The sequence below is a fragment of the Cajanus cajan genome, chromosome 8, assembly GCF_000230855.2.
Source record: "Cajanus cajan strain Asha chromosome 8, NIPB_CcT2T_4, whole genome shotgun sequence".
Lineage (NCBI taxonomy): Eukaryota > Viridiplantae > Streptophyta > Magnoliopsida > Fabales > Fabaceae > Cajanus > Cajanus cajan.
In genome coordinates, this window is record NC_138524.1 from 47413682 (window position 1) to 47557860 (window position 144179).

Consider the following 144179-nt stretch of genomic DNA (forward strand, 5'->3'; position numbering starts at 1 on the left):
GGGAAAAACAAGGGAAAATAAATTCTAAGTCCTAAGCACCCCAAAATACAAGGGTAAAGTTGGCAAATAAAATAAAAATAAATGCTATAAAAACTTAGGAGCTAAGGCCCAAAAGTAGGCTTACTCCTCCTATGATTTTTCAACACTAACCCATTCCTCTTGCCTCCTTCAATATATCACCTCTTGGACTTCTCGGCCTTAGTGTTATTCCATCAAATCCCTTGCCTGATGTAACAGCCCAAATTTTTACTAGGCCATGGGCCCAATTCGTTGCCTGGAACGGGCCGTTTCGAAAGTGAAACGAGCCGTTCCGGAATAAAGAATTTTCCTAAAAAACGTAATTGAGAACGGGCCGTTCCAGTTGGAGAACGGGCCGTTCCAGTTGGAGAACGGGCCGTTCTGAAAGTAGAATGGGCCGTTCTACTGGGTTTTGGAATGGGCCGTTCCGGTTTTGGAACGGGCCGTTCTAGTTGAGATTTTTGCTTGGTTCTGGAGGGTCCAGAACGGCCGTTCCACTTTTGGAACGGGCCGTTCCGGGTTAGCTGAGGCAGATTCCTATAAATAGGAGGCCTTACCTCTCATTTTCTCACATCTCTCATTCTCTCTTCCTATTTTCTTCTGTTCTTTCTTCTTCCGCTCTTCTCTCTGAAGACCGGGGGCCACTTAGAGGAGGAGACCAAGAGATCCCTGTTGTAGTTTCAATTGCTGTTTATCCAGGCACGGGGGAAAAAGGGAATTATTTATATGTAGAGTTACATGAGGAAATTGGGTAGAGGAAGAATCCTTTAGGATTATGAGCAATTTTATAATTATTTCTGTTTGGAGAATTATTGGTCTTATTTGATTCTATATGAATTTAGGATTATGAATATATGATTTATTTGTAAAAATGATGCTCTGGGAGAGAGAACGAAATTATAGAAAAGTGCCTGTAGGCTAGGTTTTGGAAAAATTGAAGTATTTCTGTTAGACGAATTAATGATACCATTAGATTCTGTATGTGTTGAGGATTAGAAATATATATTTAATTTGTAAGAATGATGATCTGAGAGGGAGAACGAAACTGTAGAAAAGTGCCTTTGAGTTAGGTTCTGGAATAATTAGGGGTTTTATTGTTTATGTTGATAATTCCATTGATTATTATTACATTTATGAATGTTATATTAAATTGGTAATTCTATTGATTTAATATTGTATTAAACTGGGGAATTAATTGAGTTTTATATTATTGTTATAATGAGTATTCATGGTGAATTGCGTGACGGATGTGTAAACCCTTATTTTGTTAGACTTATCTGTTGAGTATGTGATATGAAATTGTGTATGTGATATGAAATCGTGATATGAGATGAGATGTTGTATGGACATGATTAAGAATGTGATTACGATGTGTTTCCTCACACTAATGACTAGGGATGGCACGACCCCTGGGTAAGTGGTGCTACAGGGAGGGCGTGACGCTAGCATGGTGTGGGATGAGTAAGACAGTTAACACATACCACTTATGTCGATTATGGCAGCCCTGACATAGGGTTAATTGCAAGAGATTGTATGGATTGGAATGTGATTGTGGTTCCTCACACTCATGCTTCAGGGACGAGCGTACTCCTGAATGATCAGGGATGATACGAACCCTGGGTAGGTGATGCTTCAGGGACGAGCGTACTCCTGGATGATCAGGGATGATACGAACCCTGGTATAATGTGGTTTGAGTGAGGCAATTAACCCGTATCACTTGTGTCAGATGTGGCGAGGTCTTGACATAGTGTTAATTGTAAGATTGGCTTGAATTATGGATGTGGAATTGATATTGTTAATCGTAAGATTTATTTGGATTGTGATGGATTGATTGTGATGTGATTATGGTCCCTCGCACTAATGACCAGGGATGATACGAACCTTGGGTAAAGGAAGAGCGTACCCCTGGCATGGTGTGGGATGTGTGAGGCAATTAATACTTATGTCGGGGGTGGCACGACCTTGGGCAAGAGATGCTATAGGCGTGACCTTGACATAGGGTTGATTGCAAGATTCGTGATGATTGTTGTGAATGCGAATTATGACGAGATGATGATGCGCGATTGATAAGTCATGATACATTGAAATGTTTATGAATATTTTGTTAAGTATCGAGTTATAATGAGATGATATGTTGTGTGTTTGTATGTACTTTACATATAGATGTTTTCTTTTCTCACCGTATAATTTTGTGGATGTTTTAGGTGAGGAGGATCTGGCTGCAAGTGGCATCTAGAATGCCAACAGTTAGATTAGGGGTATGCTCTGATATTGTGACATCGGGGCAGAGGGCTTTTATGACGAAATTTTTATATGAATTTGGAATTGTAAATATCATTTTGAAAATAATTTGTAAACTCTTGTGTTTCATTTTCTAAATCTTTATTATTGTTGTTATTGAAGAATGATTTTTTGAAGTTTCTCATGTGAACCCTTTTATCGAAATTTATAACATTTATTTGTAAAGTTACAATATGTGTTGGGGTAGTAAGGGTGTCACATTTAGTGGTATCAGAGCAGGTCGATCCAATCGGCCATTGTCGCCACCCGCCGAAACGGACCTTGGCATTCGCGACGATGGTCGGACTCTTTTTAAAGTTTTGGAAAATGTTGGATTGTTAGGGCGACTTATTCTCAAACTGAGACCTCATCGGACTAACAATACTTATTAAATGATTCTCACCGACCTATGTTAATCCCAAACGGGACCCTCCATAGATTAGCGGTTTTCGTAAAAAGAAGGGTTCTTGGAGTCGCCACCAATATTTTACTCAAAACATTGGAAAAAGATACAAGGCAATTGATTTTCATAAATCAACTTTGGCCACTACAACCAGAGTCGGGTAAGGGAGTCGGTTACGTGCGAGGAAGGTGTTAGCACCCCACAACGCCCCTTTCGGGTTCCCTATGACGGATTATTTCATAAATAACAGTGTAAAGTTACTAAATTACCCCTATTTATTAGAAACGATTATAGATTAAATATTTACATGATGAAAGCTCTAAACATGCAATGTGACAATCAAAAATCAATAAAAGCAGTAAAAGAAAGGATTTAGAAAGAAACCTCCGAAGCGGGCTTTTATATATATCAGAACAACGTTAGGAGGCTTTTTGGCGCTCCTTCCCACTACACGTCCGCTCGCTCCTTTCCCCTAAAGACAAATTTTTACTATGGAAATCAAAGAGATTTCCCTTCGACTTGTTCGAATCTCAAGCTAATGGCTCATGACTCAAGAACTTCGTCGGATCGGCTCCCGGAGAGATATCTAGGGTAGAGAAAAGCTCAAAAACCCAAGAATACTCAGTAGGAGGGTTGAGGAATGTGTAAAAAGTGTGGGAGGACGTGCCAATGACGTCCTATTTATAGGATTGAGGCGCAATACGGCCTGGGAGGTCAATACGGCCCGTACTGGGTTTTTGAACTACAGTACGGCCGTATTGAATTTGGTACGGCCGTACTGAAGTTCAAAAACTTCAGTACGGCCGTATTGATTTCACTACGGCCCGTACTGAGCCATTTTGAACTACAGTACGGCCGTATTGAATTTGGTACGGCCGTACTGAAGTTCAAAAACTTCAGTACGGCCGTATTGATTTCACTACGGCCGTATTGTAGTTCAAATGGCTCAGTACGGCCGTACTGAACCTCTGGGAGGGCGTATTGGGCTCCAATCCTCACACACCCTTATTCTAAGCTACTCTAAGACTTCTAGACCTACAAAGAATCATCCTAGGGTCTTCCAGGAGTCCTTCCGGCTGACTTTCCTTCGGTCTTTGAGAGTCTTCGAGCTTTATTTCCGACCCGGACAATTTTAGGGGTCTACAGCCATGAGTTATGAGTCTACTATGCTTGTTTGGTAGATTAATAATGTGATGAATTGATTGTTGAACTTATTGATGTGCTAATGTGATGATTGATTATGTTGTTGTTTGTTTAATTGTGTGCATTGTGTTCTCAGGATTTGTCTGAAAGACATGATATAGCTTAGTTGATGTTATTCATGATTGCTTATTTGTTTTGATACTTCTTGCTTACATAAGAAGTAGTGGTTGAGTGGTATCGCTCGTGTTACGAGCATATGTGCCAGTAATAGTGGATGAATCCTTGCTAATCAACTAGAAATTATTGGGACCTTAGATTTGGGTGAGACATTGATTTGTCGAGAGTTTATGGTTAATGGAATTTAGGAATCTATAGTAGTAGCGATTGAATCCAAGGAGGTTGTATCAGAGAATTGGTGTTTTGATATTTTGATGAGAGATTGGAACGTTCCTTGAGTATTGGTGCTTGCATGTTAACCTTTTATGGTTTAGGTCACATGTGAATTTTATTCTCTAAGTCCTTTGTACCGAATATGTGAGCTGTTAGGATTGTAATGAAAAACTTGAATATGAGTTTAAGGTGGAAAAGAGTGAGTTTGGAATGGTTGAGGTATTTTGTAGAATGTTAGTACATTATCGCTGTATGGTATAGGGGATATTTTTGCTGCAGTTTTTTTGTGCCAATATGAGTATCGTATTGACAGAATTAGATTTTGTGGTCTTCATGAAAGTGGTGCCTTTGGATATTATCTTCCCAATGGAACTGGAATAAGATAAAACATAGGTTTAGAACTCCAGTTATAGCTACTTTGGTGATCAAAGGTCTAGCTGTAAGCGCTGAATATATCTGCTACGGTTTTTGAAATTTTTAGCTACGAAGATGATCTTTTTAGAATCTTATGTCTTCATAGGAGTTGTAGCTTATTCTCTTAGCTTTCTTTTAGGATAGGTTTGAGATCATTTGGATGAGTATAACTCTCTAGGTATCATTTTCTTTGATCATTGTTGAAGGGATATGTATGGTGTCATGATATTTTTGAATCGTTAGACAATACAAGGATAAAAATTGATTTTTGTCATGATTATGAGATGTTAGGTGGATTGAGAGGTTGTTTAAGATTGTATGATGTTATGTGGTAAAGTTGGTTCATGTACATGCTATATGGAGTAAATGGTTATTGATTCGTACATGCTTAGGAATGATATATATCGATTGTTTGAAGTAGATATTCTAATATGATTTGATATGCATGTATGTTGATATGAGGATAGATGACCTTATGGATCAATTAGCGGGTGTTCAGTAAGGTTGACCTTAAGGTGTGCTATCATCAAATTGGAATTGAAAGTGAGGATTTATCCAAGATAGCTTTAGGCTAAGTTATCTAAGTATGAATTTTGGTTGTATAAGAAGAGTTTTCTAAGCCATGTAATTTCTTGTGGAGGTAAAACGTAGATCTATCTAAGATAGAAGTTGTGCTTAAGTCAGAGATACTTGAGTCTATTAGCGAGGTTATGAGTTTCTTGGATTAGCTCATATTGTTGTTGGATATTGATTGAGTAACTTTCTAAGATAGCATTACCTTTGAACAGATTGAGTAAGAAGAGTGTTATTTTTGTGTGAGATAGTAAGTGTGAGAGTAGTTTCCAAATTCTTAAGGAAAGATCGACTAGTGCACTAGTGTGAGCATTGGCCGATCTTAGTAAGCCTTTTGTAGTATGGGTTGATGCTTCTAAGATAGGTTTGGGTGGAGTGTTGATGCAAGAAAGAAAGGTAGTAGCTTGTGATTCTAGGCAATTGAAAACTCATTAGAGGAATTACCTTACCTATGATTTTTTAAGTTAGTAGTTGTAATATTTAGAGATACTGCCTTTATGATTCTAAGCTTGAGGTATTTATTGATAATTAGAGCCTTAATTATCTGTTGACTGAAGGAGTTAATTATTAGACAAAAGAGATAGTTTAACTTTCTGGAGGACTAATATTTCAAACAGTTGTTATTTGAGTAAAGTCATTGTGGTGACCGATGTTTTGTGTAGGAAACCTTTATATTTATCTTTCCTTATGATTAGAGAAATGAATCCTTTTGACTCAAATTAGAGATTTAAGTTTGGCTTATAAGGTTACCCTTAGTAGTGTGAGACTGAGTATGACTTAAGTAATGAATGAATTGTTGAAGGAAATTGGAGAAGCATAATTTTGGTGACAAGATATGAGGCTATAGGATAAGGTGATGGATAAGAGTTTGACTTGGGTATAGATGGAGTGGTGAAATTAGAGATCTGATATGAATACCTAGTGAACTTACGCTTAGGTGCTTAATCTTTAGAGATGATCATAGAAGTAAAACCAATATTGTGGCAGATGCCTTGATTATGATGACCTCTGGTATATCATTTATGATGATTTAAGGGTTGGATTTGATTGAAGAATTTAGAGACTTATGCTTTGTGTGTGAGATTATCCTTAGGAGCATTGAATTGATTATGTTGAAAGTGACTAGTGAATTAATGAATGAGATTAGAGAAGCCTATGAGTTAGAGCCTTTCTTAGAGAACCAAGTGGAAAAGATTGGTAGGAATATAGATAACTTTTCTGAGTAGAATCGATGTTGTTTTGAGGTGCAAGAACAAATTTGAGTGCTTAGTAACCTTCAATTAAGAAAGATGATTTTAGAGGAAGAACATTCATTTAGGAGCTACTGAGATGTATTGGGACCTTAGGGGATGTATCAGAGTGGTGCAGCGAAAGCATGGTGGCCTAAGGTGAAGAGAGGAGTAGAGAAATTGTATGCTCGTGTTTAGTATGCAAGAAGTCTTTAGGAATTTTTGTAGCACTTAGACGTCCTATTTTGGAACTGTAATGGTGAGTGGATAAACCTTAATTGTAGGTTTGTCTGAGACGCTTAAGAGATCGATTCTATTTGTGTTTTAGTGGATAGGCTCGCCAAGTTTACTTGTTTTACCCTTAGATATCCTTTGGTGAAATTGATAGAGTTGTACATCAATAAGGTAGTGAGGTTGCATAAGAATTAGAAAGTAAGAAGCGAGGAGTCTACCATTGCAAAAATTTCGGGGACGAAATTTCTTAAAGGAGGGGAGTATTGTAACAACCCAAATTTTTACTGGGCCGTGGGCCCAATTCGTTGCCTGGAACGGGCCGTTTCGAAAGTGAAACGGGCCGTTCCGGAATAAAGAATTTGCCTAAAAAACGTAATTGAGAACGGGTCGTTCCGGTTGGAGAACGGGTCGTTCTGGTTTGGAGAACGGGTCGTTCTGAAAGTAGAACGGGCCGTTCTGCTGGGTTTTGGAACGAGTCATTCTAGTTGAGACTTTTGCTTGGTTCTGGAGGGTCCAGAACGGCCGTTCCACTTTTGGAACGGGCCATTCCGGGTTAGCTGAGGCAGATTCCTATAAATAGGAGGCCTTACCTCTCATTTTCTCACATCTCTCATTCTCTCTTCCTATTCTCTTATGTTCTTTCTTCTTCCGCTCTTCTCTTTGAAGACCGGGGGCCACTTAGAGGAGGAGACCAAGAGATCCCTGTTGTAGTTTCAATTGCTATTTATCCAGGTACGGGAGAAAAAGGGAATTATTTATATGTAGAGTTACATGAGGAAATTGGGTAGAGGAAGAATCCTTTAGGATTATGAGCAATTTTAAAATTATTTCTGTTTGGAGAATTATTGGTCTTATTTGATTCTGTATGAATTTAGGATTATGAATATATGATTTATTTGTAAAAATGATGCTCTGCGAGAGAGAACGAAATTATAGAAAAGTGCCTGTAGGCTAGGTTTTGGAAAAATTGAAGTATTTCTGTTTAAGGAATTAATGATACCATTAGATTCTGTATGTGTTGAGGATTAGAAATATATAAGAATGATGATCTGAGAGGGAGAACGAAACTGTAGAAAAGTGCCTGTGAGTTAGGTTTTGGAATAATTAGGGGTTTTATTGTTTATGTTGATAATTCCATTGATTATTATTACATTTATGAATGTTATATTAAATTGGTAATTCTATTGATTTAATATTGTATTAAACTGGGGAATTAATCGAGTTTTATATTATTGTTATATTATTGTTATAATGAGTATTCATGGTGAATTGCATGAGGGATGTGTAAACCCTTATTTTGTTAGACTTATCTGTTGAGTATGTGATATGAAATTGTGTATGTGATATGAAATCATGATATGAGATGAGATGTTGTATGGACATGATTAAGAATATGATTGCCATGTGTTTCCTCACACTAATGACTAGGGATGGCACGGCCCCTGGGTAAGTGGTGCTACAGGGAGGGCGTGACGCTAGCATGGTGTGGGATGAGTAAGACAGTTAACACATACCACTTATGTCGATTATGGCAGCCCTGACATAGGGTTAATTGCAAGAGATTGTATGGATTGTAATGTGATTATGGTTCCTCACACTCATGCTTCAGGGACGAGCGTACTCCTGAATGATCAGGGATGATACGAACCCTGGGTAGGTGATGCTTCAGGGACGAGCATACTCCTGGATGATCAGGGATGATATGAACCCTGGTATGATGTGGGTTGAGTGAGGCAATTAAGCCGTATCACTTGTGTCAGATGTGGTGAGGTCTTGGCATAGTGTTAATTGTAAGATTGGCTTGAATTATGGATGTGGAATTGATATTGTTAATCGTAAGATTCATATGGATTGTGATGGATTGATTGTGATGTGATTGTGGTCCCTCGCACTAATGACCAGGGATGATACGAACCTTGGGTAAAGGACGAGCGTACCCCTGGCATGGTGTGGGATGTGTGAGGCAATTAATACTTATGTCGGGGGTGGCACGACCTTGGGCAAGAGATGCTATAGGCGTGACCTTGGCATAGGGTTGATTGCAAGATTTTTTATGATTGTTGTGATTGCGAATTGTGACGTGATGATGATGCGCGATTGATAAGTCATGACACATTGAAATGTTTATGAATATTTTGTTAAGTATCGAGTTATAATGAGATGATATGTTGTGTGTTTGTATGTACTTTACATATAGATGTTTTCTTTTCTCACCGTATAATTTTGTGGATGTTTTAGGTGAGGAGGATCCGGCTGCGAGTGGCATCTAGATTGCCAACAGTTAGATTAGGGGTATGCTCTGGTATTGTGACATCGGGGCAGAGGACTTTTAGGACGAAATTTTTATATGAATTTGGAATTGTAAATATCATTTTGAAAATAATTTGTAAACTCTTGTGTTTCATTTTCTAAATCTTTATTATTGTGGTTATTGAAGAATGATTTTTTAAAGTTTCTCATGTGAACCCTTTTATCGAAATTTATAACATTTATTTGTAAAGTTACAATATGTGTTGGGGTAGTAAGGGTGTCACACCTGATAGGAACAGGCACTTTATGAAAATTTTTTGTTATGTTTTCTGAGTGTTATGTTGTGTTCCTTGATGTTTGTTGAGTGTAAATATGTGTTTAATTTTGAAAATAAACAAGTTTTGATATGAATTAGAGTGCTCTGTGGGTTCCTGTGGGAACCTTATGAGAAATAAGAAAATTTTCAATGTTTTCTATTTTATCTTCTGAGTTTTCTGTTACGTTCCTTGTGTGATGTTGAGTGTAAAGATGTGTTTAATGTCAAAAATAGATAAGTTTTCATATGAATTAGAGTGCTTTGTGAAGATTATGTGAATATGATGAGACAATGTGAAAAGTGAATATGAGATATAAAATATGATGATATGTAACAATCAAACATGATATATGAGTAACTATGACAAGTGAAATGATGAGTCCATGAGTTTGTGAATGTGTGACATGCATCATATGCATTTATGTGACGGGGTAGGATATGGAGTACATTGTTAGGGAAGGCCCTCCAAGTGTGAAACATCTTGGAGGAGTCCTAGGTGATAGTGTGGTTTGGAAGGCCCAGTTCTGCCCGTTTGTGTGCATGAGACGTATCTTGCGTGGCTTCACTATCCCGACAAGACCCTAGCAGTACATCCTTCTAGTTGAGAGTGCACGGTTGAGCCGGCATGTACTCCTAGACTACTCTAGGTATGTTGCTTCGGCAGCATACCACGCGATATGTGATTATGAGACACGTGACTGGCGCCACATGCATGCATTTATGAGTTGAGTCCATGACATCATTGCATGATAAATGAGTGTGCATATGATACCTATGTGTTTTGTCTATATGTGACTGGTTCTTGTGACTAGTATATTTGTTGTGTGTGTTGTCTAACTATTATTTTTACACCTAAAATCGAGTGAGATGTTTCTCACTCCCCTGTATGCTCTATGTGTATTTTTATTGTGTTGTAGGTGATCATCAGCATGATGATGTTGGTGATGAGGCTTAGGCTTCAATTGAGCTCTGATAGGATATGTGACATTGGGGCATAGTTAGGACTAGTTTAGGACTTTAGTTTCTTTCTTGTTGGCAAACCTTTAACTTTATTTCATTTTTAATTTCCGCAAGTGAAATATGATTATGCATGTGAATGTGAATCCTTTACCTATTTGATAATTGAGAAAGTTTTTATTCATTCAAATTTTATCTTACAATTATTGTGTATTATGTCAGGGTAGAGGGTGTCACATTTAGTGGTATCAGAACCTGGTTGATTCATACCGGACATGTGTGTTATGCGTTTATCATGATTCAATTGTGTACTCTGATAGTGTTGTGCTTGTTGTGTGATGATGTGATGTTTCCTTGTGTTGTTAGTGTTGCTTTTGATTGTGTGTTGAGTTATCAAAATATGGGTAGTAGATATGATATAGCTTAGTTGATGCTATATATATTACTTTTCTTCATTATGATGATTTCTTATTTTTTTTATACTCCTTCCTTATGTAAGAAGTAGTGTTTGGGTGGTATCACTCGTGTTGCGAACATATGTGCATGTAGTAGTGGACGAAATATTGTGCTAATCAACTAGAAACTATTGGGACCATAGATTTGGTTGAGACATTAATTTGTCAAAGGTATTAAGAGCCTATGGTTGATGGAGTTTCCAAAATCTATATTTTTGATAGTGAATTCAAAGAGGTTGTAGGTTGAAAAGTGGGATTTTGGGAATTCTTGATGAGAGATTGAAATATTGGTGATTTCTTTGAATTTTGATGCTTGCATGTTAACCTTTTTTATGGTTTGGGTCGCATGTGGGCTTAGTTCATTTTTGAGTCTTTTGTGTTGAACATGTGAGTTACTTTGGTTTAGGATTGTGGTGGGAAGCTTGGGTATGAGTTTGGGATGGAAAAGAGTGAGTATGGAAGTGTTATAAGATATTTTCATGGTCTTGGACTTTGGTGCACTCTTTGTTGTCTGGTGCAGGGGATGTTTTTACTACAGTTTTTTGGCGCCAATGCGAGTGCTATATTGACATAATTATATTTTTTTGTCTTCATGAAAGTTGTATCCTTGGATGTTATCTTTTCAATGGCACTGGATTCACGTAAAACGGAGCTCTATAACTCCAGTTATGGTTGTTTTAGTGAACAAAGGTCTAGCTCTAAGTGCTGAATATATCTGCTGCGGTTTTTGAATTTTTTAGCTAAGAAGATAATCTTTTTAGAATCTCATGTCTTCATAGGATTTGTAGCTTATTCTCTTATCTTTCTTTTGAGACAGGTTTGACCTTATTTGAATAAGTATAACTCTCTGTGTATCATTTTCTTTGATAGTTGTTGAAGGGAGATGTATGCTGTCATAATATTTTTGAGTTGTTAGGCAATGCAAGGATAAAAACTGATTTGGTTATGATGTTCTGAGGCGTTTTCATGTGGTTTGAAAGGTTGTTTAAGGTTGTATGATGCTATGTGGTAATGTTAGTTCATGTACATGCTATATGGAGTAAATGGTGATTGATTTGTACATGCTTAGGGATGGTATATATGAATGTTTAAAGTAGGTATTCTAATATGATTTGATATGCGTGTATGTTGATATGAGAATAGATGACCTTATGGATTAATTAGTGGATATGTTTGTGTGTTTAATAAGATTGACCTTAAGGTGTGATATCATCATATTGGAAGTTGAGAGTGAAAATGTATCCAAGACAGTTTTATACTAAGTTATTTAAATATGATTTTTGATTGTATGAAGTGAGTTTTCTAGGTCCTATAATTTCTAGTAGAGGTATAACGTAGATCTATCTAAGGTAGAAGTTATGCTTAAATGGGAGATACCTAAGTCAACTAGTGAGGTTAGGAGTTTTCTTGGGTTAGTTCTTTATTGACTAGTGTTAATATTACTGGATTTTAGTAAGCCTTTTGTGGTATATAGTAGTGCTTCTAAGATGGGTTTGGGTGGAGTGTTGATGCAAGAAGGGAATGTAGTAGCTTATGTTTCTAGGAATTGAAAATTCATGAGAGGAATTACCTTATCCATGACCTTAAGTTAGTGGTTGTAATATTTATACTAGGATTTGGAGACACTACTTATATGATTCTAAGCCCAAGGTATTTAGTGATTATAAGAGCCTTAAATATTCGTTTGACCCGAAGGAGTTAAATATGAGACAAAAGAGATAGTTGGAATTTCTTAAGGACTAGGATTTTAATCTTAGTTGTTATGTGGGTTAATCCAATGTGGTGGTCAATGCTTTGAGTAGGAAACCTCTACATTTAATTTCTCTTAAGATTAGAGAGATGAACCTTTTGGCTCGGTCTAAGAATTTAAGTTTGACTTGTGAGATTACTCCTAGTAATGTGAAACTAGGTATGACTCGAGTAACGAATGGATTGTTGAAAGAAAATGGAGAAACATAATTAGTTGATTTATTTTGGTGACAAAACTTGGAGACTGAGTATGAGTACGTAGTGAACTTAACCTTAGGGACTTAATCCTTGGAGAGGGTCATAAAAGTAAAACTAATATTGTGGCAGATGCCTTGATTAGGATGACCTTTCACCTATCATCTTTGATGATTTAAAGGTTGGATTTGATTGAAGAGTTTAGAGACTTAAGTTTGGTGTGTGAGCTTACCCTTAGGAGCACTGAATTGAGTATGTTGAAAGTGACTAGTGAATTAATGGATGAGATTAGAGAAGCTCAGGAGTTAGATCCTTTCTTAGTGAACCAAGTGGAGAGAATTGGTAGGGGTATATATCATCCCTAAGCATGTATGAATTGATCACCATGAACCAATCATTTCATTTTAATCAACCTTTCAATGACCAAACCTCAAAACATCACCAAATCCATTTTTATCCTTGCTATGCCTAATAACTCAAAAATATCATGACAACATATATCTACCTTCATCAACTGTCAAAGTAAATGACACGCAGAGTTGTATTCATCCAACTGATTTCAAACCTATCTCAAACGAAAGCTAAGTGAATAAGCTACAACTCTTATGAAGACATAAGATTTCCAAAAAGATCATCTCCTTAGCTAAAGATTCAAAAATCACCACAAATAAATTCAGCGCTTACAACTAAATTTCTGATCACCAAGGCAATCATAATTGAAGTTCTAGATTTTCGTTTCATCTTATTCCAGTTCTATTGAAAAGATAATATCCCAAGCCACAACTTTCATGAAGACCACAACATCTAATTCTGTCAATATGACACTCGTACTGTCACAACAAAATTGCAGCGAAAATATCTTCTACACCAAACAGCAATAGTGTATCAATATATCTAATACCACAAAATACCTCAACTATTTCCAAACTTACTCCTCAATTTCTCATTCGAGTCTCTCACTACTATCCTCAACCAAAACAACTCACATGCTACCTAAATAGTTAACATGCCAGTACTAACACTCAAGGGAATTACCGTCATTTCGATCTCTCACCAAGGAGACAACCTCCTTAGATTCAACCGCTACAATTATAGATGTCAGAAACTCCACCAATCGTAAACTCTTAGTACACTCAATGTATCACTCACATCTAAGGTTCTAATAGTTCTAGTTGGCTAGCACAAAACTTCGTCCACTATTACTGACACATGTGCTCGCAACACGAGCGATGCCTCCCAACCACTACTTCTTACATAAGCAAGAAGTACCAAAATAATTAACCAATCATGAGAATAACAAGAGCAATCAAAAAAATAGCATCATCAATTTATATCACGTCTATCAGATAAATCCTAAGAACACAATGCACACAAATAAATAAACAAAATCAATCATCACATTAGCACATCAATAAGTTACAATCAAATCATCACATTACTCATCTACCAAAAAAGCATAGCAAACTCATAACTCACGGCCGATTGAATCGACCTGCTCTGATACCACTAAATGTGACACCCTTACTACCCCAACACATATATTGTAATAAATCTTTCAATTACAGTAAAAAGGTTCACATGAGAAACTTCGACAACCACATTAATAGAAATATCAAACATAAAACACAAGAGTTTTTACAAATTGTTTTTCAAAATAATATTACAGTACCAAATTCACATAAATATTTCGTCCTAAAAATCCTCTGCCCCGATGTCACAATATCAAAGCATTTCCCAAAATAAAACTGTTGGCATCCTATATGCCACTTGCAGCTGGATCTTCTCCACCTAAAATATCCACAATTTACACGGTGAGAAAAGAAGATATCTATATGCAAAGTACATCCAAACACACCATATTAAAATCTCATCATATTTCTTTATTTAATAAAATATTTATGAGCATGTACCATAATTTATCAATCCATCACAATCCATTTAAATTTTATAATTAACATTATCATATTTACCTTTCCTCATTCACATCAATATAACAATTATTTCAACATCTATAATTCATGCCAATCTCACAATTAACACTATGCCAAGACCTCGCCACATCTGACACAAGTGATACAGGTTAATTGCCTCACTCAACCCACACCAGACCAGGGTCACGCCCTCCCTGTAGCATCACTTACCCAGGGGCCGTGCCATCCCTAATCATTTGGTGTGAGGAAACACAATCACATTACAATCAATACAATCTCTTGCAATTAACCCTATGCCAGGGCTGCCATAAGCGACATAAGTGATGGTGTTAACTGTCTTACTCATCCCACACCATGCTAGGGTCACGCCCTCCCTGTACCACTTACCCAGGGGCCGTGCCATCCCTAGTCATCAGTGTGAGGCACCACAATCAAAATCAAAATCACATTCATAGAACATCTCATCTCATAACTCAAATTCATATCACGTACACAATTCCATATCACATACATAACAGATAAGCTCAACAAAATAGGGTTTACATACCCCTCAAGCAATTCACATCAATATCATTCATTCTTAACAAGTAATATAACAATACCTTTCATTAATATAATAATCAATAGAATAATTAGTAAAACCCCTAGTTATTCCAAAATCTAGCTCCCCGCATTTTCTTTACAATTCATTCTTCTTCCCAGATCATCATTCCTACACTTCGGCATATTTATAAACCTCAACACAGGTACCAATAATTCTCCAAATTAAATAATTGTAAAATTAATCATAATCCTAGGAAATTCTTCCTCTACCCAATTCCCTCATGTACTCTACATATAAATAATCCCCTTTTCCCCCGTACCTGGATGAATAAGAACTCGGGCAGAATCTCCTCCTCTCTTTTTCTTAAACTGGGACCAGAACTAGGGCAGAACCTCCTCTATCTTCCTCCTCTTTTCTCTCCCTAGGCAGAACCTCCTCTACTGGATTCCTCTTCTTCTCTCTCCTCTTTTCCTTCCCCTCTTCTCTCTCTTTCTCCCTTTCTCTCTCTTCTTTCTCTCTCTAGGACCTCTTCTCCAAGTTATGATTTTCCTTCAGCCCTTAGCCCCTATTTATAGGAAATCTGACGCACCCGGAACGACCGTATTGAATTCGGAACGGCCCGTTCCGGATCCTTCGAATCTGTGCAAATTTTTCAACTAGAACGGCCCGTTCTAAAATCGGAACGGCTCGTTCCCAAAAAGCAGAACAGCCCGTTCTAAAACCAGAACCGCCCGTTCTCAATCTCAACAGAACGGCCCGTTCTCCCTCCGGAACGACCCGTTCTCCTTTCGGAACGGCCCATTCCAAGGCCGTTCTGCAACAATAAATAAGATTGTGTTTCCTCTTTCGGAACGGCCCGTTCCATATTTGGAACGGCCCGTTCCGACACCCAGAAATACCCTTATTCCTTTATTAAAATTACGAAAATGCCGTCAACAATAATAAAAAATCTGGGTGTTACAGAGGATACACAGGACAAACATTTTACCATACAACCACATGTACAGGTAGATAATGTTGATATCCTATCAACCATTCAGTGTTATATGGTGGATAAGATGTATTATTGACACCTTCAGCGTTATCCAGATGATTTCCCTTCTCAGTAATTTCTTTAAACTTTTTTAGTAAATGTTATGTTATGAATTTTTGTTTTCAGTCTTTGAACCATATTTTTGTCTTTAAATTTATGATATGTTATGAATTTTTATTTTCAATTTTTGAATCACATTGCGATATTTTGTTGAACGTACGTATATGGTTGGCGTTTTGGAACGGCCTGTTCTGAATCCAAAACGGCCCGTTATAAAACCAGAACGACCCGTTCTGGATTCAGAACGATCTGTTATGCTGCACTCGTGGTGTGTTAATTTTGCATATGGAACGGTCCGTTTCAAATTCAAAATTAACACACAACATGTGCAACCAGAACGGGCCGTTCTGATTTCAAAACGGGTCGTTCTGGTTCCATATGCATTAAAGAAATTTGGCATCCACCTATGCATCTACGTGGCATCCACGTGGCCAACAGTTAACTTCGTTTAAATAATTTGGACGGAAGTCCGACATTACAACAATTTAATTTATTAGGACTAAATTGAGACCAAAAATTAAAGTGAGACTAAATTGAAACAAACAATTATAATAAGGGACTAAATTAGGTTTTTAGCCTTATAAATATAACTTTAGCATATTAATTATATTCAAGTTATTTATCTTTTAATATTTATATATCAAATTAAATCTTTGATTTATTATCTTTATCATCAATTCAATTTTATAAATATAAATTAAACACTTAAATTTGTTAATTTTGTTAATAATTTTTTAACTTTTAGTAGTTATCATTAAATTGTCACTATATAGTCTTGGATACTTATGACAATGTAATTTTGTCACTATTGTGTCTGAGTACTAGTAATAATATTTTTTATCATAATAAATAATTTATTTTTGACATATAAAAAATAGTCACTAATAAAATAGTGACTTGTGTATTAATGACGCTTAATGACAAATTAAAATGTCAACATAAGACATATGTAGTGACGATTTTTTAAGATTATAGTGACAAATGTTATCATCATAAAAATCATTTTATTTCTTATAGTGATATATCAAGTCTACAAATTCTTAAAAATTTAAAAATCATATGATATTTCGTTATATAGATTCAAATCAACATATAAAATACTTTATGATTATCTATCAATTTAAGTTAAAAAAACAAAGTATTAAATAGTTTCCAAAATTTTTAAAAAATTTGTAGACTTGATATATATATTAAAAACTTTTAATTTAACAATTGGATCAAATTCAACATATATTATGAGTTATTGAGGGGAATAATTTTATTAAGAGTTACTTTGTGAGTCATTTGATTCCTTCTCTCTCTCTCTCTGTGTATATATATATATATAAATTTTATTGATCCTTTTTAATATATGATTGTTAATTTTAATCATCTTTATTGTTACCAAACGAAATATTAAACATTTAAAATGGATGCAATTTCTTATAGAATATTAAACATTTTTGATAGATTAAATTTCTAATGGAATATTAATCATTTTCGACGGATATTTCATCAAAAATCTCTTGTTGGAAATTATGAAATATTTGACAAACCATTATCCGTTGATAATATTCCATTTAAAAATTTTGACTTTAGCATTTGTTAAAAATTTTCATTGAAAATTCTTACATTTTTTACAAATGTAAATATGTCAGAAATATTTCGTGGATAATATAACTTTCCGTAAAAAAATATCTATCAATAATTTATATTTTTCTTGTAGTGATACTATTTGTAGAAATTATATATGAGAAATGATGCATTATTGTATGAATTATTTATTGTTCATAGCAGTTATAAGGAAGAATGAAATTTATGCAGAAATTGCTTAATTTATTATAAGTAAGATAAGTACTTAACCAGTTAAATATAAGTTCTAAAATACTAGTTATTTAATAATTCTTCATTCACTACAACAAAATTTGTTATTAACGACAATTATTTAATGGCAATAATTTAATTGTCGCTATTTAATTATATAATAAAAATATTAATGGCTAATATATAATAGCCACTAAAAATATATTTATATTACACTAAAGTTTACTATTAGCGACAATTATTTATTATAAAAAATTTAAGTCCCACATCGATTAGAGATAAGATAATTAAATAGTATATAAGTGAGTAATAACTATCACCTTATAAGTTGATTTTATAGGGTTGAGTTAGACTCCTAATTCACTATTCTAAATTGGTATCAAATCACCCACTATTACCAAGTTCAATAGTGCTATAAAACAATTAGAGAGCAACTTTCACCTTATAAATCTCATCACATCTCTTAAGAGACAAGACAATTAAAAAATATATAAATAGAAGACAACTTCCATCTTATAAATCTCACATCGACTAAAGATAAAAAAAAATATAAGTTATGAATTTAGAAAAGGAAATTATAGGAATAAATTATTTAAAGTTTTACTAGCAAAAGATAAAAGTCACTAAATGGATGAAAAAGAGAAAATTGAAAAAAAATAACTTTTAATAGCCTTTAATAATAGCCTTTAAAATGGCTACTATAATTGCCACTAAAAAAATAAGTTTTCCCGACAATTTAGTAGGTCTTTACCAACATTTTATATAAATGCCGGTAATATTATTAGTGACCCTATGTAACACCCCAAATTTTTCTACTAATACTACGAATAATTATTATTTATTTTTGTATTTATGAAGATTATTTCCTTATAATTATTTTGATTAATTAAAAGGGTTTGATTGAATTTTTAAAGGTTTTTAATAATTATCATTTATGAAAATTATTTTTATAATTAATTATGATATTTTTTTTATAATTATTATTTGAAGAAAATCATGTTTTAAATTGTATTGATATTTTATTTTAATTTGATATATATATATATATATGTTATTTATTTATTTATTAATAATTCTGGATTTTCATAGCCCCGGAACTGGCTGTTCCACTTTGGGAACGGGCCGTTCCAACTCGAGCATGCATGGGTAAAATTTCACCCCAGAACGGCCCGTTCCACTTTGGGAACGGGCCGTTCTGGATGTGGTTTTAAAGAAAAAAGTATTGACTCAAAACGGACTGTTCTGATTTTGGAACGGGTCATTCTGGGATAGGCTTTTGTACATGTTCTATGTGCCCAGAACGGGCCGTTCCGGAGTCGGAACGGGCCGTTTTGGCCAAATCCTGATGCCTATAAATGCGTTTCGGCATTCCAGAAAAATGCATTTTTTCACTTTTAACCTTTTTCTTCTACACTTTCTAGAGACCAAGGGGAACCCGGAGGAGGAGATTTTGCTTCAGTTTCAACCCCTGTTTATCAAGGTAAGGGGGGAGTGAGAAATCTCGTTCTGGGTGTGGGATTGTATGCTGGGTAGTGGGATTGGCCCCCAATCCTGTGTTTGTTGTGTGTCATATTTTTCTTGTATGTTCCAATTACTTAATTAATATGCGTGTATGAATAGAAACTTTGTTTAGGCTATGATTGTGGAATTTGGTGCTCTTATGGGTTCCTACGGGAAACCCTAAGGGAGTGCATTGGTGCTTGTATGAGTAAATTAATTGTGATAATAATTATATATGTGAATTGTCTTATTTTAAATGTTTATTGAATAAATTGGAATGCTTTATGGGTTCTTGAGAGAACCCTATGAGCAGCAGGCAAAATAGGAATATTTCTGTTTTACCTTCCGATTGTTTTGTTGTACTCCTTGCTGTATAAGATGTATAAATGTGTATTTAATTATGCAAATAGATGAGTTTTAATACGGAGTAAAGTGCTCTATGAAGATTGTGAATGAAATGTGATAATGAAATGTGATGATGAAATGTGATGATGCGATATGACCATGGGAAATGATAATGTGATATGAGAATGCATAGAGTCTTGATTGACATGCATCATTTGCATAAATGTTTTAAGGGTACGATATGGAATACACCATCAGAGAAGGCCCCCTAGTGTAAAAGCTTTGGAGATTAGTCATTGGGGATAGCTCAGTTTGGAAGTCTCAGTACTCTGGCTCATTGTGTGCATGGGATGTATCTTGCGCGACTTAGCTATCCCGACGAGACTCTGGTAGTATATCTTTCTAGTGAGAGTGCGCAGAGGGTGTGACCTGACATGTACTCCTAGACTACTCTTCGTGTATTGCTAGCGGCAATATGCCATGTGATGTTTTACTGGCGCCACATGCATGATAATGTGAAGTCCATGTCCATGCATGTTCATTCTTATTATTAAATGATGATAAATTACTATTTGTATGACTTGGATGATTGGATAAGCTATTGTTGTTGATTGATCTATGAGGTAATTGTATTGTTTGTGTTTGGCTATTCAATGTGCGTTCCTACACCGTGAGCCCAAAGTGAGATGTTTCTCACTCCTTTCTTTTGTGTTGTTTCCCTTGTTTGATATACAGGAGACCATCAACAGCATGAGGCTGAGGATGTGGACGATGGAGCTTAGAATATGATGTTGTTTATGTTTTATTAAAGTATATATTTTGGAAAATTTAATTTTTATTCTTTGTAATTTTATTTGCTATTTGGATTAAGTACATTAATGTGAATTCTCTATTCACATGATTATTGGAATTGTCGTTTCAATTTTAAATAATTTTTTTTATCCAATAAGATATTTTTATTATTTTTATTATTATTATTATTATTATTATTATTATTATATATATATATATATATATATATATATATATATATATTGGGGTAGAGGGTGTCACACCCTGGACACACCAGCCATTATTTAAATGTTGGTAAAAAAAATAATTATTATTTATATGGGCGCTAAAGAATAAATTAATTGTCACAAAAAACTAATTTTGGTGTAGTGATCGCACATTGACTACGTAAAAAAACACATAGCAGTCTGAAAAGTACAAATTGACAACTCATAAATTAACGCACATGCTTACGTCATGAATTGATATTCAAATACAACTCTTTGTCCTTCATATACTTTGATGGAGGACCATCCTTGAAGACACATGTGGGCCCCATCACTAGGTCCATGGCTAGGAGAGTTGAAGAGGATGAGGGAGTTCACACACCTAGGGACACTCTCCTCATGATCATAGAGTATTAGTGCTCTCCTAAGCCTCTTTAATTTAGGATTTATTTTATTTTCCATTTTTACCCTTGTATTTTGGGGTATTTTAGCCATAGGATTTATTTTCCTTGTATTTCCCATTTTACCCTTGTATTATGGGGTGCTTTAGATAATTAGGTTTTTAATTTGGGCTAGGGTATTTCTATTAGGAGGTGACGCCTATTTTGGTGAGATTTGGACCTATTTTTGGGAATAGAAAGGCTTAGGCCCAAGTGGAGGGCAAAGGTTGCATGATCATATCATGCACCTTGATATAGCCAATCTAGACGCATAGATTCCAAACTTGGTCACCAAGTAGCATCTAGGGTTCATTTGGCATTTCATTTGGAGTGCATTTGCCTTGTGATTTTCGGCCATGCACACTCCAAATGCAACCCTAGATGCCTCCCCTCCTATAAATACCCCACACCCCACCACTTGTAAATACTTTGGATTATATGATATTGAGTGATCCTTTTGTGCCTCAAAATCCATCCTTAGTCCCTAGGATAGTTTCGGCTAGCCTCCTCCTATCTCCACCCTTGGAGAATAGGAACCCTAGAGTGGCCTCCACCTTTCATTGGAGTGAGCCAACCTTGTGAGCAACCACCACCATTCCTAAACACCTTCCGCCACCCTAAACACCTTCACGCAAACCATTCCTTTTTCCCACCCCAAAAATCTCCTTTGTGTCTTCCCTTTGGTGAACAAGATCAAGGGCAAGGACTTCCTCTCCCTACAATACGTTATTCATGGAAGGAGGAATCCATCAAGTGGTATCAAGAGCCATGTTCATCAAGGGTAAAATCTAGTCCTTTTTACCTTCTTTTCTATTCGGTCATTTTTTTCTCATCCTTGTTTCTTTGTGTGGCCGAATAGTTTTAGGTTCATTTTCTCATTCCTTGTGAACCTTCCTTGTCTTTTTAGGTTTCCATTATTAGGTTATTGCTTTGCTTTTCTAAATTTTTTGTTTGAGTCTCATATGAACATGCCATGAACATACTTTTTACTTTTGAATCCACCTCAAGTTTTGTCTTTTGTTTCCTATATTTTGTCCACATAAATTCCATGTATGTGCCAAACACTTTGCATGAAACACATCAACAAAATATGCCATCTTGCATTACATAGTGGGCGTGACATATATGAACCATCTAGGAGTCATTCATGCATGCTATTTAGTCCTAGCATGTTCTAAGTGATTTTGTGATTTCTATGTGTAAACATTTCCTTGCACATGCATAACCGCCCACTCTCCCTTGCATTCTCACTTGATTTGGTTGTCTTTCTATGCCAAAAGAAACCCTAAAAGAATCTAAGAGGTGTGCTGAAATTTGGTGCATAACAACTTGTGCTAAAAAGAACAAAACCAATTCCACTCAAAAATATTCCCTAAGGACCTCTAAATTCACGCCACTTGTCCTACTCTATCTCTTCTAAAATTTGACCTAAATTTACCACCCACAAGTGCAAAACCTAAGCAACATTGGACTAGACATTGAAAAAAAAAAATTGGACCCAAGGACTATTAAACAAAAGTAGACGTGAAAAATAGAACAAAAAAAAAGGGTATCAAAAAAAAAAGTTTGGACCAAAAAGGACTTTTTGCTAGACTTGTGGACTTGGACCATTACCTTTGCTTTGGAGTTGGACTTGTGACCTTTTTGACCTTATTTTGGGACCTTAATTTTGGCTGGACCGAAACATATAAAGGACTTAATCAAGTGAGCATAAACACTAACCTAATTCTAGTGCCTTTCTAGGATTACTCTTTGTGTGCTTCCTTTCTTTGATTGAGTCTTAATTTTTTTTGCTTGTCTTTCTTGGCCTCTTTTGTTTTGTCTCCATAAATTCTCTCTGAGTTTAGCCTTTCCTAATTGTGCTTTTCAGTTTTATTTCTTGGACTCTTGCTTTGGGTTGGTTTCACTTTACTTGTAAGTGAAGAACTCCTCTAGCCAACTATCACACCCTTTGGTGGATTTGAGTGGAGGGGTGAACCGAATCCAAGCCTAGCCTTTGGAGGGATTTACACCACATCAAAAGGAGTCATCAAACACTTGGAGAGGACTAACACGTTTGTTTCTTGTGAAGGAACCCAAGTGGAGGAGTTTGAAGATCTAATTTTTGTTTTTCTTTATTTTTGCTTGATTTTTCTTGCTTTCGGTCTCTTTTGTTTTGGGCCTTGATTTCTTTCATTTGGTTTGTAATTTGGCCATTCCTAAACCTCTTCAACTTGGTTTTTAGTTCGTGTAGTTGAAGGTGATTTGAAAACCTTCACCTAGGACCTCGACTAGAACATGTTTTAAGTGCTTTCCTTTTGCATGTTTTATAGTTTTTGGTAGTATAATTGCTTAGGCTTTTATCTTTGTCTCCAAATCCATTTAGAAGGCTTGCTTTTGGCCTATTAGGGGTAACGTGCACACACACACTTTATTGTTGTGCCAACTTGTTTTTGTAAGAAAAGTAGCAAAAGGCTTAGTGATTTTTACTTGATAGGGCTTGGTTATTAAGTGATTCATTGTAGTCCACTTCCCCTTGAAAGTTCATTTTGTACACTTAGGCCTTTTTCCTACCTATCTTGCACCTTGAAAACCTTTTGTGAAAACTCTTTTATCACTCACTCTTTGTGAAAACCTTTTCAAAACCTTTTTGAAAACAATTTGTGAAAACCTTTTCTTGATCAAAGATGAGTGATCATTCTAGTGTCCATGGTCGTAATTCTCGTAGTACTAGGTCTAGTGTTAGGGATGAACTTAGGGAATTGAAAGAGTACCTAAGAAAAAAAGAAGAGGACAATATAAAAAGAGAGGAAGAGTTGAGAAGAAAAGAAAAAGAGTTTGAAAAAAATAATGAAGAAATAAAAAGATTGCTTGCTAGGCTAGTTGTGGGAGGAGAGGCTAGTGGTTCAAGACCAAGAGTCACTTCTCCTCAACCCTCAAGAGGAAAGGGGCATATGCATGCAAGTGTTCATGAGGAGGAAGGGCATCATACCCAACCTCCAAGTGATATCTTCATTAGTAGCCATCACAATGATGGTTACTATCAAAGACCCCCAAGACATCATAGACATAGGGAGTCTTCCAATAAGGAACCTAACATCACTCTTCCCCCATTTCATGGCAAAGATAATGTTGAAAATTATCTAGATTGGGAAATGAAAGTGGAACAACTTTTCTCTTGCCATGGAGTGAGTGAAGATAGGAAGGTTTCTTTAGCAACCCTTAGCTTCCAAGGGTATGCTATGTATTGGTGGACCTCCTTAGAAAAAGAAAGGAGAATAAACCATGAGCCTCCAATTCAATATTGGAATGAGCTCCGTAGTGCCTTGAGAAGGAGGCATATTCCTCCATACTATGACCGTGAGCTTATGGATAAGCTACAAAGATTGAAACAAGGGTCATCTAGTGTGGAAGAATATAGGCAAACTATGGAGTTACTCATGATGAGGGCTGGGATAAGGGAAGAAGAGAGGACCACCATTTCAAGATTCCAAAGTGGTCTTAACCTTGAAATAAGGGACCAAGTTGAGCTCTTACCATATAGAGATTTGAATGAGCTTGTTCAACTTTGTTCTAGGGTGGAGCACCAACTTAAAAGAAAAACTTTTAGAAAAAGCTCCACTCCATCTTATTCCAAGAGTTTTAAGAAGGAGGGCCCCTCTTCCAATCTTTTTCCCAAAGAAAAAGCAAAAGAAATCTCTCAAAGGACGTCTTCCAAAGACACTAAAACAAGTGACATCAAGTGTTTCAAGTGTCTTGGCCGTGGGCACATTGCTTCACAATGTCCCACTAAGAAAACCATGATTTTAAGGGGCCAAGATCACTATAGTAGCCTTGATGAAGCTACTTCTTCATCTTCAAGTGATGAAGAAGAAGTTTTAGCATCCGAGGAAGAGACTTACCCATGTGAAGGAGACTTATTAATGGTAAGAAGGCTACTTGGTAATCAATCTAGTGACTTAGATCCATCCCAAAGAGAGAACTTGTTTCACACAAGATGCAAAGTTTTAGACAACATTTGTTCTCTCATTGTGGATAGTGGATCTAGCTGTAATTGTTGTAGTACTAGATTGGTTAACAAATTAGCTTTGACTACTCTACCTCATCCTAAACCTTACAAGTTGCAATGGATCAATGAGGAAGGAGGGATTGTAGTTGACCAACAAGTAAATATTCCTATCTCCATTGGCAAGTATAAAGATGAAATTATATGTGATATAGTGCCATTGGATGCTAGCCATATTTTACTTGGGAGGCCTTGGCAATTTGATAAGAAAACCATGCATGATGGCCTCACTAATAAGATAAGTTTTCACCACCTAGGTAAGAAAATTATTTTGTGTCCTCTATCACCTTCACAAGTGAATGAGGACCAAATTAAAATGAAAGCCAAGAGAGAAGAAGAAGAGAAAACAAAAAAAAAACAACAAAAACAAAAACAAAAGAAAAATTCCCCCTTGAATGAAGAAGGGGAAGAGAAGGTATCAAGCTTAGAGGCTAGTGTCTCCTCTAAGGGAGTTGTGCACAAAAGTCATTTTTCCCTTAAAAATGATATTAAGACAACTCTTTTGTGTGAACAACCTTTATACCTTCTCTACTTCAAAGAGACACTAGCTGCCACCAGTCACGAGCTTGAGTCTCTACCTCATGAGGTTCAAAAACTTTTAAAAGAATTTGACGACCTATTTCCTCAAGAAGTCCCAAGTGGACTTCCACCTTTAAGAGGGATAGAACATCAAATAGACCTCATACCGGGTTCTAGTCTTCCTAATAGGCCCGCCTATAGGACTAACCCTCAAGAAACCAAAGAGATAGAAGCTCAAGTTGATGACTTGTTGAAGAAGGGTTGGGTTCAAAAGAGCCTTAGCCCTTGTGCCGTCCCCGTTCTTTTGGTGCCTAAGAAAGATGGCAAATGGAGGATGTGCACTGATTGTAGAGCCATCAATAACATAACAATAAAATATAGGCACCCAATCCCTAGGTTAGATGATATGTTAGATGAATTGCATGGGGCCATCATATTTTCCAAGATTGACCTTAAGAGTGGTTATCACCAAATTCGAATCAAAGAAGGTGATGAGTGGAAAACCGCTTTTAAGACCAAATTTGGTTTATATGAGTGGTTAGTGATGCCTTTTGGCCTCACTAATGCCCCTAGTACTTTCATGCGCCTAATGAATCATATTCTTAGGGATTGCATAGGTAAATTTGTGGTTGTCTACTTTGATGACATCCTTGTGTATAGTAAGACCTTAGATGAACATCTTGGACATCTAAGGCAAGTCCTAATAATTCTTAGAGTCAACCACCTCTATGCCAACCTTGAAAAATGTACCTTTTGTCAAGAGCAAGTAAAGTTTTTGGGCTTCATTGTTGGCAAAGAAGGAGTACAAGTTGACTCCGAGAAAATAAAGGCTATCCAAGAATGGCCCACCCCAAAGAGTGTTGGAGAAGTTAGAAGTTTTCATGGCTTAGCTAGCTTCTATCGAAGGAGCTGAGGATTTGGATGACGAATCTAATCTGAGGACAGATGCTTTTCAAGAAGGAGGGGATGATGGAGGACCATCCTTGAAGACACATGTGGGCCCCATCACTAGGTCCATGGCTAGGAGAGTTGAAGAGGATGAGGGAGTTCACACACCTAGGGACACTCTCCTCATGATCATAGAGTATTAGTGCTCTCCTAAGCCTCTTTAATTTAGGATTTATTTTATTTTCCATTTTTACCCTTGTATTTTGGGGTATTTTAGCCATAGGATTTATTTTCCTTGTATTTCCCATTTTACCCTTGTATTATGTGGTGCTTTAGATAATTAGGTTTTTAATTTGGGCTAGGGTATTTCTATTAGGAGGTGACGCCTATTTTGGTGAGATTTGGACCTATTTTTGGGAATAGAAAGGCTTAGGCCCAAGTGGAGGGCAAAGGTTGCATGATCATATCATGCACCTTGATATAGCCAATCTAGACGCATAGATTCCAAACTTGGTCACCAAGTAGCATCTAGGGTTCATTTGGCATTTCATTTGGAGTGCATTTGCCTTGTGATTTTCGGCCATGCACACTCCAAATGCAACCCTAGATGCCTCCCCTCCTATAAATACCCCACACCCCACCACTTGTAAATACTTTGGATTATATGATATTGAGTGAGCCTTTTGTGCCTCAAAATCCATCCTTAGTCCCTAGGATAGTTTCGGCTAGCCTCCTCCTATCTCCACCCTTGGAGAATAGGAACCCTAGAGTGGCCTCCACCTTTCATTGGAGTGAGCCAACCTTGTGAGCAACCACCACCATTCCTAAACACCTTCCGCCACCCTAAACACCTTCACGCAAACCATTCCTTTTTCCCACCCCAAAAATCTCCTTTGTGTCTTCCCTTTGGTGAACAAGATCAAGGGCAAGGACTTCCTCTCCCTACAATACGTTATTCCTGGAAGGAGGAATCCATCATACTTTCACACAGTGTTTTAAAAATCGGATTGAACCGGCCGGTCGGACCGGTTAGATCGAGAACCGGTGGTCCAACCGATCCGAATCTTAAGTTGGATCGGTTATACAGTCGACCCGTTTCAAACCGAATTGGACTAGTCAATTTTCTGGTTCAACCAGTGAACCGGCGGGTCAAACCGGTTCAACCACACTTTTTTTTTAAATTATTTTTTTATTTTTTTAAGGGACCATAAACCTAAAAAATAATAATGAAAATTGAATCTCTTAATGGAAAAGCAAAGAGTCTTATTAAATATAACAATGACTACTTTTCTAATTTATTTGTTTGTAATATATACAACTTAAATAACTTTTATAGTATATTATTAATTTTAAATTATATATTTAATAATATAATATCTATGTAGATATTATATATATTATTTCGTGATATCAATTGCAAGCATATTATATATGTACATATTATTTATATTTTTAATTTGTATTAATATATAGTTTAACATGAAATTTTTTAATGTATTTTTTACAAAATAAAAATAAAAATAATTTTAGAAAAATTGAAATTTAAAATAAGATATGAATTTATTAAAATTTATAAGTATAAAATATATTTAATATGAATATTTTTTTAAAAAAAATAATAATAAAAATCGAGTTATGCGGTTCAACATGTGACCCACCAGTTCAACCTTTAACCCACTAACCCAGTACCTTAACCGGTTTGATAACCGGTCCAGTTTTTAAAACTATGTTTTCACAACTGGAATGAAGCCAGACTCGAAAGTTTAGGGAGACAACTTTAGAAAAGTTTTTCATTATATATATATTTATTGAAATTTTAAATAAAAGTATTTATATTTATTTATTTCAAAATGTTAAGTAGATGTATCAAAATACAAGATATTATTCTCTATATCACGAAAATCTTCTATGATTAAATAAATAATATTATTTAAGCCATTTTTATATTTGTAGTTGTAAATTTCTATATCATACTCTAAAAATTTTGTTAAATCTTTCTTTGATTTTCACTCAATATATAAGAATAAATTTTCATTTAGGAGGATCTTTAAAATTCAAGTCTCAATTATAGTGAAATTGACAATTTACAATTAGATGTTTGACTTTCAATATTTTTTTTAAAATAATGCATAAAATATATATGTTAACAAATTTATAAAAAATTTATATATAAACTTGATTGAATAATATAACAGAATTTTCGTAGAAAAATAATAAATTCGAGCTTATTTAATTTTTAGCTTTTAAAATTTTTATTATTTATTTTTTAGTATATTAGAAGAAAATACAATAAAATAAAAGACTTTGGGATGAGTATATATCTTAAATTTTATAATGCAACAATTAAAAAAACAATAATAAGTATTATTTAATAATTTAATTATAATTCTATTATTATAATAAATAAAACATTTCATAAATAAAAACATGAAAGAATTAAGTTTTATAAGTCTTGACATGTACAAGATGTCGTGACATATTGAATGTAGTTAAATGTCTCAATCGAAATTATAATTATTATAGTTTTAGTAGTTGAGCTAATTAAGAATAAGTTACTCACAGTACAAGATAAAGAAATTTGAATAAAAAAATTAAGTAAAATAATATTTTACTTCTTAAAAATTCTAAATAATAATTGAAATTAACAATTTTAGAAATTAAAAAAAAAAATTCAGGAGGGGCCATGACCTCCTTAGTGTAACACATACATCCATTTAGAACCATCATCGGATATTATTGACTATATGACAACTTTATTTAAAAAGCAAATGAGAACTTTATGTACTACAAATACAAAACTGAATTAATTAATTAACGCAATGCGTTACATCATATATATATCATCCGATTTGATCTTGATGAATTTTTTTTTTATATATTTATTTATCATAAAAGCATGCATGCACCCTAAGATGTATATATACCAAATTGAATCCCCATTAACACTATCAAAATAAAAGGGTAAATCAAAGTGCAACTTTTGGAGAAGGCATAGGAGAAAGAAATATAGGAAAGGAAGAGAACTAATTAATTGATCTACACGAAAATGACTGAACAAAATCATGTCATCCCTCTTCTTACTCCTTACAGGATGGGAAACTTCAATCTTTCCCACAGGTACTTACTTTCTCTTGCTGTTTATTTTCCTTTCTATTTTATATATCCTCGTAAATGATTCAAAATATGTTAAAAAAGTTTCATACAAGGACTCAACTTAGTGAGTTAGCAAAGTTATTTACAAACTGTTTCATATTTGTAATAAGCAGGTTTGGATAGAGTACAAAATTAAGAAAAATAAGACTTTAAAAATATATACTGAATTCAAATATTATGCTTGTGACACCCTTACTACCCCAACACATATATTGTAATAATGAAAACTTACAAATAAATTTTTCAATTTTGGTAAAAGGGTTCACATGAGAATCTTCAAAATTATTCTTCAATAACCACAATAATAAAAATAAAACGCAAGAGTTTACAAATTGTTTTCAAAAATAACATTTACAATTCCAAATTCATATAAAAACCTATGTTCTAAAAAATCCTCTGCCCCGATGTCACAATATCAGAGCATCCCCACAATTCAACCGTTGGCATTCTAAATGCCACTCGTAGCCAGATCTTCCTCACCTAAAACATCCACAATTCGTACGGTAAGAAAAGAAAACATTCATATGTAAAACACATACACAACAATGTAATCTCATTACATAATGAAATATTTACAAGCATTTCTATATATCATAACTCTATCAATCATGCATCATTTTCACTTCATAATTCGCAATCACACCCATATTTATCTCAAATCTTGTAATTAACATTATCATTTTTCAATTCATAATTCACACAATCTTACAATTAACACTATGTCAAGGCCATGCCACAACTGACATAAGTGATACGAGTTAATTGCCTCACTCATCCCACACCATGTCAGGGTCACGCCCTCCCTGTAGCATCACTTACCCAGGGGCCGTGCCATCCCTGGTCATTGATGTGAGGAACCACAATCACATCACAATCCACACAATCTCTTACAATTAACCCTATGCCAGGACTGCCATATTTGACATAAGTGATATGTGATAACTGCCTTACTCATCCCACACCATGCTAGGGCCACGCCCTCCCTGTAGCATCATTTACCCAGGGGCCGTGCCATCCCTAGTCATTGATGTGAGGAACCACAATCATAATCATATTCACATCCATACAACATCTCATCTCATAACTCAAATCCATACACACATCAAATAAGTCCAAAATAATGGGTTTCATACACATCAGACAATTCACATCTAACTCATCAATTTTTATGAAATAATATAGCAATAACATTCATAAATTAATATAATACTCAACAGAATTACCAATTTAATATAATTTCAACATAAACAGTAAAACCCCCAATTGGTCCAAAACCTAGCTCACAAGCACTTTTCTATAATTTCGTTCTCTCTCTCAGATCATCATTCTTACAAATTAAATATATATTTCTAATCCTCAACACATACAGAATCTAATGGTACCATTAATTCCTCAAATAGAAATAATCCAATTTTTCCAAAACCTAACTTACAGGCATTTTTCTATAATTTCGTTCTCTCTCCCAGAGCATCATTTTTACAAATTAATCATATATTCATAGTCCTAAATATATACAGAATCAAATAAGACAAATAATTCTCCAAACAGAAATAATTATAAAATTACTCATAATCCTACGGGCTCTTCCTCTACCCAATTCCCTCATGTAACTTTACATATAAATAATCCCCTTTCCCCCGTACCTGGATATGTAGAAGCTGAATCTAGATATGTAGAAGCTGAATCTACACCAGATTTGGTTGGTATCCCTCGCTGGGTTCCCCCCGGTCTGAAGTAGAAAGTAGAGGAAAGAAGAGAGAAAAGAAGAGAGAGCAGAACAAAAGAAATCAGAAAATGAGAGGTGTGCTTTTTGGGAGTGGCAGAGGGCTCAATTTATAGGCATTCTACGCCGGAACGGCCCGTTCCAAATCCGGAACGGCCCGTTCTGGACCCTTCAATCATGGGTAAACATCACATCCAGAACGGCCCGTTCTCAAACCAGAACGGCTAGTTCTGGTGTGCATTAATTACTCACAACGATCATAATTTTGGGAACGGCTCGTTCCAAGCCCATTCCAATTTAGGGTTATAAGCAGTTTTAATAGTCCGGAACGACCCGTTCCAACTTGAGAACGGCCCGTTCTGGGCTACTAACTCATGTACATTTTGGTAGTTTGGAACGGCCCGTTCCAATTCTGGAACAGCCCGTTCCAAGCTACTAAATCACATACATTTTGGTAGTTTGAAACGGGCCGTTCCAATTCCGGAATAGCCCGTTCCAAGCTACTAAATCACAAACATTTTGGTAGTTTGGAACGGCCCGTTCTAATTCCGGAACAGCCCGTTCGAAGCTACTAAATCACCGCTATACCTTTATAAAATTACCAAAATACCCTCAATTAAAATAAATAAAAAGTGAAATAAAAACTGGGGTGTTACAATTCTCCCCTCTTTTTAGAAATTTCATCCTCGAAATTACCTGAAGCAAATAAAAATGGATACGATGCTTTCATCTTCTCCTCTAGCTCCCAAGTAGCACTTTCAGGTGCAGCTCCTCCCCAAATAACTTTCACCAAAGGAATTTCCTTACCCCTAAGTTGCTTCACCATTCGATCCTCAACTCTCACCGGGGTAGCTTCCACAGTTAGGTTCTCCTTAACCTCAAGATTATCCGACTCAATCACATGCGAAGGATCATGAATGTATTTCCGAAGTTGGGAAATGTGGAAAACATCATGGAGATTTGACAGATTAGGAGGAAAAGCAATTTGGTAGGCAACACTACCGACTCTTTTCAGAATTTGGAAAGGACCAATAAATCGAGGAGTAAGTTTTCTGGATTTCAATGCCCTGCCAACCCCATTCCATGGAGTGACTTTCAAGAACACATGGTCACCTTCTTGAAATTCCAAGTCCTTCCTTCTCCTGTCAGCATAACTTTTCTGTCTACTCTGAGCTGCTCTCATCCTCTCTTGTATCAATCTAACCTTATCAATGGTTTGTTGCACAATCTCAAGTCCTAAGATAACATTATCACCAGGCTCGCACTAACACAAAGGGGTCCTACATCTCCTACCATACAAGGCTTCATAAGGTGCCATACCTATACTAGAGTGGTAACTATTATTATAGGTAAATTCTAGCAAAGGTAAAAGACTATCCCAACTACCCCCTTGGTCCAACACACAGGCTCTAAGCAAATCCTCTAAAGATTGAATAGTCCTCTCAGTCTGACCATCAGTTTGAGGGTGGTAAGCTGAACTAAGTCTAAGTTGGGTCCCCAAAGCTCATTGTAGGCTCTCCCAAAACCTAGAGGTGAATCTAGGGTCTCTGTTTGACACTATGCTAGATGGTATGCCATGCAATCTCACAATCTGATCAATATATAGTCTAGCCAATTTCTCAAGAGAATACCTAATGTTAATAGGTAAGAAATGTGCACTCTTAGTCAACCTATCAACAATAACCCAAATGGAATCATGCCCTCTCCTAGTCCTAGGCAAAGTAATTACAAAATCCATAGATATGTTATCCCACTTCCACTCGGGTATACTCAAAGGCTGAAGTAGTCCTGAAGGTTTCTGATGTTCTATCTTAGCCTTCTGACATACTAAACAAGCACTCACAAATTCAGCTATATCTTTCTTCATCCTAGGCCACCAAAATATCTTTCTAAGGTCTTGATACATCTTAGTTGCTCTTGGGTGAAAACTAAGTTGCTCCTATGACCTTCCTCTAGTATCAAACGTCTAAGTGTAGGGTCACTGGGCACGCACACTCGGTCTTTAAGTCTTAACACTCCATCTACACCCAAGGTAAATTCTCCTCCAATACCTTGTCCTATAGCTTCATGCCTAGCCACTAGAAATGAATCCACTAACTATGCTTCTCCAATTTCCTTCAACAACTCACTAGTCACCCGAGTCATACCTAGTCTCACACTACTAGGGGTCACCTCACAAGTCAAACTCAAGTCTCTAAATTGAGCCAAAAGGTCCATCTCCCTAATCATAAGAGAAGACAAATGCAAAGATTTCCTACTTAAAGCATCAGCTACCACATTGGCTTTGCCCGGATGATAACTAAGATCAAAATCATAATCCTTAAGGAACTCTAACCATCTCCTTTGCCTCATATTTAATTCCTTTTGGTCAAACAAATACCTAAGACTCTTATGATCACTAAACACCTCAAATTTTGAACCATACAAATAATGTCTCCAAATCTTAAGTGTGAATACCACAGCTGCTAATTCAAGATCATGGGTGGGGTAATTCTTCTCATGTACTTTCAATTGCCTAGATGCATAAGATACGACCTTCCCCTCTTGCATTAAAACTCCACCCAAACCCATCTTAGAAGCGTCACAATAAACCACAAAAGTATTACTAAGGTCAGGTAACACTAAAATAGGTGCACTAGTCAACTTATCCTTAAGAGCTCGGAAACTATTCTCACATTTACTATCCCATACAAACACAACTCCTTTCCTAGTTAAACTTGTCAAGGGTAATGCTAACTTAGAGAATCCCTCTATGAACCTTCTATAGTATCCAGCCAATCCAAGGAAGCTCCTAATCTCACTAACTGACTTAGGTGTCTCCCACTTAAGTACCGCCTCAACTTTAGATGGATCTACTGCTATACCCCCACTTGAAATCACATGTCTTAAGAAACTCACTTCCTCTAGCCAAAAGTCACACTTAGACAACTTGGCATAAAGTTGTCTCTCTCTGAGAGTTTGAAGTACTACCTTTAAGTGTTCCTCATGTTCATCTTTAGTCTTGGAATAAACTAGTATGTCATCTATGAAGACAACTACAAATTTATCCAAGTACGGAGGAAAAATTCGGTTCATGTAATCCATAAAAATTGCAGGAGCATTTGTCACACCAAAAGGCATTACTAGATACTCATAGTGTCCATAACAAGTCCTAAATGCTGTCTTAGGTACATCCTCACCCTTAACTCTAATCTGATGGTACCCCGATCTAAGATCAATTTTACTAAATACACAAGCACCCACCAACTGGTCCATAAGATCATCTATCCTAGGCAATGGATATTTATTCTTAATGGTCACCTTATTCAACTGGCGATAATCTACACACAATCTCATGCTACCATCCTTCTTCTTAACTAATAGTACGGGTGCTCCCCAAGGTGATACACTAGGCCTCACAAATCCCTTCTCTAACAAGTCTTCTATTTGTTTCTTAAGCTCCACTAACTCTACGGGTGACATCCTATAAGGTGCAATAGAAATAGGTCCTGTTCCAAGTACTAAGTCTATGGAAAATTCTACTTCTTTTCTAGGTGGTAAGCTAGACATATCATCAGAGAAGACATCAGAAAAGTCACACACAACAGGCAGTTCATTCACCAAAACATTACTCTCAGAATTCAAAGAAGCTAACAACATGTACACATGGGCATCTTCTTGTAAAGATACCTTAACTTGGTTGGCAGTCAAATAATCCTTACTCACCTTTTCAACAGGGTCACCAAAAACAATAGATTTATCAGCACAATTCAAAAGGACATGATTGGAAGATAACCAGTCCATACCTAGAATAACATCTAGCTGACTTAGAGGCAAACAAATTAAGTCAACCATGAAATCTCTACCATCAATAATCAAAGGACACTTTAAATAGACATCAGAAGTAGACACTGAACCACTAGTTGGTGTCTCTACTATTAATTCAAAAGACAAGGAAGAAACAGGTAATTTTAATTTGGACACACACGCATGTGATATAAAAGAGTGAGTCGCACCAGAGTCATACAAAATAATTAGAGGAGTTCCCTTGATGAAACACATACCCTGGATTAAGTCTTTGGATATTGCGTAGCTTCAGCACCACTCAAGGAAAACACCCTTCCTGTCACTCTAGGTTTGCTAGCGCTCCCTCCAACGTCTGTTGTTTCTTTCCTATTGTGGGGGCATTCACTAGCTTTGTGTCCCTTCGCTTGACATTTGAAGCATGTTATAGCTCTTTGCGTCCGACACTCAATTGCCCTATGACCTGGCTGTCCACATTTGAAGCAATTGTTGTGTGGAACAGAACCCATACTTTCCCTTCTAGAAGTTTGGCTAGTCATTGGAGCTTGACTCCTTTGTTGCAAAGAACCTTGGTTATTCACTTTAGAACTTGAATCTCCAACAGACTTGGTGTAAGGCTTACCCTTACTAGATGAACCAAACTTATTATTTCTCATGGGTCCTCCACTCTTATAATGAGTTACCCTAGCACGGTTGTTCTCATCATATACTCGGCACTTGTTTACTAATTCATGATAGTGAGTGATCCCTTGATAATTGAAAACTTGTTTAATCTCAGGGCGAAGACCACTCACAAACTTCACACATTTGTCCTCCTCATTGTCCACACCATCATACATAGGACAAAATTTGACCAAGTCTTCAAACTTAGTCACATACTCAGCCACAAAATTTTCTCCTTGCTTCAACTCAAGGAATTCCACCTGTTTCTTATGTCTCACATCCCGCGGAAAGTATTTCTCCCAGAATAGCCGCTTGAAATTCTCCCAGTTCACTTGGGTTCCTGCAGCTTTCATTCTTTGCAACGTACCTTACCACCAGATGCCATCCTCTCCAGAAAGCATGAAGGTAGCCAAAGTCACCTTCTGTATCAAAGGACATCCCATAACTTGGAATATTTTTTCAACTTCAAAAATCCAGTCAGCAGCTCCATCAAGATTATAACCCCCACGGAAGCTTGGCGGATTATTTCGCTGGAATCTCTCTAACCAATCTATCTCTGGTCGTTGGTTCAAATTACCAAGAGCCTGAGCCATCGCTTGTAGAGCATCAGCGATTGCACGATCGTTCCTACCTCCTGCCATTACTTTTCTATTCTTCAGAAAAGTTAACAATTATACTATAAGTAAACAACAAACTTAATCAATCATAGCACTAACATATCAACAAATTCCACAATCAATTCATTCCATCAATTATCTACCAAACAAGCATAGTAGACTCATAACTCACGGCCAATTGGATCGACCTGCTCTGATACCACTAAATGTGACACCCTTACTACCCCAACACATATATTGTAATAATGAAAACTTACAAATAAATTTTTCAATTTTGGTAAAAGGGTTCACAAGAAAATCTTCAAAATTATTCTTCAATAACCACAATAATAAAAAATGAAACGCAAGAGTTTACAAATTTTTTTCAAAAATAACATTTACAATTCCAAATTCATATAAAAACCTATGTTCTAAAAAATCCTCTGCCCCGATGTCACAATATCAGAGCATCCCCACAATTCAACTGTTGGCATTCTAGATGCCACTCGTAGCCAGATCTTCCTCACCTAAAACATCCACAATTTGTACGGTAAGAAAAGAAAACATCCATATGTAAAGCACATACACAACAATGTAATCTCATTACATAATGAAATATTTACAAGCATTTCTATATATCATAACTCTTTCAATCATGCATCATTTTCACTTCATAATTCGCAATCACACCCATTTATCTCAAATCTTGTAATTAACATTATCATTTTTCAATTCATAATTCACACAATCTTACAATTAACACTATGCCAAGGCCACGCCACAACTGACATAAGTGATACGGGTTAATTGCCTCACTCATCCCACACCATGTCAGGGTCACGTCCTCCCTGTAGCATCACTTACGCAGGGGCCGTGCCATCCCTGGTCATTGATGTGAGGAACCACAATCACATCACAATCCACACAATCTCTTACAATTAACCCAATGCCAGGGCTGCCATATTGGACATAAGTGATATATGTTAACTGCCTTACTCATCCCACACCATGCTAGGGTCACGCCCTCCCTGTAGCATCACTTACCCAGGGGCCGTGCCATCCCTAGTCATTGATGTGAGGAACCACAATCATAATCATATTCACATCCATACAACATCTCATCTCATAGCTCAAATCCATACACACATCAAATAAGTCCAAAATAATGGGTTTTATACACATCAAACAATTCACATCTAACTCATCAATTTTTATCAAATAATATAGCAATAACATTCATAAATTAATATAATACTCAACGGAATTACCAATTTAATATAATTTCAACATAAACTGTAAAACCCCCAATTGGTCCAAAACCTAGCTCACAGGAACTTTTCTACAATTTCGTTCTCTCTCTCAGATCATCATTCTTACAAATTAAATATATATTTCTAATCCTCAACACATACAGAATCTAATGGTACCATTAATTCCTCAAACAGAAATAATCCAATTTTTCCAAAACCTAACTTACAGGCACTTTTCTATAATTTCGTTCTCTCTCCCAGAGCATCATTTTTACAAATTAATCATATATTCATAGTCCTAAATATATACAGAATCACATAAGACAAATAATTCTCCAAACAGAAATAATTATAAAATTACTCATAATCCTACGGGCTCTTCCTCTACCCAATTCCCTCATGTAACTTTACATATAAATAATCCCCTTTTCCACCGTACCTGGATATGTAGAAGCTGAATCTAGATATGTAGAAGCTGAATCTACACCATATCTGGTTGGTCTCCCTCGCTGGGTTCCCCCCAGTCTGAAGCAAAAAGTAGAGGAAGGAAGAGAGAAAAGAAGAGAGAGCAAAAGAAAAGAAATCAGAAAATGAGAGGTGTCACTAGTGCAAAAAGAGGCCTTTACGTCACCTAAATGACGTCGGAAAATGGCACCACCGACGTTATAAAAACGCGGTGGCATGTACCGTAATTTTGGTGGATTATTTACGTCGGTCCTAAATGGGTCCGACGTAAATTTTAACATCTACGTCGGCTACGCATTGTGTCTGACGTAGATATTAAAATTTACGTCGGACCCAATTAGGGTCGACGTAAATAAGACGCATCTCCACAACTACTTATTAAAAGAAGGCGCAGTAGCTATAGATTTCAAAATTTCACCTCCCGCGCGCAAAGGCTGAAGGGGATTTTCAGAGCCTTCCTCTTATCCTTTAGAGTTGCTTTTCAGGGATTCATTTCAAGCTTCTCCTTCTTCCTCTTCAACAACTTAGATTTCTTCCCCCGTGCTTCTCGTTCAGCTTGGAACCACGAAGTTTACATTTTCGAGGTTAGGGGATCTCGCTATCTTGTTTTTCTATGCAGTAGCTTAGATTTTGTAATAATGTTTGTGCTGCATTTCCAGTTTTTGAAGCTGGAGAAGGAAGTGAACAAGTCTGGATTTGGAGCTAGGTCTATCAAGCAGAACGGCTTGTTCTGCAAGCAGAACGGCTGTTCTGCTTGGAGAACGGGCCGTTCTGATTGCAGAACGGGCCGTTCTGCCTGCGTTCTTATGTTTTTTTTTTTGTTTTTTAACTACTTTTTTACGTTGGATTTCGTAATGTCCGACGTAAATTTACGTCGAGTTTGCAGGTCCGACGTAAAATTTACGTCTCCCGTTTCTACGTCGGTACATTTTCTGACGTAAAAAGCCTAAAATACCCGACGTAGTACACTTCTTTTGTACTAGTGTGTGCTTTTTGGGAGTGGCAGAGGGCTCAATTTATAGGCATTCTACGCCGGAACGGGCCGTTCCAAATCCGGAACGGCCCGTTCTGGACCCTTTAATCATGGGTAAAAATCACATCCAGAACGGCCCGTTCTCAAACCAGAACGGCCCGTTCTGGTGTGCATTAATTACTCACAACGGCCATAATTTTGGGAACGGCCTGTTCCAATTTAGGGTTATAAGCAGTTTTAATAGTCCGGAACGGCCCGTTCCAACTTGAGAACGGCCCGTTCTGGGCTACTAACTGACGTACATTTTGGTAGTTTGGAACGGCCCGTTCCAATTCTGGAACAGCCCGTTCCAAGCTACTAAATCACATACATTTTGGTAGTTTGGAACGGCCCGTTCCAATTCCGAAACAGCCCGTTCCAAGCTACTAAATCACAAACATTTTGGTAGTTTGGAACGGCCCGTTCCAATTCCGGAACAGCACGTTCCAAGCTACTAAATCAACCCTATACCTTTATAAAATTACCAAAATACCCTCAATTAAAATAAATGAAAAGTTAAATAAAAACTGGGGTGTTACAATGCTAACCAATAAGTATGTCAATAATGCATATTTTAAATACTACCAAACCAAATTTACATGCATAAAATTTTTAAATAGAAATTATTATTTGCGTTTTTTTTTTGTTTTTTTGCTTTTACATATTCATATATACTATAACTATTAGTTATTCTTTCCAAAATTAAGATGTATGTGAAACTTATAGGTTAGTTTATAAGTTTTAGATAAAACCAATGTCATAATATTTGGTATGATATTTAGAGATTTCATTATTCTTCAAAATTACGATATTATTATTATTATTATTATTATTATTATTATTATTATTGATGGAATCACACTAAGGCCAAGAAGACCAAGAGGTAATATTTTGAAAGAGGCAAGAGGAATGAGTTAGTTTTGAAAACCCTAAGAGGAGTGAGCCCACTTTTGGGCCTTAGCTCCTATGTTTTTATTAGCATAAAATTTATTTCTATTTTGTCCTTATCTTTAAATTTCCCATTTTCACCCTTATATTTTGGGTATCTTAGACATAGGATTTATTTTACTTGTATTTCCTATTTTTACCCTTGTATTTTGGGGTATCTTAGTCATAGGATTTATTTTACTTGTATTTGTCATTTTTACCCTTGTATTTTGGGGTATCATAGTCATAGGATTTATTTTCTTTTGTATTTCTCATTTTACCCTTGTATTATGGGGTGCTTTAGATCATAGGCTTTTAATTTTAGCTAAGGTATTTAATTAGGATGCTAGACGCATTTTTGGTGGTGTTTGGAGCTATTTTTGGACTTAGAAAGGCTTAGGCCCAAGTGGAAGGCCAAGGTTGCATGGTCTTATCATGCACCTAGATGTAGCCTAACTAAACCCAAAGATTCCATCCTTGGCCACCAAGTTGCATCTAGGGTTAATTTGGGTTTCATTTGGTGTGCATTTGGCATTGTAAATTTCGGCTAATGCAACCCTAGATGCCTACCACTCCTATAAATACCCTAGACACAACACCTTGTAAATAATTTAGAAATTATAATATTGAGTGAGCCTTTGAGTCTTGATATTTTCCTTAGTCTCCCTTGGCTATGTTCAGCCAAACCCTGTGACACCCTTATTACCCCAACACATATATTGTAATAAATCTTTTAATTACAGTAAAAGGGTTCACATGAGAAACTTCGACAACCACATTAATAGAAATATCAAACATAAAACACAAGAGTTTTTACAAATTATTTTCAAAGTAATATTACAGTACCAAATTCACATAAATATTTCTTCCTAAAAATCCTCTGCCCCGATGTCACAATATCAGAGCATTTCCCAAAATAAAACTGTTGGCATCCTATATGCCACTTGCAGCTGGATCCTCTCCACCTAAAATATCCACAATTTATACGGTGAGAAAAGAAGATATCTATATGCAAAGTACATCCAAACACACCATATTAAAATCTCATCATATTTCTTTATTTAATAAAATATTTACGAGCATGTACCATAATTTATCAATCCATCACAATCCATTTAGATTTTATAATTAACATTATCATTTTTACCTTTCCTCATTCACATCAATATAACAATTAACACTATGCCAAGACCGCGCCACATCTGACACAAGTGATACAGGTTAATTGTCTCACTCAACCCACACCAGACCAGGGTCACACCCTCCCTGTAGCATCACTTACCCAGGGGCCGTGCCATCCCTAGTCATTTGGTGTGAGGAAACACAATCACATTACAATCAATACAATCTCTTGCAATTAACCCTATGCCAGGGCTGCCATAAACGACATAAGTGGTGGGTGTTAATTGTCTTACTCATCCCACACCATGCTAGGGTCACGCCCTCCCTGTAGCACCACTTACCCAGGGGCCGTGCCATCCCTAGTCATCAATGTGAGGCACCACAATCAAAATCAAAATCACATTCATACAACATCTCATCTCATAACTCAAATTCATATCACGTACGCAATTCCATATCACATACATAACAGATAAGCTCAAAAAAATAGGGTTTACATACCCCTCAAGCAATTCACATCAATATCATTCATTCTTAACAAGTAATATAGCAATAACTTTCATTAATATAATAATCAATAGAATAATTAGTATAAGCAGTAAAACCCCTAATTATTCCAAAATCTAGCTCACCGCATTTTCTTTACAATTCATTCTTCATCCCAGATCATCATTCCTACACTTAGGCATATTTATAAACCTCAACACAGATAATTTTAATGGAACTAATAATTCTCCAAATAAAATAATTATAAAATTAATCATAATCCTAAGGAATTCTTCCTCTACCCAATTCCCTCATGTACTCTACATATAAATAATCCCCTTTTCCCCCGTACCTGGATAAATAGGAACTTGGGCAGAACCTCCTCCTCTCTTTCCTTAAACAGTAACCGGAACTAGGGTAGAACCTCCACCTCTCTCCTTAAACAGTAACCGGAACTAGGGCAGAATCTTCTCCTCGAGATTCCTCTTCTCTCACTCCTCTTTTCTTTCCCCTCCTCTCTCTTTCTCTCTCTCTCTAAAATTTTTCACCCTTCTCAGTTATATTTTTTCACACCCCATGCCTCCTATTTATAGGCAACCTGGGGTACCCGGAACGACCCGTATTGAATTTGGAACGACCCGTTCCGGATCCTTCGGATCTGTGCAAATTTTTCAACTGGAACGGCCCGTTCTAAAATCGGAACAGCCCGTTTCCAAAAAGCATAATGGCCCGTTCTAAAACCAGAACGGCCCGTTCTCAATCTCAGCAGAAGGACCCGTTCTCCCTCCGGAACGGCCCGTTCTCCTTGTTGGAATGGCTCGTTCTAGACCCGTTCCCAACTTAAAAATTTAGCTTATTTTTGTTGCTTGGAACGGCCCGTTCCACTTTTGGAACAGCCCGTTGCAAGTTACAAAAATACCCCTATAACTTTAATAAAATTACGAAAATGCCAAATAATAATAATAAAATAATAGGATGTTACAAACCCTACCATCTCCACCTTGAGAGAAAAACCCTAGAAGTGGCCTTCATCATCAATGAAGTGAGCCAACCCTAGAGTACACCTTTCAAGTCTTTCATGCAAACACCTTCTACCCAACCTCCAAACACTTCCATTTCCACCCCATTCCTCCATTAAAACGTCCCCTGAGGAACTTTGATCCAAGGAGTTCAAGCATCCCTTGCCATTGTTCAACATTCCTTCTTCAATGGAAGCTAGGATGCCACTTGTTTGATGAAATGGTCGTGAGTCCTTGATGTGCTTTAAAGAGTCAATCATGCAGGCTAATTAGTTCTAGCATGTTCTACATTCCTAAAATATCATGTGTGATTAATTTCTTTGCACATATTTGATCAAAAAATTTCGGCCACTTTGTGTATTCCTTTATGCACTTGACAAGCCTATGTATTGTGTGATCACTACAAGATAAACGCAAATTTTTGACGGAAAATTTTTGACGGATATGAATCCATCGGAAAATATAAATTTTCTGACAAAAATTTCTGACAGATATTTTTGTCAGAAATTTCTGACAGATTTATATTTCTGTCGGAAATTTCCGTTGAAAATATAAATTTCTGATAGAAGATTCCGTTGGAAATTTTTGATGGATTTATATTTCCGTCGAAAATTTCTGACAGAAATATAAATCTGTTAGAAAATTTAAGACCATAGCACACTTCCTAATGTCTTTTGTTTGAACTCTTCGGGAATCTGATGATCGGGTTTTTTGAAATTTATAAATATTATTTTTAATATTATAAAATGAATAAATTTTAATTTTAATTTTTAAAAAATATTTTTCTTTAATTTTATATTTTTAAAATGACTTAAATATGTCTTTAATCCTTATAAAATTAATAAGTTTTGATTTTAGTTTCTGTAAAAAAAAAATTGTTTTTCATTTTCTAAAATTGGAATTTTTTTTTTAATTCTTATTTTTTATGTAATCATTTTTAACTACTTTTTTTTTAAAAAAAAAGATAAATAATTATCTTAGCTAGGTGTCACATACAACAATTATGTACCATTATCATATTGATATTTAACACCTCTAAAAAAATTTTAGTTTTTTAAAATAAATATTATTTATCTACCCTAAAATAATCAAACTAGTAAATTTATATTTTATAGGGATGAAAATCAAAGAAAAATATTTTACTCATTTTACAAGTACGAAACAATGTTTATAAATCTTACAAGGATGAAAAATAAAGACAAAAAATTTACAAAGACCAAAATCAAAATTACCCATCTTATAGAGACTAAAATATATTTAAACCTTCTAAAATTAATATTTTCGATCTTAACAAATATTTTAAATAAATAATATTTATTTTTAAATATTTATAAAATACTTAGAGATGTTAGTATATTGTCTTTAAAATTATAGTAAGCAAGTTCAAGTGTGAATATTTTCATATTTGTGTGTTTCATGAGTTCTCTATTAAATAATTAGTGCATATATTAGTTTATTTAACATAAATAGTAGTTTTATATTTTAGAAGAAAAAACATAAAAAAAATTATTTTCTAGAAGTAATAAGCTTAAAATTACATATATATATATATATATATATATATATAGGGTTATAATTATACTAGTGTAACTTTTACTAAGTATTACACCGCTCAATAACTTTATATTAAATGTGAATTTTGTAAATCCAACCGTTAAATTGAAAGTTCATATCACTTTATACGTGTATATCAAATTTTGTTAAAATTGAACAATAACCGGAAGGTAATCAAAGTGTTCATATTTTAGTGTATTTTGAAATGAATATATTACATCAATTTTGTTTTTATAAAAATGAAGTATCAAATCATCTTGGCTTAATATAAAATTTTGTATATATAATCTAAGGGATATGAACTTTCAATCTAACGGTTAGATTTACAAAATTCACATTTAATATAAAGTTATTGAGCGGTGTAATACTTAGTAAATTTACTAAGTATTACACCGCTCAATAACTTTATATTAAATGTGAATTTTATAAATTCAACCGTTAAATTAAAAATTCTTTACTCTTAAATCATATATACAAAATGTTATATTAATCAAAGATGATTTCTTATAAAACAAAATTAAATCTGTCGAAAAATTTATATTTTTGATGAAATTTTTTTTGTTAGGAAAGACTATATTATTGATGGAATATTTCCAACAAATTTATATTTGTCGAAAATGTAAAAACTGGTTTTAAATTTGATATGAAAATATTATGATATAATTAAATAAGATTTTAAGTTAGTATTTTATTAATGGTTGATAATTAGAAAATAAAACACAGATAAATACATTTTTTGAATTTTATATGTTTGATTTAAGATAACTTACAAAATAACTCTTGGTAAAGTTATTCCGCTCAATAACTCATGGTGTGTGCTGAATTTTATCGATCCAATTAATTGTTAAATTAAAAGTTATTAAATTTTACTAATAATTAATATAAAAAATTAATTATCTTTGGAATAAATTATTTGCTAATTAATAATATAATTGAAACATTAATTATTTTAAATTATTTAACTAAAATCTTATTGACAATTTACTATATGATCTTAATATTTTTGTATAACTAATATTTGATTTTAAATTTGATATGAGAATATTATGATATAATTAGATAAGATTTTAAGTTAGTATTTTATTAATGGTTGATAATTAGAAAATAAAACAAGGATAAATATATTTTTTGAATTTTATATGTTTGATTTAAGGTAAATAAATATATTAAATTAATTAATAATTTATTTAAAATGTTAAAATTTAATTTATAAGTATGTAATAAATAAATATTTATAATTTTATAAATTATATTATCATTATAAATTATAAAATTAAATAATTTAAATTATAATTTTAAATAGAAATAAGTAGATGTTAATTATAAAAGCAAGTATATATAAATAAAGAATAACTGAATATATTATTATTATTATTATTCGTAATATAAAATTATTATATATTATTATTATAGTACAAGTATGAGATTGTATATTTGAAGATGACTTAAATGAATTAATTTGTACAAGTTATGCTGACAACATACATATACATTTCGGTAGCTTACTCTTCAGAACTTCACAGTTAAGCGTGCTTGACCTGGAGTAGTATTGGTATGGGTGACCTTCTGGGAAGTTTCCCAGAAATTGCGCAAGTAAGGATAAAACACGTTAAAAAGTAAAATGTCGTGAAGTAGAACCCTTGAGAGACCAAATATGAGGATTGTTACATTAATAAATTTACTAAAATTAAAAAATATATATAATTTCTGACGGATTAAATTATTTCCGACGGATTTTTTTTTTCCAACACCACTTTTTCCGACAGATTTAAATCCGTCGGAAAAAACAAAATCCGTCAGAAATTTACCCTTTTCCGTCGGAAATTAGCATTTTTCTTGTAGTGGATGTTTAAGTATGAAAATGACTTTTATGTGCATATTCTTGTTGCTAGATATTGCACATTAAAAACCTTAAGAAAACAATCAAACTTGTCTCATTAAGCCTTTGTAAGTGACTAAGAGAATACTCCAAAAAGTTGCTAACCAAATCAAATTTCACAAGTGTAAAACCCAAGCAAAGGAGAACTATAAATTCTATAAAAATAAAAAAAAAAGAGAATTGGCTGGACTTTTTGGACCTCAAAACCGTGAGCTAGTGAAGTATAAAAAAAAAAAAGGGAACAAAAGAAACCAAGGACAAAAGGAAAAGGGAACCTTTGCTAGACTTGTGGAGTTTTGGACCAAATTTCATACCTTAGCACTTGGAGTTATTTTTGGACTATTAGACAAAGCTTAATGGCCAAATGAGACATTAAATCAAACATGTTAAGTGCATCATTTTTCCTTTAAGCCTACTGTAACAGCCCAAATTTTTGCTGGGCCGTGGGCCCAATTCTTTGCCTGGAACGGGCCGTTTCGAAAGTGAAACGGGCCGTTCCGAAATAAAGAATTTGCCTAAAAAACGTAGTTGAGAACGGGCCTTTCCGATTTTGGAACGGGCCGTTCCAGTTGAGATTTTTGCTTGGTTCTGGAGGGTCCAGAACGGCCGTTCCACTTTTGGAACGGGCCGTTCCGGGTTAGCTGAGGCAGATTCCTATAAATAGGAGGCCTTACCTCTCATTTTCTCACATCTCTCATTCTCTCTTCCTATTCTCTTCTGTTCTTTCTTCTTCCCCTCTTCTTCTCTCTGAAGACCATGTGGCACTTAGAGGAAGAGACCAAGAGATCCCTGTTGTAGTTTCAAGATAAATTTAGGATAAATTATCTAAGTATGATTTTTGATTGTATGAGGTGAGTGTTCTAAGCCATGTAATTTCTTGTGGAGGTAAAACTAGATCTATCTAAGATAGAAGTTGTACTTAAGTGAGAGATACTTGAGTCTATTAGCGAGGTTATGAGTTTTTTTTGGATTAGCTCATTGTTGTTGGATATTTATTGAGTAACTTTCTAAGATAGCATTACCTTTGAACAGATTGAGTAAGAAGAATGTTGTTTTTGTGTGAGATAGTAAGTGTGAGAGTAGTTTCCAAATTCTTAAGGAAAGATCGACTAGTGCACTAGTGTGAGCATTGACCGATCTTAGTAACCCTTTTGTGGTATGGGTTGATGTTTCTAAGATAGGTTTGGGTGGAGTGTTGATGCAAGAAGGAAAGGTAGTAGCTTGTGATTCTAGGCAATTGAAAACTCATTAGAGGAATTACCTTACCCATAATTTTTTAAGTTAGCAGTTGTAATATTTAGAGACACTGCCTATATGATTCTAAACTTGAGGTATTTATTGATAATTAGAGCCTTAATTATCTGTTGACTGAAGGAGTTAATTATAGACAAAAGAGATAGTTTAATTTCTGGAGGACTAATATTTCAGACTTAATTGTTATTTGAGTAAAGCCATTGGGGTGACCGATGTTTTCTGTAGGAAACCTTTATATTTATCTTCCCTTATGATTAGAGAGATGAATCCTTTTGGCTCAAATTAGAGATTTAAGTTTGGCTTATAAGGTTACCCTTAGTAGTGTGAGACTAAGTTTGACTTGAGTAACGAATGGATTGTTGAAGGAAATTGGAGAAGCATAACTTTGGTGAAAAGATATAAGGCTATAGGATAAGGTGATGGATAAGAGTTTGACTTGGGTGTAGATGGAGTGGTGAAATTAGAGATATGATATGTATACCTAGTGAACTTACGCTTAGGTGCTTAATCTTTAAAGATGATCATAGAAGTAAAACCAATATTGTGGCAGATGCCTTGATTATGATGACCTCTGTATATCATTTATGATGATTTAAGGGTTGGATTGGATTGAAGAATTTAGAGACTTATGCTTTGTGTGTGAGATTATCCTTAGGAGCATTGAATTGATTATGTTGAAAGTGACTAGTGAATTAATGGATGAGATTAGAGAAGCCTAGGAGTTAGAGCCTTTCTTAGAGAACCAAGTGGAAAAGATTGGTGAGGAGTATAGATAACTTTTCTGAGTAGAATCGATGTTGTTTTGAGGTGCAAGAACAAATTTGGGTGCTTAGTAACCTTCAATTAAGAAAGATGATTTTAGAGGAAGGACATTCATTTAGGAGCTACTGAGATGTATCGGGACCTTAGGAGGATGTATCAAAGTGGTGCAGCGGAGCATGGTGGCCTGAGGTGAAGAGAGGAGTAGAGAAATTGTGTGCTTGTGTTTAGTATGCAAGAAGTCTTTAGGAATTTTGTAGCACTTAGACGTCCCATTTTGGAACTGTAATGGTGAGTGGATAGACCTTAATTGTAGGTTTGTCTGAGATGCTTAAGAGATCGATTCTATTTGCCTAAAAAACTTAGTTGAGAACGGGCCGTTTCGGTTGGAGAACGGGCCGTTCCGGTTTTGGAACGGGCCGTTCCAGTTGAGATTTTTGCTTGGTTCTGGAGGGTCCAGAACGACCGTTCCACTTTTGGAACGGGCCGTTCCGGGTTAGCTGAGGCAGATTCCTATAAATAGGAGGCCTTAATTACCTCTCATTTTCTCACATCTCTCATTCTCTCTTCCTATTCTCTTCTGTTCTTTCTTCATCCACTCTTCTTCTCTCTGAAGACCATAGGGCACTTAGAGGAGGAGACCAAGAGATCCCTGTTGTAGTTTCAACTGCTGTTTATCCAGGTACGGGGGAAAAAGGGAATTATTTATATGTAGAGTTACATGAGGGAATTGGGTAGAGGAAGAATCCTTTAGGATTATGAGCAATTTCATAATTATATCTGTTTGGAGAAGTATTGGTCTTATTTGATTGTGTATGAATTTAGGATTATGAATATATGATTTATTTGTAAAAATGATGCTCTGGGAGAGAGAACGAAATTATAGAAAAGTGCCTGTAGGCTAGGTTTTGGAAAAATTGAAATACTTTTGTTTGAGGAATTAATGATACCATTAGATTCTGTATGTGTTGAGGATTAGAAATATATATTTAATTTGTAAGAATGATGATCTGAGAGGGAGAACGAAACTGTAGAAAAGTGCCTGTGAGTTAGGTTTTGAAAGAATTGGGGTTTTTATTGTTTATGTTAAAGTTATATTAAATTGATAATTCCATTTTTTATAATATTAATTTATGAATGTTATTGGTATATTATTTGATAAGAATTGATGATCTAGATGTGAATTGCTCGAAGGGTGTGTAAACCTTATTTTGTTAGACTTGCCTGTTGTGTATGTGGTATGGAATTGAACTATGAGATGTTGTGTGGAATGTGAATGAAATGTGATTGTGGTTCTTCACACCTATGACCAGGGGTGAGCACGGCCCGAGATTGTTACATGGGTATCGTGACCTTGGTTAACATGTCAAGGGTGAGCACGGCCCTGAGTTAGGGGTAACGTGACCTTGGCACAGTGTTATATCAGGGGTGAGCACAACCTGGGATTGTTACATGGTATCGTGACCTTGGTTAACATGTCAGGGGTGAGCATGGCCCTGGGTTAGGGGTAACGTGAACTTGGCACAGTGTTATATCAAGGGTGAGCACGGCCTTGGATTGTTACGTGGGTATCGTGACCTTGAATAACATGTTGGGGGTGAGCACGACCTTGGGCTAGATATGCTATAGGGGAATCGTGACCTTGGCACAGTGTTATATCAGGGGTGAGCACGACCTTGAATTGTTAAATGGGTAGCGTGACCTTGGCATAGTGTGAAGTGCAAATTGGTGTGATTGAGAATTATGATGTGATGGCGATGCATGGTTGATTGAATTACGTTATGTTCAAATATTTATGAATATTAAGTTAATATGTTGTGTTTTCTCATGTGCTATATATATAAATGTTTTCTTTTCTCATCGTACGATTTGTGGATGTTTTAGGTGAGGAAGATCCGGCTTGAGTGGCATCTAGGATGCCAACAGTTGAATTGTGGGTGTGCTCTGATATTGTGACATCGGGGCGGAGAATTCTAGGATATGGATTTTTATATGTATTTTGAGTTATACCTTGTCTTTTGAAAATAATTTGTAAACTTTTAAATTTACCAACGTTATGAAGTTATGAAGAAGGAACAGTTATGAAGTTTTTTTTTTTGTGAACCCTTTTACCAACGTTAGATAATTTTATTCCTTAGTTTATTTACATGATTAATATTTATATATGAGTTGGGGTAGTAAGGGTGTCACACCTACTTCATAAATTTTATTCTAGTCCCATTCTAGGACTTATTCTCTTGTGTGCTTGCCTTTCTTAATATGCCTTAATTTTAGTTTTTTGTCTTCTTTCTACTCTTAAGTTTGTCTCATCAATTCCACTTGAGTTTAGCCTTTTTAATTGTGCCTTTTTAGTTTTTATTTCTTGGCCTCTTGTACTCTTGGGTTTTGGTTCCTTCTTGACCTAGGTGAGGAAAGCTTCTAAGCACCACACACTCTCTTGGTGGATTGAGTGGAGGGGCTGTCCGATTTGAGTTCAAGGAGCTTTGGAGGATTACACCAAATCAAAGAGTGCAAACACCATTAAAAGGCTAACCTTGGGTGTTCCATGTGAAGGGGTGAAGAATTGAAGACTTGAAGAGTTGCAAATTTCTTTCTTACTTGTTCATTCTTGTTAAATTTTTGGCTTTTTTGTATTTTGGGCCTTTGCTTTCATTCATTTTGGGTTGTAATTGGCCATTTTAAACCTCTTAGTCTTAGGGTAATTCGAGTAGTGCTTGTGGGAGTGGCTTGAATACCACCAAGGTCATTTCAAGCTCCCACCCTAGGGAATCCGACTAGCACATGCTTTAATTGCTTTCTTTGCATGTTTTATAGCTTTGGTAGTATAATTTCTTAGGTTCTTTTACCTTGCTTGTTTTTTTTTTAGAAGGCTACAATTTGCCTACTAGGGGGGCGTGCACACACACACACACTTAACTTTTGTGCAAAAAAAAAAATTGTTTTGTGAGAAAAGTGTGAAATGGCTTAGTGATTCTTACTTGAAAAGACTTGGTTTTTAAGCGATTGTAGTCCACCTCCCTTGATAGTTCACTTTGTACACTTAGGCCTTTTCATACCAATCTTGCACCTTGAAAACCTTTTGTGAAAACCTTTTTACCACTCAATCTTTGTGAAAACTTTTTGTACCAATCTTTTTACAACATATTTGTGAAAACCTTTCCTTGAACAAAGATGAGTGATCATTCTAGTGTACATGGTCATAATTCCTATAGTAATAGACTTATTGTTAGGGATGAGATTAGGGAATTGAAGGAGTACATAAGAAAAAAAGAAGAGGAAAACATAAAGAGAGAGGAAGACATTAGAAAAAGAGAAAAAGAAAATGCAAAGAATAATAAGGAAATAAGGAATTTACTTGTAAAGTTGGTAGAAACTAGTGGATCCCAACCTAGGATTGTTCCAACTAGATCTCAAAAAGGAAATGAAGTTAAAGTTCCTAGGAGTATGCATGAGGAATAAAATACAACAAGAGAGGAGGAACTTAGAAGTAAAGAAAAACAAAAGAAAATAGAAAAGAAAGAAAAAATGAAGAAAAGTATCGAGAAAGTTAAAAACTGGTTAGAAAATGGAAAACAAATAATACTCTTAGAGAAGAGTAAGGAGGATAATGTTTCTTCCAAATGGCTTATGCTTCAAGAAAGTCACTTTACTATTGAAAATAATTTAAACAAGACTTTCTTCATTCATCAAGACCTTAACTCTTTCTCTCACGTTGCCACTAGTCATGAAGTGGAGATTCAAACACAAGTCCTTTTTAAAGAAAAATAATCTCAACTTCAAGATTTAGTGAAGAAGAAGTGGACTTCACTTAGTACCACCTCTTGTGCTACTTCCTTGGTGGTGCCCAAGGTAGATAAGCCTTCTTTCTTTACGACTCTTTCTACTTTAGTTGTCTTCATAAAGCACCCAACTTTTGGTTTGTATGGTTTGTTGGATACATCTCATGGTGTTGTATCTTCTATTTTTGATCTTGAAAGAAGTTCAAACTTATTTGAACTTAACTTGGATACTTCCCTACTGTAGACATCCAAATTTCGTCCGGGGGCATACAAACAAGGACATGGACCTCTGTCACGAAGGGAAGGAGCTCCCGAAACATGCCAACGAGAAGACAGGACTTCAGAGGGCCCAAAACTACAAATTAAATATTTTTATGGGCCCGGAACGCGCCGTTCCAAAATCGGAACGGGCCGTTCCAAGGTTCCCAAAAGGCCAAAAACCCTAATTTAGAACGGGCTGTTCCGAGATTGGAACGGGCCGTTCCAGATTGGAACGGGGCGTTACAAGATCGGAACAGGCCGTTCCAAACTCCTCCAAAAAGGGGTAAAAGTTTATTTGGAACGGGGCTGGAACGGGCCGTTCCTACATCTGGAACGGGCCGTTCCAAGGCCGTTCCAGACCAATTATGTGTGTTTAATTTGGAACCCAGAACGGGCCGTTCTGAAATCAGAACGGGCCATTCTGGTTTCCCGGAACGGGCCGTTCCGGTTTTGGAACGGGCCGTTCCAGGGTCTAAATTAACCCACAACGGCTATATCCAGAACGGCCGTTCCGATTTTGAAACGGGCCGTTCTGGACCCCCTTCCCGAAGTCTATAAATAGACAGATGGGGCTCATTTCTCAGGACTCCAAAATTTGGTCCAGACTCCCTAGAGCACGAAATTTCTCTCTTTTTCTCTCTCCCCCTCTCTTTGTATTTCTTGAGAGTTTTGTGAGGCTTATTGTAGTGTGAAAGGTTGCCATAAAGCACCTAAAACCTCCATAGTTGAAGATCCAATAAAGCTTGTTACGAGGTATTACTCATCAATCTCTTGTTTTATCTTTCTCTTCTTTTATTTTACATTATTATTATAATAAACGCAATTATGTAGATATTTTAGGGGTTTACCGTGTAATTTAATTTTCATGTAAATAATTATTAATAAAAGGGATTAAATATTTTAATTATTAATTCTTATTATGTTATCTTCATCATAGGGTACCGATTTAGGGCGTTGTAGGGGTGCTTAATACCTTCCCTACACGTAACCGACCCCCGAACCCAATTCTGGTTATCAAGGCCATTATTGGACTTTAAAAAAAACCTTTTCTTTTTCCAATATTTTGAGTAAAACATTGGTGGCGACTCCATAGAACCTATTTTCAAAACCATTAATTAAGGATTAGTCTGGTGTCCGGACATTCCTTAATTGATGAGCTCTTTAAAAGGATGTCTAAACCATAGGTCGCAAGATCGGAAATTTTTGGGTTGCGACAGATGGCGACTCCACTGGGGACGTTTAAAGAGGGTCAGGCCCATTTAATTGATGAAGTTAATAAAATAAAAATAATAATTTAAATATTTTTTTCCCTTTACTTTATTTATTTTATTTGTTTGACTTTAATATATGTTTGTTTGTTTATTTAAATTCTGCATCTGTTTGAATAAAACTGTACACAAACCTTTGCACACAACAATTCCCCCTACACTCGGGGGCATGAGGGTATTAAACATAGAGAGTAGTTGACGTATGACCGGCCCAAGTTTGGCCTTGGAGCCTGCGAGCCTTGTCGGAAATCACACTCAAGGTGATAACCGATTACTCTAGCCTGAAATACTGCGACAGACCTTAGAGTTTGCCAGGTGACGGCGACAGAGATACTGGGTCCCTATAATGGGGGCACCTTGGGGGCCTTAAAGAACAGTGAGATTAGAACCGTCCTATACAACGCACTTTTCTTGACAAGGACCACAGACCAAGGATTTGATCATGATCGTTCGTAGGTGTACGTTGATTGAGCATATGTATGTTCATTTGTTTGTATTATTTTGTTCTAATTAGATGGATTGAAATTTTATAATAAGCAAACAATAAAGATAATAATAAAAAAATAATAATAAAAATTTTATACCCCTTTGTACATTCTTAGGTCAGCATTCCATTAACATCATATAGGTAGTTTTCTTTTTGTAAAAAAAAAAAATCAATAAAAGAAATCTCATCTTTATCATGCATCATTCTCCTTTAGATAATAGAAACATGATAAAAATTAGGCAAAAGAAATGACATGCATTCTAGATTAGCTCATTAATTTCATGCATTTTATTTTATTAGCTAAGGAGGATTAGGTTGCCGTATGTATAGAAAGTTAAGAAAAGTGAATCCTCTAATATACGACAGTATATGCGCCATAAAGAAAAGCCCAAAGCAATTTAAAAAAAAATACTATGGTTGAGCCCTTGCTTTGGTATGTTTGTTGAAGTAAGTCTTCTTAGAATCTAATATAGATTCTCACTTAATACTGTCGAAATCTATTTGAGCATTCACAAATAAACAAATCAATGAGACTGATATTTATTATTCTCAACTTTCTCTACATTCTGTATTACATTCATTTAGAACATATCCCTCCTTGTAAAAGAATAAACGAGAATAAAAAGGGAAATTAACCTATGTGCGTTAATCGGAAGTAATGGAAGCAAGCCATGCATAAAGAGTTGAGGGTAAAGAACTCCACGATCATTAAGATGTCAACTCTTGCCCTAAGAAGATAAGGTTGTGTCCTACAACCGTGAAATCCAAGTGGAATGGAAAGATGACTAGGAATTGATGGATCCACGCTCCTAACAAGTTACAAGCTAGTAAAGAGAACCTGAGGAAGGCGAGTCTCTCAAACACTAAGGCAAAAACGATTAGAGCTTTCTCGAAAGGTGATTTCAACAAGAGAGAAGCATTGCTTGTTAAGAAGCTGCTAGAATGAAAACCCGCAAAGGGCGTTCTAGGCAAAAAATAAAAAAATAAAAAAATAAAAAATAAATAAATAAAAAAGTAATGTCTGTTCGAGCTGAAAATCGAGAGACAGCTTGAACGTTCCTCTTGAGATTTCATAGAAAGCTCTATCATCGCTTCTACCCCTTCCTACATCTCAGGAAAGATATGGGTTGAGAAAACCTTCATGAGAGAAGAAGCCAAAGGCCCTCCCTCTACACAAAATCTTCTGAAGCGCCACATCCAAGCAAGTGGAGGACTAGCTCTACAGTTAGATGACCTAAGCCTCTCTAAAGGGCAACCTCCTTCTTTTTCTTTGTGTACGAATCACGAACTTGGGGCATGCCTAGGCCCTCAAGCTACATTAAATGGGCACGTGTAAATTGAAAATTCTATTTTAATGTCATACACTTTTCTAATTCATTTGTCTTCTCCCTTTTATCTACTCTAAGCCTCATTAACAAACCCTAAATGAACAAGTGCATTTGAAGTAAGGATGTCATTAGAAACAATGGCTTTATACACAAAAAAAATATATAAAAATAAATAAATAAATAAATAAAAAACACCTCAAACTCGGCATGACTTGTGGATAAAAGCACAAACGAAATCAGTGCAAGGGGCATCCCCCTTTTAATGGAGTAATGAAAAATGAAATGCTGCAAAGACAAAGGCCCGGCAGGAAACCCACTAAGGGGGCTGCGCAAAAGTTAGGGCAAGATCTGTTAGGCAACCCACAATAAAAAAGGGTAGCCTAAGAAAAAGTAAGGATCAAAAGAAAATGTCCTCTAGGGAACACATCTCAAGTAACCTAGGCAAAAGTTAGGACAAAGCAGCATCCCGAGCTGAAAACCAAAAGGTGGCTCGAGAAGATCATTTAATCAATATGCAATCCCGAGTCATCGCTTAACTCTGAAGGAAATAATAAGCTAACGCAGAAAATGATTTCCTCACTTTGAATGTTCTTGTTCATCAGCCTAAACCACTAGCCTACCTCGGCCAGCCATTCTTCTAAAAACCATTTTTGCAAAATCCTTTCTAACAAAACTTCTGCAAAAAAAATATATGTATATATCTTCTTCCTCTCTTTCCTTTTGACCTATATGGCATTAAGATAAATTTGAGAGATACACGGAGTATGCACAGTGAACACTCACAAGGAAAAGATGGAGGTGTCCTAGAACAGAGTCTAGGAACACCTGATCCAAGGGCTAACAAATCATATCCAGTACAAGCGAAAGGGTTAAACTAAAAAAACGTCAAGTTCAGGAAGCAACACTTGGAATGAATTCGACACGGCTAAAGGATAACAATCCATGTCATTGATTAATGTGCATAGATTAATTTCTTGAAAGTAAAATCAATATGCATTTAAGCATTAGCATAGAGGCATCATTGCATAGCATGCATAGGGCACAAGTGTGCACAAAAGGGTATAAGTTCAAAAAAATTTTTTTGAAAAAATCCATTCCATTCCTGCTTTGCATTTTCTTTTGCATTCTTGCATTCTTTGTGTGTGTCTATCCATCCCTTGTCGGAGGAATCAAGAGGCTGAAGCACTCGTAAAGAAAATCAACAACGAGACAGTGCCTTAAAGCCAAGATCATGTCAAAAAGCATAGCCCCAACAAGGGCATTCCATACAAGTGGTTTCATATAGCCACCAAGAAACAGAAGACATGTCAACATCAAGACGGGATAGAACCGGAGTCGACCGAATAAGCAAGCCCATGAGCATGAACAGGCCATCGCGCCCTACTCCTCAACCGAATGAAGGATGATTTAAGAGAATGCCAAGACCGGGAATGACTTCCTAACCAAAGCCAGGAGTGGCTTCCAAAATAATACTCATCAATAAATATTAAGCAAACAACATCATCATGGGATGGGATCCCTCCACCAATGATGATAACAAAAGATAAAACAGAAAAAGGCAATCTTCATACATGTTGAAAAAGCTGAAGCATTTAGAAAAATAGCAGAAAACGACAAGCTTCAAATGTGAAAAAGCCGAAGCTAAACAAAGAAACGAAAAAACCACCATAAGAAGACGCCTGTAGAGGCATCATGATACTCGCATGGCAGGGGAAACACCAGAATCCCTATCACTCATCCATCGCCCATCAACACAGGGGCACATCAAGTACATCTCGCCCATCCTCCTTGGGGCATTTTCCATCACAAGTCAACACAAGGGTACCATCGAGTACCTCAAATCGAAAAGGAATCACCATCAAATGTCCATCCAGGATTTCAAAGGCCCTCCTTCAAATGATATCAACAACCACCCAAATCGAGAGCCGCCATCGAGCCGCTCAAATCAATGAATGACAACGAGGGTACCGCCGAGTTCCTTGGAGTCGAAATTGGGATGCCGCCGAGCTCCCGCCGTAGGTCGATTGAAGCCTTAAAATCAGCCAAAGCTTGATCGAGAGCCGCCATCGAGCCGCTCAAATCAATGAATGACAACGAGGGTACCGCCGAGTTCCTTGGAGTCGAAACCGGGATGTCGCCGAGCTCCCACCATAGGTCGGTTGAAGCCTTAAAATCAGCCAAGCTTGATCGAGAGCCGCCGTCGAGCCTCTCAAATCAGTGAATGACAACGAGGGTACCGCCGAGTTCCTTGGAGTCGAAACCGGGATGCCGCCGAGCTCCCACCATAGGTCCGTTGAAGCCTTAAAATAAGCCAAGCTTGATTGAGAGTCGCCATCGAGCCTCTCAAATCAGTGAACGTCAACAAGGGTACCGCCAAGTTCCTTGGAGTCGATATCGGGATGCCGCCGAGCTCCCACCATAGGTCGGTTGAAGCCTTAAAATCAGCCAAGCTTGGTTGAGAGCCGCCGTCGAGCCTCTCAAATCAGTGAACGACAACAAGGGTACCGCCGAGTTCCTTGAAGTCAAAATCGGGACCGCCATCGAGCTCCCACCATAGGCCCGTTAAAGCATTAAAAATCAGCACAACTTGATCGAGAGCTGCCGTCGAGCCTCTCAAATTAGTGAATGACAATGAAGGTACCACCGAGTTCTTCAAAGTCAAAATCCGGATTACCGTCGAGCTCCCACCTGTGGGCCGGCTGAAGCCCTAAATATCAGTCCAGCCTGGAGAGGCTGAGCTCATAATATACTCCCTCTTCAATAAGCAACAAATGAAGGAATACATCTATCATAAGGGAAACAACGCAGAAGCACCAAAGAGACGAAGAGAAGACCCGGACGAAATGTCTACGTCTTTCCTTGCCTTTGGAAAAGCAACACATTACTATTCCAAAGGACAAGTAAAGAGGGGCAGCTGTAGACATCCAATTTTGTCCGGGGGCATACAAACAAGGACATGGACCTCTGTCACGAAGGGAAGGAGCTCCCGAAACATGCCAACGAGAAGACGTGACTTCAGAGGGCCCAAAACTACAAATTAAATATTTTTATGGGCCCGGAACGGGCCGTTCCAAAATCGAAACGGGCCGTTCCTAGGTCCAGAACGGGCCGTTCCGAGGTTCCCAAAAGGCCAAAAACCCTAATTTGGAACGGGCTATTCTGAGATTGGAACGGGCCGTTCCAGATTGGAACGGGGCATTCCAAGATCGGAACAGGCCGTTCCAAACTCCTCCAAAAAGGGGTAAAAGTTTATTTGGAACGGGGCTCGAACGGGCCGTTCCTACATCTGGAACGGGCCGTTCCAAGGCCGTTCCAGACCAATTATGTGTGTTTAATTTGGAACCCAGAACGGGCCATTCTGTTTCCCCGGAACGGGTCGTTCCGATTTTGGAACGGGCCGTTCTGGACCCCCTTCCCGAAGTCTATATATAGACAGATGGGGCTCAGTTCTCAGGACTCCAAAATTTGGTCCAGACTCCCTAGAGCACGAAATTTCTCTCTTTTTCTCTCTCCCCCTCTCTTTGTATTTCTTGAGAGTTTTGTGAGGCTTATTGTAGTGTGAAAGGTTGCCATAAAGCACCTAAAACCTCCATAGTTGAAGATTCAATAAAGCTTGTTACGAGGTATTACTCATCAATCTCTTGTTTTATCTTTCTCTTCTTTTATTTTACATTATTATTATAATAAACGCAATTATGTAGATATTTTAGGGGTTTACCGTGTAATTTAATTTTCATGTAAATAATTATTAATAAAGGGGATTAAATATTTTAATCATTAATTCTTATTACATTATCTTCATCATAGGGTACTGATTTAGGGCGTTGTAGGGGTGCTTAATACCTTCCCTACACGTAACCGACCCCCGAACCCAATTCTGGTTATCAAGGCCATTATTGGACTTTAAAAAAAACCTTTTCTTTTTCCAATATTTTGAGTAAAACATTGGTGGCGACTCCATAGAACCTATTTTCAAAACCATTAATTAAGGATTAGTCTGGTGTCCGGGCATTTCTTAATTGATGAGCTCTTTAAAAGGATGTCTAAACCATAGGTCGCAAGATCGGAAATTTTCGGGTTGCGACACCTACAAGACAAACTTAGATTATATGAGTTTTCTAGACACCTTTTAACACTTTTTTCTCATATGTATCTAACAAATAATGCAAGACAAAGTTGTTTAGGTAAATTTTTAGTTAAGTTTTCTTTATTTTCCAATACATACCTAGGTCAGTACATTGGATACCTCCAACAAGATTAGGACTAATGCTTTAGTGTTCTATAGTTTTAGTCTTTTTAACTTTTTAGGCTTTAGTTATACACCTAGACTTCGTCATGGGGACACTACAAAAAAAATTGGATTTAGCGACCACGAAAATCGGTCGCTAAATTGCTAAAATCGGTGGCTATTTGCCTTAGCGACCGAATTTAAGTAGTCGCAAAAACCCTAGTCGCAAAGCTATATAGCGACCGAATATTTTGGTCGCTGTTTAGCGACCGAAAATTTTGGTCGCAAAATGGTTGCAATGATTTTGGTCGCTGATATGTATGGGGACCAAATTAGTGACCGAATAAATCGGTCGCTAAAAATTTATTTTTTTAATTATTAAATTTTATAGACATTGCAAATTCGGTCGCTATGAAATACTCATATTTGGCCTCTCAAGGATTCTATTTCACAATACTTCACTTTTCAGCATGTTTTTTCCTTAACTACACAATTTTTGGAAAACTTCCCAGAAAGTCACCCATCCCTATATTACTCCAAGTCAAGCACGCTTAACTGTGGAGTTCTTATGAGATAAGCTACAAAAAGGCATATGCATATTGTCAGTATAGGTAGTTCAAATTAATTCATTTAAGTCATCCTCAAATATACAATCTCATACTTATACTATTTTTGGATCCCTCTCACTTCGGTGTATCCGAACTGTTATAAAAATATAATAATATATTTAATAATTATATTACTAATAATAATTATTATATTATATTTAATTAATCTTTATTTATATATATTTACTTTTATAATTAACAATCTACGTACTTATTTCTATTTAAAATTAATATTATGATACAATTTAAATTATATATTATAAATTTAAAAATTTAAATAATAATTTTTATATTTTAAAATGAGAAGGGTTATGATAACACTGATATAACTTTTACTAAGTATTACATTGTTCAATAACTTTATATTAAATGTGAATTTTGTAAATTCAACCGTTAAATTGAAAGTTCATAATATTTTTATACCAAGTTTTGTTAAAATTGAATAACAACTTGAAGGTAATCAAAGTGCTCATATTTTAATATATTTTGAAATGTATATGTTACGTCAATTTTATTTTACAGGAATGAAGTATCAAATCATCTTGAATTCATATAAAATTTTGTATATATGATCTAAGAGTAAAAAACTTTCAATCTAACGGTTGAATTTATAAAATTCACATTTAATATAAAGTTATTGAGTGATGTAATACTTAGGAAAAGTTACACTTGTGTTATTATGACACTTCTCTTTTAAAATATTATTTTTATAAATTAAATTTTAACATTTTAAATAAATTATTAATTAACTTAATATATTTATTCATCTTAAATCTAAATATAAAATTCAAAAAATATATTTATCCTTGTTTTATTTTTTAATTATAAATCATTAATAAAATACTAATTTAAAATCTTATCAAGTTATATCATAATATTTTCATATTAAGTTTAAAACCAGATATTAGTTATAAAATATGTTAATTTGTGTTGGAATTTTATTTCAACATGAAACTTTTAAATAAATGTGCGAATAAGAAAAACTCCGTTAAAACAGTCACGTATTCTATTTGATAGAGAAAAAAGCAAGGAAACACATTGTGATGTATTAAAAACTGATCAAAAAGAACCAGCGGGTGATTTGCCCAATTAGTTAAGGTGGAAGACTTAAGATTTTCTCCACGTAAGTATGTGTGTGGATTCGAGCTCTATTGTCAGCAATTTTAGCCTTTTTAAACAAAGCAGGTGTAATTGTAATAAAAAGGAGGTGTATATATCACAAGTTAAATACTATGAACATCTATGAGTAAATTAAAATCAAAGGATAATAATTTTTTTAAATTACTAAAAAATATTTCATTTTATAATTGTTTCACAAATTCTTACTAATTTTTATATAAGTCAATTACTTTTAAACAATGAAACTAGCACGATTATATCAATTGAATTGAATGATTAAGCTTAACTTTTAAAATAACAATTGAAATAAAATAAGATTCATGAAAATAATTTCCAAATATATTAGGTAAATAATTTTTATATATAATAAAATTAAAGACAAGGATTAAAATAATTAATGGAGTTAATGTAATATTTATTTATAAATATTTAAATAAATTATAATTAGCAAGGTATTATTTAATTGATGTTTAAAATAAAATATTTTATAATATCTAAAAGAATTGATTTTTAAGATAAACTATTATATACATATTTAATTAATATAATTTTAAAATATATATGTATAATTAGATATATTTTAAATAAATATTTTTATATTAAAAATTAATTTAACATTAAACAAAATAAAAATATTTCAAAATATGGTTGTTGTTAAATCAGTTTTTCATGGTGGGATCATATTCATGTATAATAATAAAATCATGTTTCCTCAAAGAAGCAATATCTACCCAAAGTAGTACGAGTATAATCGAAGATAGATGGTATAACGTATTTTAAGTAATTGATCTCATGTGTTATTGGTGTATATATTTATATATATAATTTATAATCGTTATTTATTAAACTAATGGAACATTAATTATATTTTATCAATTTTAGATTTGTTTGATAAATTTTTATTAATCCTTATATAAGCCAAATATTTTTAATTTAATGGAACTAACGTGTTTATATCAATTGAACTAGATGTTTAAGTCAATTTTGAAAATATTAATGAAAATAAAATAAGATTTATGAAAAGAAGTTTATTTATCTAAACAAAATTGAAAAGCACAATAAATTATGTATTTTCATATTATCTAATAATGTAATAAAATATTAAGCATGGTAAAAGAGAAATAAATTTCTCAAGAGAAAAATAAATAAATTTTCTAGATAAATTATTATTTAAATTAGTCTATTTTTTTAAAAAAGATTCAATTAAAAAGATTATTATTTAATTTTAATTTATAGCATTATGTTTCTCATTTTTTAATACATAATGATATATTAATTATCTATTTTAAATTATATAATTTGTATTATTTTAAAAAACAAATTAATTTTATTGGGAGGGTATTGATTTTTATTTCTTATCATTAATATTTTTATCATTATAAAAATAATATTATATATTTTTATATTTGCTTTCATTTAAAAGAAATATATTTCAAATTTTTTTAAAAATTTACATTTAGCGACCGATTTTAATTTGGTCGCTAAAATTATTATAAATAATAATATTTTTTATTTTTTTAGCGACCGATTTTAATTTGGTCGCTAAAATTATTATAAATAATAATACTTTTATTTTTTTAGCGATCGATTTTAATTTGGTCGCTAAAATTATTATAAATAATAATTTTTTTTATTTTTTTAGCGACCGATTTTAATTTGGTCGCTAAAATTATTATAAATAATAATATTTTATTTTTTAGCGACCGATTTTAATTTGGTTGCTAAAATTATTATAAATAATAATATTTTTATTTTTTTACCGACCGATTTTAATTTGGTCGCTAAAATTATTATAAATAATAATATTTTTTATTTTTTTAGTGACCGATTTTAATTTGGTCGCTAAAATTATTATAAATAATAATATTTTTATTTTTTTAGCGACCGAAACCATTCCGTCACTATTTTAATCAACAATTATTATTTTAGCGACCGATTATTTGCCACTAAAAATTTGGTCGCTAAATTGGTCACTAAATAAAATTTGCAACCAAATCAGATTCGGTCGCTAATTATGTTACTATTAGCGACGGAAAAAGATCGGTCGCTAATTTCGGTGGCTAAATTGACTTTTTTTTTGTAGTGGCCGGAGGATCCTACCCTTAGCATTAGGGAGTCTAGTCCTTTTAGTTTAGAAAATCTTTTTAGCATTTTTTGTAGAACTCCTCTTAGGATGCACTTTCCATCTATATCATATATTATTGCCTCTCATGCATATTTTTATATTTTGGTTGGTCATGACGTCCACCATGAAGAACCCTAAAAGTTTTCCTCTAGACATAAGATTTATTTTACTTGTATTTCCTATTTTTACCCTTGTATTTTGGGGTATCTTAGTCATATGATTTATTTTACTTGTATTTGTTATTTTTACCCTTGTATTTTGGGGTATCTTAGTCATAGGATTTATTTTCTTTTGTATTTCCCATTTTACCCTTGTATTATGGGGTGCTTTAGATCATAGGTTTTTAATTTTAGGCTAAGGTATTTAATTAGGGAGCTAGACGCATTTTTGGTGGTGTTTGGACCTATTTTTGGACTTAGAAAGGCTTAGGCCCAAGTGGAGGGCAAAGGTTGTATGGTCTTATCATGCACCTAGATGTAGCCTAACTAAACCCAAAGATTTCATCCTTGGCCACCAAGTTGCATCTAGGGTTAATTTGGGTTTCATTTGGTGTTCATCATTTGGCATTGTAAATTTCGGCCAATGCAACCCTAGATGCCTCCCACTCCTATAAATATCCTAGGCACCACACCTTGTAAATACTTTAGAAATTATAATATTGAGTGAGCCTTTGAGCCTTGATATTTTCCTTAGTCTCCCTTGGCTATGTTCAGCCAAACCCTACGATCTCCACCTTAAGAGAAAAACCCTAGAAGTGGCCTTCATCATCAATGAAGTGAGCCAACCCTAGAGTGCAGCTTTCAAGCCTTTCATCAAATACCTTCTACCCAACCTCCAAACACTTCCATTTCTGCCCCATTCCTCCATTAAAACGTCCCTTGAGGAACTTTGATCCAAGGAGTTCAAGTATCCCTTGCCATTGTTCACCATTCCTTCTTCAATGGAAGCTAGGATGCCATCAATTATTATTATTATATTGTATAAAGCTGATCAACAAATTATAATATTGATAGAACATTTGTCTAATCAAAACTTAATAATTAGTGATTCATTGAACCAACTTAAATGTAAAAGTTGACTACCGATAGATCGATGAATAGTTTTGACCATTTTTACTCTTTTTATGTTATACCATTTATGTGACTAATTAACATAAAATGTGAATTTACATTTACAAGTTATACTTCAGATACAATTTATATTCTCCCATTAAACTATTTCAAACATTAATCAAATTTATTTAACACATGTATAGGAAAATACAATAACTGGCTAAAATTTGAAAATTTTTTACTTTTAATTTTAAGATTTCTAATGAATTAACTAACTATTCCATGTGGATTTGATAATTCATTGTTCACAAAGGTTGGACATATAGATGACAGATTGACACCACTAGTACCATCATCTATACAATTGACAGATTCAAATTGTTGGGTTTATATAATTGTGTTGGTTTTGCAATTTCAGAATCGTTTTGGCACCACTATTTAGAGCAAGGTCTTACAAAAACGTTCCTCAGCCACATGTGCTATCCTATATTACTCTCAAAGAGCTACCAAGGGAGGTCTTCTGATTACTGAAGATACTGCTATTTCACCCACTTCTCAAAAGTAATTTGCATTCAGATCAACTACATCATATCGACTTTGAACCACAGAAAACAAATTAATTTAGCTATATATATCCATTTAAATATACATTTGAATCTCGTTTCTCTCACGCTCCCATCTTTTACCCTATATATTATATATGATATATCAAGTAAGATTATAAGAGTGAGAGGAATAAATTTTAAACATACTGTTAGGACACAAACAAATCCCACATTGATAAAAATAAGACAAAAAATAACAACTTATATAACACAAACATACTTCAATGATCGAGAGGCCTTTCGGGTAATAACTAAAAGCAAAACCGTGAGGGCTTAGGGCCAAAGCGGACAATATCTTATCATTGTAGAGTATGTTTGTAAAATAACTCATAAAAATAACTCCCTCAGACAAATACCATAAAATAATTTCATCAATGATATCAGAGCCGCCTGGTTGGATGCAGTAAGAACTCTCATAACCTTTCATAACTCATAACATATAATGTGATATATAAAGACATATTTCTCTGCATGAAAAAATAATAACTTATAAAACATACTCATACTCCAATGATAGAGAGACCTTTTGGGTAATGACCAAAAGCAAAACTGTGAGAGCTTAACCATAGAGCGGACAATATCTAATAATTGTGGAATATGCTTGTGTAATAACCTTATAAAAATAACCCTCATAAAATATCCCCTCAGACAAATACCATAAAATAACTCCAACACATACAACTATATATAATAGTTAATTAATATATATATTTTTAAAATAACTTCAATTTTAATCATCCATTTTAATTATATGGTTAGAATTCTTTCCTCTTTCACTTTTATCTCTTATTTGATACACTTAATTTATATAAATATAGTGAGGTGGGTAGGAAATCATACACACATATACATATATATATATATATATATATATAATAAGATTGAGATCGAGACAATTAATGAGTCATACAACCATATATATAGATAATTGAAATTAAATTTTTCTTTTTAAGGTTGCATAATAACTTGAAAATATTATGACATTTAAAAGAATTTGCATGACTTTTATGTGTTTTATTCTTCATAGTTCATCATATGACCCAACAATCGATATTTATTAATTTTAATCTAGCATAAAAAATTCCTCTAATTGTGACATGTCTGCTTTTGATGTAAAAAGTCATCCAAACTCACCCGGTATATGGTCAAGAGAGCAAATCGAAGCATGGAAACTGTTAAGACAAGCAATGGGCAGCGGAAGCATAAAACATAAAAAACCATACAAACCATAAAACAGAGAAGAGGAAAGGTTAGGGAACAAAGCAATTTCGTATTTGCTGAACAACCATACCATTCTGCTTGTTTTTCATTCATATATAAGGCAAATACATGAAAAATGACAGCCATACATAGAGCCCATAAATGTTGTCAGTAAAACACATGTTCCCACCATCATTAAGTGTGTAGATTTGCATAAAATCAGAAACCTAACAAGATATTATCTACTGAACTAAGCAAACATAATTACAGCAGAACTTTACCCACTAATGCAAGCAACCATAATTAATTATAGCAGTAAAAACTAAATGAAAAGTTTTACTACATTAACACTCCTCCTTAAAACTTTTCTTAAGGACTCCTAACTTGCTTCTTAGCTCATTAAACTTAGCACTTGGAAGGGCCTTAGTGAGTATGTCTGCCAATTGCTCCTCGGACTTGCAATACATCAACTGAACATCTCCATTCTTCTCAGCTTCCCTTATAGCATGAAATTTGACATTGATATGCTTGGTTCTTCCATGTTGAATTGAATTTTTAGCAATTGAAATGGCTGACTTGTTATCACACCATAGCACAGTAGGTTCCATTTGCACATGACTCAAATCTGTCAAGACTTTCCTGACCCATATAGCTTGATTTGAGGCTGCTGCTGCAGCTACATATTCAGCCTCGGTAGAGGATTGAGCAACCACATCTTGCTTCTTAGAGTTCCATAAAAATACTCCACTACCAAGTGAAAAAACATATCCTGTTGTGCTCTTAGAGTCATCAATAGATCCAGCCCAATCACTATCAACAAAACCTTCAACCTTTCCATCACTTTTGCTATACCAAATGCCAAAGTCAGCAGTACCTTTCAAGTATCTCAACACTCTTTTGCCTACACCAAAGTGTGTTAAACTTGGTGAATGCATGAACCTTGAAAGTAAACTACTGCAGAACATCAAATCTGGTCTGGTTGCAGTCAAATAAAGAAGACTACCAACCAAACTTCTATATTGAGTCACATCTGCCTTTGTATCACCATCAGCCTTGGAGAGCTTTTCGTTGACAGCAAGTGGAGTTGAAACAGGATTACAATTTTCCAATTTGAATTTTTTCAGCAAGTCATTTGCATACTTTTTCTGTGAGAGAAAAATTCCATCATCAATCTGATGCACTTCCATCCCCAAAAAATACCTCATCATTCCAAGATCTGTCATTTCAAAAACCTGCAACATGCTGATTTTAAACTTTTCAATTTCATCAACATCATCACCTGTAATCAACAAATCATCAACATAAAGAGAAACCAAAATTTTCTTTCCATTGCCACAATCTTTCACATAAAGAGTAGGCTCATTTTGGCTCCTCCTGAAATTATTTTGCAGAAAATGAGAATCAATTCTGCTGTACCAAGCTCTTGGAGCTTGTTTCAGCCCATACAAGGCTTTATGAAGCCTATAAACTTTTTCTTCATGACCTGCAACAATAAAACCATCAGGCTGTTCAACATATATTTCTTCTTGCAACACTCCATTTAAAAAAACAGATTTAACATCCAAGTGAAAGATTTTCCATCCATATTGAGCCGCTAATGCAACAATTAATCTAATTGTTTCATGCCTAGCAACCGGCGCAAATGTATCACCATAATCGACTCCAGCCATTTGAGAATACCCCTTCACAACAAGCCTTGCTTTGTGCTTGTGGATGGAACCATCTGGATTTAATTTTGTTCTATAAACCCATTTGACGCCAATCACATGTTTGTCCTTGGGCTTTGAAGTAAGTTCCCAAGTGCCATTTTTGTTAATCATGGCCAGCTCCTCCTTCATTGCATCTTTCCATTCTTCATGCATTGAAGCCTCTTCAAAACAAGAAGGCTCACTTACAACAAAGTTGCATTTTTCATAAATTTCAGCCAAAGACTTGGACTTTAGCATAGAAGAATCAGATTCAGCAATCTGATTTTTATTCTCATTTGCAACTTGCTCCCGGTCGAAATTGGTTGTCAACTGTTCTGTTTTTGTGCTCCTTTGAACTTCATTATTTTCCCAATTCCAGTATGCATTCTCATCAATTTGAATATCCCTGCTGATCACAATCTGTTTTGACCTCATATTGTACACCCGGTAACCTTTGGAGTTTGCAGCATAGCCTAAGAAAATCCCCATTTCAGCTTTGTCATCTAATTTGGATCTTTTTGCTGCTGCAACATGAGTATAACAAATAGATCCAAAAATCTTCAGTTGTTTGGAAGTGGGCTTCACTCCATTCCAAGCTTCAATTGGTGTTTTCTCTTGAACAGCTCTTGTTGGCAGCCTATTTAAAAGATACACGGCTGTATAAACAGCTTCAGCCCAAAAACATTTTGGCAATTTCTTTTCAGCAATTAAACATCTTGCCATCTCCATAACTGTTCTATTTTTTCTCTCAGAAACTCCATTTTGTTCAGGAGTATAACTTACTGTCAATTGATGAACAATGCCCATATCTTCACAAAATGCATTAAACTCATTAGATGTATACTCCTTCCCATTGTCAGATCTCAACATTTTAATTTTGCAGCCACTTTGAGACTCCACCATGGCTCTAAACTTTTTAAAGACATCATAAGTTTGAGCTTTGCTTGATAAAAAATACACCCATGTCATTCTTGTCAAATCATCAATAAACAGAAGAAAATATTTGCTTTGGCTAAGAGAAGGAACACTCATTGGACCACACAAATCAGTGTGAATAAGCTCCAATTTTTCTTTTGCTCGTGTGACATTTGTTGTTGAAAAAGACTTTCTATGCATTTTTCCCAATTGACAAGCATCACATAAATCATCAATAATACCCATCATAGGCATGTCTCTCACCATATCATGAGTTTGCAAAAATTTCAAAGCACCCATATTAAAGTGACCATATCTTTTGTGCCATAAAACAGAATCATCATGTTTGGAAACAAGAGCTGATTCATTCACTTGATTCAAACTGATTGGAAAGCTATTATCACACATTTCAACCTTAATAACTTCAGAATCATTTGAATCCAATATGATACAACCATTGTTTTTAAATGAAAGAGAATATCCTCTCTTCATTAGTTGAGCAACACTTAGCAAATTCTGATCCAAATCAGGAATAAATAAAACATCATGAATAAATTTAGGACCTTTGCTAGTGTGAACAGAAACAGTACCTCTTCCTTCAGCTTGTACAATATCTCCATTTCCAAGCTTAACTTTGGTTTGGACAGCCCTATCCAAAGTAGTAAAAAGACTTGAGTCCCTCGCCATGTGGTTTGTGCACCCACTATCAACATACCATACATCATTTGAACCTGAACTACTTGTTTGAGCAGCCATAAACAAGTGTTCTTCATCTTGGAGTTGCTGATCGGTGAAGTTAACTTGATGTGCATGTTATGGTTGAGATTGGTTCTGCCTGGATCTGCAATACCTTTCTCTATGTCCCCACTTCTTGCAAATGTTACATTGGATTTGAGGCTTCCCCTTATATATACCAACAATCTTTCGACAAGTGATTTGTTCTTTTGCATGTAGAACAAGGAGGAAAATGATTGTTTGCTGTAGATTCACTACTCCCATCCATCTTGGTTTTCCCCTTTTGGTCACCAGCTGTTTTATAATTTTGCTTCTTTTGATTTTTCTGACCAGCTTGCTTTCCCTTGTGTCTTGCTTGAAATGCACCTTCAGTTACATCATCCATTCTCATGGAGAATCTTTGCTCATGAGCTTGCAATTTACTGACCATTTCGGAAATGGTTAGTTTCTAATTAAGATCACATGACTCTTCAATGGCAGCAACTTTGGCTTCAAATTTTACGGGTAGACTGATCAGCATTTTTTCGACTACCTTGTGGTCATGGACCACCTCTCCATACAATCTCATTTGGTTCACCAAGTGAGACAGCTTTGAAGTGTACTCCTTGACTGATTCACTTTCCTTCATTTTCAGCATTTCAAACTCTCTTTTAAGAGTCAATAGTTTGATGGATCTCACCCGTTCATCACCGGCATACCTTTCGTTCAACTCGTCCCATATTTGTTTTGCTGTTTCCAAATGCATAATGCTTGTAAAAACATCATCTGTCAAAGCTGAATGTAAACATGAGACAGTTTTTTCCTTCTTCAAAGTCTCCTCCTCATGTTGCTTTATTTGAGCTATGGTAGGATTAGCCCTCAATGGTGGAACTTCCTTATCTTGATCTACATACTCCCATAAGCCAAAAGACTTCAAACATGATCTCATTTTGACAATCCATATGTGATAGTTTCCCCCAGAAAATTGAGGAACAGCAAATACACCATTATTCCCCAAAGCCATTTTATCACTCACTCACAAGTGTTTAATCTCTCCTCTCAATTTTTTTCAGACCCACAGCCTATAAGAACAATGCTCTCGATACCACTGTTAAGACAAGCAATGGGCAGCGGAAGCATAAAACATAAAAAACCATACAAACCATAAAACAGAGAAGAGGAAAGGTTAGGGAACAGAGCAATTTCGTATTTGCTGAACAACCATACCATTCTGCTTGTTTTTCATTCATATATAAGGCAAATACATGAAAAATGACAGCCATACATAGAGCCCATAAATGCTGTCAGTAAAACACACGTTCCCACCATCATTAAGTGTGTAGATTTGCATAAAATCAGAAACCTAACAAGATATTATCTACTGAACTAAGCAAACATAATTACAGCAGAACTTTACCCACTAATGCAAGCAACCATAATTAATTATAGCAGTAAAAACTAAATGAAAAATTTTACTGCATTAACAGAAACCCGTTGTGGATGCTGTTCATGCCAAAGGTGGTATATTCTTCTGCCAAATTTTTCATGCTGGAAGGGTTTCAGATCCAGGTACATAACTAACTTGATGACATTTTCATGCATAAATTGTATAATATTATCTATTTTGAATTACTATTTCTTGTCAATAAGAGAATATAATTGATCATATATTCATTAATTCTTTTTGCAGGTTTTAAGGCAAATGGTCAAGCTCCAATGTCATCGACCAACAAGCCATTGACACCGAAAAGTTTTGAGGCAAATGGGCAGGCTCCAATATCATTGACTAACAAGCCATTGACACCGAAAAGTAATGGCATCGAACCAAGGCCATTAAGGACAGATGAAATTCCTCATATTGTCAACGAGTTCAGACTTGCTGCAAGGAAATGCTATGAAAGCAGGTAAATCACCAACACATGTATATCTTCAAAGCAACAATGCAAGCTAGCTACCACCACCACCATATCCAACGTAACCACTATTATCATTATCATTACTTTATCATTGTTACTATTATGTAGCTTCCATCATGTACATACATACCTAGTAGTCACTACTATAATCTTTGTCAAGATAATTGTTATTGATATCATAATCATTACTATCCTCACTTTTATGTGAAGACCATCACGTATACACATTCCTTATCTCATAATTGATTTACACAAATTATCTCCTAATTATAATTATTTCCACTTATAATCTAAAGGTCATGAATTATTAATAGTTATCAATACACTTAATTGTTAATTATTTTGATTTATAATTTAAACGTTAATAATTTTTTAACGACATATACACGTGGGCACACACAGCTTATTAATTAATATACATGAGTGGTGTTGAACTTTATTATGATAGTGGAGATTTAAAACTGCGATTTTGGAAGGTCTTCAATTCCTAACCACTTTGCGGTTGTAGGGTTTGATGGAGTTGAGATTCATGCGGCACATGGTTTTCTTATTGACCAGTTTTTGAAAGATCAAGTTAACGACAAAAAAGACGAACATGGTGGATCCTTAGAGAACCGTTGTCGCTTTGCGTTAGAAGTTGTTAAAGCTGTTGTTGAAGAAATTGGGGCAAATAGAGTAGGAATGAGATTGTCACCCTTTTCGGACTACAATGAATGCAGTGACTCAAACCCTCAAGAATTGGGTCTCCACATGGCCAAATCTCTTAGCAAACATACTTTGCTTTATTGCCACATGGTTAAGCCACGGTGGGACGTTTCTGGAGTGAATAGGGAAAGTCCTTACACTCTAGCACCAATGAAGAAGGCTTTTAATGGAACTTTCATTGTTGCTGGAGGGTATGATAGAGAAGAAGGTAATAGGGCTGTGGTTGAAGGAAAAACAAATCTTGTTGCTTATAGTCGTTTGTTTTTGGCTAATCCAAACTTGCCTAAGAGATTTGAAATTGATGCACCACTCAACAAGAATAGGGACACCTTCTACACTCATGATCCAGTTGTTGGTTATTATACTGACTAGCCCTTTCTTAAAGGTGGTGCTTAAGGATCAAATGAAACCTAAGTGTATGTTTACTCATGTTTGGTTATAGGTTAATAAGTCTTGATGACACACATGTGAGAGAAATGTGAAAAGGAAAATCTTTAGGTTTCAGCCAAACATCCGTAAGTTTACTTCAACATAAAAGCTGTTCAAGCTCGATTTCTATTTTTCACCCAATAATGTAATGTAACATTGTTGCATTATAAGTTAATAAAAATGCATGTTTCCATTACTTTATTATGATAGTATTATTGTTGGATATATCATCTTGAGTGGATGGCGGCTGAGACCTCAAGTTTAATTTAATGACATTCTTATAAACTCTAGCACATTTTCCAACTTTGTCACATCTTGTGCTTTATTTGTTCTACACTTACGCTTTGTTTGGATAAGAGTTGAGATTGGAAGAAAAAAATGAAAAGGAAAGAATTAGAAAGAAAAGAAATTAGATTTTAAGTGAAATTTTATATTACTTGGATGAAATGAAATTAAGAAAAAATAAAGTAAGTGAATTTATTTTCAATTATTTTGTTATATAAAAAGTTTTTTTAAAAAAAAAAATAAAGACGAATAATAATCGTAAGACCATTACCATAACTTTACCTATGACAGCAAAGACACCGGAGCAGGGAATAGTAGCTTTGCATTGTAAAATTTATCCCATTACATAGTATCAACGGTAGGAAAGATGTTTTAGTGGGGCTAAATTTTTTTGGCCATTATCCCTTTTTTTTTTCTCATCCAAACTAGGGAAATTTACATATATACCCTCTTAATACTTTCCCATTTCTCTTATTCCTAATTCAATCTATATATACAAATAATTGGTTACCATAATTGTATTTACTTTAAAAAGAAATCAACAGTAAACAATTAATGTAACGTCTTTAAAATGTAATTTATTTTATCTTCTTAATAGATTTAGTTAATTGGGACTTTAACATAAATAAAGATGTTTACATACGGATTCATTTGGATTGTGAGGGTGTAGTTCTAGGGTTAAGTGTTGGGTTTGGACTCTAAAAGTTCAACTTGATATTTTAGCCAAATAAGAATAGTAAGTATTTTGAGGGATTAGAGGGGAGACACTTCAGTATTATATTTTTCCTTTTTGATTCTTAGAGAGAACTAGCAAAGGAGCTCTACCAGAGAACCTTGAGGAGTAGTGTTCGGATACGTGAAACCACACCCTTTGCATATTAGATTGACATCCAAGGCAAAAAAAGGAGTGTGATTGTCTCATATGTGAGACACTTGTAAGATTTGAGGGTACAATGAAGTTATCCCTAAGCCTCTTTGGGTTTCTATGTGATTTCCTAAAGAGATAATGAGTACCCCTACGTTTGTGATTTAATATTGTTTATGATTGAATTGATTGAAATAATTGTTTCTTATGTGGTTGAAATAATTCGGCACCACCGCATGTTTATTGGCGGTGGAGGTATTTACCAATTTCGGTTACTTGGCGATCTATCTAAACTAGGCGGTACTACAAAAAAAGTCCTATTTAGCGACTGCCAAAATTGGTCACAAATGTATGAAATCAGTTGCTAAATATATTTGCAACGAATTTAGTGACCAACACAAAGTGGTATCTAAAACCCTAGTTGCTAATTCATTAGCGACCAAAATTATGATTTGGTTGCCAACATAAATAATTTAGCGGCCGAAATATTGGTTGCTAAGTTAGATATATTCGGTGACAATTAAGGAGACCAAATGCATTGTTCGATTGCTAAACTTAGTAATTTTGCGACCGATTTTGTTGGTCGCTAAATAGTAGACATTTTTCCAGTTGCTATTTCAGTGGAAAATTTGAATTTTCAATAGCCACTAATTATTTCAATCGTTAAATTAGATACCATAACTTCGATGGCTAAATTAGATACCATCACTAGTGCAAAAATAGGCTTTTACGTCACCTAATTAATGTCAGATAAACGTAAACCTGACGTTATAAAAATGCGGTGGCAGTTCCTTAAATATGGACTGACTAATTTACGTCGGACATTGGGGGGTCCGACGTAAATTAGACAATCTATGTCGAAGGAACATGTGGCCGATGTAGATTGTCTAATTTACGTCGGACCCCCCCAATGTCCGACGTAAATTAGTCACTAAAATGCCAACGTTCTTTTCATTTCCCGCGCGCGTCCCTTTGTTTTCTCTCATCTAACTCTCAATCTCTAAGGTTGTAAGTTCGTGTGTTTGCACATTCCAGACTAAGCCTAAGATTCTGCATATTCGACAAGTAAGGTAACTTTCTTAAACGAATTAATTTCTGAATTTTCTGTTAAATGTTCATCTGGAACGGCCTATTCTGTAACCAGAACGGGCCGTTCTGCTTGATTTATTTGTTTTTTTTTTGTTGATCTGGAACGGGCCGTTCTGGTTTTAGAACGGGCCGTTCCAGATAAACAATTAACAAAGAATTATTGCAGCTGGAATGGGCCGTTCTGATTTTAGAACGGGCCGTTCCAGACGCATAAATCTTTGTTTATTGTGTATCTGGAACGGCCCGTTCTGGTTTCAGTACGGGCCGTTCCAGATGCATTAAAGAGGGACTTTTTAGGCATTGACCTTCAGTTTATCATCGTATTAGTAGAAATATTTATGGATTTTATACGAAATTACTATCGATTTTTTAGGGTTGTAGTTTAGGTTAAAAAAATTATGAATAACTGAGTCAATAGTTAATTTGTGTTAATATATAGATAATGAATCGAAGTTGGATGAATGCAAGTCGCATTAGTCAAGAGTACAGAAATGGAGTTGAAGAGTTCTTGCAGTTTGCAAGAGAAAATGGGAAACCCATCAAATGGGCATATTATTGTCCATGTGTTCGTTGTTTGAATCAGATACGTCAGGAAGTTGGGAAAATATGTGATCACCTGTTTATATATGGTATTGTGAAGAGTTATACAGTATGGACATGACACGGAGAAATATTAGACATTCTAACAATGTCAACAACTGAAAATTTTGAAGGGATGGATGATAATTTAGAAGAGATGATACGTGATGTTGGTGAAGAAAATTTTGAAAGAGCACATGTGTATGATACCTTAAAGTATGATTTTGAGCAACCATTGTACCCAGGATGCAGTATGTTTACAAGATTATCAGCAACTTTAAGATTGTTTAGTTTAAAAGCAAGAAATGGCTAGACTGATAAAAGTCACAGAATTGTTGGAGTTGTTGAAGGAGATGCTTCCAGAAGATAACACGTTACCTAATCGCAACTATGAGGCAAAAAAGATACTATGTCCAATGGGTTTAGAGTATAAGAAGATACACGCGTGCCCTAATGATTGCGTATTGTATACAAATGATTTTTCTACACTGAAAGTGTGTCCGACATGTGGATTGTCGCGGTTCAAAAAGAAAACTGATGGAAGTAGTGGTGAGGAAGAAATAGAGGGGCCCCTGCTAAGGTGTTATGGTATTTGCCAATAATACCTAGGTTTAAAAGATTGTTTGCCATTAAAGAGGATGCAAAAAACCTCACATGGCATGAAAATGGTAGAAATGTGATAATTTTCTTCGACATCTAGCTGATTCTCCGCAATGAAAGAGGATTGATGAAACATTTCCAGAATTTGGTGCAGAGTCAAGAAACTTGAGAATTGGTCTAGCTACAGATGGCATGAATCCTTATGGGAACTTAAGTAGTAAACATAGTTCATGGCCAGTTTTGTTGGTCATTTACAATTTGCCTCCTTGGCTATGCATGAAGAGAAAAGATATTATGTTGTCTATGATAATATCAGGACCCCGACAACCAGGAAATGAAATAGATGTGTATCTTAGTCCATTGATTGATGACTTGAAAATGTTGTGGGAGACAGGAGTGGAGGTCTTTGATGCATATCGTGAAGAAAAATTTACTTTGCGTGCAATGTTATTTTGCACAATAAATGATTTTCCAGCATATGGTAACTTGAGTGGGTATAGTGTGAAGGGTCATTATGCATGTCCTATATGTGAAGAAAACACAAGTTATACCCAATTGAAACATGGGCAAAAGACTGCGTACACTAGGCATCGTAAGTTTCTTGTTCGTAGTCATCCATACCGTAGATTGAAGAAAGCATTCAATGGATGTCAGGAGGATGAAATTTCCTCGACACCGCGCAATGGTGAAGAAGTATATCAGCAAGTGAAGAACATTAACATTGTGTTCGGAAAGACGCAAAAGAAGTCAACTGAGAGAAATATCTGGAAGAAACAATCAATATTCTTTAATCTTCCTTATTGGTGCAAGCTAGATGTTAGACACTGCATAAATGTGATGCATGTGGAGAAAAATGTTTGTCATTCAATTTTAAAATATAATTTAAATTTCTATTCTGGACTGCCTGGTTTAGGTATTATATTTTGGACTGCCTGGTTTGTTTTATATTCTCGACTATATATATGCAGGTTTTGGGTATATTAAAAAACAACCAAAATATAAAAAAATGCAATAATTTACGTCGGACATGGTCTAGTCCGACGTAAATTGTTGCGTCATTTTTCTCCTTTTAAAGCCCCTTTTTACGTCGGGCACAAGGAATCTTCGACGTAAATTTACGTCATCTTTAACAGACGACGTAAATTTATGTCTCCCGTATTAACGTCGGAGCCTTTTCCGACGTAAAAGGCCCCTTTTGTACTAGTGCATCATTTCGGTCACTAAATTGGTCACAAAATAATAACCGTGTTATTGATTTAGTGACCGTTTTAGTGACTAATTTTTTGGTCGCTAACAAACTATACAATTGTTGGTTCAATTTGTATTCATATATTACCATTCAATAAAACTTGTATATAAAAAACATACAATTGCAACCAACAACAACCCAATCATAATCACATACATGAACTAAATTTTAATATATGACATCAAATTCTTCAAAATACAAATATAAAGTTAATCCAAAAGCTTAAAGTATTCAAAGTCTTCAAAATAGAACTTAAGAAATCTAAATGGTGAAAGTACTACAATCCTTCAAACTAAAACTAAACTAAAATGTCAACAATGTCATAAGATATCCTAAATCAAGTTGTTGGGTCCATGGATGGATGAAGGGGTTTGTGACACCCTTACTACCCCAACACATATATTCTAATAATGAAAACTTACAAATAAATTTTTCAATTTCGGTAAAAGAGTTCACATGAGAATCTTCAAAATTATTCTTCAATAACCACAATAATAAAAATGAAACGCAAGAGTTTACAAATTGTTTTCAAAAATAATATTTACAATTCCAAATCCATATAAAAATCTATGTCCTAAAAATCCTCTGTCCCGATGTCACAATATCAGAGCATACCCACAATTCAACTGTTGGCATTCTAGATGCCACTCGTAGCCGGATCTTCCTCACCTAAAACATCTACAATTTATACGGTGAGAAAAGAAAATATCTATATGCAAAGCACATACAAACACACCACAATGTAATCTCATCATAACTCATTACTTAATAACATATTTACAAGCATTTATATATATCATAATTTATCAATCATTCGTCATTTTCACATCTCAATTCACAATTACATCAATCCATCACAATTCACATAAATCTTACAATTAACACTATGTCAAGGCCACGCCACAACTGACACAAGTGATATGGGTTAATTGCCTCACTCATCCCACACCATGCCAGGGGCACGCTCATCCTTGTAGCATCACTTACCCAAGGTTCGTCTCATCCCTGGTCATTAGTGTGAGGAACCACAATCACATTATAATCCACACAAGTCTTGCAATTAACCCTATGTCAGGGCTGCCATATTTGACATAAGTGATGCGTGTTAATTGCCTCACTCATCCCACACCATGCCAGGGGCACGCTCGTCCTTGAAGCATCACTACTCAAGGTTTGTCTCATCCCTGGTCATATGTGTGAGGAACCACATGACAATCATAATCACATCCATACAACATCTCATCTCATAGCTCAATTCCATATCACATACACAATAGATAAGTCCAACAAAATAAGGGTTTACACACCCCTCAAGCAATTCACATCTAGATCATCAATTCTTATCAAGTAATATAAGAATAACATTCACAAATTAATATAATAATCAACGGAATTACCAATTTAATATAATCTTAACATAAACGGTAAAACCCCCAATTATTCCAAAACCTAACTCACAAGCACTTTTCTACAGTTTCGTTCTCTCTCTCAGATTATCATTCTTACAAATTAAATATATATTTCTAATCCTCAACATATACAGAATCTAATGGGATCATCAATTCCTCAAACAGAAATAATCCAATTTTTCCAAAACCTAGCTTACAGGCACTTTTCTATAATTTCGTTCTCTCTCCCAAAGCATCTTTTTTACAAATTAATCATATATTAATAGTCATAAATACATACAGAATCATATAAGGCCAATAATTCTCCAAACAAAAATAATTATAAAATTACTCATAATCCTAAGGGTTCCCCTTTTCCCCCGTACCTTGATATGTAGAAGCTGAACCTACACAAGATCTGGTTGGTCTCCCTCGCTGGGTTCCCCTCGGTCTGAAGCTGAAAGTAGAGGGAAAGAAGAGATAGCAAAAGAAAAGAAATCAGAAAATGAGAGGTGTACTTTTTGTGAGTGGTAGAGAGCTCAATTTAAAGGCATTAGGCTTCGCTGGAACGGCCCGTTCCAAATCCAGAACGGTCGTTCTGGACCTTTAAATCATGGGTAAAAATCACATCCAGAACAGCCCGTTCTCAAACCAGAACGGCCCGTTCTGGTGTGCATTTATTACTCACAACGGCCATATTTTGGAAACAGCCCGTTCCAAGCCCGTTCCCATTTAGGATTATAAGCAGTTTTACTAGTCCGAAACAACTCGTTCCAACTTGAGAACGACCGGTTCTGGGCTACAAACTCACATTCATTTTGGTAGTTTGGAATGGCCCGTTCCAAATCCGGAACAGCCCGTTCCAAATCCGGAACAGCCCGTTCCAAGCTACTAAATCACCCCTATACATTTATAAAAATTACCAAAATACCCTCAATTAAAATAAAATAAAAATGAAATAAAAACTAGGGTGTTACAATTCTCCCCTCCTTTTAAAAATTTCCTCCTCGAAATTACCTGAAGCAAATAAAAATGGATATGACGCTTTCATCTTCTCCTCTAGCTCCCAAGTAGCACTTTCAGGTGTAGCTCCTCCCCAAATAACTTTCACCAAAGGAATCTCCTTACCCCTAAGTTGCTTCACCATTCAGTCCTCAACTCTCACCAGGGTAGCTTCCACAGTTAAGTTCTCCTTAACCTCAAGATGATCCGACTCAATCACATGCGAAGGATCATGGATGTATTTTCGAAGTTGGGAAACGTGGAAAACATCATGGAGATTTGACAGATTAGGAGGCAAAGCAATTTGGTAGGCAACACTATCGACTCTTTTTATAATTTGGAAAGGACCAATAAATCAAGGAGTAAGTTTTCTGGATTTCAATGCCCTGCGAACCCCAGTCCACGGAGTGACTTTCAAGAACACATGGTCACCTTCTTGAAATTCCAAGTCCTTTCTCCTATTGTCAGCATAACTTTTATATCTACTCTAAGCTGTCCTCATCCTCTCTTGTATCAATCTAACCTTACCAGTGGTTTGTTGCACAATCTCAGGTCCTAAGATAACATTATCACCAGGCTCGCGCCAACACAAAAGGGTCCTACATCTCCTACCATACAAGGCTTCATAAGGTGCCATACCTATACTAGAGTGGTAACTATTATTATAGGTAAACTCTATCAAAGGTAAAAGACTATCCCAACTACCCCCTTGGTCCAACACACAGGCTCTAAGCAAATCCTCTAAAGATTGAATAGTCCTCTCAGTCTGACCATCAGTTTGAGGGTGGTAAGCTGAACTAAGTCAAAGTTGGGTCCCCAAAGCTCATTGTAGGCTCTCCCAAAACCTAGAGGTGAATCTAGGGTCTCTGTCTAACACTATGCTAGATGGTATCCCATGCAATCTCACAATCTCATCAATATACAGTCTAGCCAATCTATTAAGAGAATACCTAATGTTAATAGGTAAGAAATGTGCACTCTTAGTCAACCTATCAACTATAACCCAAATGGAATCATGCCCTCTCCTAGTCCTAGGCAAAACAACTACAAAATCCATAGAAATGTTATCCCACTTCCACTTAGGTATACTCAAAGGCTGAAGTAGTCTTGAAGGTTTCTGATGTTCTATCTTAGCCTTCTGACACACTAAACAGGCACTCACAAATTCAGCTATATCTTTCTTTATCCTAGGCCACCAAAATATCTTCCTAAGGTCTTGATATATCTTAGTTGCTCCTGGCTGAAAACTAAGCTTGCTCCTATGACCTTCCTCTAGGATCAAACGTCTAAGTGTAGGGTCACTAGGCACTCACACTCGGTCTTTAAGTCTTAACAATCCATCTACACCCAAGGTAAATTCTCCTCCAATACCTTGTCCTATAGCATCACGTCTAACCACTAGAAATGAATCAACTAACTGTGCTTCTCCAATTTCCCTCAACAACTCACTAGTCACCCGAGTCATACCTAGTCTCACACTACTAGGGGTCACAGTCAAACTCAAGTCTCTAAATTGAGCCAAAAGGTCCATCTCCCTAATCATAAGAGAAGACAAATGCAAAGATTTCCTACTTAAAGCATCAGCCACCACATTAGCTTTTCCCGGATGATAACTAAGATCAAAATCATAGTCCTTAAGGAACTCTAACCATCTCATTTGCCTCATATTTAATTCCTTTTGGTCAAATAAATACCTAAGACTCTTATGATCACTAAACACCTCAAATTTTGAACCATACAAATAATGTCTCCAAATCTTAAGTGTGAATACCACAGCTGCTAATTCAAGATCATGGGTGGGGTAATTATTCTCATGTATTTTCAATTGCCTAGATGCATAAGATACGACCTTTCCTTCTTGCATTAACACTCCACCCAAACCCATCTTAGAAGCGTCACAATAAACCACAAAAGTCTTACTAAGGTCAGGCAACACTAAAACAAGTGCACTAGTCAATTTCTCCTTAAGGGCTCGGAAACTATTCTCACATTTACTATCCCATACAAACACAACTCCTTTCCTAGTTAAACTTGTCAAGCGTAATGCTAACTTAGAGAACCCTTCTATGAATCTTCTATAGTATCCAGTCAATCCAAGGAAGCTCCTAATCTCACTAACTGACTTAGGTGTCTCCCACTTAAGCACCGCCTCAACTTTAGATGGATCTACTGTTATACCCCCACTTGAAATCACATGTCCTAAGAAACGCACTTCCGCTAGCCAAAAGTCACACTTAGACAACTTGGCATAAAGTTGTCTCTTTGAGGGTTTGAAGTACTACCTTTAAGTGTTCCTCATGTTCCTCTTTAGTCTTGGAATAAACTAGTATGTCATCTATGAAGACGACTACAAATTTATCCAAAGTACGGATGAAAAATTTGGTTCATGTAATCCATAAAAATTACAGGAGCATTCGACACACCAAAAGACATTACTAGATACTCAGTGTCCATAACGAGTCCTAAATGTTGTCTTAGGTACATCCTCACCCTTAACTCTAATCTGATGGTACCCCGATCTAAGATTAATTTTACTAAATACACAAGCACCCACCAACTAGTCCATAAGATCATCTATCCTAAGCAATGGATATTTATTCTTAATGGTCACCTTGTTCAACTGGTGATAATCTACGCACAATCTCATGCTACCATCCTTCTTCTTGACTAAGAGTACGGGTGCTCCCCAAGGTGATACACTAGGCCTCACAAGCCCCTTCTCCAACAATTCTTCTATTTGTTTCTTAAGCTCCACTAACTCTACGGGTGACATCCTATAAGGTGCAATAAAAATAGGTCATGTTCCTGGTACTAAGTCTATGAAAAACTCTACTTGATGGAAAACTTGTTGGAGAATCCGGATTAATGTGAATCCTCTTCAAGTTCCTCCCTAGATCTTCAGCTCCTTAATTCTTCCTAAGCTTTGCTAAGGTCTCCAATGGAGGAGGATTAGAACCACCACGGTTTGGTGGAGAACTCTCCCAAGAGATGCCACTCCTTGATGAAGAGATAAGTCTCTTCAATTCTCACCACACTCTTCTAGTGAAGGGATAAGAGAATTGAATGAATATCAAAGAGGTTTAGGGACTTTTAGAAGAGAGAAATTTGAGTAATCTTTAGAAAATAATTCTCAATATCTCAAAAAGTGTCTTACAATGAAAGGAAAACAAGCATATAGGAGTAGGAAGCTTGGAGAGCAAGCTAGCCTTAACCATGGTTCACTAGGAACCATGATAAGGTCTAGCTAACCACCCATGGTCTAGAGGCTTGGAGAGCAAGCTACTCACTTAGCTTGCTTGGAGAGCAAGCTAAGGAGAAGCTTGTGCTTCAAGCTTCTAAGCTTGAGAGGAGACAAGCAATTCGGCCAATGTGAACACAAACCAAGGTGGGCGGCTCTTTGGACTTTATTTTACTCCAACCGGTTTTGAAAATGTTGATTTGGTTTAGTTAGGTTCATCCAATGTGAATGGAACCTAACTAAATCAAATCTATGAAAAATTAGGAGTAAAATGAGTCCAATAAGTAAAATTTTGCTTAGGCCCACCTCTAGGCCCAATTGCTAGTAACACTCTCTAGCTTGCTAGTGACACTCTCTAGCTTGCTAATGCCACTCCCAATCCTACTACTAGAAAACTAAGAAAAGAGTGTATTTCTAGATTCGGTTAAATGGAGTCAAAGTGTCCAAGTAACCTACCCTAGAAACAATATACAATAGCTAGTAAAGGAAATAGAGTGCCTCTCAAATACAAAGGCAAAAATATACCTATACAAGTATCTACTATATACAAAGTACAAGAAATCAACTATACAAGTATGTACAATGGAAACTCAAGAGACTAATAAGAGGAATCATAATCAATGCTCATGAGGAGCAAAGGTCTAAGAAGCACCTCCTCTGTAGAAGCCTTTTCTAGCTTCCTAACCATGGACCTAGTCAAAGGTCCAATGGCCTTCATGGGTGAGCCTCCTTGGATCAACCTTCACCCTTCTTGGTCTTACTTCTTCCAAAGGGATCCTTGGGGATTAGATTTCCATCACTACTTCTCTTGTAGGTGGTAAGCTAGACATATCATCAGAGAAGACATCCGAAAAGTTATACACAACAGGCAGTTCACTCACCAAAACATTACTCTCAGAATTCAAAGAAGCTAACAACTGTAGACCCCTAAAATTGTCTGGGTCGGAAATAAGACTCAAAGACTCTCGAAGACCGAAGGAAAGTCAGCCGGAAGGACTCCTGGAAGACCCTAGGATGATTCTTTGTAGGTCTAGAAGTCTTAGAGTAGCTTAGAATAAGGGTGTGCGAGGATTGGAGCTCAATACACCCTCCCAGAGGTTCAGTACGGCCGTACTGAGCCATTTGAACTGCAATACGGCCGTAGTGAACTCAATACGGCCGTACTGATGTTTTTGAACTTCAGTACGGCCGTACCAAATTCAATACGGCCGTACTGTAGTTCAAAAAAACTCAGTACGGGCCGTAGTGAAATCAATACGGCCGTACTGAAGTTTTTGAACTTCAGTACGGCCGTACCAAATTCAATACGGCCGTACTGTAGTTCAAAAACCCAGTACGGGCCGTATTGACCTCCCAGGCCGTATTGCGCCTCAATCCTATAAATAGGATGTCATTGGCACGTCCTCACAGACTTTTTACACATTCCTCAACCCTCCTACTGAGTATTCTTGGGTTTTTGAGCTATTCTCTGCCCTAGATATCTCTCCGGGAGCCGATCCGACGAAGTTCTTGAGTCATGAGCCATTAGCTTGAGATTCGAACAAGTCGAAGGGAAATCTCTTTGATTTCCATAGTAAAAATTATCTTTAGGGGAAAGGAGCGAGCGGACGTGTAGTGGGAAGGAGCGCCAAAAAGCCTCCTAAACTTCGTTTTGAATATATAAAAGCCCGCTTCGAAGGTTTCTTTCTAAATCCTTTCTTTTACTGCTCTTATTTATTGCTTTTTGATTATTGCATTGCATGTTTAGAGCTTTCGTCATGTAAATATTTTATCTATAATCGTTTCTAATAAATAGGGGTAATTTAGTAACTTTACACTGTTATTTATGAAATAATCCGTCATAGGGAACCCGAAAGGGGCGTTGTGGGGTGCTAACACCTTCCTCGCACGTAACCGACTCCCTTACCCGACTCTGGTTGTAATGGCCAAAGTTGATTTACGAAAATCAATTGCCTTATATCTTTTTCCAATGTTTTGAGTAAAATATTGGTGGCGACTCCAAGAACCCTTCTTTTTACGAAAACCGCTAATCTATGGAGGGTCCCGTTTGGGATTAACATAGGTTGGTGAGAATCATTTAATAAATATTGTTAGTTCGATGAGGTCTCAGTTTGAGAATAAGTCGCTCTAACAATCCATCATTTTTCCAAACTTTAAAAAGAGTCCAACCATCGTCGCGAATGCCAACGTCCGTTTCGACGGGTGGCGACAGATGGCGACTCCACTGGGGAAGCCTCGAGAGTCAGTCCCATTTAGTGATGGATTATTTCTAAAATGATAGTTCAAAATTACTTCATTACCCCTCGCTTGTATGATAATATGTTTTATCTAATTGGCTTTAATAACTGTTGAATGTTTAAATTTTCGCAATTGTTTGAAATACAAACTGCACACGAACCTTTGCACACAACAGTTCCCTCTATACCCGGGGGCATGAGTGGAAAGCCATAGGGAGTGGATGTTAGTACGGCCGGTTGTCGAATGGCTCCATAGGTGCCCGTAGACCGTTGTCGGAAAGCATCACTCAAGGTGATAACCATGAACTCAATTCCGACAGTGCGTTGGAACTTTCCATCGACTTACGACGAGAGGAATTGGGTCCCTATAATGGGGGCACCTTGGGGGCCTCAGACCAGTGAGAACAATTAGAACCTCCTTGAATATGCACTTTTCTGCAGGATACCCCTACCTCGTGATTCGCTCGTGACTGTTCGTGGATGAGTGAATTGTTTGTGCATTGTTTATGTGACATTGTTTGAGCATACATTGCAATCTTTAAACATACAACATTCCCCTTTAAAATAAGAATAAATAGGAATAAGAATCTTCCATTACATGGTGTTAACATCTACCTTCATCACATTCATATAGGTAGTTTCCCTTTTCACCCAAAAAATACAAAAAAACAAAATACCCAAAAAAAAAAAAAAAAAAAGATTATTTATCCAAACCAAGCAATATCATGCATCATCTTAGGAACATCCTGAAAACATGATAATGCTTAGTTGAAAAAAATACAATGCATGCATATTCAACGCCATCATCTCATATCATGCATTCTTATCGTAGATCATGGAGGGATCTAGGGGAGTGCAAGGGCAGTTGAAGAAAGTGGACTTCTTATTATACCGTGCTGAGAGGTTGGATCACCTCTGTTCTTTGATGCCACGTGAGGCTCATGTTGAGTTCGAGAAATCATATGGACGAGTCCTCGATTTGATGAAGATATGTGTGGATCCGGCCTTTCTGAGAGCATTGGTTCACTTTTGGAGTCCCGATCTGCATTGCTTCGAGTTCCCCCAGTTTGACTTAGTTCCTACTCTCGAGGAGTACGAGCTCATGCTGCGATGGCCCAAATCAGCAGGGGTCTATGTCTTTTATGGTAATTATGTGGCCGTGGAGAGGGTCGCTACTCAAGTCAAACTACCATCACGATCATCTGTCTTAGTGGGGAACGACAGTATCAAAGGTTGGAAGCTCGCTATGATCGAGGATCACCTTTCTTCCTTAGCTGGTGAGGGAGATTGGTCAGCTTTCAACAAGACTCTAGCGTTAGCTGTGTTTGGGACAATCCTATTCCCCTTTCACGCTAACACAGTGGACCATGCCGCTCTGGATGCTTTCTTCGCATGGGACGTGCACATGAAGAGTCCCGTGCCTGCCATTCTTGCCGACACCTTGCTTTCTGTCAACATGTCTCAGCAGAAGCAAGGGAAGATTATCCGATGTTGCACCTCCTTATTATATGTGTGGAGCATCACACACTTCTATGCCTCTAGTCACATGGGGACTTTGCCCGATCCGTTGAGGAGTTTTTCAAAGATCCCCGTATGTCGCCGTTATGCTTCCGAATGGAAGGAAGAGATGGAACAGTGGAGCATTGAGCACTTCACATGGGTTTGTCCTTGGTTCCGTCCGAGCAATGTATTGATGAGATGCGGCAGTTACCCAAGCATACCCTTGATGGGCCTCAGAGGTTGCATAGCTTATTCACCTAGATTGGCTATGAGACAACTTATGAGGACTCAGATTGTTCCTACCAAAGAGGAGCTTGGAGGATTGTGTTTCTCCTTTGATTCCGAGCATCAGAGGGACATGCACGCTGTCATTAGAGCGTGGGAGAGACCAATCTACGAGGAAGATCGAGAGCTTGGAAAGCCTCGGGTATCCGTCTCCACCGACTACGAGATTTGGAGGAGCGAGAGGGGGGTGCCCCAACCATCCACCTCTTGCGCAACCGCAGTCACAAGGAGGGTGCTACAAGAACAAGTCGATGCCTTGACCAAGAAGCTGGAAATCATGGGAGCTCAGATGAGAGTTCTTGAAGAGAAAAACGAAGAATCTAGTTTCGCCATTGACGGTCTACAAAGGCAGTGCAAGAAAAAAGACCATGAGATAGAGCGGCTCAAGGACGAGTGTGCTAACCTTAATGAGAAGGCTACTCGGGCATCCAAAATGCCAAAGGTCGAACCGAGTAGTCAACTCCGAGATGTTGACGCAAAGATAGCACACCTTGAAGCCGAGTACGCAAGGCAGGCATAGTTGATCAAGTACATGCAGGATGACTTACTCTTGACTCGATCCGATGCGCAGCAATGGCGGGAAGTTGCTCAACAACAAACCGCAAGCCTTTCCGATTTTCGCAAGAAGGAAAAGGAAGGACTAACACATATGGCTAAGCTCCAAGAGGAGAAGGATCGAGCCGAAGACGAGCTTAATGAGCTGCAAGCCATGATCAACTACCACATTCAAAAGGCGAAGGACGCTCAAAAGATTAGTGATGATATGAGCCAAGCAGTCCATACGGAAGTTGAGGCAATGGCCCGTCATGTAGAGGAAGCCGAAGATGAATGGAGAAGAAACATGAACCCGCCTGTGGGTTTCTATCGGCTCTTCTCATTTTGTAAAAAATTGCTTCAAAGCATTGTATAACAAGTTGTACACTTTCCTTGATTAAATAAATCGAATTTTTGAGATCTATGAAATCTTTCAATTGCCTTTGCATTTCATAGTCATTCATTTGCATACATCCCTCCTAGTAATTCATTAATAAACATTAATAAAAAGAAAGAATTAACCGATGCGTATGTTCAGAATGGATCACACGCCGTTTGTTATTAAGTGTAAGCCAACAACCGCGCCAAGCGAACGCACATCAACTCCGTTGTTGGTAATCAAGACGAATAAAGGGGAAGGTCCGACACCGTTAAGGATCACTGCTCCAAGACCTTTTCCCTACGAATCGAATAAGGCTGTGCCATGGATATACGACATCCATTCTTCTGCCGACAGCGATATCTCTAACATCGCTGGACTTGGGGGCATGACTAGGAGTGGCAGGATCTACACTCCCGAAGATCTTCATGATAAAGCTCCCAAGAATAAAGGAAAAGAAAAAGAAAAAATAAAAAAACCGAGGAAAATAAAGAATCCGAGGATAAAGATCAAAGGACGAAGAGGAACCAAGATCCTTCTCGACGTTCTTTAAGCCAGATCTTTAGGAAGGCCGGTTCACAAGCGTCAAGGCCGGTCGTCGTCATCAAGTGCTCTTCTCCTTCCGATAGGGATGTATAGACCTGATGACTGTTAGAGATTACTCCTCGGGGACAGCCCGACCCCCGAGCCTCGATAGGGAACATGTTTCCGCTATAATTATAATAAAATCGTTCTTTATTATTTCTTATTGCTTCTTTTCTTGCTTGCAATAAATTTCTAGACCACATTATTTTAACCCTGTTTGAATAAGCATGAATGAGGTTAAAATCGTCTTAATAACAATAAACCCGCATCATTTTTATGTGGAAGTGTGTATGACAACTTGGAGCACCATTCCTTGGCCTCGACAAGTGCCATCATGGATAAAAAAAGAAATCCTTTAAAAACAAAAATCATAAAAACAAAAAAAGGCTCGGCAGGAAACCCAAAAAGGGGGCTGCGCAAAAATAAGAGCAAAGAACCCGCTAGGAATCCCACGAAAGGGTGACCTAGGCAAAAATTAGGGTTGCAAAAACGAACAAAAACAAAGGTCCGCTGAGACGCCACAAAGGGGTGTTTTAGGCAAAAATAAGGGCTATCAAAAAAACAAAAGAAATCCATGATGGTACCATGAGCTGAATCCAAAAAGAAAGGTTCAAGGGAAACTATCTAAGTTGTCGAATCACAACATCAATAAACAAGACTTTCTTAACTTCATAAGTGTTTAATCAAACAAGCCTAAACACATGAGCCTACCTTGGCCAGCCATTCTTACAAAAACCATTTTCAATAAATAATCCCCTCTAAAACACAAACTTTTGAACAAAAATATCTTTCCCTTCTTTTCTCTTGTCCCAAACGATTTTAGAATAATCTAGTGGAAACATGGAGATATAGTGGTCAATAGGAAGTTTAATACATCTTCTAAAGGAAGGGAATGATCACTGGGATGATGACACCAATCTCGATATAACACGCATCATTCCTCGGTTACAGAAATCGGCAGCGCACAGCCCGTCTAAGAGGAATGGCAAAATCCAAGCAAAGAAACGCATCGGTTAATTCTTTTGAAAAATAAATCAAATAGAATTAGGTGCATCATACCGCATACATGCATACAGATGATAGGTGTACTGGAAGATCACTTATTCTCTGTTTATTGAAAAAACAAACAAAAAACAAAAAAACAAAAAAACAAAAAACAAAAAAATAAACTTCAGAAAAAACAATGCGCCCGTACCATGTTCAGTACGCCCGTACTAAAATTAGGGTTATGAACAAATTTTCAACTCAATACGGGCGTACTGAAATGAATACGGCAGCATTGGCCATAACGTCCACACCAATACGGGCGTATTGAATTCAATACGGCCCGTATTGGCCCATTCTTTTGTACATCAACAACATCTTCAATCCTCTGCATACTTTATCTGTGAGTGTGTTTGAGATCCCTCCGATGCCGAAAAAAAAAGCCAAAATCGACAAAAAAAGAGAAAAGGCAAAATTCAAAAAATACAGAATAACTGAGCCTGGAGAGGCTTGCCGAAATAATACTCCCCAGAGATATCTCAGCTTGCACTCTTGGGCCGAATTCCCAGTGAAAGCTATCAGAGCAAGATCAGCAAGATTCCTCAACGGAAGCATGATCATCCAAACAGAGCATCCGAGTCAAAAGACTCAGACTTCCTCAGTGGAAGATGGCTTTCCAACTCAAGCGACGAGTGAAGCTAAGCCTGCAGAGGCTTTCTAAACAATACTCTGGGATACACAAGATCCTCAATCCCCATTCGCCTACTCAGAGGCACTCCTTCAAAAAAAGGGAAAATCAGAAAAGATCAAAATGACAGAATCCCCCAGCGGATAACAGCCTACGCAGAGGCAACAAAACCAGAAAATCAAAAAAAGAGTCACCCGAATAAGGATAACCGGGATACTCCACAAACGTCGAAAGGACGTCAGCCAATCATAAGGCATCGCTCACATCAGAAAGAGCATCTTTGTGTCTACATCCCCAAGGAATCAGAATTTCCCCAGTGGGCACCAACTACGCAATGGAAAGTTGGGACACAAGAACCCATGAGTAACTGCACATCCCCTAGATGGATCCCTGCGTTATCCAGCCCTCAGCGGCACCCAAATCGAAAACAACCGTCGAAACAGCATCGTGGACTGTGGAGACAAAATCATCTCAAATCCCTGGAGAGGGCAAACTCACGCTACCAAAGTGACCAGAAGCACGGGGGTATGCAACCCTGGGGAGGGCAAACCGCAGACCCTGGAGAGGGCAAACTCACGCTACCAACGTCGTCAGAAACACGGAGGCATGCAACCCTGGGGAGGGCAAACTGCAGACCCTGGAGAGGGCAAACTCACGCTACCGAGGTTGTCAGAAACACCGAGGTATGCACGAGCCTGGAGAGGCGACGACTAATACTCAACTACCTCGTCGTCAGAAACACGGAGGTATGCAGCTACCGAGGTTGTCAGAAACACCGAGGTATGCAACGAGCCTGGAGAGGCGACGACTAATACTCAGCTACCCCGTCGTCAGAAACACGGAGGTATGCAGCTACCGAGGTTGTCAGAAACACCAAGGTATGCACGAGCCTGGAGAGGCGACGACTAATACTCAGCTACCCCGTCGTCAGAAACACGGAGGTACGCAGCTGCCAACATCGTCAGAAACATGGAGGCATGCACACCCTGGAGAGGGCAAACTCACGCTACTGAGGTTGTCAGAAACACCAAGGTATGCACGAGCCTGGAGAGGCGACGACTAATACTCAGCTACCTCGTCGTCAAAAACACGGAGGTATGCAGCTGCCAACATCGTCAGAAACTTGGAGGCATGCAGACCCTGGAGAGGGCAAACTCACGCTACCGAGGTTGTCAGAAACACCGAGGTATGCACGAGCCTGGAGAGGCGACGACTAATACTCAACCTGGAGAGGCCACACAACAATTTTCCCACCGGAAGACACTACAAGTCGGAAGGATGGCTTACTCCCCGGACAATTGGGTCAACTCCTTTACTTGTCAACCGGTACACCAAAAAGCCGTTCGACTAAGTAAAGGGGGGCAGCTGTAGACCCCTAAAATTGTCCGGGTCGGAAATAAGACTCAAAGACTCTCGAAGACCGAAGGAAAGTCAGCTGGAAGGACTCCTGGAAGACCCTAGGATGATTCTTTGTAGGTCTAGAAGTCTTAGAGTAGCTTAGAATAAGGGTGTGCGAGGATTGGAGCTCAATACACCCTCCCAGAGGTTCAGTACGGCCGTACTGAGCCATTTGAACTGCAATACGGCCGTAGTGAACTCAATACGGCCGTACTGATGTTTTTGAACTTCAGTACGGCCGTACCAAATTCAATACGGCCGTACTATAGTTCAAAAAAACTCAGTACGGGCCGTAGTGAAATCAATACGGCCGTACTGTAGTTCAAAAACCCAGTACGGGCCGTATTGACCTCCCAGGTCGTATTGCGCCTCAATCCTATAAATAGGACGTCATTGGCACGTCCTCGCAGACTTTTTACACATTCCTCAACCCTCCTGCTGAGTATTCTTGGGTTTTTATCAGCACAATTCAAAAGGACATGATTGGAAGATAACCAGTCCACACCCAGAATAACATCTAGCTAATTTAGAGGCAAACAAATTAAGTCAACCATGAAATCTCTACCATCAATAATCAAAGGACACTTTAAACAGACATCAGAAGTAGACATTGAACCACTAGTTGGTGTCTCTACTATTAATTCAAAAGACAAGGAAGAAACAGGTAATTTTAATTTGGACACACACGCATGTGATATAAAAGAGTGAGTCGCACCAAAGTCATACAAAACAATTAGAGGAGTTCCATTGATGAAACACATACACTGGATTAAGTCTTCGGATTGAGTAGCTTCAGCACCACTCAAGGCAAACACCTTTCCTATCACTCTAGGTTTAATAGCGCTCCCTCCAACCTCTGTTGTTCCTTTCTTGTTATTGGGGCATTCATTAGCTTTGTGTCCCTTTTGTTGACAGTTGTAACATGTTATTGCTCTTGGTATCCGACACTCAATTGCCCTATGCCCTGGCTTTCCACATTTGAAGCAGTTGTTGTGTGGAACAGAACCCACACTCCCTCCTCTAGAAATTTGGCTAGCTTGGCTCCTTTGTTGCGCAGACTCTTGATTGTTCACTTTAGAACTCGAATTCCCGACAGACTTGGTGTAAGGTTTACCTTTACTAGATGACCCAAACTTATTATGATTCCTCATGGGTCCTCCACTCTTATAATGAGTTACCCTAGCACGGTTGTCCTCATCATATACTCGGCACTTGTTTACCAATTCATGATAATGAGTGATCCCTTGATAATTGAAAACTTGTTTAATCTCAGGGCGAAGACCACTCACAAACTTCACACATTTGTCCTCCTCATTGCCCACACCATCATACATAGGACAAAATCTGACCAAGTCTTCAAACTTAGTCACATACTCAGCCACAGAATTTTCTCCTTGCTTCAACTCAAGGAATTCCACCTGTTTCTTATGTCTGACATCCCGCAGAAAGTATTTCTCCAAGAATAGTCGCTTGAAATTCTCCCAGTTCACTTGGGTACCCGCAGCTATCATTCTTTGCAAAGCACCTTGCCACCAGATGCCAGCCTCTCCAGAAAGCATGAAGGTAGCCAAAGTCACCTTCTATGCCAAAGGACATCCCATAGCTTGGAATATCTTTTCAACTTCGAATATCCAGTCAGCAGCTCCATCAGGATTATAACCCCCACAGAAGCTAGGTGGATTATTTCGCTGGAATCTCTCCAAGCAATCTATCTCTGGTCATTGGTTCAAATTACCAAGAGCCTGAGCCATCGCTTGTAGAGCATCAGCGACTGCACGATCGTTCCTACCTCCTGCCATTACTTTGCTGATCCCCAGAAAAGTTAACAATTGTAGTCTAATTAAATAAACAACAAACTTAATCAATCATTGCACTAACATATCAAAAGATTCCATAATCAATTCATTCCATCAATTATCTACCAAACAAGCATAGTAGACTTATAACTCACGACCAATTGGATCGACCTGCTCTGATACTACTAAATGTGACACCCTTACTACCCCAACACATATATTGTAATAATCAAAACTTACAAATAAATTTTTCAATTTCGGTAAAAGAGTTAACATGAGAATCTTCAAAATTATTCTTCAATAACCACAATAATAAAAATGAAACGCAAGAGTTTACAAATTGTTTTCAAAAATAATATTTACAATTCCAAATCCATATAAAAATCTATGTCCTAAAAATCCTCTGCCCCGATGTTACAATATCAGATCATACCCATAATTCAACTGTTGGCATTCTAGATGCCACTCGTAGCCGAATCTTCCTCACCTAAAACATCCACAATTTATACGGTGAGAAAAGAAAATATCTATATGCAAAGCACATACAAACACACCACAATGTAATCTCATCATAACTCATTACTTAATAACATATTTACAAGCATTTATATATATCATAATTTATCAATCATTCATCATCTTCACATCTCAATTCACAATTACATCAATCCATCACAATTCACATAAATCTTACAATTAACATTATGTCAAGGCCACGCCACAACTGACACAAGTGATACGGGTTAATTGCCTCACTCATCCCACACCATGCCAGGGGCACACTCGTCCTTGTAGCATCACTTACCCAAGGTTCGTCTCATCCCTGGTCATTAGTGTGAGGAACCACAATCACATTATAATCCACACAAGTCTTGCAATTAACCCTATGTCAGGGCTTCCATATTTGACATAAGTGATGCGTGTTAATTGCCTCACTCATCCCACACCATGCCAGGGGCACGCTCGTCCTTGAAGCATCACTACTCAAGGTTCGTCTCATCCCTGGTCATATGTGTGAGGAACCACAATCACAATCATAATCACATCCATACAATATCTCATCTCATAGCTCAATTGCATATCACATACACAACAGATAAGTCCAACAAAATAAGGGTTTACACACCCCTCAAGCAATTCACATCTAGATCATCAATTCTTATCAAGTAATATAAGAATAACATTCACAAATTAATATAATAATCAATGGAATTACCAATTTAATATAATCTTAACATAAACGGTAAAACCCCCAATTATTCCAAAACCTAACTCACAAGCACTTTTCTACAGTTTCGTTCTCTCTCTCAGATTATCATTCTTACAAATTAAATATATATTTCTAATCCTCAGCACATACAGAATATAATGGAATCATCAATTCCTCAAACAGAAATAATCCAATTTTTCCAAAACCTAGCTTACAAGCATTTTTCTATAATTTCGTTCTCTCTCCCAAAGCATCATTTTTACAAATTAATCATATATTAATAGTCCTAAATACATACAGAATCACATAAGGCCAATAATTCTCCAAATAGAAATAATTATAAAATTACTCATAATCCTAAGGGTTCTTCCTCTTCCCAATTCCCTCATGTAATTCTACATATAAATAATCCCCTTTTCCCTCGTACCTTGATATGTAGAAGCTGAACCTACACAAGATCTGGTTGGTCTCCCTCGCTGCATTCCCCTTGATCTGAAGCAGAAAGTAGAGGGAAAGAAGAGAGAACAAAAGAAAAGAAATCAGAAAATGAGAGGTGTGCTTTGTGGGAGTGGTAGAGAGCTCAATTTATAGGCATCAAGCTTCGCCGAACGGCCCGTTCCAAATCCGGAACGGCCGTTCTGGACCTTTAAATCATGGGTAAAAATCACATCCAGAACGGCCCGTTCTGCTGTGCATTTATTACTCACAACGGCCATATTTTGGAAACGGCCTGTTCCCATTTAGGATTATAGGCAGTTTTAATAGTCCGGAACGGCCCATTTTGGGCTACTAACTCACATTCATTTTGGTAGTTTGGAATGGCCCGTTCCAAATCTAGAACAGTCCGTTCGAAGCTACTAAATCACCCGTATACATTTATAAAATTTACCAAAATACCCTTAATTAAAATAAAATAAAAATGAAATAAAAACTGGGGTGTTACAGGGTTCGCCATGCTCATTAGTGGAAGGGCCAGAGTCATGATCACCATCTTGATTTGGTGGAATAGCCCCAAATGTCATAGGTGACAATCCCAAGTGATTAACAACTTGTTGAAGAATGTTTTGTGTCCTTATTAACTTTGATTAAATTGAATCTATTGTTATATTTTTTTTTGCCAACTCTGCATTAAGGTTACTAATAACCTCTTGATAATTAATGCTAGGATTAGGATCGGATTGAGTGCATTGAGTTAATTCCAAAAACTCATCACCCAATTGTCCTAATGCTTAAACAATACCCTTTGTGCTTCTTTTAACAACCTCAAAATAAATGGCATTGTCATCAGTCATAGACTGTTCACTAGAAGCATCTTGCGTATCATCAACCAGATGAGTAATCTCTCGACGACGAATGAACTCATCCTACACAACATAAATAAACATGAGTTTTACAGTTACCAAAAATAATAAAATATTCTTCTGATTCAATTTAGGTTTAAATGAACATATTTACTTACAGCTATGTCCTTTACCTTATCATTCACCCATTGTCCATCCTTATTTTTCTTTGTCCTTGTCATTAGATTAAATGTTGTGGGATCTCGATTAAGTTCATGAACTTGCATATATAATATTACAATGAGTTAATCACCTATACACTGCTAGTGTAAAGCTTTTTTACACTGGCCACCAATAAGATCTTTTAACAGTGCCATGTCAGTTGCTTATTTAATGAAATAAGAATAAAATAAAATAATTTAAAAGATCTGATTGGTTGCCAGTGTAAAAAAACTTTACACTGGCAGTATATTGATGATTAACTCTATTATAATTTTAAGAATTTTGATAATTAAAGTTTATAAGGGTAAGTTGAACATACATTTTTAATTAACTATTATTTTTCAATGCACTGCAATAGAAATTGATCCACCAGTATACAATGAGGCTCCACTATCAAAAACTTAATTTTGCTTGCCAATATCACTCTTCTTCTTAAAATCATCTCTACTCTAATAAGCATCTAATTCTTGCCTAACTCTAGGAATGATCCACTCACCCTTGTCTTTACCTGCTCGTAACTTAGACATTGTATTCTTAATAATGACAGAATCTTTATGGTTAAAAGTAGCTCTCATACTTTTTTCATAATGGGGCAACCACTTGTACTTTTTCTACAAGAATACAAGAAATTAGTTTTAAACAATGTAATTTATTAATAAAGTAACTAAACTTGTAGCAAATATAATGACAATCGTACCTACCAACTAAAAAGTTTAACAAAGATAAAACTGTATGTAAATAGCATATGAGTGTCAATGTGCACTACAAGAATGTTTCGATTTAGAGTCGGCTAAAAGTTGACTCTAAATCATAAAAACTAACGTAATATTGTCGGTTATTTGTCGCTTTTTGGCCGACACTAAATAAGTCGACACAATTTTTTTTGTATCGGCTAAGCTGTCACTAACAAATTTATTATTTTAATTTTTTATTATCGGTTAAGCCGACACTATGTTGACACAAAATTTATTTATTTTTTTCTTTATCTTCTTTTTCCAGCTTATCATTTATTCGTTCGTATTTTTAACATTCCTGGGACTCGATCCGTAAACCTTGAGGTCTTAAGTGAACTTGATAACCAAGTGTGCTAGAACACATTATGCGTATATAACATTGAAAAAATCATCTTTATCTCTCTCAAAGCATGTATACTGTCGAAAAAGCTGATGCTATTTTAAGATATAGCGTCGGCTTTTTCGACACTAAATTTAAATTAAGTTTAGTGTCAAAAAAGTTGACGCTATTCTTTAAATATAAAGTCGGCTTTTCCGACACTAATTTAATTTAAATTTAAATTAAATTAGTGTCGGAAAAGTCGACGCTATATTTAAAGAATAGCATCGGCTTTTTCGATGCTAAACTTAAAATAAATTTAAATTAAATATTTTAAGTTTAGCGTCGAAAAAGCCGACGCTATATTTAAATAATAGCGTCGGCTTTTCCAACGCTAAACTTAAAATATTTAGTTTAAATTATTTTAAATTTAGCATTAAAAAAGTCGACGTTACATCTTAAAATAACGTCGGCTTTTCCGATACTATTTACGTCAGCTATTAACCGACGCTTATTTTTCGCTACTTATTCACCGTTTTCTTGTAGTGGTGATACATGAAAGAATCTATTACTTATTGGTACTAATAACATATATTAGTAGCGGATAATTGAATGTTATTGTTCCTTTTTTTTTCTTTCACAAGGTATAATGAAATTGGAAGGAATATTCGTTGTGTGACTTAAATTTTTTTACCGCTACACATCTATATATATATATGTGGTGCAATAGTTTTTTGTGTGGTATTATATAGTTGTATAATGTCATCATATTTCTTTTGGTGAAATTAAGTTTTTATATAATTGATTTTCAAACTTTAAACATGATTAAAATATATTCAAATTAATTCCAATAATAAATTCAATATTAATGTGTCTCGAAGACATGTAACATTGTTTGTGCACTAACCAAACAGGCACTATATAAGCTAATACATGTACACACATTATATACACCGGTTTTTCATTTATATTATAAAATTATTGTTTTTTACAATTAAATAAAAAGATAAGACGAGTGAGATAGTTAATATATATATATATATATATATATATATATATATATATATATATATATATAAAAGTGTTATATAAATTTATTGTATAAATATAATATCTCTCTTTCAAATACCCAAGATTCAAACATTCAAAAGCATCACGAGTAACCAAAGCAAGACTTGTCAGAATGTATATGGGAGAATGGTATATGTATATATAGTCAACACATGAGAAGCCAAGAGAGAAGTATTGATAGAATCAAAAATGGAAAAAAAAAATACAATCTTGACTAAAAAGAAGACTTTGGAATAGAGAGGCTTACAAGATGAAAAATAAAAGAAGCTCACACTATAGGCTTCATGCGAAAGGATGATTCACGAGTGTGGGTTCACGTGAGAGGAAGGCTCCCACCAACGAGATTCACACGAAAGGAAGAAGAGCTCTATAAGCCATTTCATGAGGAGGAGGAGGGAGGCAGAATTTGGGGTCTGAAGAATTTGTTTTGGGGGGCTGGGATTTAGGGATTCTGTAACGTAGTAGTTGATTGAGAACTTTAGTAAATTCTAGAGAGAATAATATATAAAGCTTTCTCTGAGAATAGAGCATCATAAGGTCATTCTCAAAGAAAGTTAGAGAGAAATTTTAGTGAGAAGGACTCTGGTACGGAGCTCCTTTCTCTCCCAAATTTCTCTGTTTGATTCTTCTTCTTCTCTAGATCACTAATTTCTTCTATCTTTTTCTTGAATTACAGGCTAGGAAGCATGTTTTGGAGAATTGAACTCCAAGGGTTGAGTTTCGGGGAAAAATCTTCTTCTTCTTCCTCTTTTGGTTGTTCTGAGCCAATCTTCAAGTGAGGGAAGCTAGAATGTAGATTGATTGATTGCATGTGAGTTTAGGAACTTAATTGGTGCATGAATGTTGAGAATCAATGGTTAAATTGAAGAACTTCTCATTCTTTTGGGGTTTTGGGAAAAATGGGATTTTTGGTGATTTTGATGTGTCTGTTAGATGCATGTTGAATTTGAGGCTATTTTTGGATGGTGTGAAGCCTATGTGTTGTGTTTCATGGATTGCATGTGGTTGTATTTCCTGATTTTCAGGTTTTTGATGGAATTTTTGAAGTTTGTGGAGGCTGCTGTTTGAATTTGTGCCGGACACATGTTCTTGGCGCCAGGCGTGCATTCATCAAGGACCAACATTGCCAAATCACGTCGGGAGCGAGGTTAGTTGCGTCGGGCGCGATTTGAAATAGGAGTCTTTGGATGGGTCACGCCAGGCGTGGGGAGAGCCACGCTAGGCGTGATATCAGATAGTAGCCCTAAAGTTTGTTTTACTGATGTGGCGCTAGACACAGGGTGGGCGCGCCGGGCATGGAGACCCTTAGAGGTCTCTGTCTGATTTGGCGTCGAGCGTCAGATGGGTGCGTCGGGCATAGAGACTCTTAGGAGTCTTTGCCTACAAGGATGTCGAGCGTGATAATACTACGCTGGGCGTTAGAGAGCTTTAGAGCTCTCGGGTTGGCTTCAGGCCGGGCACGAGCTTACTTGCGCCGGGCGTGAATATGTTTGGTTTTATGATTGAAAAATGAAGAATTTTGTAGTATGATGAGAAGACATAGTTGCAAGTTGAGAGTTGTATGTTGAACCTTAGTTGTGTAGTGTGTAGAGATGTTATATGTATGAATCGAATGAGTTATTGTGTTGTTAAACAGTGTTCAAGAGTTGTTGTGCTGATAAACTGTGTTGTTAAAGTTGTGAGTTTCCTGTGTGGTTCAAGTTGAAGGTTGTTTTAGATGATGAGTTGAAACCTGTGTTGATTGTGTTGTAATGATGAGTTGTTGATCACTAAGACTAGAGGAAATTTTTTTGAAGTTGCTTATCCCATTGTGCGGATTGAGATAGTTGTGGTGCTTTAAAATCCCAGTTTGTTGAAAACCCTCACTGGGAAGTTGCCCATTAGAGTGGATGATGTGTTGTTCTCCTCTAAGACTTAGTTGGTCCCGTGTGTGGGCAAGATCGAGGCACACGTGTATGAAGCGACCACGGTATAGGGGCCAGGTCGAGCTATACCGATTATAAGCCACCATTTCGAGTAAAGTATGAAGTCAGGAACTTAGTTCTTAACCGAGTATCTGAGGGTTGTAGTATTTGCAAGATAGTCAGTAGGTTAATCCCATAGGTGGCTTAGTTAAGCTAGCTAATGACGTGGTAGGCCTAAACCCAGTTGTCATGTCCTAACATAGTACTATACTTCCTTGTTTAAGTGGCAAAGACTGAGAAACCGTTATCGTGTTGTGGATTGTTATCCAAATTTGTTGTTTACCTTGCAAGCTCAAAAAGGTTCTGTGTTGTCGGTTCGGTAAGACCTAGCCACTTAGACTGCTCACCTATGTTGTAGGAGATCTCCGAGTTGAAATGCGTGACGACGCATAAGTTGTTGATGAGTTAATTTTGTGTTGATGAAAGTTGTATATATGTTGTTGTGTTGCAAAGCTGTGGTTGAGTTGTGTGTTGTTATGTGTTGTATGTTAAACTATTGAGGATGATGATGGTGTTGTTTTGTTGTAAATATATATATATATATTATATGTTGATTCTTTTCACTATAGCTTACCCTTATGTTTCCATGTGGTGTGGATTGCGATTGGAGAGTAGCAGTAGAGCCATAGGTGGTGCTTGGAGTTGGATTTTGTTATTTTTTTTTGTAGATTTCTAGTTGTTGCCAGATACTCATATATATTTGTATATGGTTACTGGACATGCAACATAGTTGTACATATTCATCAGTTTGTGGATGCTTATATTCTATATTATTGTTTCAGTATATGTTTATTCGTAGTAGTTGTGTGTTGCGTAGTGTGACGGCTATCGCGAGTCGTTACAGATTCAGAACTGGATGAGGGGCTATTTTGGGTGAAAGTGGGAAGGGAAATTTTGGGTATTTTTATAAGTTTTATTATTTAAAATTAAAAAATAGATAAATATTAATAATTTATTCTAATATTATCTGAAAAATTATTTAAGAAATAAATTTTATTATTAATATAGGAGAAGAAAATAAAAAAATTCATTTAGAGATATTAATATAAAATAGTTAATAATAAAATATTAAAATTTTAAAAATGAAATTAAAAAATTAGAAAATAAAAAAAAATTGAGAGTAGTTAAAAGAAGAGTAACTAGAGTTAAAAAAAATGAAATTATTGTATTTTATTATAAGAAGAAATAAAACACAAAATAGTATGTACATAATTAAGAAAATTTATTACAAATAATAGTAAGAAAATTAAGAAAGAGATATTATATTTAATTATTACAAATAAATAGGAAGGTGTACAAATTAATAGTAATTATAGTTTAAATAAAACATTAAAATTTAAGTTTAGAAAGTTATAAAAAAAAAGTTCAAATTATTAAAATTATTCTTTTTGAAAATATTAACAATAAAATATTTTATTATAATTACAAGAAAAGACAAAAAAAAAGAGAAAAAGTTTATATAAATAATTTTAATTTTAATTGAAATATTTAAATAATTAATAACATGACATTTAATTATTTTAAAAAAGGAAAAGTATGATTTTAAAATAATCAAAAATTGATTAAATTAAGAGTAGTTACAATTCTCTTAAAAAAAGCAAATATTAGTACTATGGTAGAACCTAATTGGTCCTTGTTCTATCATTATTGTAAGACGTCTATCTAATTGAGTATATATAGATAAATTAGTTGGGGCCATTAAATCTTAATCCATCGTTAGTATAACATTTCATTATTATTTGGACTTTGATTCATTGTTTAAACACTTTAATACAATAGAGTATAGGTCAATCACTTTTTGTTAATTTGGTCGTAATCCATTATTTTTTAACACTTATATTTAATTAGGCCTTAATAATAAATACTATAATCAAGATTAATTATGCTTTGTTTATTGAATTATGTTCCTGTGTGAGGATACACATTTCAATTATCCTAGTTGTGTCGGGTCGGGTCTCGGTCTTCTCCTTCCTGTCCGTGTAGTCCGAAGCGAGATAGGGGTGCCTGCAAAGACACTCCGACGCTCAAGTCAGTGCTCGGCGTAATAAATGCGGTAGAAAAGTTAGATACGTACCTCAAAAGGGGGTCTATTTATAGTGTTTGTTGTTGGGCCGTGATTAGGGATTGGGCCCCGGAAAATTAGGGGACTAACTCGGCGCATTACGTAAATTAATCCTTCCGTAATCATACTGGTGAACGTCCGCGGCTCGGCTGAGCACACCGAACCGTTCCGTTTCGTGAGTGGTCGGTGTGATCGGGTACTCGGCCGATTCGGTTATGAAGTAGGGTGTTCGGTCGTGTCGGCCCCATACGGTATACAACCCCCGCAACGTCAAGGATGCGAAAGACGAAGACGGTTAAAAAGTGCTGTTCTCTCGATCGTCGTAGTTGTGTCGGGTGCTGTAATGTATCGCTGACTATATTAGCCAAAAACATGATCTTTATTTAGGGGTGGTAGTAATGGTGAGTCAGCTTGGCCAAGACGTTGGCCAAGACCTCGGTTGGATGGTTGTTATGCCAAGGTCGTTGATGGAGTGAACCCAAGCTGAGACCTTTATGAAGCGAAGTTCAGGTCGAGACCTCTGCTGGACGGTGTTTATGTCATGGTCTAGGCTAGGTCAGGCTATGCCGAGGCCTCAGATGGACGAAGTCTACGTTGGGGTCTTAAGCTATTGGAGTTTACGTGAGATCTCGGTTGAATGGACTTTGTGCCGAAGTCTAGGCGAATAAAACCCAAGCCGAGACCTCTACTGGACGGAGCTTAGACCGAGGTCTAGACTAGGTGAGGCTATGCCGAGGCCTTAGATGAACAAGACCTACGTCGGGGTTTCAAGCGGTTGGAGTTTACGCCGAGGCCGCAGCGGGTGTGGCCTGCCACGTTGGCCCTAGCGGTTACGGGCCCAACGGTTACTAAATCTGGACCGTTGGATGGCCCAGATCGAACGGCTGGGGTGTCGGGACGTCTTTTCACCTCCCCCCTTCACCTTGCCTATAAATAGGGGGGGCTGCTGATGAATTTACTTGCTATAAATTTGTCGAGCGCTCTCGACTCCAGAACTAACCGAGAAAACCGATAAAAGGTAAATTTTGTATTCTTTATTCTTGGTAATAAATGGATAAGGGTTATTCCTTGGCTAGGACGTGTACATCCTCGGAGGCGTCGAGCGCTTCGTCGGATCGAGAGGGGTCGGATTCAAGTGAAGTATCAAGGTTGCCTCCGCTGCAATGCGAAGTGGTCTTTCCTTCTGATTTTGCCGAGCAGGAGGATAGTGGGGACGAAGTGATCGAAGTATCACCCCCAATGACTTTGGTTGTGGCCTTGGCACGAGCCACCGAGGTGGATGCTAGGGGTATTGGACGGGTCGGCAATCAAAGCGTTCGTGCCGAGGTGGATCACGCCGAGGCGACTGAAGACGCTTTGGCAGTGGTTGACGATGGTCGGGGTAAAGCCGTGGCCGTTCCAAGGGCTCAGCCGAAGGCGAAGATTGATTACGGCACGGTGGAGATGCCCGGGTATGAATGGGTGGACGGGGAGGTCGGTATATACTTTTCAAAGTTATCCGACCAAGAATTGTTAGATACATTCGTGTCTATAGAGAAATGTTTCGGGAGAGGGGAGGACGAGTTCTCGTTGCTTGCCGAGGCGTGTGAGGACGATGGGCCGAACACTGATTTTGTGTTCTTGGAGCCGGGGTCCGATGAGGACGATTATTTCTACGCCTACATGTGTTGGTTTGAGGATCTCGGCGTGACATTGCCCTTCGATGATTTTCAGATGGGAGTCCTCCATGCTTTAAATGTGGCACCGACCCAGTTACACCCTAATGCCTGGGCGGCCATGCAGGCATTCTGGAATCTATGCCTCTACCTCGGCCTAACACCTCGACCCCTTGCTTTCCTCTATTATTACATTTGTCGTCCGAGCAAGCCGGTGAAATGGGTGTCTTTAGCCCGAGTGCCGAAACGTGGATTTCTCCGAGCATTCACCTCCTCTTATAAGGGATTTAAGAATGGGTTCTTTAAGGTTCGTTGGGGTTCGGATTTGAGACATTGCTTCTATGATCGAGAGGACAACCCACTATTCCCTTTCTATTGGACGAGGCGGCCGACGTGCTTCGAGGCGATGCCTTTTTCCAAACTCCCTGCCGAGGATAAAGATATTGTGGAGCTTCTTGACAAGCTGCCGAAGGGTTTGCCTGTCCGAGACCTCTTGGACGTATTTGAAACGTCTCACTTCGAGATGGATTTGCTAGGTATGTCTGTTAGGCTTCGGTAGTGTAGCAGTGTTTGAATTGATGTTAAGACTTCTTGTGTTGCAGGATTGATGGCCGGAGGGGATCTCGACGTGACCGCCATGCTCGCAAAGCGAGCCAAAGATGCCAAGGCCAGTGGGAAGGTGCCACCGGCGAGGTCGGCATTGAAGATTCCGAGGGATAAGCCCTCGCCCGTAATAATTCCCTTGGCCGACCAGAGAAAAAGGACAGGGACCTCTCGGACACGTCAGGCCGATCAGAACGTGGAATCCGAGCAATCGGGCCCCTCCTCCAAACGTCAAAAACAAATCACGCTGGAACAGTCCGGATGTGGGGCGTTTGCTATCCCGGCTGTTGTTGCTGGGTCAAATTTTTTGGCCCCGGCCGTCCAGTCCGAGAACTTGGTTAGCCTGGACTTCACTACTGAATGGGGGCTCTAATACTTGGAGGGTATGTCTACGGAGGCCGAGTACAAGCTCTTCTGCGAGCTCGATGTGCGGACTTCGTTGGTGGCCAAGCACGTAATGATGAGGTCGGCCGTCTCGGCTGAGCGACTTCAAGCCCGGTTAAAGGAGGCCGAGGCCACGGTGAAGGATGCCTTGACTGCCAATGCTAAGGCTACAGAGTCGGCCGATGAACTGAAGAAAGCGGCCGACGGCTATAGGAGGGAGGCCGATGACTTGATGTTGTCGGTGCAAAAGATGAAAGTTGAGGCCACGGCTGCTGCGGCTGAGATTGCTCGGCTGACCGAGGAACATGCCAAATTGAAAGCCGAGGCCACCGAGAAGATCCTCGACCAACATGATGCGGGATTCCAGCAAGCAGTCCGACAAGCCCAGTACTTCTGCGAGATCCAGACTGACTTTAACTTTGATGTCAGTTAGGATTTTTATGGGGGTAAGTACATCAGTTATGCCGAGTTCCCTAAAGGGGCTAGCCCTGATGACGAGGCTCCCCGCCGAGGCATCTCCACGCAAGCGCCGGTACCACCGTCTACCGAGGAGGATGACCCAATTATAAATGTGGTCGGTGATGGGAATCCGGACGGCTCGACCGCTAAGTAGGGGTCGGTTCTGGCGGAAGTAGAGTAGGTTTGTCTTGCTTTTGTAACCGGGCCGTTAGTGCCTTTTTGTAGTTTGGCCGTTGGCGCTGGTGGATAGTTGACTTTTTTGTAAGTAGCTCTTGTGGTCGGCCATACTTGTTTCTAATAGACTTTGCTTTCCAATTTTCCGTGTTTATAAACGTTTAATGAACATAAACCGACTTGTATGTGTGGCCGAGAGGTCCAATTTCGCGATTTATGCTGGTGATCGATGCGTGATGTGTTTGTTTATACGAGAGTGTTCGGTTTCCGTGAGTGTTAGGTTAGCGTATCCTCGGCTTAAGTTTATTTGGTCTACTTATCGGAGATTGCCTGGTATCGTTGGGCTAGTGTGTAGTATTCGGTCTATGTATATCTTTAGCCGACGAGGGTACGTTAGAGTGAAAGCTTTCTTGCATGTGTATGCGTTTTCAAGTGGTCGGCCAAGAATTGTTCGGTTTTGACGCGCATTGCGCGTAGTGTTCGGCCTATGTACATCCTTAGCCGAGGAAGGAAACCTTGTATAGCGCGAGTGCACTTTCTAATGGTCGGCCAAGGACTTCTAGGTGACGACGCGTTCGCGTGTAGTACTCGGCCTAGGTACATCCTTAGCCGAGAAGGGTACTCGAGAGGGAAACCTATAGTGCGCGAGTACGTTTTCTAGTCGTCGGCCGAGGATTACTCGATGACGGCCCGTTCGTGCGTAGTGCTCGGCCTAGGTACATCCTTAGCCGAGGAGGGTACTCGGGAGGAAAACCTATAGGGCGCAAGTACGTTTTCTAGTGGTCGGTCGAAGATTACTCGGTGACGGCTCGTTCGTGCGTAGTGCTCGGCCTAGGTACATCCTTAGCCGAGGAGGGTACTCGGGAGGGAAACCTATAGGGCGCGAGTACGTTTTCTAGTGGTCGGCCGAGGATTACTCGGTGACAGCCCGTTCGTGCGTAGTGCTCGGCCTAGGTACATCCTTAGCCGAGGAGGGTACTTGGGAGGGAAACCTATAGGGCGCGAGTACGTTTTCTAGTGGTCAGCCGAGGATTACTCGATGACGGCCCGTTCGTGCGTAGTGCTCGGCCTAGGTACATCCTTAGCCGAGGAGGGTACTCGGGAGGGAAACCTATAGGGCGCGAGTACGTTTTCTAGTGGTCGGCCGAGGATTACTCAGTGACGGCCCGTTCGTGCGTAGTGTTCGGCCTAGGTACATCCTTAGCCAAGGAGGGTACTCGGGAGGGAAACCTATAGGGCGCGAGTACGTTTTCTAGTGGTCGACCGAGGATTACTCGGTGACGGCCCGTTCGTGCGTAGTGCTTGGCCTAGGATTGCTCGACGTTATTGTATTCGTATGCAGTGCTCGGCCTAGGTACATCCTTAGCCGAGGAGGGTACTCGGGAGGGAAACCTGTGGGACGCGAGTGCACTTCCGAGTGGTCAGCCAAGGATTGCTCGACGTCGGCGTGTGTGATCCGAGGTTAGTCCTGCATTTGGATTACCTAAACGTGTACTTTAGTCAAATAATAAATGAGACGATCAATATTCAAAAATGTCTTGTATTAATGAAGTGCCTCGTTAAAAACCTTGTCGACCCAAAACTCTCCTTAGGGAAAAAAGAGTCGGTCAAGGAAAAGAGTGAACTGTTACATCAGCTGTAATACACTTTTAAATGTGAGGAGTTCCAAGTTCTCGGAATTGGTTCTCCTGATAGGTACTCCAGCTTGTATGCCCCGTTGTTTAGGTTGTGTCGTATTCAGAAGGGTCTGTCTCAATTTGGGGCGAGCTTTCCTTGTCTCGGATCTTTTCTCGCCTCGCCTGTGGCTCTCCAAACAAGATCTCCTTGTCGAAATTCTCTAGGCTTCACCTTGCTATCAAACCTTCGCTTGTAGCGTTGCTTGGTAGCTTCGACCACTATTAGTGCTCGGTCTCGAATTTCTTCGACCACGTCTAGGTTTGTTCGGAGCTCGGCCTCATTACTTGCTTCATTGAAGTGGGCTCGGCGGAATGATGGTTCTCCGATTTCGATCGGGATCATCGCGTCGGATCCATATACTAGGCGGAAAAGGGTTTCCTGTATGGTTGACTGAGGTGTGCACCTATAAGCCCATAGCACCTCGGGCAATTGCTCGGCCTAGGCTCCTTTTGCTTCTCCTAGTCGTTTCTTCAACTCCTTCAAAATAACCTTGTTGGCGGACACGGCTTGTCCGTTTGTTTGTGGGTGCTCGACCGAAGTGGTCTTATGTTGTATTCCTAGGCCGGTCAGGAACTCATTGAGTTTTCGGTCGGTGAATTGAAGGCCGTTGTCGGTTACCAGGGTGTGTGGGACGCCGAACCGTGTTATGATATTCCTCCATAAAAATTTTTGGACTTGATGAGCCGAGATGCACGCCAAGGGCTCGGCTTCAATCCATTTGGTAAACAGATCTACGACGACGATGAGGAATTTGCATTGTCCCTTAGCGACTGGAAAAGGCCCGAGTATGTCAGCCCCCCAAGTAGTGAACGACCATGCTGAAGGTATGCCGTGTAGCTGCTCGGCCGGTTGGTGGATCAAGTCGCCGTATTTCTGGCATGGTTGGCATTTCTTTATGAACATCACGCAATCGGTATTCATGGTCGGCCAATAGTATCCTGCTCGTAAGAGTTTGGAAACGGTCGTCCTCGCGCCCAAGTGCATCCCACAAATGCCCTCGTGTACTTCTCTCATCACGTAATCGGCCTCGACGGGGTCTAGGCATTTTAGTAGCGGGGTGGAGAAGCCACGTTTATACAACTGATCGGCAATGACGACATATCTACTGGCTTGCGTCCTCAATCACTTGGCATCGGTTGGATCGACTGGTATGACACCGTTGGTGATGAATGCCCTAATTTCGTCTCGCCAGTCGGGCGGGTTGTTCTGTCCGGGGTGGTCGGCATCCATGCTTGCTACCATGTCCGCTTCAACACTAGGGTGGTCGATTTCTTGTTGAATGATGGTTCTCAGTTGACCTGGCTTCTTGGTTGCGGCCAATCTAGCCAATTGATCGGCCCGGGTGTTGTCCTCGCACGGGATGTGCTCGACCAACACCTCTTGAAAGTTTGACTTCAACTTTTGATAAGCATGGTAATACTTCATCATGTTGTGGTCTTTTACTTGGAAGTTATCACTGACCTGCTCGGCCACCACCTTAGAATCAGTCAAGCATTTGATTTTAGAAGCACCCATGTCTTCGGCCAGCCTCAGTCTGGCTAATAGGACTTCGTATTCGGCTTGGTTATTCGAGGCCTTGAATCGGAAGCAGAGGGATTGTTCTAGAACTATCCCTTTGGGTCTGTAGACCCCTAAAATTGTCCGGGTCGGAAATAAAGCTCAAAGACTCTCAAAGACCGAAGGAAAGTCAGCCGGAAGGACTCCTGGAAGACCCTAGGATGATTCTTTGTAGGTCTAGAAGTCTTAGAGTAGCTTAGAATAAGGGTGTGCGAGGATTGGAGCTCAATACACCCTCCTAGAGGTTCAGTACGGCCGTACTGAGCCATTTGAACTGCAATACGGCCGTAGTGAACTCAATACGGCCGTACTGAAGTTTTTGAACTTCAGTACGGCCGTACCAAATTCAATACGGCCGTACTGTAGTTCAAAATGGCTCAGTACGGGCCGTAGTGAAATCAATACGGCCGTACTGAAGTTTTTGAACTTCAGTACGGCCGTACCAAATTCAATACGGCCGTACTGTAGTTCAAAAACCCAGTACGGGCCGTATTGACCTCCCAGGCCGTATTGCGCCTCAATCCTATAAATAGGACATCATTTGCACGTCCTCCCACACTTTTTTTTACACATTCCTCAACCCTCCTGCTGAGTATTCTTGGGTTTTTGAGCTATTCTCTGCCCTAGATATCTCTCCGAGAGCTGATCCGACGAAGTTCTTGAGTCATGAGCCATTAGCTTGAGATTCGAACAAGTCGAAGGGAAATCTCTTTGATTTCCATAGTAAAAATTATCTTTAGGGGAAAGGAGCGAGCGGACGTGTAGTGGGAAGGAGCGCCAAAAAGCCTCCTAAACTTCGTTTTGAATATATAAAAGCCCGCTTCGAAGGTTTCTTTCTAAATCCTTTCTTTTACTGCTCTTATTTATTGCTTTTTGATTATTGCATTGCATGTTTAGAGCTTTCGTCATGTAAATATTTTATCTATAATCGTTTCTAATAAATAGGGGTAATTTAGTAACTTTACACTGTTATTTATGAAATAATCCGTCATAGGGAACCCGAAAGGGGCGTTGTGGGGTGCTAACACCTTCCTCGCACGTAACCGACTCCCTTACCCGACTCTGGTTGTAATGGCCAAAGTTGATTTACGAAAATCAATTGCCTTATATCTTTTTCCAATGTTTTGAGTAAAATATTGGTGGCGACTCCAAGAACCCTTCTTTTTGCGAAAACCGCTAATCTATGGAGGGTCCCGTTTGGGATTAACATAGGTTGGTGAGAATCATTTAATAAATATTGGTAGTTTGATGAGGTCTCAGTTTGAGAATAAGTCGCTCTAACAATCCATCATTTTTCCAAATCTTAAAAAGAGTCCAACCATCGTCGCGAATGCCAGTGTCCGTTTCGGCGGGTGGCGACAGATGGCGACTCTGCTGGGGAAGCCTCGAGAGTCAGTCCCATTTAGTGATGGATTATTTCTAAAATAATAGTTTAAAATTACTTCGTTACCCCTCGCTTGTATTATAATATGTTTTACCTAATTGGCTTTAATAACTGTTGGATGTTTAAATTTTCGCAATTGTTTGAAATATAAACTGCACACGAACCTTTGCACACAACAGTTCCCTCTATACCCGGGGGCATGAGTGGAAAGCCATAGGGAGTGGATGCTAGTACGGCCGGTTGTCGAATGGGTCTATAGGTGCCCGTAGACCGTTGTCGGAAAACATCACTCAAGGTGAAAACCATGAACTCGAGTCCGACAGTGCGTTGGAGCTTTCCATCGACTTACGACGAGAGGAATTGGGTCCCTATAATGGGGGCACCTTGGGGGCCTTGGACCGGTGAGAACAGTTAGAACCTCCTTGAATATGCACTTTTCTGCAGGATACCCCTACCTCGTGATTCGCTCGTGACTGTTCGTGGATGAGTGAATTGTTTGTGCATTGTTTATGTGACGTTGTTTGAGCATACATTGCATTCTTTAAACATACAACATTCCCTTTTAAAATAAGAATAAATAGGAATAAGAATCTTCCATTACATGGTGTCGCCACCCGCCGAAACGGACCTTGGCATTCGCGACGATGGTCGGACTCGTTTTAAAGTTTTGAAAAGTGGTGGATTGTTAGAACGACTTATTCTCAAACTGAGACCTTATCGAACTAACAATTTTATTAAATGATTCACCAATCCATATTAATCCCAAGCGGGACCCTCCATGGATTAGTGGTTTTCACAAAAAGAAGGGTTCTTGGAGTCGCCACCAATGTTTTACTCAAAACATTGGAAAAAGGGATAAGGCAATTGATTTTCGCAAATCAACCTTGGCCATTACAACCAGAGTTGGGTAAGGGAGTCGGTTACGTGCGGGGAAGGTGTTAGCACCCCACAACGCCCCTTTCGGGTTCCCTATGACGGATTATTTCATAAATAACAGTGTAAAATTACTAAATTACCCCTATTTATTATAAGCGATTATAAATTAAATATCTACATGATGACGAATTTAAATATGCAACAATCAGAAAGCAGTAAAAGAAGGGATTTTAAGAAAGAAACCTTTGAAGCGTGCTTTTATATATTTCAATGAAGTTTAGGAGGCTTTTTGGCGCTCCCTCCCTCTACAAGCTCGCTCGCTCCTTCCTAAAAATTAATCTTTACTATGGAAATCAAAAAGATTTCCCTTCGACTAGTCCGAATTCTCAAGCTAAATGCTCAGAACTCAAGAACTTCTTCGGATCGACTCTTGGAGAGAATTCTAGGGCAGAACACTGCTCAAAAACCCCAGAATACTCAGCAAGAGGGTCCAGAAGTCTGGAAAAAGTGTGGAATGACGTCCAAATGACGTCCTATTTATAGGGATGAGGCGCAGTACGGCCCCTGGGTTCAATACGGCCCGTATTGAGTTTTTGTACTTCAATACGGCCGTATTGAATTCAGTACGGCCGTATTGAAATACAGAAACTTCAATACGGCCGTATTGGTTTCAGTACGGCCGTATTGTAGTACAAAATGTGCAGTACGGCCGTACTGAACTCCAAGGAGGCCGTATTGAGCTCCAAACCTCCCACTTTCTTATTTTTGGCTACTCTAAGACCTCTAAACCTACAGATAGTCATCCTATGGTCTTCTGGGAGTCCTTCTGGCTGACTTTCCTTTGATCTTTGAGAGTCTTCGAGTCTTATTTCCGACCCGGACAATTTTAGGGGTCTACAGCTGCCCCCCCTTTACTTAGTCGGACGGCCTTTTGGTGTACCGGCTGACAAGTAAAGGAGTTGACCCAATTGTCCGGGTGATGTGCCATCCTTCTGACTTGTAGCGTCTTCCGGTGGAAAATTGTTGAGTAGCCTCTCCAGGTTGAGTATTAGTCGTCGCCTCTCCAGGCTCATGCATACCTCAGTGTTTCTGACAACCTCGGTAGCTGAGTACCGCCTCTCCAGGCCCTGCCTCTCAACATTCGGCAGTTGAGTATCGCCTCTCCAGGCCCTGCCTCTCAACATGAGTCAGTTGAGTATCGCCTCTCCAGGCCCTGCCTCTCAACATGAGGCAGTTGAGTATCGCCTCTCCAGGCCCTGCCTCTCAACATGAGGCAGTTGAGTATCGCCTCTCCAGGCCCTGCCTCTCAACATGAGGCAGTTGAGTTTGCCCTCTCCAGGGTTTTGCCTCTCAACATGGGCAGCTGAGTTTGCCCTCTCCAGGGTTTTGAGATAAGTTTGTCTCCACAGTCCACAATGCTGCTTCGACGGTTTGTTTTTCTGATTTTGTGCCGCTGAGGGCTGGATAACGCAGGGATCCGTCTAGGGGATGTGCAGTCATTCATAGGTTTTTGTGCCCCAACTTGCATTGCTTAGTTGGTACCCATGGGGAATTTCTGACTCCTTGGGGTGTAGACACAGATGCTCTCTCTCTGAGTTGAGCGATGCCTTATGTTTGGCTGACGTCCTTTTGACGTAAGTGGAGTATCCCGGTTGTCCTTATTCGGGTGTCTCTTTTGATTTTTTCAATTTTGTTGCCTCTGTGTAGGCTGTTATCCACTGGGGGATTTTGTCATTTTGTTGTGATTAGCCTCTTCTGTTAGGCAGATCATCTTGACGCTTGATGTTTGGCTGAGAGCCGGATTCCACTTGGGGAATGATTATTTGTCTTTTGTGATTTTTTCTTTTTGAAGGAGTGCCTCTGAGTAGGCGAATTATCTTGATGTTCGGTGTTCGGCTGAGTGCCGGATTCCGCTTGGGGAATGGTTATTGATCTTTTTGATTTTTCTCTTTTTTAAAGGAGTGCCTCTGAGTAGGCGAATGATCTTGATGTTCAATGTTCGGCTGAATGCCGAATTCCGCTTGGGGAATGATTATTGATCTTTTTTGATTTTTCTCTTTTTGAAGGGGTGCCTCTAAGTAGGCGAATGATCTTGATGTTCGGTGTTCGGCTGAGTGCCGGATTCCGCTTGGGGAATGGTTATTGATGTTTTTGATTTTTTTTGCTTTTTGAAGGGGTGCCTCTGAGTAGGCGAATGGGGATTGAAGGTCTTATGTATCCCAGAGTATTATTTAGGAAGCCTCTGCAGGCTTAGCTTCACTCATCGCTTGAGTTGGAAAGCTATCTTTCACTGAGGAAGTCAAAAGTCCTTTGACTTAGATATTCTGTTTGGATGATCAAGCCTCCCTTGGGGAATCTTGCTGATCTTGCTTTGATAGCTTTCATTGGGGAATTTGGCCCGTGAGTGGAAGCTGAGATATCTCTGGGGAGTATTATTTCGGCGAGCCTCTCCAGGCTCAATTATTCTGAGAGAGTATTATTTCAGCAAGCCTCTCCAGGCTCAATTATTCTGAGAGAGTATTATTTCGGCAAGCCTCTCCAGGCTCAATTATTCTGAGAGAGTATTATTTCGGCAAGCCTCTCCAGGCTCAATTTTTCTGTACGAGTATTATTTCGGCAAGCCTCTCCAGGCTCAGTTATTCTGTATGATTTTGGGATTTTCTGTTCAGCCCAAGAGTGCAAGTTGAGATGTCTCTTGGGGAGTATTATTTCGGCAAGCCTCTCCAGGCTCAGTTATTCTGTATGATGAGAGAGTATTATTTCGGCAAGCCTCTCCAGGCTCAGTTATTCTGAGAGAGTATTATTTCGGCAAGCCTCTCCAGGCTCAATTATTCTGTATGATGTGATTTTCTGATTTTTTTGCCTTTTCTGTCGATTTTCGGCTTTTTCTGTATTTTTGCCTTTTTTGTCAATTTGCGGCTTTTTCTGTTGACCGTTGCCATACACAAGCAATTTTTCCTATTTTTCTATTTTATGCAATTGCCTCATGAAGAGGTCTTTGAAAATTTCTTTATGGCCAATACGGCCGTATCCATTTCAGTACGCCTGTATTGAGTTGAAAATTTGTTCGTAACCCTAATTTTAGTGCGGGTGTACTGAACATGGTACGGGCGCATTGTTTTTTCTGAAGTTTGATTTTTTTTTTTTTGTTTTTTTTTTTGTTTTGTTGTTTTTTTTTTATAAACAGAGAATAAGTGATCTTCCAGTACACCTATCATCTGTATGCATGTATGCGGTATGATGCACCTAATTCTATTTGATTTACTTTTTCAAAAGAATTAACCGATGCGTTTCTTTGTTTGGATCTTGCCATTCCTCTAGACGGGCTGTGCGTTGCCGATTTCTGTAACCGAGGAATGATGCGTGTTATATCGAGATGGGTGTCATCAACCCAGTGATCCTCCCCTTCCTTTAGAAGACGTGTCAACCCTCCTATTGACCACTATATCTCCATGTTTCCACTAGATTATCCTAAAATCGTTTGGGACAAGAGAGAAAAGAAAGGAAAGATATTTTTATTCTGAAGTTTGTGTTTTAGAGGGGATTTATTTTTCAAAAATGGTTTTTGTAAGAATGGTTGGCCAAGGTAGGCTTATCTGTTTAGGCTTGTTTGATTAAACACTTATGAAGTTAAGAAAATCTTGTTATTGACATTGTGATTTTGACAACTTAGATAGCTTCCCTTGAACCTTTCTTTTTGAATTCGGTTCATGGTACCATCATGGATTTCTTTTGTTTTTTGATTGTCCTTATTTTTTTTGCCTAAAACACCCTTTTGTGGCGTCTCAGCGGACCTTTGTTTTTGTTTATTTTTGCAACCCTAATTTTTTCCTAGGTCACCCTTTTGTGGGATTCCTAGCGGGTTATTTGCTCTTATTTTTGCGCAGCCCCCTTTTTTGGGTTTCCTGCCGAGCTTTTTGTTTTTAGGATTTCCTTTTTTATCCATGATGGCATTTGTCGAGGCCAAGGGAAGGTGCTCCAAGTTGTCACACACACTTCCACATAAAAATGATGCGGGTTTATTTAAGACGATTTTAACCTCATTCATGTTTATTCAAACAGGGTTAAAAAATAATGTGGCTTAGAGATTTATTGCAAGCAAGAAAAGAAGCAATAAGAAAGAATAAAGAATGATTTTATTATAATCATAATGGAAACATGTGCCCTATCGAGGCTCGGGGGTCGGGCTGTCCCCGAGGAGTAATCTCTAATAGTCATCAGGTCTATACATCCCTATCGGAAGGAGAAGAACACTTGATGACGACGACCGGCCTTAACGCTTGTGAACCGGCCTTCCTAAAGATCTGGCTTAAAGAACGTCGAGAAGGATCTTGGTTCCTCTTCGTCCTTTGATCTTTATTAGGGTTGTATCCTAACCCTTGTTTCCCCGGATTATCCTTGATAATGGGTAGCTCGGGAATTCCTTGGGAATCCTTGCCAAGTCCTTGTCCCGGCAAGTATCCATTCTTGGTGAGCATGGAGGCTACCTTCTTCATTTCTCGGGGAAACGTTTCAACATTGGCAATCTCCAATGCTTGGAAGGCGGTTTCTAGAGCTTCCTCCTCGGATTCTTTATTTTCCTTTCCTTTATTCTTGGGAGCTTTTATCATGAAGATCATTGGGAGTGTAGATCCTGCCACTCCTAGTCATGCCCCCAAGTCCAGCGATGTTAGAGATATCGCTGTCGGCAGAAGAATGGATGTCGTATATCCATGGCACAGCCTTATTTGATTCGTAGGGAAAAGGCCTTGGAGCAGTGATCCTTAACGGTGTCGGACCTTCCCCTTTATTCGTCTTGATTACCAACAACGGAGTTGATGTGCGTTCGCTTGGCGCGGTTGTTGGCTTACACTTGATAACGAACGGCGTGCGACGCATCGATTAATCCTTTCTTTTTATTAATGTTATTAATAAATTACTAGGAGGGATGTATGCGAATGAATGACTATGAAATGCAAAGGCAATTGAAAGATTTCATAGATCACAAAATTCGATTTATTTAATCAAGGAAAGTGTACAACTTATTATACAATGCTTCGAAGCAATCTTTTACAAAATGAGAAAAGCCGATAGAAACCCACAGGCGGGTTCATGTTTCTTCTCCATTCATCTTCGGCTTCCTCTACATGGCGGGCCATTGCTTCGACTTGCGTATGGACTGCTTGGCTCATATCATCACTGATCTTTTGAGCGTCCTTCGCCTTTTGATTATGGTAGTTGATCATGGCCTGCAGTTCATTAAGTTCATCTTCGGCTCGATCCTTCTCCTCCCGGAGTCTAGCCATCTGTGCTAGTCCCTCCCTTTCCTTTTTGCGGAAATCGGAAAGGCTTGCGGTTTGTTGTTGAGCAACTTCCCGCCATTGTTGTGCGTCGGATCGAGTCAAGAGCAGATTGTCTTGCATGTCCTTGATCAACTGTGCCTGCCTTGCATGCTCGGCTTCAAGGTGTGCTATCTTTGCATTGACTTCTAGGAGTTGACTACTCGGTTCAACCTTTGGCATTTTGGATGCCCGAGTAGCCTCCTCATTGAGGTTAGCACACTCATCCTTGAGCCGCTCTATCTCGTGGTCTTTCTTCTTGCATTGCCTTTGTAGACCATCAATGACGAAACCGGATTCTTCATTCTTCTCTTCAAGAACTCTTATCTGAGCTCCCATGATTTCCAGTTTCTTGGTCAAGGCATCGACTTGTTCTTACTGTAACTTCCTTGCGACTGTGGTTGCGCAAGAGGTGGATGGTTGGGGTACCCCCCTCTCGCTCCTCCAAACCTCGTAGTCTGTGGAAACGGATACCCGAGGCTTTCCAAGCTCTCGATCTCCCTCATAGATTGGTCTCTCCCACGCTCTAATGACAGCGTGCATATCCCTCTGATGCTCGGAATCGAAAGAGAAACACAATCCTCCAAGCTCCTCTTTGGTAGGAACTATCTGAGTCCTCATAAGTTGCCTCATAACCAATCTAGGTGAGTAGGCTATGCAACCTCTGAGGCCCATCAATGGTATGCTTGGATAGCTGCCGCATTTTATCAATATGTTGCTCGGACGGAACCAAGGACAAACCCATGTGAAATGCTCAACGCTCCACTGTTCCATCTCTTCCTTCCATTCGGAAGCATAACGGCGGCGTGCGGGGATCTTTGAAAAACTCCTCAATGGATCGGGCAAAGTTCCCATATGACTGGAGGCATAGAAGTGTGTGATGCCCCATACGTACAACAAAGAGGTATAGCATCGGATAGTCTTCCCTTGCTTCTGCTGAGATAGGTTAACAGAAAGCAAGGTGTCGGCAAGAATGGCAGGCACGGGACTCTTCATGTGTACGTCCCAAGCGAAGAAAGCGTCCATAGCAGCATGGTCCACTGTGTTAGCGTGAAAGGGGAATAGGATCATCCCAAACACGGCTAACGCTAGAGTCTTGTTGAAAGCTAACCAATCTCCCTCACCAGCTAAGGAAGAAAGGTGGTCTTCAATCATGGCGAGCTTCCAACCCTTGATACTGCCGTTCCCCACTAAGGCAGATAATCGTGATGGCAGTTTGACTTGGGTAGCGACCCTCTCCACGGCCACATGATTGCCATGAAAGATATAGACCCCTGCTGATTTGGGCCATCGTAGCATGAGTTCGTACTCCTCGAGAGTAGGAACCAAGTCAAACTGGGGGAACTCGAAACAATGCAGATCGAGACTCCAGAAGTGAACCAATGCTCTCAGAAAAGATGGATCCACACATATCTTCATTAAGTCGAGGACTCGTCCATAAGATTTCTCAAATTCAACACGAGCCTCGCGTGGCATCAAAGTACAGAGGTGATCCAACCTCTCAGCACGGTATAATAAGAAATCTACTTTCTTCAACTGCCCTTGCATCTCCCTAGATCCCTCCATGATCTACGAAAAAAATGCATGATATGAGATGATGAGGTTGAATATGCATGCATTGTGTTTTATTGAACTAAGCATTATCATGTTTTCGGGATGTCCCTAAGATGATGCATGATATTGCTTGGTTTTGGGTAAATATTTTTCTTTATTTTTTTCTTTTGGGTATTTTGTTTTTTGCATTTTTTGGGTGAAAAGGGAAACTACCTATATGAATGTGATGAAGGTAGATGTTAACACCATGCAATGGAAGATTCTTATTTCTATTTATTCTTATTTTAAAAAGGAATGTTGTATGTTTAAAGAATGCAATGTATGCTCAAACAATGTCACATAAACAATGCACAAACAATTCACTCATCCACGAACAGTCACGAGCGAATCACGAGGTAGGGGTATCCTGCAGAAAAGTGCATATTCAAGGTGGTTCTAACTGTTCTCACCGGTCTGAGGCCCCCAAGGTGCCCCCATTATAGGGACCCAATTCCTCTCGTCGTAAGTCGATGGAAAGTTCCAACGCACTGTCGGACTTGAGTTCATGGTTATCACCTTGAGTGATGTTTTCCGACAACGGTCTACGGGCACCTATAGACCCATTCGACAACCGGCCATACTAACATCCACTCCCTATGGCTTACCACTCATGCCCCCGGGTATAGAGGGAACTGTTGTGTGCAAAGGTTTGTGTACAGTTTGTATTTCAAACAATTGCGAGAATTTAAACATACAACAGTTATTAAAAGCCATATAGATAAAACATATTATCATACAAGTGAGGGGTAATAAAGTAATTTTAAACTATTATTTTAAAAATAATCCATCACTAAATGGGACTGACTCTCGAGGCTTCCCCAGTGAAGTCGCCATCTGTCGCCACCCGCCGAAACGGACCTTGGCATTCGCGACGATGGTCGGACTCGTTTTAAAGTTTTGAAAAGTGGTGGATTGTTAGAACGACTTATTCTCAAACTGAGACCTTATCGAACTAACAATTTTATTAAATGATTCACCAATCCATATTAATCCCAAGCGGGACCCTCCATGGATTAGTGGTTTTCACAAAAAGAAGGGTTCTTGGAGTCGCCACCAATGTTTTACTCAAAACATTGGAAAAAGGGATAAAAGGCAATTGATTTTCGCAAATCAACCTTGGCCATTACAACCAGAGTTGGGTAAGGGAGTCGGTTACGTGCGGGGAAGGTGTTAGCACCCCACAACGCCCCTTTCGGGTTCCCTATGACGGATTATTTCATAAATAACAGTGTAAAATTACTAAATTACCCCTATTTATTATAAGCGATTATAAATTAAATATCTACATGATGACGAATTTAAATATGCAACAATCAGAAAGCAGTAAAAGAAGGGATTTTAAGAAAGAAACCTTTGAAGCGTGCTTTTATATATTTCAATGAAGTTTAGGAGGCTTTTTGGCGCTCCCTCCCTCTACAAGCTCGCTCGCTCCTTCCTAAAAATTAATCTTTACTATGGAAATCAAAAAGATTTCCCTTCGACTAGTCCGAATTCTCAAGCTAAATGCTCAGAACTCAAGAACTTCGTCGGATCGACTCTTGGAGAGAATTCTAGGGCAGAACACTGCTCAAAAACCCCAGAATACTCAGCAAGAGGGTCCAGAAGTCTGGAAAAAGTGTGGAATGACGTCCAAATGACGTCCTATTTATAGGGATGAGGCGCAGTACGGCCCCTGGGTTCAATACGGCCCGTATTGAGTTTTTGTACTTCAATACGGCCGTATTGAATTCAGTACGGCCGTATTGAAATACAGAAACTTCAATACGGCCGTATTGGTTTCAGTACGGCCGTATTGTAGTACAAAATGTGCAGTACGGCCGTACTGAACTCCAAGGAGGCCGTATTGAGCTCCAAACCTCCCACTTTCTTATTTTTGGCTACTCTAAGACCTCTAAACCTACAGATAGTCATCCTATGGTCTTCTGGGAGTCCTTCTGGCTGACTTTCCTTTGATCTTTGAGAGTCTTCGAGTCTTATTTCCGACCCGGACAATTTTAGGGGTCTACACATGGTGTTAACATCTACCTTCATCACATTCATATAGGTAGTTTCCCTTTTCACCCAAAAAAATACAAAAAACAAAATACCCAAAAAAAGAAAAAGGGTTATTTATCCAAACCAAGCAATATCATGCATCATCTTAGGAGCATCCTGAAAACATGATAATGCTTAGTGGAATAAACACAATGCATGCATATTCAACGCCATCATCTCATATCATGCATTCTTATCAAAGATCATGGAGGGATCTAGGTTTACATTTCATACATCCCTCCTAGTAATTCATTAATAAACATTAAATAAAAAGAAAGGATTAATCGATGCGTATGTTCAGAATGGATCGCACGCCGTTTGTTATTAAATGTAAACCAACAACCGCGCCAAGCGAACGCACATCAACTCCGTTGTTGGTAATCAAGACGAATAAAGGGGAAGGTCCGACACCGTTAAGGATCACTGCTCCAAGACCTTTTCCCTACGAATCGAATAAGGCTGTGCCATGGATATACGACATCCATTCTTCTGTCGACAGCGATATCTCTAACATCGCTGGACTTGGGGGCATGACTAGGAGTGGCAGGATCTACACTCCCGAAGATCTTCATGATAAAGCTCCCAAGAATAAGAAAAAGAAAAAAAACCGAGGAAAATAAAGAATCCGAGGAGGAGACTGACGAGCTGTTAAAGTATATCCGACAGAGCGAGTACTCCGTCGTGGATCAACTTCATAGGACGCCCGCAAAGAGTACTCTGTTGTCGTTGATCCTAAGCTCCGAACCGCATCGACAAGCTCTGTTGAAAGTCTTGAACGAGGCATACGTGTCGCACACTATCTCCCAAGATAAGTTTGAGGGGATTGTTAGTCACATCACGGCTAATGATCACCTCACTTTCACCGATGAAGAGATCCCCGCTGAGGGACCGAATCACAACAAGCCCTTGCACATCTCTGTAAAGTGCAAGGAATATCACATCGCTAAAGTCTTGGTGGATAACGGATCTTCCTTGAATGTAATGCCAAAAAGAACGTTCGATCAAATGGCAATCAAGGGAATCCAAATGCGCCCGAGCAACATGATCGTCCGAGCTTTCGACGGTTCTAAAAGAGAAGTGGTGGGAGAAATTAATCTTCCAATCCAAATTGGACCCACCATCTTTAATGTCGAATTTCAAGTGATGGACATTACTCCCGCGTACAGCTGTCTCCTCGGCCGACCTTGGATTCATGATGCGAAAGCTGTTCCCTCTACGCTCCACCAGAAAGTCAAATTCATAGTGGGTGACAAGCTGGTGACCGTAAAAGCTGAAGATGACATACTCATCAGCAAGCCATCTGCCATACCTTACGTGGACGCAGCAGAGGAAGCTCTAGAGACCGCCTTCCAAGCATTGGAGATTGCCAATGTCGAAACGTTTCCCCGAGAAATGAAGAAGGTAGCCTACATGCTCACCAAGAACGGATACTTGCCTGGACAAGGACTTGGCAAGGATTCCCAAGGAATTCCCGAGCTACCCATTATTAAGGATAATCCGGGGAAACAAGGGTTAGGATACAACCCTAATAAAGATCAAAGGACGAAGAGGAACAAAGATCCTTCTCGACGTTCTTTAAGCCAGATCTTTAGGGAGGCCGGTTCACAAGCGTCAAGGCCGGTCGTCGTCATCAAGTGCTCTTCTCCTTCCGATAGGGATGTATAGACCTGATGACTATTAGAGATTACTCCTCGGGGACAGCCCGACCCCCGAGCCTCGATAGGGCACATGTTTCCACTATGATTATAATAAAATCGTTCTTTATTCTTTCTTATTGCTTCTTTTCTCGCTTACAATAAATTTCTAGGCCACATTATCTTAACCCTGTTTGAATAAGCATGAATGAAGTTGAAATTGTCTTAATAACAATAAACCCGCATCATTTTTATGTGGAAATGTGCGTGACAACTTGGAGCACCTTTCCATGACCTCGACAAGTGCCATCATGGATAAAAAAGAAATCCTTTAAGAACAAAATCATAAAAACAAAAAAAACTCGGCAGGAAACCCAAAAAGGGGGCTGCGCAAAAATAAGAGCAAAGAACCCGCTAGGAATCCCACGAAAGGGTGACCTAGGCAAAAGTTAGGGTTGCAAAAATGAACAAAAACAAAGGTCCGCTAAGACGCCACAAAGGGGTGTTTTAGGCAAAAATAAGGACAATCAAAAAGCAAAAGAAATCCATGATGGTACCATGAGCTGAATTCAAAAAGAAAGGTTCGAGGGAAACTATCTAAGTTGTCGAATCACAATGTCAATAACGTAACTTTCTTAACTTCATAAGTGTTTAATCAAACAAGCCTAAACACATAAGCCTACCTCGGCCAGCCATTCTTACAAAAACCATTTTCAAAACAATAATAATCCCCTCTAAAACACAAACTTTTGAACAAAAATATCTTTCCTTTCTTTTCTCTTGTCCCGAACGATTTTAGAATAATCTAGTGGAAACATGGAGATATAGTGGTCAATAGGAGGGTTGACACGTCTTCAAAAGGAAGGGAAGGATCACTGGGTCGATGACACCAATCTCGATATAACACGTATCATTCCTCGGTTACAGAAATCGGCAGCGCACAACCCGTCTAGAGGAATGGCAAAAATCCAAGCAAAGAAACGCATCGGTTAATTCTTTTGAAAAATAAATCAAATAGAATTAGGTGCATCATACCGCATACATGCATACAGATGATAGGTGTACTGGAAGATCACTTATTCTCTGTTTATTGAAAAAACAAACAAAAAACAGAAAAACAAAAAAACAAAAAAATAAACTTCAGAAAAAAAAACAAGGCGCCCGTACCATGTTCAGTACGCCCGTACTAAAATTAGGGTTATGAACAAATTTTCAACTCAATACGGGCGTACTGAAATGAATACGGCAGCATTGGCCATAACGTCCACACCAATACGGGCGTATTGAATTCAATACGGCCCGTATTGGCCCATTCTTTTGTACATCAACAACATCTTCATTCCTCAGCATACTTTATCTGTGAGTGTGTTTGAGATCCCTCCGATGCCGAAAAAAAAGCCAAAATCGACAAAAAAAGAGAAAAGGCAAAATTCAGAAAATACAGAATAACTGAGCCTGGAGAGGCTTGCCGAAATAATACTCCCCAGAGATATCTCAGCTTGCACTCTTGGGCCGAATTCCCAGTGAAAGCTATCAGAGCAAGATCAGCAAGATTCCTCAACGGAAGCATGATCATCCAAACAGAGCATCCGAGTCAAAAGAATCAGACTTCCTCAGTGGAAGATGGCTTTCCAACTCAAGCGACGAGTGAAGCTAAGCCTGCAGAGGCTTTCTAAATAATACTCTGGGATACACAAGATCCTCAATCCCCATTCGCCTACTCAAAGGCACTCCTTCAAAAAAAGGGAAAATCAGAAAAGATCAAAATGACAGAATCCCCCAGCGGATAACAGCCTACGCAGAGGCAACAAAACCAGAAAATCAAAAAAAAAGTCACCCGAATAAGGATAACCGGGATACTCCACAAACGTCGAAAGGACGTCAGCCAATCATAAGGCATCGCTCACCTCAGGAAGAGCATCTTTGTGTCTGCATCCCCACGGAATCAGAATCTCCCAGTGGGCACCAACTACGCAATGGAAAGTTGGGACACAAGAACCTATGAGTAACTGCACATCCCCTAGACGGATCCCTGCGTTATCCAGCCCTCAGCGACACCAAAATCAAAAACAACCGTCGAAGCAGCATCGTGGACTGTGGAGACAAAATCATCACAACAGAATCCCCCAGCGGATAACAGCCTACGCAGAGGCAACAAAACCAGAAAATCAAAAAAGAGTCACCCGAATAAGGATAATCGGGATACTCCACCAACGACGAAAGGACGTCAGCCAATCATAAGGCATCGCTCACATCAGAAAGAGCATCTTTGTGTCTGCATCCCCAAGGAATCAGAATTTCCCCAGTGGGCACCAACTACGCAATGGAAAGGTGGGACACAAGAACCTATGAGTAACTGCACATCCCCTAGACGGATCCCTGCGCTATCCAGCCCTTAGCGGCACCAAAATCAAAAACAACCGTCGAAGCAGCATCGTGGACTGTGGAGACAAAATCATCACAAATCCCTGGAGAGGGAAAACTCACGCTACCAATGTGACCAGAAGCACGGAGGTATGCAACCCTGGGGAGGGCAAACTGCAGACCCTGGAGAGGGCAAACTCAAGCTACCGAGGTTGTCAGAAACACCGAGGTATGCACGAGCCTGGAGAGGCGACGACTAATACTCAGCTACCCCGTCGTCAGAAACACGGAGGTATGTAGCTACCGAGGTTGTCAGAAACACCAAGGTATGCACGAGCCTGGAGAGGCGGTACTCAGCTACCCCGTCGTCAGAAACACGGAGGTATGCAGCTGCCAAAGTGATCAGAAACACTGAGGTATGCAACGAGCCTGGAGAGGCGACGACTAATACTCAGCTACCCCGTCGTCAGAAACACGGAGGTATGCAGCTACCGAGGTTGTCAGAAACACCAAGGTATGCACGAGCCTGGAGAGGCGATGACTAATACTCAGCTACCCCGTCGTCAGAAACACGGAGGTACGCAGCTGCCAACATCGTCAGAAACATGGAGGCATGCACACCCTGGAGAGGGCAAACTCACGCTACCGAGGTTGTCAGAAACACCAAGGTATGCACGAGCCTGGAGAGGCGACGACTAATACTCATCTACCCCGTCGTCAGAAACACGGAGGTATGCAGCTACCGAGGTTGTCAGAAACACCAAGGTATGCACGAGCCTAGAGAGGCGACGACTAATACTCAGCTACCCCGTCGTCAGAAACACGGAGGTACGCAGCTGCCAACATCGTCAGAAACATGGAGGCATGCACACCCTGGAGAGGGAAAACTCACGCTACCGAGGTTGTCAGAAACACCAAGGTATGCACGAGCCTGGAGAGGCGACGACTAATACTCAGCTACCCCGTCGTCAGAAACACGGAGGTATGCAGCTGCCAACGTCGTCAGAAACACGGAGGCATGCAGACCCTGGAGAGGGCAAACTCACGCTACCGAGGTTGTCAGAAACACCGAGGTATGCACGAGCCTGGAGAGGCGACGACTAATACTCAACCTGGAGAGGCCACTCAACAATTTTCCCACCGGAAGACACTACAAGTCGGAAGGATGGCTTACTCCCCGGACAATTGGGTCAACTCCTTTACTTGTCAACCGGTACACCAAATAGCCGTTCGACTAAGTAAAGGGGGGGCAGCTGTAGACCCCTAAAATTGTCCGGGTCGGAAATAAAGCTCAAAGACTCTCAAAGACCGAAGGAAAGTCAGCCGGAAGGACTCCTGGAAGACCCTAGGATGATTCTTTGTAGGTCTAGAAGTCTTAGAGTAGCTTAGAATAAGGGTGTGCGAGGATTGGAGCTCAATACACCCTCCTAGAGGTTCAGTACGGCCGTATTGAGCCATTTGAACTGCAATACGGCCGTAGTGAACTCAATACGGCCGTACTGAAGTTTTTGAACTTCAGTACGGCCGTACCAAATTCAATACGGCCGTACTGTAGTTCAAAATGGCTCAGTACGGGCCATAGTGAAATCAATACGGCCGTACTGAAGTTTTTGAACTTCAGTACGGCCGTACCAAATTCAATACGGCCGTACTGTAGTTCAAAAACCCAGTACGGGCCGTATTGACCTCCCAGGCCGTATTGCGCCTCAATCCTATAAATAGGACGTCATTTGCACGTCCTCCCACACTTTTTTTTACACATTCCTCAACCCTCCTGCTGAGTATTGTTGGGTTTTTGAGCTATTCTCTGCCCTAGATATCTCTCCGGGAGCCGATCCGACGAAGTTCTTGAGTCATGAGCCATTAGCTTGAGATTCGAACAAGTCGAAGGGAAATCTCTTTGATTTCCATAGTAAAAATTATCTTTAGGGGAAAGGAGCGAGCGGACGTGTAGTGGGAAGGAGCGCCAAAAAGCCTCCTAAACTTCGTTTTGAATATATAAAAGCCCGCTTCGAAGGTTTCTTTCTAAATCCTTTCTTTTACTGCTCTTATTTATGGCTTTTTGATTATTGCATTGCATGTTTAGAGCTTTCGTCATGTAAATATTTTATCTATAATCGTTTCTAATAAATAGGGGTAATTTAGTAACTTTACACTGTTATTTATGAAATAATCCGTCATAGGGAACCCGAAAGGGGCGTTGTGGGGTGCTAACACCTTCCTCGCACGTAACCGACTCCCTTACCCGACTCTGGTTGTAATGGCCAAAGTTGATTTACGAAAATCAATTGACTTATATCTTTTTCCAATGTTTTGAGTAAAATATTGGTGGCGACTCCAAGAACCCTTCTTTTTGCGAAAACCGCTAATCTATGGAGGGTCCCGTTTGGGATTAACATAGGTTGGTGAGAATCATTTAATAAATATTGGTAGTTCGATGAGGTCTCAGTTTGAGAATAAGTCGCTCTAACAATCCATCATTTTTCCAAATCTTAAAAAGAGTCCAACCATGGTCGCGAATGCCAGTGTCCGGTTCGGCGGGTGGCGACAGGGTCCCTCCAGAATTACCCCTGCTCCGCTTTCCTGGCAGTTTGAGGAACCGTCCACATGGAGGGTCCACCATTGTTCTTCGAACTGGCCATGCGGATGGAGCTCATTCATGAAGTCGGCCAGGCATTGAGCCTTAATCGACCCTCTCGGTTTGAAGGTGATATCAAATTGTGAAAGTTCCACTGACCAAGCCATCATCCTTCCCGCTAGTTCAGGCTTGCCTAAGACCTTCGAGATCGGGCAGTCGGTGTGCACCACTACTTTGTGGCTCTGGAAGTAATGCCTTAGGCGTCGGGAAGCGTGCACTAAGCCAAGCGCCACCTTTTCTATCAACTGGTATCGGGTTTCGGGATCTTGTAGGAGTCGACTGACGAAATATATGGGGGCTTGGGTGCCCTCTTTTTCCTGCACCAAAACCGAGCTAATCGCCTTCTCGGAAACAACCAAATACACAAGTAGTGGGCTTAGAGGATCAGATCTCGTGAGGGTTGGCGGCGTCGCCAGGGTTGTCTTCAATGTTGCAAAGGCCTCTTCACATGGCTCGTCCCACGAGAAGGCCGAAGCCTTCCTCAGAAGCTTCGTCATTGGGCTTATTTTGTCGGCCAGACGGGGAGGAATCGGGACAAGGCGACCAATCTTCCTGACAGTTGTTGTAACTCCTTCAGGTTGTTCGAGCTTCTCATATCTAACACTGCCTGGCATTTGTCTCGGTTTGCTTCTATCCCTCTGGCCGATAGCATAAATCCCAGAAACTTGCCTCCTTTAACCCCGAAGGTGCATTTCTCGGGGTTAAGCCTCATGTTGTGCTTGCGTAGTTCACCAAAGATTTCGGCTAGGTCGGCCACGTGATCGGCCAGGGAATTGGACTTGACCACCATGTCGTCCACATAAATCTCGATGTTTCGCCCGATTTGGCCCTGGAACACCTTATCCATTAACCTCTGGTAGGTCGCCCCGACGTTCTTCAGTCCGAATGGTATGACTCTATAACAAAAATTGGCGTTTTCGGTGATAAACGTCGTCTTCTCTTCGTCGGCCGGATGCATCTTTATTTGGTTGTAGCCAGAATAAGCGTCGAGGAAGCTGAATACCGAGTGGTCGGCTGCCCCATCGACGAGTCGGTCAATGCAGGGGAAAGGGTAAGCGTCTTTTGGACAAGCTTTGTTGAGGTCGGTGTAGTCAGTGCACATTCTCCACTTCCCATTCGCCTTTTTAACCAACACCACATTGGCCAGCCAGGTGGTGTAAGTGACTTCTCTGATAAATTGTGCTTGCAACAATTTCTGTACTTCGGCGTTAGCGGCTTTCCTCTTCTCGTCTCCCATTTTCCTCTTCTTTTGAGCAACTGGTCGGGCGTCCCGGCACACGGCCAATCGGTGGCATAGGAATTTGGGGTCAATCCCCGACATGTCTGACGCCGTCCATGCGAATAGGTCTTTGTTTTCTCGAACTGCTCATTTCACTCAGTCCGAAGCTGCCTTGCTTAGTTGGGACCCTAGGTGCGTTACCTGTTCGGGTGCTCGGCCAAGCTGAAAAGGGATGAGGTCTTCGGCAGGCTCAATTCGTTCCTCTTCGCCTAACCGTGGATCGAGGTCAATGCCTTCCGTCATCTCCTGTCTGACCACATTCACACCTTTCGTTGTTGTTGGGGGGTCGGCAATAGGTTGTCCCTTCAAGCTAGAGAGGTAACATTCCCTTGCTATTTTTTGATCGTCATGAACGGTTATTACTTGTCCATCTCTCGACGAAAACTTCATGCACAGATGAGGGGTCGAGACAATGGCTCTTAGTGTATTGATGGATGGTCGGCCTAACAGGATATTGTAGGACGTGTTCGCATGTACCACGATGTAACGGATTTTTATCTCTCGAGATAACTTTTGGTCGAAGCCGAAACGAGTGTATAGGTCGATGCACCCTCTTGTCATCACCCTTTCGCCTGAAAATCCCACTAGCGGCTCGTGGTAGGGTTCTAGGCTTTCTTCCGGGATCCCCAACTGTACAAAAGTGTTCCAATACAATATGTCGGCCGAGCTTCCTTGATCGACCAAGGTTTTCTTCACAATGCAGTTGTGCATTTCGACTGAAATCACCATGGGGTCGTCTTGGACGGGGTCGACGCCACGTAAATCTCGGTCAGAAAAGGTTATTGCTGGCATCCTCGGCATGCTTGGTTGATTCACACTGTTCACGGATCTTACGGCACGGAGGTGCCTCTTTCGGGCCGAGGAGGTGGATCCTCCTCCCGCGAAGCCTCCAGCTATAGTGTTTATCACTTTCCTTGGTTGGTCAGTGTCTTCCCCCGAATGTCGCGAGTGTTCTCTCCTTTCTGCAGATCGGGATCAGTGGCGTCGGTCTCTCGGCTGTGGTGCCTCTTGAGAGTGGTGGGCTCTCCCCCTTGACTGGTAGTTTTGAGGGGTGACGAAATTCGTAAGGTGACCCTGTTTGATCAGGTCCTCCAGCTTGTCCTTTAGTGTTGAGCATTCTTCCGTCGAGTGCCCTCTATTTCGGTGGAAACGGCACGTCTTGGCCTTGTCGGCTCTAAGGGGTGTGTTCGCCCGTTTCGGCATTACAAGGATCTCTGACGCAAGGGCTTGCTCCATTACCTTAGCCCTACTCGCATTGAGGGGAGTGTATGCTGTGTAGCGTGGTCCTCTTGGGGGGCGAGCATTTGAGGTCTCGGCATTTGCCTTTTTCGTCGGTTCTCGGCCGGATTCTTTTCGGCTATAGCTCTCCTGGGCCCTAGCTTGATTTCTGGTTTTTGCCAGCTCTTCCATTTGCATATATTTTTCAGCTCGGCGTCGAAGATCATTCATATCAACGGGTGGCTTCTTGCACAAACTGTTCACAAATGGACCCGGCCTAAGGGCAGTGCTTAGCCGATCCAACGCCACAGCAGGGTTGAGGTCGCCGATCTCCATGGCAATCTTGTTGAATCGGTCCATAAAATTTCTCAGGCTTTCCTTCTTTTCTTGACGAACCCCCGCTAAGGCTAACGAGGTCGTCTTGTATGGCTTGCTCGTCGCAAATTGGAGAGTGAACTGAGATGACAACTCGTTGAACGAGTCAATAGAAGAGCTCGGCAATTTTGTGAACCAACTCAGGGCCCTTCCTTTCAGCGACGTGGGAAAAATTCGGCATAAAGCTGAGTCGTCTTGAGTGGAGAGGGTCGCCTGTGTCAGGAAGACATTCAGGTGTTCGTCAGGGTCGGTAGATCCATCGTGTTTCTCGATTGGAAGAGACTTCCAGTGATCCAACAGTGTTGCTTCCATTATCCTCCGTGAGAAAGGGTGTCTTAGGGAGTGAACGCTGGTGTCGGCCTTGTTGCCTATCAGAGAAGTGACAGGTGTTCGGGCGACCTGGTCGGTTGGTGCATGATAGGCTGACTCTCTTGCGAGTGTGGGAGTGGACGGCACATAAGTTTGGTTCAGGCTCCGTAGCTCGGCATTTTGCCGACGCAGCTCGGCCAGTTCTCGAGCATCGGCTTCTCTTTGCCTTCGGATGGTTTCCATTTCGTCGCGCAATGCGCGCAAATCATCTTGGAGGTCGGGATGTGCTCGGTTAGTGTTCGGTTGGACCTCTTGTATCACGGGTTCCGGTTGCGTCTGAGGCATTCCGTACGGATAACGTTCTTGGTTGGTCATGACAGGATTGCTCTCAAGATTAAGGATCGGTTGGGTCGTCGTTGATTGTCCTTTGCGAGTAACTACCATGCCTCGGTCTCAGTCGTAGAGTTCTAAGGGGCTGAAAATGTCTCTTCGGCCCCACGGTGGGCGCCAAATGTTCCTGTGTGAGGATACACACTCCAATTATCCTAGCTGTGTCAGGTCGGGTCTCGGTCTTCTCCTTCCTGTCCGTGTAGTCCGAAGCGAGATGGGGGGTGCCTGCAAAGACACTCCGACGCTCAAGTCAGTGCTCGGCGTAATAAATGCGGTAGAAAAGTTAGTTACGTACCTCAAAAGGGGGTCTATTTATAGTGTTTGTTGTTGGGCCATGATTAGGGATTGGGCCCCGGAAAATTAGGGGACTAACTCGGCGCATTACGTAAATTAATCCTTCCGTAATCATACTGGTGAACTTCCGCGGCTCGGCCGAGCACATCGAACCATTCCATTTCGTGAGTGGTCAGTGTGATCGGGTACTCGGCCGATTCGATTATGAAGTAGGGTGTTCGGTCGTGTCGGCCCCATACGGTATAAATTATTTTGCACAAAAAATATTGTAAATTGTTATTACAATTATGCTATCATTATTTTTTTATTAGTATGGAGAAAGGTACTTCGTACCTAATGAAAAAAGAAAAGTAAATATTTTTTCAATAAAAAAAAATAACATAAGTAGTACTAATTATTTTTAGAGAGAATACTTATTTATTCTTATATGTAATTTTTTTCTTATTTTTATCATTAATTCTATTTTGGTGGAAAAAAATTAGAATAAATACAGGAGATATTATTATTATTATCACTTATATATTAAAAATATTATTATAATTTTATCTATACTTATATATTATATATAAAGGAGATATGAGATTGTGTTTTTAGTGCCCACTTTTTTTTTTTTTTTTTAGATCATTTCACTCTTATAATTACTTCATAATATTAAAACTCTAATCACAAATCACATACTATCATTTAACTTCTATTATTTTTTATGGATACTTTCTATTTATTTTTTCTTTTCTTCATTTTAAATATACACCTTTTATTTTCTAAATAAACATATAGGAGTATCAACTCTTTTTCTCACTAACATAACATACTTCTAATTTAAATATTTTCATTTATACAAAGAAACTATATTATTATATTTTTTTATCAATAACAATATTATAAGTCATTGTTATGTTAGTTTTTTAAAATGAAAATGTAAAAAATTAAAACATCAAGTTTATATACTAAAATAAATATATTTATTATGTTATTTAGAATTATATATAAAATATTGATATTATATATCAAACAAGTTGTTAAATTTTTAATTTTTATTTCAGTTACCGACTGATATTTTTGATCAATAATATAATATTTATTTAACGACCGATTTATTAGCTCGCAAAACCTTCAACACTAATTTATATATATATATATATATATATATATATATATATATAATAATAATAATAATAACACTTGTTAGCGGTTTAGCGACTAACATGTTTTAGTAAAAATTCGTCAATAATTAATCGGCCGCTAAATCTGTCGTTACAATAATTAAGTAATCAATTGCTAAATTAGTTACTAATTACGACAAAATTTGATCACTAATTAATAGTTTTTTTTTGTAGTGGGGTCTAGAAAAAATATTTAATTTATTATGAATTAAAAAATTTAGCTCTAAATCCAACATAATTCGAACTCTGTTAAATCTTAATTAATAAAAAATGTAATTTATTTTTGATATTATATTTGTGGTATTATATATCGAATATTATTATTAGGCATGGCAACGGGGCGGGGTGGGGGCGGGTTTTACGTTCCCCGCCTCCGCCCTCGCAAATTTAAACCACCCCCGCCCCTGATACCCATCGAGGGTAAAATATAGGTCTCCATCCTTGTCTCCAGCGGGGTTCGGGTTTCCCTGCCCCACCCCTGTTCCTATTTTTTTTTTCTTTTTTTCTTTTAAATAAATATGAACAATTTTAAAAAAATAAAATAAAAGTAAAATAATATAAATTTTTACATATAAATATTTCTAATTTTAGTTTATATATATAAAAATAATTTTTTAATTATATTATTAAGCGGGGTAGGGGCGGGGGCGGAGGCGGGGGCGGCGTGGGTATTAACATCCCCGTCCCCGCCTCCGCCCCCGATTTTATCAATCGGGAAAAATTCGAACCCGATAAACACGGGTTTTTCCTGTCCAAATCGAGGCGAGTTCGGGCGGTTACTCACGGGGGGCAGGTTAGATTGTCATGCCTAATTATTATTATTATAATTGTTTAAAGAATATTTTTGAATTCTTATATAAAAAAAGAGAGAATACTTTCGAATTAAGTTAATTTAGATTATTTGTGTGTTAAAAATAAAACTTTTGAATTGTTCCTTAAAATTGATTTCTTTAATGAAAAACTTATAATATTAATATTGTTACGTTACGTGAAAAACATATTTTTCTGTAAATTAAAATGAATTATTTTTTAATAAGTTATATAACTTACCCTTCTTAATTCTACTTTTTTATTTCTTATTATATTAATCTAAGGTATAGTATTTAATATTATAACTACTTTTATAAATTTTGTATACATGCATATCTTTTTAATGAAATGGAAAATAATCAATTAATTGGTTCAAAAATGAACAGAAAAATATTACTCAATCATTTCATATAAACTTTTTAATAAATCATTAATTTGTTAATTTTATTATTTATTCTCATTCTATACACTAGTGAAAACAAAAGTACTTTGTGTGTTAATATTATTTTTTATAGTATTTTCTAATATTAAAAGATTTTCATGACCTTTATCAATTATTGTTGTGAAGTTTTCTATTTTCATTTTTAGGGTTAAATTTGTAAAAATTATTGTCTACTTCAAAATAGAGAATCACCTTTATATATAGGTATTGATAAAAGTTTTGGTATAATTGAAAATTAAAATAGAAAAGTTTATTTTTATTTTAAAATTGGGATTGACTAATTTAATAATATTTAGAATTCAATTAACTGGTAATACCAATTTTAATTCAGGAGCAAAAAAATTAATTGTTAGTTTCTACAGTGAATTTATAAATTTAAAATCAGGGACTATATTAACTTATAAATTATTTGTTGGGATTGACCTAGTGGTGATATGCATGTATGAAATAATAGGTTCTGACTATTTTAAAACAAAAAACTTATAATTATAATTTTAGTTTCTAATAATTATTAATGCAAACCATAAACGCTTTCTGAAAAGAATACCTTCTGACTTTCCTCATCGTCAACTAGTTTCGGAGTGACAATCTAGCTACTTCAAAATTTAAATAATTTCCACATTGTTCATCTATATATATACAGTTGAAAAAATGAACACTACTAGAGAGCCTACAGATAAAGAAGAATAAAAAATAACAAGCTGGTGCGAATCAAATCAAAAAACAATACATGTATTTGTAACATGTCATCCACTCCATTCAACATGCAACAAAGAGGTTAGTGCCTTGCACGTAAACCGCGTCACACTCTACCAAACTTCAACTCATATGTATACTATACACACTATATATATATATACATATATGGAAGGTTCAGACGAAATCGGTATAATTTTTATTAAGTGTTATACCGTTTAATAATTTTATATTAAATGTGAATTTTGAAAATTCAACTGATTGAAAGTTCATATCTCTTAGATCATATATGTCAAATTTTATTAAAATTGAACAACAACTTGAAGGTAATCAAAATGTTCATATTTTAGTATATTTTAAAATGTATCTATTACGTCAATTTTGTTTTATGAAAATGAAGTATCAAATCATCTTAGATTAATATAAAATTTGATATATATGATCTAAGAGATATGAACTTTTAATCTAACGGTTGAATTTTCAAAATTCACATTTATTCTACTTAGACTTTAGGAATAAGTCTACTTAGACTTATTCTATTTAATAACTCTTATTCTAAATCAAATTTTGATGATCCAATCGTTGAATTTAAAGTTTTTAATACACATAGATCAATCTGAAAATTTCTAAAAAATTTAAAAATCATTTAATAGTTCATTCATTAATTCAAATCAATATATAAAATGATTTTATAACTATACGTTAATTTAAATTAATAAAATGAAGTATTCGGTATAAATATTAAAATCATGATTTTAATATTCTAAGTTTACTTTTAATATTAAAATCATGTTATAAGGCTATTGTGTTCTGGATCTATGATTTTTGGTTTACCCTTTATTGCTTTATTTAATTTCTGTTTTATAAATTATGTAAAATTTTATTTGGATCTGAAGATGGTCCATGGTGTTTCTGGAATGGGGCGCGATGCAGTAAGGCCTATGGAAAGGCAGTAAGTCAATGAGTTTATGCGCTGACCGTAGATCACCATGAATGATTATCAGATCTGAAAACCTTTGTAAAGATTTCTTTGAAATGGGGTTTATTGGCTGGAAAACTCTGGATCTTCTGGTTCAGAAGAGTGTCTCTTGAACACCCCCAGAGAGACTCGTTACTGGGTCACCAACAACGCCACGAACTAAAAAAAAAAAAAAAAAAAAAAAAAAAAAGAGTTTTTCTGGGTAAAACAAGTTCATGATCCTTTACTCATCAGTAACTTTATATGATGATTTTGTATTAAAATCAACTTAGGTCTACCTATAACTTTCTATGGAACCGTATGAGGGTGATGATACTGGATTTTTTTTATCATGAGTAGCTTCCTTCGTTCTCTCTCTCACCGTCTTACTGTCAAAGCATCCTCCTCCTCTTCTTCATCTTCCAAAAATCTTCTCACTGAGCAAAACCAATCTATGGAGGAACTTCCTCCTAAAAACAATATCTTTGAAGAAGAAGTTTGTTTTGAAGATATTAATCAAGCAATCGACAACTGGGAAATCCCCAAAATCCCTCAAGATGAGCTTTACATCCCTGATGAAAACAAACATGTCCGCAGTTCTGATTATATTATCAAGACTGCTGAAAACAATATCCCTTTGGATCCTCAAGCTGGTGAAGAATTTCACCTTCTCTCAAAGCAATCTCTTACCGAACACTCTAGGAAGTACAAGTACCTCCATATAGGTTGTGTCCAGGTGGCTGTTAAACCCCTCGTCCGAGAAGGGCTTAACGCTTCAATCCTCATGTGTCTTAGAGATATTAGGCACAATGATTTCCAGGATTCCCTTATAGGAACCGTAGAAACAAGTTTAGGACATGGTCCTGTTTACTTCAATTGTTTTCCTAACAAAACTGTGAGTCTTTTAGACAGAAACGTCTTAGATTCATTATTTTTAAATATCAGATTGCATGGGTTAAACATGAAAGAAGGTTCTATCCCTGCAGCACTCCTGTTTAGGATCCAATACAAGGTTATGAACACTTGCAACTCAAGGGTTCTCCTTAAAACAACCGATCGGGAAACCACTTTGTTTGTCACTGACATGGCTAAGGCCAACGTGGCTGTTCCCAAACTTATAAAATGGGATGAAGTTGAATTACCCACATCCTGGCAAATTGATAAAGCAACCCCAACCTTGCCCAGACAAGCCCCTGAATTCCAAGAGATTAGGCAATCTGAGGCTGGTAAGGTAGAGATCATTTTTGATCGGAGAAATTCTTTTTCCACTAGATCTGAAGCTACTAGATCTGAGTACAATAGTGCTAGAAGATCTTTTTCTGTAGCATCCCAATCTTTTAGGAATCCTAGGATCATCATTCCTGAAACCAACCTTCAGGGTTTAGACAATTCTTCGTCTATCCCTAGATCAATTTATAGTAGGGCTGAAGAAGAAACCACAACTGAAATCCATTCCCCTACTCAATCTGAAATGCAATATGGTCATCTATGAATAGTTACACCATAGATAAACCTTCCCTTCATAAGGAATTTTACTCTGATGTTTGGACAACTCAGAGGAAGTGGTTCCTTAGTAATTTTAAGGGTGACCGCAGGTCAGATATCATAGATTTATTCTATACCTTCCTCAATAATGTCCAAACCCATGTTTGTTTCTTCGATTGGTTAAATGTTTACCTTCGAAGGAATAATATCCACCCACCTTGGGTTATTACCATCACAGAAGACCTTTCTGTCAATATACTTACTGTTTGGCACCGTAAGGACGGGAAATTGGTCAAATCTGACCTTCCGCCTAACAGTAGTTATTTTATCCCAAACTTAGAGGACAAATACCTAGCTTCGCCCTTTAAGTATAAATCTGATGAAACCATAGGAGCTCAGGACATTAAAGCCCTTATGGAACAAAACAACTACACCAACAAGTACCTCCAAGTTCTAGGAGAAAATCTTGTTAGAAAACCTTCATCCTCGGGGACTAAGGATGATGATTCGGTTATCAAACCTTTGTTCAAACCTTTTAGTCTTAACAGTCAGACTAAAAACAAATTTAGAGCCATCCATCTTAACTGGACTAAGTCTTTAGAAGAAACTAAAGAAGCCAAAAATAGCTCTATTATTATCCCTGATACCCTTAGTTCGTCTCAGGTCGGATCTGTCAAGACAGGACCCGTCACTAGGAGTACCTCCCAAAGAGACCAATCCCTTAGGATTAACAAGCTAGGAACCTCTTCTATAGGATCTGATTCTGAAGTTACTGAACCCAGTAATAAGCCTGTTCTCCAGGTTAATCCTGTTATCACTAAGGCTGTGAACTGGAAGCAGCCATCCAAACTTTACTATAATCGGGCCACTGCCCCTGATCTCCTTCTTGAGGAAAGGAATGATCAAAGTTTTCGATCATTCAGTGCCACAAACATCTATGAATGGAATATAGATGGTTTAACCGAGTATAATATCCTCAGTACTCTCCAACATATGACTATGGTTTCTACAGCATACCAAACTGCTCTTGATAGTACTGATGATGCTATTGTTGAAATCTTGACGTCTGGTTTTTCTGGACAACTCAAAGGATGGTGGGATAACTATGTTTCTGAAGAAGAAAAACATGAAATTCTCACTGCTATCAAAACTGATGCCGAGGGTAACATCATTACCACAGTTAAGGGAGATTCTATCCCCGATGCTGTAAATACCCTTATCATGGCCATTATCAAACATTTTATCGGAGATCCCAGTATTTGGAAGGACCGATCTGGTGAACTCCTGTCCAATCTTAAGTGTAGAACCTTAGGAGACTTTAGGTGGTATAAGGATACCTTCCTCACAAGAGTCTACACCCGGGATGATAGTAATCAACCATTCTGGAAAGAAAAATTCTTAGCTGGTCTCCCAAAATCTTTAAGAGATAAAGTTAGGGAGAAGATCAGATCCCAGTTTAATGGTGACATCCCTTACGGCCAGTTAAGTTATGGCAACCTCATAGCTTACGTCCAAAAGGTAGCCCTCAAAATCTGTCAAGATGATAAAATCCAGAAACAATTGGCCAAAGAGAAGGCCCAAAACCGCAAAGATTTGGGAAATTTTTGCCAGCAGTTCGGTCTTCCTTGTTCTAAGGATTCTGGTAAACCCACCAAACGCAGACAATCCTCTAGGCTCCATTTGAGTAATCCTCACAAGCCTGGTAAAAGAACCCCTAGATTTAAGTCTAGACAAATCACTAACACAACCAGTAGGCCTCCTGTGGTTAAACCCACCCCTCGGGGCTTCAATCCTACCACAAACCCTAGGGAAACTAGGACTTGTTTCAAATGTGGCCGTAAAGGTCACCTAGCAAAATTCTGCAGACTCTCCTCTAAAGTTAGAGAACTTAATCTTGATTCTACCATCCAGGATCAGCTTAACAACCTTCTTATCAACTCCTCTGATAGTAGCAATGAAGATGTTGATACACCTATGTCTTCCTCCGAAGATATTCAAGCTGATGATGACCTTTCCTCCTCTAGTGACGAAAGCTCTGACTCTCCTCTCATCAATGTTATCCACAATGATGAGCAAAATCTTCTTCTTGATGTCTTAAAGTCCATTCAAGATCCCCATGAAAGAGATGAATATCTTGAAAAGCTCAAGACAATCCTCCATAAACCTAACAAGTCACAGCTTGATAATAAGTTTGTTAACAATAAGTTTGATCTTACTCAAACCCTCAAACGCCTTGAAAAATCTGCAGCTAAGCCAGTTACAATTCATGACCTACAAATTGAAATCAGTTCTCTTAAATCTGAGGTTCGTGACCTCAAAAAGAAGCAACAGTTACATGAAACTTTCATATCTCAAATAACTGAAGCTTTTTCCGATAACGTGGTTCGGCATGACCATGACAATCCCAGTGATGACCATGAATCTAACCATGTCTCCACTGATGATGATACCCTCTTCAACGCTCTGATCAATCATTGTAGCATTCAAAAATTCTATATTGATGTTACTATTTCAGTCGAAGATTTTGTCTTAAAAACAATCGCCCTGTTTGACACTGGAGCTGATTCTAACTGTATTCTGGAAGGACTCATTCCAACCAAATACTTCCACAAAACCTCCGAGAAACTTAGGACTGCTAGTGGTTCTCGACTAGAAATCCAGTATAAGCTCCCTTCTGCAATCATTCAAAATGATAATCTCCATGTTGAAACTCCTTTTCTCCTGGTAAAAAATCTTAAGAATGATGTAATCCTTGGAACACCTTTCATTAAATCCATTTTCCCTATTAAGATATCTGATGAAGGTATATCTACCCAATATCTAGGAAAAACTATCATGTTCAAATTTCTGAATAAACCCCTCTTTCGTAACATCAATCAGGTTGATAGAAAGCTTAATCAAATCAATTTCCTTAAGGAGGAAATCTCTTTCAAACATATCGAAAGTCAGCTTTCTCAAACCCATATCAAACAAAAGATTATGAGTTTTCATGATCGATTTCAATGTCATGTTTGTTCCGATCTTCCTAATGCTTTTTGGGATAGAAAAAAACATATGGTCAGCCTTCCTTATGAAAAAGATTTTACTGATAGGCAAATCCCAACCAAAGCCAGGCCAATCCAGATGAGTCATGAACTTGTCATCCACTGTCAAAAGGAGATCAACGATCTTATTTCCAAAGGTTTAATCCGGAAGAGCAAGAGTCCCTGGTCTTGTGCAGCCTTTTATGTCAACAAGGCTTCTGAAATCGAGCGTGGTGCTCCTAGGTTGGTCATCAACTATAAACCACTTAATCAAGCCCTTCAATGGATTAGATATCCAATTCCTAACAAGAAAGATCTTCTTTCCCGATTATATTCGGCAAAGATCTTTTCTAAATTCGACATGAAATCTGGATTTTGGCAAATCCAAATCAATCCCAGTGATCGCTACAAGACAGCCTTCACGGTCCCGTTTGGGCAATACGAATGGAACGTGATGCCCTTTGGTCTTAAGAATGCCCCTTCGGAGTTCCAAAATATCATGAATGATATTTTCAATCCATACTCAAATTTCTGCATTGTCTATATTGATGATGTTCTTATCTTCTCCTCATCCATTGACCAGCACTTCAAACATCTTGAAATATTCTTCAAGGTAATTAAACGAAATGGCCTTGCTGTTTCTAAAACCAAAATCTGTCTTTTTCAGACAAAGATCAAGTTTCTTGGTCATGAAATCTTTCAGGGAACTATCCGACCAATATGTAGAGTCATAGAGTTTGCTGATAAGTTTCCCAATCAGATTCTTGAGAAGACACAACTTCAAAGATTTCTTGGTTGTTTAAACTATGTTTCTGATTTTTTTCCTCAACTCAGTAACATAATTAAACCTCTTCATGAAAGGCTCAAGAAATCTCCCCCTCCATGGACTACTGTCCATACCAATGTGGTCAGACAAATCAAACAGCAGGTTAAAGTTTTACCCTGTCTATACCTACCCAACCCCAATCTCCCAAAGATTGTCGAAACTGATGCCTCTGATATTGGTTATGGAGGTGTTCTCAAACAAGCCATGCATGATTCTGAAAATTGCATTGCTTTCACATCAAAACATTGGAACAAGGCCCAACAAAATTATTCTACTGTTAAAAAAGAAGTTTTGGCCATTGTACTATGTATTTCAAAATTTCAGTCTGATTTGTTAAATCAAAAATTTTTAGTCCGTGTTGATTGTAAATCGGCCAAAGATATTTTGCAAAAAGATGTTAAAAATTTAGCATCAAAACAAATCTTTGCCCGCTGGCAAGCAATTTTAAGTGTTTTTGATTTTGACATTGAATATATCAAAGGCACCTCAAACACTTTACCTGACTATCTTACCCGTGAATTTCTACAGGGAAAGACAGAATGCAATGACGCCTAAATTAAGGCCGCGATCATCCTCTTCTAGGGGAAGGGGAAAGGGAATCGTTCTGGGCAAACCAAATCGCCCAGCAAAATCAGCATCCTCAATTGAGGATGACAAATCAATCAAGGTTTCCTCAGAAACCTCAGACAAAGGGTCTTTAACCCGAGCTGGGTCATCTCAGCAAAACAAACCAGTCGTTGGGTCATCTACTCAGCAAGCTAAAGCAGGGTCATCTACCCACCAAACCAAGCCATCGGACTATGCCATGGCACTTCCAACCCTTCTAGCCCTTCAGGATTGTGGGTTAACCAACCTCCCTTCCAAATCCTGGAAACAAATTTTTTCAGAAGAACCTAATGACCTCTTCTGGGATCAAAACCTGAAATCAATTATTTCAGAAATTTCCAAATCAAAGGTAACTTTACATCCAAAAGAATTGGTCGAGCAGCCTCAACCAATCACCCAAAAACAACCTCCCAAGGCCTGGAAACAGATTCTTGCAGAAGAACCTGGCCCATATCTGAAATCAATTATTTCAAAAATTTCCAAATCAGAAGACTTGGTTGAGCAGCCTCAGCCAGTTGCCCAAAAACAACCATCCTCCTATCTACCAAAAGAAGGAAGGTTTTATCCTACAATCCAAATGGAACCCGAATTTTGGGATCCAAATCCAAACAAAATTTGCGAAAAAATCCTTCCACCAGGTTTTCTTTTCAAACCCCTTAGTCTTATCAAGACAAGGAGATTTTACGAATTCATACTGGTGGATTCCAAATCTGTTTCAATTAAACACAATTTTGACAAAAATGATAACCAGCTTATCACGCACTCGACAATTCAAATCCTCAAAATTTTGACTTTCAAAGATTTTGACAATAAACCCAATCAAGTCAGAAAATTTTCTCAGCCATTTGACCCGATTGGGTACAATTACTGGGATTATCTTAATGCCTGGACAAATGTTTTTTGGTTTCAAAACAAACACCACAGGCACTCCTGGCTTATTTATTTTAAACAAAATATTCGGTATTTCTTTCCACAATGGTTCGCCGAGTGGTGGGAGTATTTTGGACCTATCCTGAGTATCCTTCCCCCAAACATCAGAGAAGGATATAATCAGTTCAAATCAAGGTTTGAAGAGGGGACCAGCCAGTTCCATACATCTCTTCATTTCTTCTCAAAGTTCTCTTTAGCTTGGATCTTTGCCTGGCAACACCAGTTCAAGAAGACCTCCAAGCTTCTTCCAATCTTAGGCAAGCAAGCCTCTGTCAAATGGTGGGATCAGTTTGATGCATCCCGAGCCAATACACAAGGAGTAGCGCTTTGGTTCCAAAAGAATCCAAAGAGCCTCAAGGCCGCTGATCCAGAAACTTGCCAGTTTCTTAATCGAAAGGCCAAGATCGCAGCAGCCCTTGCAGCATCCACAAATGATGAAGCTTTAGCGACAAACCTTCATCAAATTCTTGAACTCCTGCAGACAGACTCGGAGTCCAGTTCGTCGAAAGGAAAAGCCAAGAAGGAAGTCTCTTCTCCATCCTCTTCATCCGGGTCATATTTCCAGAATGAAGATGATTGCTTCGGAATCAACCTTGATGAAGCATCTGAAGAAGACTGAGTTCCTCCAATCGCTGTTAAAGCACCATTCCGGCTCTGAATATTGTCGACATCCTGACGTCATCCTGTCGAAAGAAGTCAACAACCCAGAGTCAACAATTACTGCTCATTTTGCGGAAGTGTACTGTTCACTGTAGCGGAAGCGGAAGTGTACTGTTCACTGTAGCGGAAAACTCATTTTACTGTTGTAATAGTAATCACTGTTGTAATAGTAACTTTAAGTTTTCTATAAATTTGTATCCTGCTGAGAAGAGTGGCAGGGGTTAAAAACAGAAGAGAGTCTAGAGTGAGAACCTCCTCCTTCTCTCTTGCCTTTGTATCTTCTTGTTCAATCAATACAACAATTTTGTATTACTCTTTCTTCTACTTTTATTTCTTGCATCATAAAACTTTGTGAAAACCTGGGATTCGTAAGCCTGACTCGTCAGGTGTGCCCTTGATACCCAGTATTGTGCGGACTACCGCCGCGTAAATCTGGTTTTAATTGTTGCATGCTCATCTGCATATTCCTCCTTTCCCGTTTTCCCTAGATCCACCGTCGGGACATCTGGTATCAAAACATAGTTATCATATATCACAACTCATATACCCTACGAAACAATACACATTCATATATATCACAACAAATTAACTTCAACTCGTATTATATATACACACACTTTCACAAACCTATTATTATTATTAATAATATCACAAGAAGCTATAGCTTGTACAATGTCTTTCTTGAACTCTTATGGCAAAGTTGAGGAATCCGACCAAGCCATGTTCGAAGTTCGCCGCAAGACACGAAAGCGAATCACCATCATAGCGTTGTCCACAGTAGTCCTCGTTGGTGTCGTGTGCGGTGCTGTGTTTGGAACCGTTGCTCACAACAACAACAACAATGCACATGACAACAACAACAACAACGACTCAAACGATGGAACCAGTGCCCCTTTTCTTTCGAACTCGGTGAAGGCTGTTTGTGACGTGACACTTTACACGGACGCGTGTTATAGCAGCCTCGGTCCTCTTGTGCACGAGGGTCAGGTTCGACCTGAGAAGCTGTTCTTGTTATCTGTTGAAGTGGCATTGGCTGAGGCTTCGAGGGTTGTTAAGTATTTCTCTGATGATGATCATGAGAAGGGGTTTTTGAGTGGGTTGAATGTTGATAACAGGACCAAGGAGGGTTTTAGAAACTGCGTGGATCTTTTGGGTCTTGCGGTTGATCATCTGAATGGCTCCTTGGCTTCTGGGGGGAAGTCTTCATTGCTTGATGTGATTGAGGATCTTAGAACATGGTTGAGTGCTGCAGGTACTGTTTATATATAAGCATTGTGCTTGTTGAAACTTTCATGTCTTATATACTTTGATTTCACACTTTGACTTTGACCCCACTAGAAAGTTATTTGGTTTAGTGATTCATGGCATATGCTGGTCATGTTATCATTATCATCACACCTTTTAACACATTCAATTATTAGTTAAAATTTATAAATAAAAAAACTAAAAAAATTATAGAGAAAATTCATTGAATAAGTAATAAAATTTACAAGAATTATAATTTCCGACAAGAGTAAGTTTGTTAGCATTTCTATTATTATATTTATTTCGGTAATAACTACTCTTATAGTTCATCCTTTTCCTATTTAATGATGACTTTGAGGAAATGCATGTTTTTTTCTTTCATTTCTTACTTTTATTAATAGTAACAATCCATCTATAGTAGGATAGTTATTTTCCTTGATAATCTACCACAAAAACTATAAAAAGAAGCATTATTATTGAATATTTGAAGATCATTAATTGTGCTACAAATCCATGAAGCAAAGGATGAAGATCAAACTCATAAGAGCCATAAAGAACATATATATTGATACTCATCCACAACTTTTTGAATTGATTGAAAAAAAAAATATGGTGCTCTTATTTATACACTAACTAGTATTAATGAGCACTATATGAGCAAGTAACTGACTATATCATACTTAACTAAAAGAGTAACTAATTCTAAAAGAATTTCTCACATAATACAATGTTTCCCTGTGCTGAAACAGGTACTTACCATCAAACCTGCATTGATGGCTTTGAAAAGGCAGA

The 144179-nt window shown here is 38.0% G+C and overlaps 2 protein-coding genes and 1 pseudogene across 2 annotated transcripts in view; 2 read left to right on the plus strand and 1 right to left on the minus strand.

The window, feature by feature from the left end:
• Nucleotides 1-29759: 29759 nt before the first annotated feature.
• On the plus strand, nucleotides 29760-73444 carry LOC109793159 (putative 12-oxophytodienoate reductase 11; annotated as a pseudogene).
• A 34958-nt stretch (nucleotides 73445-108402) lies between these two features.
• LOC145950466 (uncharacterized) lies at nucleotides 108403-108795 on the minus strand. Its single transcript, XM_083061557.1, has one exon. It carries the CDS (start codon nucleotides 108793-108795, stop codon nucleotides 108403-108405), a length of 393 nt encoding a protein of 130 aa, XP_082917683.1.
• Nucleotides 108796-142731: 33936 nt separating this feature from the next.
• The window catches only part of LOC109817308 (putative pectinesterase/pectinesterase inhibitor 24), a 3597-nt gene continuing 2149 nt past the window's right edge, over nucleotides 142732-144179 (plus strand). Inside the window, exons 1-2 of the mRNA XM_020382524.3 lie at nucleotides 142732-143394; nucleotides 144137-144179. The exon at nucleotides 144137-144179 is cut by the window's right edge and continues 461 nt beyond it. Of these exons, the coding sequence (XP_020238113.2) occupies nucleotides 142815-143394; nucleotides 144137-144179 (623 nt within the window). The 5' untranslated portion in view covers nucleotides 142732-142814. The remainder of the gene's footprint in view (nucleotides 143395-144136) is intronic.

Bases quoted from the DNA above. Each gene is read 5' to 3' on its own strand.
- LOC145950466 (XM_083061557.1), bottom strand. From the start codon at position 108,795: ATGGGTGCTTCTAAAATCAAATGCTTGACTGATTCTAAGGTGGTGGCC.